The following is a 144,179-nucleotide window of genomic DNA, read 5'->3' as shown; positions in this document are numbered from 1 at the left end:
TGCATTTCAAGGAAAGTTGCCGGAAGGCTCTCCAAGTCCTCTTCCCCTGTGCAAATCTCTCCTTCCTCCTTGCCCATATTTGGCTTTGGGAACACACAGGTAAATGCCTGCTGCCAGAAGTCTATGATAAATCCATCTGCACTGTAGACTGAGGGGGTTTGCTTTTTCAGAAATAGTTCAAAGTCTGGTAGGTCACTGGAGTGTATTACAAAGGACAAGGCCCCATGGAAGATACTTGAATCCCAATCTTTTTGGAAGACAAATGATGTGATCTCCACCTGGGCTGTTGCTATCCACACTTTACCTTTGGGTACCACTACGTCATTTAGGTTTGATATATATGGAAGCCATCTAAAAAAAGCCATGGAATAAGAATCTCCATTGATCACTGAGACATTGGATTCACTGAGAATGACTTTATCGTGTATTTTTGCCCCATGGTATAGATATCCTATTGCATCAATATCAAAAGATGGTTTAGAATGTTTTTCTATAAAGGAAAAACAAATACCACTTTGGGAAAACAAAGGAACAACCGTTTTTATAAATCTTTCTCCATAGTCATTATCCATAACAATGATGCCAATCCACAGCCATCTGAAATGCAGAAGCAAAGAGAGAATCCCTGCATATTGGATGGCTTCTCTGGGCACCATCTGATAGAAAGACGGACCTGGGGTTTTATCATCCATCACTGGAGGAGCACCATACATGAGCTACAGAGAGATGTGAAGGGAAAGGAAAAGAGTCCAATGATAAAGATACACATGTTGTAATTAGAAGTAATTTAATTTGCACCTGATGTATCAAAAATAATTTGAGCAATACTATTATATTTGAAGGTTTGCAAATCAAGGTGGTAAAAGAAATCGGAGAGAATTTTGAGGTTTTTTTCCCCTGACTCAACCTGATAATGAGCTTTCTTCCTATTCTTAAATAGTTAGAAATTGGAAATCAGTGAAGCAAGTAGTGTTTCAAATGTTGAGGAAAAAATGAAACCCTCTTCATTATTGGATGTTGCTTTCATTGGCCTCTGGATCTTTACATCTAATTTTTTTTTGTGATAGTATGAATCAGGAATTATTTTTTTTGAACTCTGTTGCTTACTGCAGCACTGGTAGCAAAAATGTAGGAGGAAAGAAGTTTGCAGCACTAGTAGAGGATAGCTAACTAAAGGAGCTTGGGAATCAATGAGTATGGGCAGGGGGCATAATTGGAAGTATTGTGGTTTTCTACTGAGTTGATGAGGATCGCACTAATTAATATATTCAATCAGAATTGTTTTACTGACCTTGCAATGCACACCTCTAATTCATACATATTTGTCTAAACTCTACATATAATCAACCAACTTTTTCTTATAGCTTTTCTACATTGGACACCTATGAGGTTGACTGAGTTGTCAGTGAGAGATGGTTACAGAAATCAATGGAACATAGAACTAGTATATTGGTTTTTTTCTACCTTTTTTCAATTTGCTTCAGCAATAAAATATTTGATTGCATATAAATCTTACTGATTAAACCAGGACATCATTTGATACAGGTAGTCCTCAACTTACGATAATTCATTTACCAACTGTTCAAAGTTGCGATAATGCTGACAAAAAGTGACTTATGACTTGTCCTTGAACTTATGACCATTGCAGCATCCCATGGTCATATGATCAAAACTTGGGCAGTTGGCAACAACATTGTAGCATCTAAGGGTAACATGATGTCCATTTACGACCTTCCCAGGGGGCTTCCAACAAACAAAATCTATGGGGAACCATATGATTCACTTAATGACCACATGATTCACTTAACAACTATGGTAATTCACTTAATGACTACCACAAAAAATGTAGCAAAATTGAGTGCGATCATGTAATTCCTCGATTAACAACCACACTGCTTAAGGATGACTTTTTCAGTTACTATTGTGGATGTAAGTTAAGGACTACTTATATCTATGTCCATGCGCTCCTTCCTCAGGTCCAGTATTGCACAGATGGACACAGTGCTATCTATTTAGCTGTAAAGTTCTTTGCTGTTAGGCTTCATTTCATTTTCAGACAGATGTGAAGTTTTGTGTAATGGCCTAAACCTGCAAAACTGCAGTGAGTTTGAAAAAGGAAAAGAAATATATATTTGTTTTGCACATTTATAGAAATTTATCTATCATTATCTATCTATCTATCTGTCTATCTATCTAATCTCACCCGTGGAATTTTGTAGATATCCAAAACAGTTGCTATATAAAGGGAGACATCTGGATCCAATCCTCCAATGACTGCCGTTACATTATTCTGGGTGCCACATTTGAAATTCGGGGTGAATTTCCCAAAAGAGGATAGGAGTTGTCTCACAGCATGATGACTCCACTTTGCACTGAAATAACTGTCATAGATGTGGAAGCCCAAGGTGAAATTGGATGAAATCTGACGGTCTTCATTAATTTCCTTTATTGCAAATGACAAGGCCATAATCTGCTGGTAATTCTTAGGCATCATACTATAATGGAAGTTCTGTTTCAGTAAAGTGTTTCTACGGTATTTCTTTATGTTAACATAACTCATAAGCAAAGTTTTTAGGCAATTGACAAAGTTCCTTGAAATATTAAATATTTCTCATAACTAAAAAGTATAATAAGGGAAACTCTAATAACATGAAAGCTATTACATGTGTTAATACGTAGGACAGGAAGTTATAAGCCATATAACATCTACTATTTCAGAAGGAGAAAGAATACATTTAGAACCTAACTTCATGGAGACATAGGTAAGAGACTCAAATAATCTCAATATTCATCCTGTAGACATGCCATCCTTTATTCTTTTAGGCTAAGTAATTACTGAGGATAAAGCATACATTCTGTTTATACAATAAAAGCAAAATAGCAATCCAGCCTATTAGACAGTACAGTATGTGTAACATTAGATCTCTGTTCCACTGACTTTGCAGACATGAGATGTAAGAGTAGCAGCAATTTGCTTCTTAGAGACATCATCTTAGCTTGCATATATACAGAGGCATGCCTCTGGGCAAGTCTCGTAATTGCCTTCAATTTCTTTTACATCAAGCAGCATTCATTCTCCTTGTCAAACCAAGGAGATCTACCTATAGGGAAACTTTTGAGGGAGGATTTAGTTATTAGTTATGTCTTCAATATATGGCCCAAACTAGTGAATAGATGACTGGATTATTGAGGCCCAACTGACAACATTCCCTGATTTATGGCTATTCAGTATTGCCTTGGTATCTACTTTGGACCATATTAACCTTTTCTATTGACTCACCTCTGAGTTAATAATAACCCAGCTATCAGCCATGTTATATGACCTTGAATCTGAACGATCCAGGAATTTCACACTCACTGGCTGATGATCACTTTCTCCTCTTGGATAGACAAAGACCTCTGAAAAGAGGTCAGCTTTACTTCTTGATACACAAATGAGGTCTAACACACTGCTCGAGTGGACTGAGTGAAAGGTGTATGGATATACATGATTATTATTCTTACCTCCCAGAATTTGAAGGTTACATTAAAAAATCAGTGTTACCAAGTATAGACCAGCAGTATTATTTTTCTTATCTCTCGAAATCCACTTTGGATGATTATCAAAAAAATCATTTGGAAGTCACTATATCTAGCAAAATGATGAAGAGATTGGCCTACTTTAGTGTTAAAATCACCAAATAATATATTGTAATTATGGCTTGGGTATGCAAAGTAGTTATTTCTTTCAATATTATTTCGAAACATATCCAGTAATCAGAATTGTAATAAGGGGATGTGTTTGGAGGAATATAAACATTTACCAGTATGAGCTCAAATTCTTTATATCTGAATTTCATGGCTAGTATATGAGGGAATTTATCCCCATTATATAGTTTCTCACCCTGCCATTGCAATTCTTCCTTAGTAAGAATGCATAAGCCTCCAGAGGCTGGCCCTTTGTTCTTTCATTTTTGGGCAAGAGTATACCAGCACTGAAAACCAGGGAGTTGTACTGGTTCATCCTCTCCTGCTAACCCAGTTTCTTGTAAGGCTATTATCTCAAATCCAGAAAGGAATCTCACCAAATCAACAGACTGTTTCCAGCCAGCTACATTCCAAGTTACAGTTTGTATAAATCTCTCTGAAACAAAATATTCTGGGTAGGATGATTGGATAGAGGATAAAGATTCAGATAATCAGTTTGTTTCTGGGGCTGGAACAATATTGTCAATACTTCCTGTAACACGCAGTTGTTATAAAGTTCAGCTTTCCTCTCCTTAAGTTGTGCTTGTTGGTCTTGTTAATCATAGAAAGGGAGACTTACATGCAGGGTCCTAAGCTGGAATAAGTCCTTCATCTTCTGTTGCCTAGAAGTCATCACAGCTTTGTATTGTTTGGAATTTCCTCTTGGCTGAATCTCCAGTTTGGGCTTCTTTTCAATCTTTCTTTTCAAGTTCTTTTTTGTTCCTGCTTTGTCATTTTGCATCCTTGATGAGTACTTGAAATTAGGTACAACACTCTGGGATACTAGTCCAATTGCTGAAACTGCTTGATTAAAACTAAATAAAAGCAGGAAAATGAATAGAATTTCAGGAGCTCTTTATAGAGCGGTCACTCTGTCACCATCTTCAGTGGGACACCCTAACCCTATCTTCATGAACCTTGGCCATCAAAAGCCTTGATTTCAGCCTCTCAATATTTCCAAATTTCCAAAAATTGTTATTTATTCACTTGTTAGTGAAGGAGAAATTATAACTTGCATGAGAGGCTGAATCTTAAATAGAATGTCTATTGTTCACAGAATGAAATTTTTATCTTGGTTCCACTGAAAACATAAACAAAGAAAAGTGAGGGACTACTCAAAGGACAAGTACAATGCTGACCCCAGGAAAATTCTTTGAAAGGTGGACAATGAGAAATGTATGACTTTGAATTGTACTGCTGAAGAAAAATGTTGAGAAAACTTTGAACTGCAAGAACATATTCAGTACTAGAAAAATAAAACCAGACTGCTCACTAGGAGCAATTAGAACAAAGCTAAGGGTAAAATATTTGGACACATAATGAGAAGGCAAGAATCATTGAAGAAGGCCTTGATGCTTGGAAAAATGGATGGTAATCAAAAAGTGGGTAACAGATGAAAACATTACCAAACATTACTGTGAGTTGGAAACAAGTGAGCAGCTGAACAACAGTCTATCCTTACCCTCCTTTTCGGCAACCTTCCCCTCTGGACATGAGATGCAAGAGTAGCAGCAAAATGGCCTCCCTTCCATTACTTGCTTCCTAGAACCTGGATTACATCCTGGTGTACATATGGAAACGGGAGCTGTCTAGTTCATGACCCAAAACCAAAAAAGAAAGAGAGCAATAATTTTTCAGCACCATAATTCTGAGCTGTGTTTGTTCTCTTTAGCATGGTTACCATGAATCTACAGCTTTCCAGCATCTGCCATACTCAGGTTGGTTCCCAAAAACGGGCAAATAAGAAACTTGCCCGGCCAAGGACCCAATCAGGACTCTGCTGTTCCGACTAACCAACCAGAACCCAGCACAAACCAAGGACCAATCAGGAATCAGTACTCCAAAAATGTCCATTCAGAAGCTTGCCTGAACAAAGGGCCAATCAGGAACCAGCACCACCAAAATGACCAATCAGGATCAGTCACAAAGAACCAATCAGAGACCAGCCCTCACCAACCTGCACCAATCAGAAACCAGTTTGGCTAAAAGCCAATCAAAAGACAGGACACCCGTCTGTAAGGATAGCAGCCTAGTCAGCTTCTGCTCAGTTGCTTGTGGTCTGTGTAGTACACCACTTTGTCTCTGATGATGCCAGCCATAGCTGAGAGTAAAATCTCAGGAAATATATTCTCTAGACCATGCTCACTAAATCCTAAAGCCCGACACTGCTCCACAGATATTGGCAGTGAAAGGCTGCAGCAGAATAGGTACCTTTTGTTTGCCAAGTAATGAGCTGCTTAATCAGTATCTTTAATTATCCTTTGAAATCTTTTATATTGTTCCAAAATATAGTAACCATGTAACTTGTGTGCTAAGCAAAATATATTATATAACAATACCCACATATTATTTCCAGTGTTCAGGAGTAATAATGGAAAATCAAGATGTTCAGATGGAAAAATTAAGACATGAAAATGGCATTGCTAATAGTGATTTTATCTCCCTACTTCACATTCAGCTTCAGTGCTCATGTACAGATCAGAATTTTCCCAGATTGTCTGTACCTGCAACCTACCTGGTTAAACCAGCTGTGCCATGTTATGGCATCTTCCTCAATGATGAACGTTTGGTCTGCAGGGGACTGAGGGTTTACACTTCCAATTTTCACTTTTGACTGGTTTTCAGCAAGAACAAAATTGATGATATCAAATCCATCCACTAAGGTTCCATCTTGGTCAAAGGTTATCCTGTCCCCAGCACTGTTGTTAAATGTGACATGTCTCAAAAAGTGATGAAGCTAAATTTAAAAAGAAAAAGAAAAAAAGGGCCCATTAAAGCAGAAAAAGCTGTGGATAAAATTATATGTACAAATAAAATGTCCCAGGGCTTGTTTCATTCACTTAAACATCATTCCTATAACTATTCATTCAAGTTACTTTTATTTTCATCCTTTCATTAACTGAAGGACTTATCTTTCCTTTCAGTCTTTATTTTAGTTTTTCTGTTAATGATTGTTAATTTTGTTAACTGTCTTAATTCATCCCTCTCGACAGTACCAGTTTGTTAGAATCTTGCTAAATAATTTTGCTCTTTTCAAAATCAAAACAGATCCCATCAGCTATCATTAGCAGGAGGTAGAAATAAATGTAAATATACCTCCTTATAAATCAGTAAGGGAAAATGTATGCTTGAAATGCTTACTCATTTTTATTGTTACTCCCCCTACTTCTGTGATCACTGAGAACCAATCCTGGGTTCCTTGCATTTCAGTTTTAATTTCATACAAGGCTACTAAAAGCCAAGAGTGTTTAATACTAGGCTGGGAGAGGGTAGGTGGCAAACATTTCAGTACATCTGCAGCCAAAATGGTATCGTCCCACGTCAGATCTCTAGAGAGGAGGATCCAATACTCCGATATGTGCTTAGATAGCTACACTGCAGTAGCAATGTTCCTCCTGCATTCCAGAAACTATTCTGAGGGATAATTCATTTTGCAGTGAGGCATTAATATCTGAAAGCATGCTTTCAGATTTTATAACGGTTGGAGTGGAGAGAAGAGGGGCACCTTCTAAAAGTGTCTCCAAACAGGCAACAGGAACAGGACACTGAGGGTTTGGGGAGGAGTGAAGGCATAAGGAGAAAAAGGATGACTTCAGGTTAACAATCTAAGGGGATTTGAACTTTCCTGCAAATAGAAAAACAGATTGTCTATCAATTTTGCAGAAGTGGAGTACTTGAGAGAGGGGGAAAGGATTTTGCTCAAGATTCAAATAAATTAGCACACATCTAGAAATAACCTGCAAAATCACTGATGTGCAATTTAACAGAATTTATCAGTTCTGGCCTGTAGCAAAGTTCTCCTTGCAATCTTATATGAGGACCAACATAAACATTTGGAGTCCACAACATATTTTCTGCAGTTAATTAACACATTAAAAAACAAGGATAAGCTAAAAATAATAGGTTGAATGCTAGCTTTAAAATAGGTTCTAATAATATACTGTACCACAAAATGACAGATCGTTTTGGAGTGTGTTGGAGGTGGTTGGAGATGTGATTAGCCTTCAAGAAGTATAAATTGTGGAAGAGAAATTGAAAAACTGAATTAAACAGGGATTATACTATGTAAAGGAAAGGAAACTGTATTACTGTGCTAGAGAACCTGGAATCAGGACTCTAGAACATAATGAGCACATTACCTGCCAAAATGGCTGGTCATGAAGTTTCAGTCCACCCTCTATCTTTGCCCTGTGTTTGAGTCCTGATTCAGACATATCATGTAAAGCATGAGCTATAGCAAAGACAGCATTGTAGACACTGTAGCTGTGGCCAGACATGCTCATTTCAAAACTGGGGTAAGAGAGGCTCTCTAGTTTTTCATCTCCAGTGCAATGATTTTCCTCCATTTCATCCACAAGCGTACTTTGAAATACACAGCCAAAGGCCTGCTCCCAGAAGTTTTTGATAAAACCATCTCCTCTTGTACTGGAAGGGTTTTGACTCTGTATGAACTGCTGAAATTCAGATATGTCCCCAGAGTGAAACATGAAGGCTAGAGCTCCATGGAAAATGTCTAAATCCCAATCTTTTTGAATTACAAAGGAAGTGATCTCCATCTGGGCTGTGGTGATCCATAATTTTCCTAGGGGATTCCTATCCTTAATGCCTACAACTTCATCTGATTGATAAGAGAGAAATCTAAAAAATCCGAAGGAATTAGATTCACCATAAGCAAGTATCACTGAAGCCTTACTACCTGTCAACGTATAATATATCTTCTTCCCTTTATTCAGTATCTCCAAAATATCAGTAATAAAAGTTATAACAGGGATTTTCTCTATGAATGCAAAACAGACGCCCTTCTCTGAAAACATGGGTGTCGCTCTTTGTACAAATCTTTCTCCACTGTCAGTATCCATAGCCACCACCCCAATCCATATCCATCTGAAGTGCAGAAGCAGAGACAGAATCCCCTCATATTGAAGGTCTTCCTTAGGAATCATCTGGTAGAAGGGAAGACCAGGAGATTTGTCCTTCATCACTGGAGTGGGACTGTAGGTGAGCTAAAGAGATCCATGAAGAAGAAAGAGAACAATTGCAGTATCCATCATTAAGTTGCATTGCTAGTATTGGTGCATAAGGATGATTCTTTTCTATAGTTAATATTTTCTAGGTAGCAGCAGCTTATGAAAATATATAGTAAGAATGAATTGAATTTATTTTTCCAACTGGTAGGCTATAATGTTTCAAATCAGATATGCAAGAACACATTGAAGGGAATTTAAAAAATAAAATTTAAAATTGGATAATATCAGGTTAATAACCATTAAAATATGAAATATTTATGATACTTAGCTGTGGCTCAATCAATACCTGGAAGTCACTGCAGAATAAGATGAGCAGTGAAGGGGTTACTGAGGAATGTCCTTAAAGCAGTATTATGTACAGATATTTTTTAAAGATATTAGAAGAATGTATTTGTTCTAAGTATTTATTTTTCACACCACTGCTACTACTGCTATTATTGTTGGCTGCACAGTCAGACAGATGTTTAATCTGGATTTGGAATTTTTCACCACCTATGGAGTCCTTCCCATGGACTAGGGATAGGAAGGTGCTTTTGTTCGATGGTGTTAAAGGTATCGTCACAGATTGTCAGCTGTTCCAATAAAGCTGCCTATTACAATTAACTGATGGTGATTTTGCCAATACCGAGGGTGTTCAAGTGGTGTTCCCTATGTTTCGTGATTGCATCCAAGGTGCTGATTCCTGCTGATAGAATCTTTGCTTTCTTTTGTCATAGTCAGTCTACTGCTATTTGCAGGTCTTTATATCTCATGATTCTCTCCAGTTCTTTCTCTTCTATTCTGCTGTCTCGAGGTGTTGCAATGTCCACTATCCAGACTTTTTTGTCCTTCTTATCAACAATTATTAAGTCTGGGCTGTTCTGTGGCAGGTGCTTGTCTGTTTCAATTCTAAACTTCCAGAGCACTTGAGCTTCTTCATTTTCTATTACTTTGTCTGTTTCGTGGTCCCACCAGTTCTCGCTTGCAGACAAATGACATTTCTTGCAGATATTCCAATGCACCATGGTTGCTATTTTGTCATACTGTTGTTTGTAGTCAGCTGTGCAATCTTCTTGCAGCAGCTAACTAGGTGGTCCACTGTTTCTTCAGCTTCTTTGCAGAGGTGGCATTTGCTGCCTGCTGCTGTCTTCTCAATTCTGGGTTTATATGCATTTGTTCTTAAGGCTTGGTGCTGTGCACGGATAATTAGCCCCTCTGTCTCTTTCCTCTGCTTTCTTTCTATATTATCATTATTGGTATTGAGCTGAAAAGTTGTTGGGAGGTGCTGTAGAATTTTCAGCTTCCTCTTTTTCTCCAATGTGGTGCAGTTTAGACTCTGCTCACTGTAACTTTCATAAGCTGTACGCCATAATCATCACAATTATACCAAAGTAAGGCTTGACATATCTCGCTTTGCATGTAATGCGTCTATCTCATATATTGGTTTTACCTTTTGAGTTGCCTTACTGACATAAATGAACATTTGCACGATATTCTAATTTTTCGAGTTTCACCTGTATGTAGTACAACTATCACAGTAACACTACTTGGCTTCAAGTTACAAATTCTTTTGCTCTCTGAACCAACTAATATAAACCCTCAATACCTTAATATAGCATTTCAGTGTTCACTGCACTTTCTCTCTTTCTCTTGGTTTCTTTTTCACAAATTAAAATTAAATTCTGGTGGCAACTGCATATTTAGAGAAAGGAAGCTGCCATTCTTTGCTTTCTGACAGTGATCATTAAGACAAATAATGAATGAATGAAACCTTCTTGTATATAAACCAGGTTAAACACATTTTTCCACTTACCTTGGATATCTTCATTATGTAACTTGATTCCAAGACACTGAAAGTACAAAAGTGTATCCAGCAAATCGTAGAAATGATAAAAGAAGGGTTAAACTTCATTTGCATACCTTACCTGGGGAATCTTGTATAGATCCAGTACATTTGCCATATCAAGAGAAGTAACTGAATCCAGTCCACCAATCACTGCAAGGAGCTTACTCTGCATGTTACAGTTGTAATTTGGGGAAAATCTTTCAACTGTATATGTAAGTAGCATCGTGGAATGGTATGTCCATTTTGCATTGTAATAATTATCATAAATATGAAATCCCAAGGAGATATTGGGCAAAATCTGAGGATTTTCATTAATCTGCTTTACCGCAAAGGCCAAAGCCAGGATATGTTGGTAATTCTTCAGAAGTATTCTAGAATGAGTGTGCAATCTGTATCAGATAATATTTTACAGTTCTGAATTTTTGTGCAGCATTTCTTATCATTGTTATTACCGTTTATTATAGAAGATATATAGCAGTTTGGAGGCTATAATATTTAACATAATGTAACATTCCATACACTCAAATTCTTATAATTTTATTTTACATGATAGTTCCAATCATCATCTAAAATAATGTCTAGAAACACTTTCTTTCTGCACAATGCACAATGTCTGCCTAGTACATACAGGGTTTTTTTTCAATTTCCTATAACATCATCTGGCACCCTAATGAACAGAAATGGACCTACAAACAAAAATGTCCTCCTTACGTAAGTTCCTCAGGCTTGGCTGGTGGAGGTTCTTTTATGAAATCTTGGGCAGATGAGAGGAAGATCCCGTGAGATGCGATGCCACCAATGATGAGATCTCCAGACTGATGATATCTGTGAAGTGGGCACTCTGGATACCAGACATTACATTTCACTGTGAGAGCTTCGTATGCAATGTATGGAAATAGAGTTAACAGGAGCACCACTACTGCTAACATCCTGAGTTCAAGTGGAAAATTCTCCTCTCTGCAGATTCTTCTTTCTACCAACAAAGAGGTCATTAGAACCTCCACTGCTTCAGCAGTATACAGGTAAAATAAGTTGTTGTTGTTGTTGTTGTTGTTGTTGTTATTATTAGTATTCCCAGATTAAATGAGTAGACAGTCCCCTGACCAAACTAAACCTTCAAATATTAAATATTGGGGATCATACAGACATATACATATCTTCACCCCTACTCAAATGCTAGAGGTTGTATTTATCCAATATTTCACTAACTGTGTTCAAGGGTTGATCTTTGGGAACAAATTGCAATTTTATATCACCCAATTTAATTATAGATATTATGCTAATTGAAGGAATGGGGATTGTTTCTTTTTGAGAACTGGAATTCCATGTAGAATATTGAAAAAACGAAACATATTTATCATGACTAAAGGGAATTTTATCTATCCTCTTCAATTAAAAAAAGTTTGTTTGTTTTTCTTGGAACTGAGCTGTAGAAGGAAAGGTAACCCAAAATATGAAGACTTTGGTGTACAACTGATGCTTCATGCATATCATCATATGTTCAGCCTGCTTTTCAACATGGTTTGCAGAAACTGAAGGACAGAAATTTCAACGCTTGTAATAAATTAGACCTTAAAAACTGTAAGAGGCATTTGTATGTGTATACTTTAATTAAAAAGAAAAAAGGTACTTTCCTGTATTGCAGGCACAGAGGCATTTCTTTCAGTACAGTTTGTATTTTCTTCTTTTCCTTCTTCTGGCATCTGGTGTAGTGCAGTTTCATGGAATTTTCCAGTGATTTTGTGTGACTTAAGAGACTAAAGGCATATATTTTTATATATATTGATATTGATGGAAGTAGCATAATTTTTCTTGGTACCTTCTCCATCACACACCCAAATTCTCCAAGAATCTGCAAAGTCTTACCCACTTTTGTCAGCGATGCTGCTACTGGGAGGGCAAAACTATTACATTTTGCCCAAAGCAATTTTCCTAATGCAATTTTCTTCCCATTCACTTCAGTTATGTCTTGCTATCACCGGTCCTTCCCTTCAAAGCCAAAGGGCAGTCTAAATTATAAAATCAGGGTATGGAGATTTGGAGGACTATTGCAAAATTAGACCCCCTTTAAACATAGAAGCTCAGCCACTCCACTATAATGGTACTCCACACTCAAGCACATATTATTTTATTCTCTATTACTGATATCGACCAACGATTTTTCTGTGAACATCTTCCGAATGTAACCAATGTGGACAAAGCAAATAACAATTTCTCTTGTATAACCTCAAGTAATCAGAAAAAAACTTAAGTTATGATTTTGAGTATCATAGAGAAATTTGTCATAGACAAATAGGTGCAGTATAAAATTCGTAAAATACTTCAGTGCTGAAAGCCAAGAAATACAGAAATATCAGCTCATTGGGGCCACAGCATTGCAAATACACAAACATTCTCTGGTGAATGAGCACAAGTCAGATGGGTTGTCAACTCTTCCAGTGCTATGGTTATTTGCCAAAATTTCCCAAGGTGTCCACGTAGCCAAATATGTTGGGAACAAGCATCAAACAGAAAATCCAGGTATTCTTTCAAGATACTTTACAGTGTGAAGTAGATGAAAAATTGTCCTGAATGACACCATTCACAAGAGCACAAGTAAAACAAAATTTCAGTATAGAATAAGCTCTCCTTGCAATCATGACAGAGCAGAAAAAGTCCCATTTGGCTTTGCCAGAAAAGAATCAGTGGAGTGCATTGTTTTTACCTGCCCCATTCTGAATGAAAACCCTTCTCAAACCCCCAAGCCACAGTCTGTTTCTTCAGCACTCTGGCATACAATAAATGGCCATCAGTTAAAACCTTGAGAGGGGGATGGAGAGACATTGAGGAAGGGAAATATTGGATCCAGTCTTAAAGAGGTCTGCCTGCAAAATAGTGTAGTACTTCCCTCAAAAATCACCCTTCCTTGCCTAATCATATTGTCTTGCTGAAAGTTGAGAATCTTTGGGACAGAAGTAATACTTTCAATATCTGTCACATTTTATGGGAAGTATGGCATAGATAATCCCTTATCCCTTTAAATCACCTTATTAAAATGTGATGATTCCTTTCAACCATCAATTTTCTTCCAACACTAATGACCAAAATTGTATTCAAGTAATTCCTATATTTTCTACTTCTTACAATAAGGGCTATGTTCACTCTAAATTTCACCACATTTTAGTCCAAAACAAAGAAACAAACAAAAAAGAAATGTTAAAAGTTATTTACAGAAATAGAATTCAAAATTCATTTCCACTGCAAATGCTAGGAAAAATATTCAGCAGAATTTCTGCCATAAAAAGAACATTTAAACATACAATCCATTTGCAATGCAGATTACAACTACATTTTTGGGCACATTCACTGCTCCCTCTTTCTTCTGAGCTCCCGATTGTTCAGCTGTGGTTTCAAAACAATAATGTAGCATTTGGGGAAAAAGATGCAGGTCAATACACCAGCACTCGAGGCTAAAATTGAGAAGATCTCCACAGCCACCATGTATTTCCCCTTGGTGCTCAAGTAGGTTGGAACAAAGGAGAGCCAAACACTGCAGAAGACCAACATGCTGAAAGTGATGAACCTGGCTTCATTGAAAGTGTCAGGTAGCTTTCTGGCCAAGAAAGCAACTATGAAACTGATCGTGGCTAAGACCCCCATATAACCCCATGTAGAGTAAAACATAATCACGGACCCTTCCTTACACTGGAGGACAATTTTTCCAGTCTCTAAGTGCAGGTCAGCACCTGGGACAGGAGGTGAGATTGATAGCCATATAGTGCAAAAGCCCACTTGAATTAAGAAGCCAGATAACACAAAAGAATAGCCCAGTCTTTTTCCCACCCACTTCTTCATCCTGCTTCCTGGCTTAGTTGCCGTAAAAGCGAGGACCACTGTCACAGTCTTGGCCAGCACACAGGAAATAGCAATGGAGAAAATTACCCTGAAACCAGTTTGTTGGAGAACACATGCGACCTTATTTGGCTGACCAATGAACAGAAATGCAGAAAGGAAGCAGAGCAGGAGGGTGACCAGGAGAATGTAGGTGAGATCCCTGTTGCTGGCTTTGACAATGGGAGTGTTGTGATGCATGAGAATTGTCCTTAGCACAAGAGCTGTGATTGTAGAACAAAAAAGAGAAAGACAGGCTAAACTGATTCCCAGAGGCTCTTTATATGACAAGAAACTTATGCCTCTGGGGATACATGAGTCCTGGTTTTTGTTGGGATATTTTTCTTCTGTACAGCTATAGCAGTCATTCAAATCTGTAATGGAAAGAGTCTGGTCTAAGTCTCAGATGGATACATGTCCCTTAGGAGTGTTCTTACATTCCAAAACACATAAATATTTTCTTCCCTTTCCTGCCCAAAGTGAACAAGGGAAAAGATGAAGACCATAAGAAGATCACGTTTGTGAATTCAGCAAATAAATCCTTTATGTAGTCCAAACAGAAAGTGGACAATAAGATCCAGCAATAAGAGCAATATATCAATACTTTTGTGGAGAAGATAAAATTTAGATGTTATGGATTCTATTTGCTAAATGGACTGCACAGAGAACACTGGACTGAAATTTGTAAAATCATTAAACAACAAAATAATAATAATAAAAAAATGTTGCTACCTGTTGAAAATGGTTGAGGAAAGTCAGATAGCAAAAGAGAACAACAATTATGGAAAATATGTGGAAGTAAACATTAAGTTCCAGAGAAGAGCAAGAAGGGAGAAGCAGTTTTATCTAAAGAAATGAGAAATTGAAAATAATAAACTGACAAAAAGGAATAGAGATTTACTGAAGAAAGTTACAGATATCAAGAAAAACATTCCACTAAATGTGAAACATTTACTGGAATACATATATAAAGAAAACATGGGTCAAGTGTACAGAAAACTATACAAAAGATCCCAGATTAATAGTAAATACCAAGGAAGGGTCACTGAACTCGAATCGTTTTCCAAAGTGGAGTTAAATAGACTGAAAAAATTGTCACGACCATGGTTTTCTGAGTTTTAATACACGACTGTGGAATCAGGATCATCAAAAAGGCTAAATAAAGAAAAAATAGACACTGTGTTGTGGGGCTGGACTATATTGTTGAGAATGCATTAATAACAGAAAATGCAGGATGGAACCTCAGAAATCTTGTCCAGGATCCAGTAGAGAAGATGACAGATGTGAGAGATGACCATCCACCAACTGAATGCGTGTGCTGAAGGAGAATTTGTTAATTCAGTAACAGTCTGATCCACTGCCTAACATTTCAGAAGTCAGTGGTTCTGGCTGCTCCTGCCCTCTGTAGTCTTCTAGAGTTAGCACCCTTCCTGGACAGTGTTCTTCAGGATTTCAAGCCATTGGATTCAAACCATTTTTTTTTTTTTTTTAGGTTTCAACACAATCCACACTTTGGAAATCCAGTGGGCAAGTCTGATTCTTCTCAGATGCTCTTGCCCTTTTGCCCAGGATATCCCAGTTTCAGGAACAACATGCTCATGTATCCCCAGATCACTTTCACTTCGTCACCTAATTTCTCATGGCTGGTGAAATTTCAGTCAGCAAACTCCTTTGTTCTTTTTTCTTTTTTCCTTTTTCTTTTTTCTTTTTTCTTTTTTCTTTTTTCTTTTTTCCTTTTTCTTTTTTCTTTTTTCTTTTTTCTTTTTTCTTTTTTCTTTTTTCTTTTTTCCTTTTTCTTCAGTTTCTGACACATAAACATATCAGCAAAAGAGAGTAATATTTCATTTAACCTCTCACTCTTTGTAGAGTTAGAATCCCAGCATATGTCAGGATAATTGAAATTCCCCGTTCTCAGCATTGCATGCCTCTTTGAAAGACTGGGCATCAGAGGCAGAAAACCCTCATCCAATTCCTGAATGCCTCTGCAAGTATATTTTATCTTTACATATAGTGCAGCACTAACACTCTTTCTGTTGGGTTTGTTCTTTTTGAATAAAATGTAGCTTTCCATAGTATATGCCAGTCATGAACATCATCTCACCAGGTTTCAGGGACACTTATTACATACTAAGTATCTTCCTTTCAGGACCTCTAATTTTCTGTTTTTATTCATAATGTGCCATAGTGTAGAAACATCTGTGCTTTGAAAGTCACTCCCTACAGGCTTCTCTTTGTAGGACATTGAGTCCTGTCTGACCTCCTTCTTCTGTTGTGTCGGGTTTCTTGGAAAATAGACCCATAAGAACAAATAATACAGTGACGGATGAGGTGGTCAAAGCAGAATAATGAAGCTGAACCTTAAATATTTTGACACATAATATGAAGGGAAGAGTCATCAGAAAAGACCTTGGTGCCTGGAATAATGAAATACAGCATATATATTGTGCCTTCAAATCCATATTGACTCCTGATGACAGCCTGGACAATTCCCTGCAGTTTTCTTGGCAAGATTTCAGAAATGATTTGCCATTGCCTCCTTCCTAGGGCTGAGAGAGGGGGACTGGCTCAAGGTAACTCGGCTGGCTTTGTTCCGGAGGTGGGACTAGAACTCACAGACTCATGGTTTCTAGCCTGGTGCCTTAACTGCAGCCCTAAAGGAGTTCTCAGAATAATGAAAAAAATTGAAAAAAATGGCTGAAAATATTCAAAGTAGTTACATACTATCACTGTTGATAATAATATGACTGTATAAGAAGTCAAACTAATAATTAAAGAAAGACAATCCCTATGAAAGAATATCTATCAATTTACAAGGAGTTAGAAGCAAATGAATAAAATATCCTTACCTTCCTTTTCTGAAACCTTCCCTTCCGGACATGACACGCAAGAGTAACAGCAAAATGGCTTCCCATCAATCACCTGCTTCCTAGACCCTGGATAACAGCTTGGTGTACATATGGAAACAGGATGCGTCTAACTTATAAGACAACAACAACAGCAACAACAACGTGATAATGTTTCAGCAACGTATTTTTGAATTCTTTTTTATTCTCTGTGGCATAGCTGTCATAAATCTATGGTTTTCCAGCATGCTGCCCTATTCAGGTATGACAAAAGCAACAAGCATCTGTTTTTCAAATATTCAACAGCCTAATCAGTTTTGTTCATGATCTTTCCAAAGTTTTTATATTGTTTCAAAATATGAGAATCACTTTGCTTGCATCCTAAACAAAATATTCTATGCAATGCTAAGTTGAGCATCATTTTTTAAGCTCAGGAATAACAGCAACAGCAACAAAAATTAGGAATTCAGGTTGATCAAGTAAGATTTGGAAATTCCAATTCTCATGGATTTTATTTCTGTATTTAACAATGACTTTAATATTTCCTATTCAGAACCGTTGCTAAAAAGGCTATATGTTAGAGTTAGTGCAGAGTTCCAGATTCAGTTAGATTGTAAAATAATTTGAAAAGCCTCCCCAGAAGAACCCTACCTGCCTTGATTAGTTTTATTGATGAATTCTGAGATTCAGTGTTCATATCAGATTGTCTGTTCCTGCCACCTACCTGATTAAACCAGCTATTCCATATTATGGCATCTTCCTCAATGATGAATGATTGGTCTGCAGGAAACTGAGCGTCTATCCTTCCAATTTTCACTGTTGACTGGTTTTCAGAAAGAATAAAATTGATGATATCAAATCCAGCCACTAACTTTCCATCTGGGTCTAAGGAGATCTTGTCCCCAACACTGTTATTGAATGTGACTTGTCTCAAAAAGTGATGGAGCTAAATTACAAACAAAGGACACATGTTGAGAAAAGGTTTGTAGGTTAAAACTGTGTGCAATTAGAAAACCCCAGTTCTGGTTTCATTAATTTAAAGATTTCTTTCATTATTCATTCAAGATAATGTTTGTTTCTTATGGGCTTTAGCTTTGTGGTTTCTCTTCCCATTCTTTCTCTCTTTACTTTTTCTGTTAGTATTTGGATGGGTGGAAGCTAAATTTAACTCTTAAAGCTATTTGGAATATTGCCTTAAAATATTTGTTTTGTGGTAGCATCTGTTACATAAAAAGACAAACTGTGTTTGATGGTATGAATTTATCAAGATCATGGCAGACTGATGAAACTTATGCAGCAATTTCTGAAATAAAAATTGATACCATCAACAAATGATAGCTACTAAACAACCCAGGTATACTCAGTGAGCAGAAAAACTCAATCATTTATATTTCTACATCCACACAATTTCTGTGGCCCTTGAAGTAAACCCAGTTTCATTTCATTTTCTAAGATGCAACTGAAAACGTATCGTGAGTTTACAACTAGGGAGGAAGGTTACTACAACTATGTAGTAACAAAACTATGTGGCCAAAATTATTTGTTCCCTTGTCAGTTCTCTAGAAAGAGAGGACCAATATTCCAATATACTAACTAACTTCAAATGTCACTTTCTGATTCACTACAACTGCTGCCATTTCTATTCCTAGAACCTCAGAACACCTGCATCACCCTCATTTCGGCTGCTTCAAAATGCAGAAGCCATTCAGAGAACCAAAGTTTTCCTTGCAATCATGAACTCAGACCAATTTATGAACTTTTATGATAAAAGTAACTGGCAAAAATATGGACTTGTTCATTTTTTAGTTTAAAAGCACAACAAAACAATTGCAGACTAGGATCTTTTAGACTGGATTATAATAAGACATCACAAATTGAAATTGGTTTTGAACTAAACAAAGATGGCAGGATAATTGATCAATTTTACATGAATCATAAATTGTAAAAGAAACAATACAAGACTGTTTTCAATTAAAACACATCTAGTGGTGGAAAGGAAAATGAAGATATTGTGTTCCTATGCTAGAAAATCAGGATGCAAGAGTATGATGAGCACATTACCTGCCAAAATGGTTCATTGTGAAGCTGCAGTCCACTATCCATCATTGCTCCATAACTGAATCCAGATGTAACCATGTCATGGAAAGCATGGGCTATGGCATAAACAGCATTGTAGATACTGTAGCTGTGGCCAGTCATGTGCATTTCAAAACTGGGGGAAGACAGGCTCTCCAGTTTCTCCTCCCCTGTGCAATGTTTCCCATCTATTTCATCTCCAGGTATATCCAGAAATAGACAGCCAAAAGTTTGCTCCCAAAAGGTTTTGATAAAGCCATCTCCTGTTGCACTGGAAGGGTCTTGACTCTCCAAAAACTCATGAAAGCCAGGTATGTCACTGGAGTGAAATGTAAGGGCTATAGATCCATGGAAAATGCTTAAATCAAAATCTCTCTGGAATGCAAAGGAAGTCAACTCCATTTGGGCTGTGGTTACCCATACTTTGCCTAGCAGGTTCTTATGTTTACTTTCAACTTCTTCATTTGATAAAAAGGACAGAAATCTAAAAAATCCCAAGGAATATGATTCACCGTATGCCAGCATCACTTTAACATTATCATCTGTCAGTGCATAATATATCTTGTTCCCTTGATTCAGCATCTCATCAAGATTAGTTATAAAGGTTGGAATGGGGATTTTTTGTATGAATGCAAAACAGACACCCTTCTGAGAAAACATGGGTGTCACTGTGTGTACAAACCTTTCTCCACTGTCAGTATCCATAACCACCACCCCAATCCATATCCACCTGAAGTGCAGAAGCAGAGACAGAATCCCCTCATATTGAAGATCTTCCTTAGGAACCATCTGGTAGAAGGGAAAACTGGGAGGTTTTTCCTTCATCACCGGAGTGGGACTATAGGTGAGCTAAAGAGATCCATGAAGAAAGGATAGGAAAAGAAATAAGTATAGTATCCATAAGTATGCTGAACTGTTTAAAACACATGATATAATTTCTTTCTACTTAGTATTTCTATCCTTTCATTATGTGCCTCATTAGCATAGTGAAAAACGGGGGGGAGTACCTATACTGATACCTAAAGACATATTTACTTGTTTCATATATATGGTTTTCCAACTAGTAACTGCTTAAAATAATATACTGTAGGTTCATGAGGCACATCTAAAGGAAGCACCCTGTAATCACACCTTAAACTATAAGTTCTTGAATCTTTGTCACATCTATGTTTCATTTAAAAATCCTAAGCAAATATAGTTTTGTACATTTGCATAATCTGTTTTTTTATATCTTCTTTCTCTGATTTATCTCTGCTTTTCTTTTTCTTTGATTATGTCCACATTGAATCAATGCTCTTGAATAGTTCTCTAGTCTTTCCCATTCAATTGTCCCATGTAGTTTCTTTGTATTACTCATTTAGATATAGCTCTTTGTCTTTTCTTGCTCTTCTCTAGAATTTTCCTGTGTCTCTCTTTCCACTTGCTTTCTGTCTTCTTGAGATATTTCAACCTATCTGTAGACAACCAGTTCACTGCCTTTTCCTTTTTTGCACTTCTGGATCTCTTTCCTTCATCTTTAATGATATTGTGAAATTTAGTCTTTGGTTTTTCATGCTTTACATTTACCAAATCAAATCCCAACATTTTAGTTGAAACTTTGCAGAAAGAAGTTCATGAACTGTGGCACAACCAGGAATTGGCCATTTTCCCATTATTTCAGAAGATATACACTTAAGAGTTCCTAAAGCATTCCTTTCTCCTTTCATTAGAATGATGTCTCTCTCTTCCTCTTCCCCTCCCTTGCCTTTGGTGCTGTCTCCCAAAAATCTGACCAAAGCTTTAGTGTGTGTTTTTTTTAAATGGTTTATGTCTTTATGTTTTCAGAAATGGGCATCAACCTTTGCTTTTATTTGTTTATATATTTATTTATTTTATTAAGAAACTTTGTGTGTGTGTGTGTGTGTGTGTGTGTGTATGCTAAGAGTAATCTACTGTCTGCAATACATGACACCATTAATTTCATCTGTAGCTTTTGTGGGGGTGAAGTCTCATTTTCAGCCTCTTTCTACACTGCAAAATCTGTGTCCACAACATACATCCTAATTCTTCTCACCTCCCTGGGATTTTTAAACATCTAGACTGATGAAATGCTCAGAAAAACTCACAACTTTGAAATTTCATTTCAACGATTTGATTAAACTAAATCTATTATATTAAAGGGGGGCTTAATGGTTTGATTGTTAATGAATGTTTTCTCAAATGTAAGACAAATCATTGGTGTATCAATTGCCATATATAAAGTCCAAGTTAAAAAGTGAGGAAGTGTTCTACACTCTTATATTGGATATTACATTCGTATATTCTGATTCAGATATATTAAAACTACAAACGAGCATCCAGCAGAACAACAATGACGACAACTGAAAAAAAAAAAAACATTTTGCACTACCTGGGGAATCTTGTAGATATCCAATACTATTGCCATATCAAGAGAAGTAACAGAATCCAGTCCACCAATCACTGATATGAGCCTATTTTGCACATTACAGTTGTAATTTGGGAAAAATCTTTCTTGTGTAGATGTAAGTAGCATTGTGGAATGAAACGTCCATTTTGCATTATAGTAATTGTCATAAATATGGAATCCCAAAGTGATATTGGTTAATATCTGGAGATTTTCATTGATCTCCTTTGCTGCAAAGGCCAAGGCCAGGATGTGCTGATAATTCATTGGAAGTATTCTAAAATAGGAATTGTGTTGTATGTCAGTGAAATCATTCACATGTCCAAAATTTAATACATTATTATCATATTTACTACTCTTTACTATAGAATATAAATATCATTTTTCTTGGGTATCATACTCACTAAACTGGAAGGTACTATAAAATCAAATTCTTTTAATTCTGATTGTACATCATAACTGTTTATAATCAAGCTCATGAAAAAGGCATTTTCTTAAAAAAGAGTTATGACTCTTGCGAAGCTGGACAGTATTTCAGGTTAAATCTAATCAGGGAAAAAGTCATATTCAATATGTAGACAAATGAGAGATGTATCTCATGGAACAGTAACTTAGAATAAAAATAGCAAAATAAAAAGATGCATTGAAACCCTTGTCAGAAGAATCATAGAGGAACTTGTGATACAGGAGTTGGTAAGAGAGAAGATAATAAATACGATTTAATTTTACCAACCCCCTCTTTAATAAAAGACTCTACTTAAAGCATTATTTGAAAATGTTTTTATAAAGCATAATAGTGAAGATGTTGGAGCTGGAAAGTGTCTCCTTTGCCTCAGTTGAAATAGATGGTGGTGAACAAATATTTCTCAGAAATAATGTTTAGAATAATTAAATACTTTCCTTCTGCAGTGTGTCAAACTGTGTAATCAAGGCCATGTGTAAATATACAGGTCACAGCTGCCTATGTATTAAGAATTCTTTTCATTGTATTGATATTTTTTCTATAGTTGGAGGACCACCAAACACTACAAGAAAAACATAAATAGGATGACAAACGAAAATGAATTCCTTACACAAGCTCTTCTGGCAAGGGTGGTAGAGGTTCTTTTGTGAAATCTTTGGGATATGAGAGGAAAACCCCATGAGATGCAATCCCACCAAGGATAAAGTCTCCATTCTGATGGTATTTGTGAAGTGGATGTCCTGGATACTGGACGTTGCATTTCACAGTGGGGGTTTTGTATGCCATGTATGGAAGCAGGTTGAACAGGACTATCACTACTGTTAACATCCTGAGGACAATAGAAAGTTTCCTTGTGCAGATTCTTTTCTATCTACCCATGGTCATTGCAGTGGTCATTTTGATAAAACTCATTTGGATGCACAGACTATTTGGCACAAACTATCCTCTGACCATCCTAGAGTTCCAAGTGTTAAATATGGGTGACTGTACTGACACGTACACTTCTTCCTTATCCCCATCCCTAAGTGCTTGAGGTCATCTTTATGCCAGAATAAACTGGCTATGTTAGTGTAGTTGATTTGTGGAAACAAGTGCAGTTTTGCATCAGCTAATTTAATTATAGTGCTTAAGCTAATTAAGTGAACAGGGAATTGTTACCTGTTTAGAATTGGAATTCTCTGTGGAATTTCTAAAGAAAACACATTTATCATTTTTGAAAGGATATTTTCTCATGCATCAGCTTGAGTAAGAAATTAGGAAGTTTTGTCTGGAATGGGGTACTGGGAAGAGAGAAAACAAAAGTCAAGGCTTTGTTTTACAGGTGATATTCATACATTCCTCATAGTACTAATCAGCTTTTCAACATGATTGATAGAAACCAAAGAAATGAATATCAGCACCTGGAATAACTTCATTCTTGGAAACACAAGTATAGTTTGATAAAATTTTCATTGCAGAGAGAAAAGATCCTGGCTTTCTTTGCAGAAATGGGAGCAAAATAGAGACATTTCAGTTTTCCCTTCCTATCGTTTCTTAATACAGCTGGTTGAAATTCAGAACTGAAACAAAGAAGTTCTGCGGCTCTGGGCCTCAACGTTTTGTGGCTTTCTCCCCCAACTTTGAAGATATTGTTGAATATAGCTTTAGTTTTTCTATATGCTTCCTACCCAAATCCCCAATTGCTTCAGTTTTGATATAAATTTTATCTTTGCCCTCTCCACTCCCCTTGCAAACCTTCCCAACAACAACAGCAAAAAAGTGATTTGGGCCACAGTAACATTTTTTTCCTTCTTTCTCTTTACAGGTAGTCCTCAGGTTATGGCTACTCATTCAAAAATTGTTCAAAATTACCATGGTTTGAAGAAGGGAAACTTATGACAGGTCCTCAGATTTCTGGCCATTGTAGCGTCCCACAGTCACATGATCATGATCCGGGCACTTATTGCCCAGCTCACAGTTATGATGTCATAGTGAAGAGCAGTCACATGTTCATGATTTCAAGGAGGGTGAGTGAGGGTGAAAGGGGGTACACGAGAGCCCTGGGTGCAGCGGGGTGGGTGCGCAAGGGTACAGTATGTGACAGGTAGGGTGCACAGGGGAGCAGGTATGGTCGGCTTGGCAGGAGCTCTGGGGGAGGGTATGCATGTGGGGGAGACTTACACACTGACTTGTGACCTTCCCTGCTGGCTTCCCCATTGTCTTTCTTGCGAAGCTAGCAGGAAAGGTTGCAAATGGCAACCACATGATCATGGGGCACTGCAAATACAAACTATTGCCAAGCACCCAGATCACAATCATGTGACCACAGGGGTGCTGGGATGGCCGAAACTGTGAGGACCAGTCATAACCACCATTCATTCAGTGCCATTTTAACTTTGAACAGTCACTGAATGAAAGGTTGTAGGTCGAGGACTACCTCTAGTTCAAGACTGAAAGTAATGTTGCTGTATATTCACTCATCCATTGTTCATTCCAATGGACAACAGAAGCATAAAAACTGTAAAAACAAGACAAACCAATAAACAAATATGGAATGATCCTAAAGTAATCTGTGCATTATTGTTTACTTTTTTTTGGAAAGTTGAATGTAACTTAGCTTTGAATAGTACAACTATTTAAAACTATCACACTTTTTGGGAAGTCTTTTCTAATTTATCAGTATTCTTTTAAAATTACAATAAGTGGAGGTATATGAGCCATAGCATACCCAAAAAGAATCTTGTTCCACCTTTTGAGGTATACATCTTGAGAGGTTCATCTAGGATAGATGAAGAAGGAAAGAAGGAAATGTCTCACCTTACTTACCTCTTTTTAACATTTATTTTAAATCCTGAAATGCAATATAGTGATAACTACTTCGTGTCAGTGTCACCATAAATTTTATATCCTGAGAATATGCAAGAATGGAAGCAAGAAGTACATACGTTGCCACATGCTTCTTTCTGGATTTTTTCCCTGATCCATAGAAATAGATAAGAAAAGGAATTAAAGAAACTTAGTCCTAAAGAAAATACACATCATCTGTCAAACCCTGGAACATTGAATCAATAAGGTTACAAAATAGGCGTGTGCATAATTAATAGTTCCTACATTTGATCTTTGCTAAAGGACTAGAATAAATGCATAAACAATGGAGAAGATAACTTTACTGACTACTTTTTCAATATAAATGCTCAGAAAATGCAATTGTCCTTCATGACAATATAGATTCCATTATGGAATGATAGAATGTGTAGCCAGAATCTTTCCGGCTCTGGTGTGTAGCTGATTTTCTAGAGTATTGTGAATGGCAGTTGGGTTTAACTTTTGTTTACGCATACATTGTTTCAAAGAGAATATTGAATAACAATGTTTGCAATTATTGCATCTCTTGTTTACATTGCTTAAGTGCAAATGAATACTAAAAATTAGTATTTCCTTTAAAAAGATAGATTCTTCCTTAGGTTTGTTATTGATAGTTTTTTAACCTTGACTTTTGTTTATACGTTTTTCTAAAATTGTTTTTTATTGGAAAAAATGAAAGGAAAAAGGGCCATTTATGTTATGATTACTTTTTAATATATATTTTAGTATGGCAACCAGTTTAGGTGTTGGATGTGTGACAGACCACAGGAGTTTATAATGTCAGATGTGGAGATTGGCGAAGACTGTGTTATGCTACAGAAGCCTTGAGGATTCCAGGTTTTTTGAGGGGAGAGGCTTACTGGCACCCTACTAGTAATGCAAAAGTCCTCTGGGTATCACGGAAGTTGTAGCTGTCAGGGTTCGGTGCTGTACTTGGTCCTGGTCTGTGCCAGAGGCTTTGAGGTGTTTTTGTGGGCTGCGTGAGGATGGAACGCTAGATCAGAATTGATCAGCTGTTTAGGACAGTACAGTGACACAGCGAGAGCCAGTAGCAATGGTCTTTTTCCAGGTTGGTGTGGCTGTGGAACATCTGTCAGTAGCAGACCTCCCAGTGAGGATGATGGAGACATTGGTGGGCCTGGGAAACTCAGCCACTTGTACATTAAAACCATATCCCCCTTGACTGGCTAAGGTTTTCTGAGAAGTGGCATGCAATTGGGTCTAGGGGATGATCAAATCAACTTTCAGAGAGGAGACTGGTCCCTAAGGAGGCAGAAATCCATCTTTTACTTTAGAAGCCATCCCTAAACACAAATCTGTTAGACAATTTTCCAACATGGAAAATGTAGTAGTGCTGTAGAGGACCCTGGAGGAAGTGGATTATCTAGATTCCACTTAGTCAAATTTCAACTCCAAGCAAGAAACAGAAACACCTTTGATTTCATTTGTGGATGACCTGTGGTGGAGATGGATGCGCCACCCCATCCCATCTTCACTGCCCTTAGCTTTCAGCAACTGACAATATCATAAATCATAATATACTTCTAGGGTTGTGAGGGGAGGTTGCTATATGTTTCTTTTCCTTTCTTAAGGGCTAGAGCAGAGGCTTAGGTTTTAACAGTATAATGATAAAACTCAACCATACATTTCTACTTAGGCAATGAAGTAATGTTGTTGAGTTTCTTTCTTAGCACCTGGAGGTGTGGTGGTCTAGAAGTGGAAGAACAGGTTTCAACTCAACTGTAGCAAGAGCAAGTGTCTTTGGATTTTAATGTCCAGAAGATATCGAGGGAGAAGAGATGGAAGGAAGGAAGGAAGGAAGGAAGGAAGGAAGGAAGGAAGGAAGGAAGGAAGGAAGGAAGGAAGGAAGGCATTATCCATTGGAAAGAAGAGACAGAAAAATGCACAAATCATTACACTGCAAAGGATAACCAAATACACAGTCATACCAATTGTTCATGTCTTTCGGTTTATCATCTGTTTCCTGTTGTTCAGTTGAGGCCTCAACAAAATAATGAAACATTTGGGGAGAAAAATGCACCCCAGCAGTCCCGCACTGGAAGCTAAGACTGAGAAGACCTCCACAGCTACCATATATTTTCCTTTGGTGCTCAGGTAGGTTGGAACAAAGGATAGCCAAACACTGCAGAAAACCAACATACTGAATGTGATAAACTTGGCTTCATTAAAAGTATCTGGTAACTTCCTGGCAAAAAAGGCCACAGTGAAACTCACCATGGCCAAAAAGCCCAGATAGCTCAGCACACAATAAAACATAGTCACAGAACCTTGATTACATTCCAGAACCAACTGATCCTCCATTGAGTGCATGTCAACATCTGGGAAGGGAGGAGAGGTTGACAGCCACACAGTGCAAATGCCTATCTGAATAAGGGAGCAGGAAAGAACAATGGAATTGGCAAGTCTTTTCCCCACCCATTTTCTCAATATGGATCCTGGTTTGGTAGCCAGGAAAGCCAGAATGACAATGAGGGTTTTTGCCAGCACACAAGAAACAGACACTGAGAAGATTATGCTAAAAGTGGTTTGGCACAGGAGACACAACACCTCCCCAGGAAGGCCAATAAACAGCAAAGTGGATAGAAAGCAGAGCAAGAGCGAGATGAGGAGAGCGTAGGTGAGGCCCCGGTTGTTGGCTATGACAATGGGAGTGTTGTGGTGCTTCAGAAATATTCCAAGCACAGACACTGTAATCAGAGCTAAGGAAATAGCAGACAAGGCTAAACAGAGTCCCAAAGGTTCTTCGTAAGACAAGAAAGTTACAGTTTTTGGAATGCAGAAATCCTGGTTGTTGCTCGGGTAGTTTTCATTAGGGCATTTGTAACAGTCATTCATATCTGAAACAAAATATTGTATTTCCATTCTTTAGTTACATGTTTGCTTTATTCATATATGTATAAATTTGGTGAAGAGTATTTATTCTAGTAATTTAAATTATCTGTAATATAATGATATATAAACTTGTAATTAACTAAAATGAAATTAACGGAAACTTTGTCTTAATTAATTAAGTAAGTAAGTAATTTTTGATGCCTCTTGAGTCCTTGTTGAATCCTGGCAACTGCTTGGAGAAGTCCCTGAAATTTTCTTGGCAAGGTTTTTTGTAAGTTGTTTGCCATTCCTTCTTCCTAGGGCTGAGAGACAGTGACTGGCCCAAGGTCACCCAGCTGGCTTCGTGCCTAGGGCAAGACTAGAATTCACAGTCTCATGGTTTCTAGCCTGGCGTCTTAACCACTACAACAAACAGACTCTCCTGGAAAGCAAAGGATGCTCTTTATTAGGATGTGCAAAACTAAAATTGTATCAATACTGAAAATTTTGGCAGTTCACGATAATTTCCAAAAATTCCTGAACAAATTGGAATGGTCCTATTGAATTAGCTGGAATTTATTTAAAACAAAACATTCCAAGAATTAGATTTAGGGCATATTCCTCTGGGGGAGAAAATCCTTAACTGTTTATTAAAAAGAAATATAAATAACATGAATACTCCTCCAATAACTTATTAACAGTTTTCCTTTCTTTTCATATTAGAGCTTCCAATACAGGAAAAAAACAAAAAAACAAACACCTGAAGAGATCTCCTTAGACTACTCCATAGGTTTTGAGGGTTACATGTGATTCTTGTATCTTAGATGGTGCATTGGTTCTCTAGATAAAATATGAAACACTCTAATGACATTTCGGAAACAACTACAAGAGTTATCCATTATAAGTTCCTCCTCCCTACTGGACATTAAGGTGGTGGTTAAATTTCTGATCTCAGCAAAGGCTCAAAAAGGTTAGCAAGGGAATCGAATTAGAAGGACTCAGATTGAAGGCATCTCTGAATCTTTTGTCAAATCTGCTTCAATGCTGGCTTGACTACAAGATGCCATACAGAATAATACAAAAGTTTTGTAAACATTGGGTTTGGATTAGTTTGCTATGGTTTGATTTTAAGTTGAAGCACAAAGTTATGATCAGTCACCTGTGAAAAGAAAGCACTATTATATTATCATAGGGGCCCCTTGAATATTGAGCAAAGAACATCTCAATGATTGAAAGCAACCATAACATTTTGCACCATACTACCCAAACCAGAAACCAACAAACCTTTCTACATTGAATCTATATGAATAAGAACATTTTGCCTGAAAACACTTACCCTTCTTGCTTGAAATTTCCCCTCGAGGACATGGGATGCAATCATAGCAACAAAATGGCTGCCCCTCCCTCATTTTCTTCCTGGAACCTGGAATGCAACTCTCACTGCACAGAGAGACAGGTTGTGCCTAATCCAGCCACAAAACAGGAGAATATTCATCAGAGTCATTAAGCCCTCAGCTTGGAAGTCTTTGTGAAATTCCTCCTAAACTGCTTTTTCCAATGTTGCAAGAGGGAAAGGAGGGCAATGTCATGTGTGTTTCCAGGTGTTTGTAACTGAAATGAGAGGTAAAGAAAGGACAAGAATGTTGCCCTTTCAAATATTCCCATCTGTCAGCCTTCCCAGGCAGACTAGATAGGAAACACGACAAGATGAGCTAATTGTACGTTAATTGTAAGGCTACATTAACAGAACCTTGCAATTCTGAAAGTAGAAATCTTCTACCATCTCTTTTTACCACCTGTTAAATTAGGGATATCCTTTCTCTGCCTGTCAAGCAGCTGTGGGCTCCCCCACAGCTCTCATCTCTTCCACGATCTCTCAATGTCATTCCCACTTACCATTATGCCATCAGTACATGGCTCCAAGGATAAGTGGATAATCTGTATTAGTTTATGATTAACATCTAACCTTAATTTTAATGGTATATATAATCATACTGTTCAGATCTAAGTAATTGTAGTAGTAGTAGCCGGTGAAGAAAATAGATAATGGAGATACTATGAAAGGCATCTTTTTATTGTTTGTTGCATTTTTGTTTCAAAAATCATTTTTTTAAAATTTGGAAGATTAAATTAAATTAAGATTGTTTTAAAAGATTATTAGCTTCAGTAAATTAGTTATGACTTCATCTAGTTTCAATCCCATGTATAAAATATTTTCCTTCAAATTTCATGATTCCATGATTTTTTTTAAAGTAGCACATTTCTTAAGACAGTTAAAGAAAAAATATCCTGCAATTCCAGAAATATTTAAAATGATAGTGATCAAATGGTTTTTCTTTTTCCTAGTGCCCTGCAACTATTTCATTTCATTTCAACTATTTCAGTTTGTTGAGTAGCTGACAAAACAGTACAGAAGTTTGTTGTGTGTCATTTTTTCTTCTACATGCTGATCTAGTTTGTAACCTAAGGAAGGATTTAAATTGTCCCATCATTGTCTAATGTCATTCATTTTACATGGTACTATTAAATTGTGTCCTTGTTCAAAGAGGTATGCTTCCCAAATTAGAAGAAGAAGTTCCACCTGGTTAAACCAACTGTGCCATGTTATAGCAGCCTCATTGATGGTGAACACTTTGCCTGGAGAGGCCTGGGGGTCCACCCTCCCAACTTTCACACGGTGAATGGACTGGTTGGGGAAAACAAACCAATTGATCACATCAAACCCGGCTACCAACTCTCCATCCTGGTTAAAAGAAACTGTTTCCCCGGCACTGTTATTAAAGGACATGGCTCTCAGAAACTGATGGAGCTGGATTGAAATGTGAAAGGGAAAAATAAAGAAAAAGATAAGGTCAACAAGACTGAGTAGGTAAGGTGAAGCAGAGCAAAATTCAGTAATATTTGTATTGGGTGGCTCATCTAAATGTGATTTTTCAGGAGATCCAATCATACTGTAAGTATTAGATGGAACTCCAAGTCAATTCTTAAATCCTTCTTAAAATCCTTGAAAATTTGTATTAAATACCTCTGGCTTGTGTAAATATATATGCATATATGCATAAAGATATACATGTATACACAAACATATATACACATACATGTATACAAAGAAATAATTACATGAGGAATATTTTTCTTTTGTTAAGGAGGAATTATATTCCATTCTAAATGGAACACATAAATGCATCCTGAGACATGCAATACAAGAAGCCACCTCTGCTACCATTAGATTTATTCTTGGCAAAATATATTGAGATGAGTAAAACAGCTGACACAGAACAAAATCTGCTGGCATTTACTCTCTGTATTCAAAAGGGAGGATCTTTGTAGCTGGGAAAGAGAATATCAATTAAGAAAAGGAAGATGCCAAGAGTTTGCCAGGCTATCTGCTACAATTACTCAACTTAATGTTAAACATGGTGTTCTTCTAACTGAGGATATTTCAGCAATTACCTGCCACAAGTACCGATCCTTAACTTTCACTCCGTTACCATTTCTTATTCCTCCATATTTGAATACTCTGGTTGAAAACATAACATTTAAAGCATGGGCCACTGAATAAACAGCATTGTAGACATTGTAGCTGTGACCAGTCATTTGCATTTCAAGGAAAGTTCCTGGAAGGCTCTCCAAGTCCTCTTCCCCTGTGCAAATCTCTCCTTCCTCCTTGCTCATATTTGGCTTTGGGAACACACAGCCAAAGGCCTGTTGCCAGAAGTCTATGATAAAACCATCTGCACTGTAGACTGAGGGGGTTTGCTTTTTCAGAAATAGTTCAAAGTCTGATAGGTCACTGGAGTGTATTACAAAGGACAAGGCCCCATGGAAAAAACTTGAATCCCAATCCTTTTGGAAGAAAAATGATGTGACCTCCACTTGGGCTGTTGCTATCCACACTTTACCTTTTGGTTTCAATGTTACTTCACCTAGGTATGATATATATGGATACCATCTTAAAAAAGCCATGGAATAAGAATCTCCATTGACCACTGAGACATTGGCTTCACTGAGCATGACATTATCACGCATTTTTGCCCCCTGGTATATATATCCTATTCCATCAATATCAAAAGTTGGTTTATAAACTTTTTCTATAAAGGAAAAACAAATACCACTTTGGGAAAAAAAGGGAACAACCTTTTGTATAAATCTTTCTCCATAGTCATTATCCATAACAATGATGCCAATCCACAGCCAATCGAAATGCAGAAGCAAAGAGAGAATCCCTGCATATTGGATGGCTTCTCTGGGCACCATCTGATAGAAAGACAGACCTGGGGTTTTATCATCCATCACTGGAGGAGAGCCATATATGAGCTACAGAGAGATGTGGAGGAAAAAGAGAAGAGTCTAATGATAATGACATGCATGTTGCAGTTTGAAGTAACAGTTTAATTTGCAAATACTGTACGAACAATAATTTGAAGAATACTATTATATTTGAAGATTTGCAAATCAAGGCAGTAAAAGAAATCAGAGAGAACCTTTTTTTCCCCCTGAATCAACTTGACAATCAGCTTTCTTCCAATTCTTAAACACTTAAAAATTGGAAATCAATGGTGGTAGTATGGATGTGGAATTATTTTTTCCTGAACTCTGTTGCTTACTGCAGCACTGTCAGCAAAAACGTTACAGGAAAGGAGTTTGGGAATCAGTGAATATGGGCAGAAGGCATAATATTGTATGTGGAAGTATTGTGGTTTTCTTCTGGAGGTGATAAGGGTCTTGCTAATTAATATATTTAATCATAATTGCTTTACCGACCTTGAGATACACACCTCTAACTTAATACATTATATTTGTCTAAACTCCATGTGTAATCAACCAACTTTTTCTTATACCTTTTCTAAATTTGACAGCCATGAACTTTACTGAGTTGTCAGTGAGAGATGGCTACAGAAATCAATGCAGCATAGAACTATTGTGTTGTTTCTTTTCTTCCTTTTCTCAAATTGGTTCAGCAATAAAATATTTGACTGCATATAAATCTTGCTGATTTAACCAGGACATCATTTGATATCTGTGTGCATGTGCTTCTGCCTCAGGTCCAGTATTGCATAGATGGACCTAGTGCTGCACTTTAAATTGTGGAGTTCTTTGCTCTTGGGCTTTATTTCACTTTCAGACAAATGTGAAGCTTTGTGTAATTGCTTAAACCTGAAAATTCCATAAAGTTTAGAGAAAAGGAAAAGAAATACATATTTGTTTTACACATTTATAGAAATGTTTCATACTCTATCGTTCTCTCTCGATCTCTCAATCTCTCAATCTATTTAATCTCACCTGTGGAATTTTATAGATGTCCAAAACAGTTGCTACATAAAGAGAGACATCTGGATCCAGTCCTCCAATGACTGCCATCAGATTATTCTGGGTGCCACATTTGAAATTCGGGGTGAAGTTCTCCAATGAGGATAGGAGTTGTATCACAGCATGATAACTCCACTTTGCACTGAAATAACTGTCATAGATTTGGAAGCCCAAGGTGAAATTGGATAAAATCTGATGGTTTTCATTAATTTCCTTTATTGCAAATGTCAAGGCCATAATCTGCTGGTAATTCTTAGGCACCATCCTGTAAAGGAAGTTCTATTTTAGTGTTTCTAAAATATTTCTTTATGTTAACATAACTCAGAAGCAAAGTTTTCAGGCAATTGACAAAATTCCTTGAAATATTAAATATTTCTTATAACTAAAAAAGTATAATAAGAGAAACTAATAACATGAATTATATTACATGTGTTAAGAAATAGGACAGAAAGTTATAAATAGATAACATCTATTATTTCAGAAGGAGAAAGAATACATTTAGAACCTAACTTCATGGAGAGATAGGTAAGAGACTCAAATAATGTCAATATTCATCTTTTAGACATGCCTTCCTTTGTTCTTTCAGGCTAAGTAGTTACTGAGGATAAAGCATACATTCTGTTTATACAATAAAAGCAAAATAGCAATCCAGCCTATTAGACAGTACAGTATGTGTAATGTTAGATCTCTGGCCCATTGAGTTTGAAGATGATTGCAATATATTTGGATCCAACCTAGCAACTGCCACCCATGTTGTAAAGATCCTGACTGTCTCAATGCACTTTTCCATTTTCCTTCCATCAGGCTACTTTTTATTTAATTAACTTTTTGCATTACTCAAGACATAGGATAAGGCTGTAGCTGCTGAGAAAAAAATAATAGAAATTACAGAATAAATGTAAAATGCCAGTTTCATACATAATTTCATCCAACACTGCTAGTGGTGGTTCCACACTGAAGGTCATTGCACCATCAATTATGTATCCCTGAGATGTAACAAAACCAACTGCCACATCTCCCAACTGATGGTACTCATGAAGTGGGGAATGTGGCTCTTTGTCCCTGCAGATCTTGGTGTGAGCCATACTCACAATTTGAGAAAGTAATATTTGTAACAGTGGTGATAGCAATCCAGACATGTTAAAGAAAGGGACCAAATCACTTGATTTCACTCTTAAGAATTGTCTGTGATTACCATAGCTTGATGTGTCTTTTCTTCCAGGAATAAATGTCTCCATGCATTTTTTAAAGCTGACATAGTCTCTAGAAATCTCTAGAGATTTCAAGAAGGAACATAATCAAGCCAAGCCTTTATTTACAGGAGCAGGTGGCTATGTTGGGAATTCTAAGAGAGGTGAAGCTGAAAACATGTTTCCCACTTGACTGAATTAACATATTTAATGGAGTGTTATCTTTCTGCTAGCTTTACAATAAGAAAAACTCCAGATTGTAATGAGTTTTAAGTGCACGTAGTACCAAGCTATGTGGGCTTAATGTAGGATAAAATGAAATTCCTAGAAGGAACTGTCAACTTTAGACATTAAGATGTTTACAGTTTTAGTCATATCTCTTAATGGGACCAATGAGGCAGGGACATAAGGAAAGTAAGACAGAACTAGAGCCAAAGTTAGGCCAAATCCAGCAAGTCTGTTTTGTCTCTAAATTTCTGCTTTTCTAAATCAATTAATTCCCTCCACTTGAGAGTCACAACATTGTTTTAGGCTGGTAGGAATGCATAGAAAGTTGAAAACTTGCTATGGGCTCAAAATGATTGCTATTGTGTATATTATGTTCTTCTAGCATCAGTGATTATAAATAGCTTCTTTAAGGTTAAAAGTTGAGGACGAGGAAGGAGTGAGAGATCAAAATCCAACACCAGGAAATCTATAAATGTAGTTTTCTAATTCCAGAAAACAAGCTTTTTCCCCAGGAGCTTCACATGCCCAGTACTGGTTTGAGGACTACACAAAAATAAAAGCACCCATCACACCCATGCATCCCCTCTTACCCAGATATGATCCACCTATGCAACAGATACTTGGCACATAGTGCCCTCAAACAGCACACCACATATGCTACACATTTCATTACAAATTATAGTAAATTACTCATAAATCATCACTTAGTGCCATCTCCTTATTAGGTATTTTCTATTGTTCAGCTTAGGCCTCATTATAATAATGTAACATTTGGGGGAAAAGATGCCACCCAGAAGCCCAGCACCAGAGGTTAAGATGGAAAAGATCTCCACGGCAGCCATGTTTTTTCCTTTAGTGCTCAGATAGGTTAGAACAAAAGCTATCCAAACAATGCAAAAGACCAACATGCTGAAAGTGATAAATTTGGCTTCATTGAAAATATTTAACCCAGAATTCAGTAAAACATAATTGCTGCCCCTTCTTTGCATCCTAATATAATTTCTTCAGTTGTCAGATGCATATCAGCATCTGGGAAGGGTGGAGCAGTCCCCACCCAAAAGATACAAATGCCTATTTGGACAGATGAACAAGAAAAAACAAAGGAAGTGGCCAGTCTTTTCCCCACCCATTTCTTCATTCTGGACCCTGGCTTGATTGCCATAAAAACTAGAATAACTGTGATGGTTTTTGCAAGGACATAACAAAACACAACATTGCTGAAAAGACAATGCTAAACACAGTTTGTCGGAGAAGACAAGTCACCTTATTCAGGTGACCAATAAAGAGCAATGCACAAAGGAAGCCGAGCAGGAAGGAGATGAGGATGGATAAAGTCAGGTCCCAGTTCTTAGCTTTAACGATGGGAGTGGTGTGGTGCTTTATAAATGTTCCCAGCACTAAAACTGTGATGAATGAAAAGGAAAGAGATGTTGAGCACAAGCTGACACTCAGTGGTTCTTTATAAGACAAAAAGGTTTCAGTTTTGGGAATGCAAAAATCATGTTGTTTTGTTTGGATATGTTTTGTCTGTGTATTTATGACAGTCTTCCATATCTGAAAAAATGGAAGAGAAACAATATAATTTAGATTTCATAGCTGTGCTTTAAAATCAGCAGTATGTTTATTTATTTTTATATAACTACACATCTCATACATTGGGTGGCTTATAAGATTAAAATGAACAACCCCACCAAACAGCCCCCAGCACCCAAGGAAACCCTTGACCCCACTCACTACCAACAGCAGCAGAGCTCATCCACCCTGTGACCCAAATGCCTGGGGGAACAGCCAGGTCTTCAGTGTCTTGTAAAAGGCTAGCAGGTTTGAGGCCAGCTGGCTCTCTGGGGGGATGCTGTTCAACAAGATGACATTAACAGAGGGGAACTGGAACATGGCCTGTCTACTGTATCTGGTGGGACAGATAGAAACAATGGGAGAAAGTTGGTCCTATAAGTATTCTGGCCCTGTGCTGTGCAGTGCTTTATAGGTGATGGCCAGTACATTGAATTACACCTGGAAGCCTAAGTCAGGCTAAAATAAATTTCACCAGCAAAAGAGAAAAGAGAAAAAAATGGTCATATATTAACAATATACAATCTTTGTGAAAAATTAGACAGGAGAGAGCTTTTCAAAGGTAACCTGGTGTACTGTAAAAAAACTTGGTTGTCTGGTGGATATCTCCTATAGGAACCAAGCCTGATTCCCCAAGAATTCCCCTCCTTCAGATTGCGTATCTGCATAACTTTTCTAGCCCCCAAACAGTGCCTTTTTAATGAGAGATCCAGAAATGTTTGTTTCTTCCCTGAATTCTATTTCAGTTTGCTTATTCTTATGGAGGGTCGTAGATTTCCTATCTCACAATTTGCATCAAAATCTTTCTTTGAGGTAGGAGTATTTTTATTTACAATCATTGAACAGTTTGATAATGCCTTACACAAATGCAGCAACACAGAAAATTAAAAATAACTGGGAAATCAAAACAAAAATAACTGGGAAATCAAAACAAGATAACCAAAGGAAAAGAAGAAACTTATATTAACCTGTTAAATAACATGGGGGGGGGGGAAAGAAAGGGAATAATTTGGACTGTATGAGTTTTCTCCTCTGAGTTCTTGACAATCATAACAACTTTAACTACATATCTGGCAGACATTTTGCTGTTTCAGATAGAATCTGAGTGTGTATGCTTCATAGCTGCAAAATTTGGTCTGGGAGTTTGAGAGAAGGGTGATGCACACCTTGTCCTTTTTGCCTGGTAAATCCTTCGAACAAGATGTGATTGGGGTGGTTCATAAATCCCTGTATAAATTACAAGGAAATAAGACATGGCCTACATCCACTTTGCATGAGAGTCACAAGGGTAAATATATTCAGAACTGATTGATTATGTGCCAGCAATTTGTTTTGGATGCCTAGCAACCACGTAGATGGAGTTTCTTCATGACAATCTGTCCCTAACCTTTCAGGTCTTCCAATGGTGTACTCATCACCACCTTAACTTAATACATCCGCCTTGTTGCTTGCCGTCCTCTTCTTCTCTTTCCTTCCACCTTTCCCAGCATTAGAACCTTTTCCAGAGAGATATGTCTTCACATAATGTATCCCAAGTAGGACAATTTGAGCCTGGTCATTTGTGCCTCAAGTGAGAACTCTGGGTTGATAGGTTTAATGATCCTTTTGTTTCTTTTCTTGGCTGTCCACAATATTGTCAGGAGTCTTCTCCAACACCAAAGTTCAAAAGTGTCAATACTGTCCCTATCCTGCTTCTTCAAAGTCCAACTTTCGCTTCCATAATATGCCAGATGGAATATCATGGCTTGCATGATTCTAATCTTTGTAGATATAGACACATCATGGTATCTGAATATCTTTTCCAAGGCCTTCATTAGCTGATCTACCAAGTGCTAGTCTGTAGCATATTTCTTGACTGCTTGTTCCTTTACTGTTGATGGGTGATCCTAAAAGGCAGAAGCTATCCAGCAATTTGATATCTTCATTGCCAGTTCTATGGCTGGTTGTTCTAACTGTTGTCATTACTTTGGTCTTCTTTTTGCTTAATTTTAGTCCTTTTTTTTTTTTACTTTGCTCCTTAACTCTTGTTACCAGAGCTCAGAAATACCCACAATGGAGGAATGGTTGGTGAAGATGACAGAACTTTCAGAGATGGCAAAATTGACTACTTTGATTAGAAAAAAGAAAATAACTACATTTGTTATTGACTGGAAATCCTTTATGGACTTTTTTCTGAAAACGGAAAAAAATAAACTTGGGATTTATGGGTTTGATGATTCAAAATGGCAGAAAATGGATCAGAAGGGAGCAACAATGTAACCTTAGAGAGAAAGGATAAAATATAAATGCATTTATAACTGCTGTAATGAAGATCAGAAGCTACTTCTTTATTTCCTTTTTTGTCCTTTCCTTTTTCTTTCTTTTCTGTTTTTCTTTTCTTTTGTTCTTATTTATTTTACTATTTCTCCTAAAGCTGTATTGTTTTTATTCAATACAAAACAACAGAAATGAAAATTTCATCTCCTCCCATGTCAACCATATCACATCATCTCCAATAGAAAAGAAGGAGAATGTATGGTCTGTGTGTAGAAAAATCTATGGTCTGTGTGTAAAAAAATGATTCCTAGAAGTAAGAGTGTAAAAACATTACAGGCTCAAGTGTAACAGCTCTAAAAAATACAGAGGTTTCCCCTTTCCATTCCAACTTGCTTTTTAGGTGCTGAGTGAGTCCTCCCTAATTCATTGCTATCCTTCCTAACCCATGCCATCCCCAGGGGTTCACAAGTTCATAAATTATTCCCCAAAATAATTTTTCTCCAGCTTCTAGGGAGAGGTTGAAAAGGATTATCACTTTTTATCAATTTTTTTTTTAGTTCTCTTAATTTTTTTGAAAAATCCTCCTATACAGTATAAAATTAGAATCTAAAGCTCATGGCTACCAATTATTCCTAGGTCAAATAAATAAATAAAATGATGAATGTATATGCAATAACAGGATATTTTTGGTGTTCTAAATATTATTATTATTGAATCTTATATTACTTTAAAATAATATATCTTAGATTAGTTTCTGAAAAAACAAAAAAAAGTGGGGATGTATATGATAGTTACATTTTAAAGATCCCTTCTAAATATATCCTTAACCAATGTGTAGGCAACAGGGAAGAGAATTCTAAGGAAAATGTATTTAATAAGATTATTAGGAAAATATTAAGGAATATTTTGTTTCACTAATACAAATAAACATGGAAACCACTCTGCATTGAACATTATACCAAATAATTGAAGACATTTAGAAAACTGTTCTCCTTAATTGTCTGTTGTTCAGCTCAGGTCTCAACAAAATAATGTAGCATTTGGGGGGAAAGATGCAGATCAGCAGTCCAGCACTTGAGGCTAAAATTGAGAAGATCTCCACAGCCACCATGTATTTCCCCTTGGTGCTCAGGTAGGTTGGAACAAAGGAGAGCCAAACACTGCAGAAGACCAACATGCTGAAAGTGATGAACTTGGCTTCATTGAAAGTGTCAGGTAACTTCCTGGCCAAGAAAGCAACTATGAAACTGATCATGGCTAAGATCCCCATATAACCCCGTGTGGAGTAAAACATAATCGTGGACCCTTCCTTACACTGGAGGACAATTTTTCCAGCCTCTGAATGCAGGTCAGCAACTGGGACAGGAGGAGAGATGGACAGCCATATAGTGCAAATCCCAACCTGAATTAAGAAGCCAGATAAAACTACAGAATAGGCAAGTCTTTTCCCCATCCATTGCCTCATCCCACTTCCTGGCTTGGTTGCCATAAAAGCCAGGACCACAGTCACAGTCTTGGCCAGTACACAGGAAACAGCCACAGAGAAGATGATGCTGAAACCAGCTTGTCGGAGAAGACATGTCACCTTATTTGGTTGACCAATGAATAGTAATGCACAAAGGAAACAAAGCAGGAGGGTGACCAGGAGAATGTAGGTGAGATCTCTATTGCTGGCTTTGACAATGGGAGTATTGTGATGCATCAGAAATGTTCTTAGTACCAGAACTGTGATTGTAGAACAGAAAAGAGAAGAACAGGCCAAACTAATCCCCAAAGGTTCTTTATATGACAAGAAACTTATATCCTTAGGAATACATGAATCCTGTTTTTTGTTGGGATATTTTTCATCTGTACAGCTGTAACAGTCATTCAAATCTGAAATGGAAAGCATATGGTTTGATTCTCAAATTTATGCAGAGATCTTTGTAACCTTTATAATTTCTTAGATAGTGAAATATCAGATAGCCAATTGATCCAAATTCAGGAACGAAGTCAACACTATATAAACTACATACAAACCATATCTATAAACTCAGGTAATATGCAGAAGTCCTAGCATATGAACAGTAAGATCCACAATATATTTCTATTTCAAGCAAAATATTAAAAAATGTTGATGATGTGTTATATAAGTGACATTACAGTAATATATGGAATTTTGGCTTCCATATCTGGGGGGAAAAGAAAATATGAATGGCCACTTGATGGTGGAAAAGGGATAGAGAAACTCTTAGTCTTTGCTATATAATGAACTTCATGATATTGAATCCTAGATATGGTGGATTTTAGCTGATGAGTCGTAGGAGATACCAGTTGGATTTCTCTAGATTGGTCCATCTATCTTGAGTGCAAATCATTCAGTGCTTGAAGCCTGATGTTGATAGATGCTTCTCAATTTGCAGAAGCTAGCTCCATGATAGATACAGTATAAGTTGCCATGATGATTTCTGATTTAAATTTCTTTAACTTCCCAAGAATAGCGTCCTAAGCATAGTTATCCACAATGGCTGGCAGTGGGGGAAGGGATCAACATCAAAATGAGAGTTGTGACTGGCTGCTTAAGACATGAATTGCACACATTTGAGACTTTAATTGGCCAGTAGTAACCACCAGTTTAAAGTTGTTGTATATGTCCCTGACCCTAAGCCACATTGAATGAATTGCATATCTTGAACAAGTACCTGGTGAAATCCAAAGGTATGTTTTACGAAGAAGCAAACAACAAGAAAACATTAGCCCCAACTGAGTTTTCTCAACTCGGAAATCTATAACCTCATGGCCACATGTGGCCATCAAATGCCTTGATTGCATCCTCTCAACATTTTAAAAATTGCAAAAAAAAGTTATTTATTCATTTGTTTATTTGCTTACATTCTTATTTAAAGGGAAAGGGAAATTACAACATACATGAGAGATTGAATCTTAAATAAAATGCTTATTGTAAATAGAATGAATTTTTAATCTTGGTTCCATTGAAAATATTAAAAAAAAAAAAGTGCGGGACCACTCAAAGGCCAAGTACAATGCTGACCCCAAGAAAATTCTTTGAAAGGTGGACAATGAGAAATCTGTGACTTTGAATTGTAGTGCTGGAGAAAAATGTTGAGAAAACTTTGAACTGCAAGAATATCCTCAGTACAAGAAAAGTAAAATCAGACTGCTCACTAGGAGCAATTCGAACAAAGCTAAAGGCAAAATATTTGGACACATAATGGGAAGGCAAGAATCATTGAAGAAGGCCTTGAATGCTTGCAAAAATGGATGGTAATCAAAAAGTGGGCAACAGATGAAAATGTTACCAAATATTATCATGAGTTGGAAACAACCGAGCAGCTGAACAACAGTCTATCCTTACCCTCCATTTCGGTAATCTTCCCCTCTGGACATGAGATGCAAGAATAGCAGCAAAATGGCCTCCCTTCCATTACTTGCTTCCTAGAACCTGGATTACAGCTTGGTGTACATATGGAAACGGGAGCTGTCTAATTCATGATCCAAAACCAAAAAAGAAAGAGAGCAATCATTTTTCAGCGCTGTGATTCTGTGCTATGTTTGTTCTCTTTAGCATGGTTACCATGAATCTATAGTTTCCCAGCATGCTGCCATACTCAGGTTGGACAAAATAACAAGCTTTTGGGCAGTGTTGGGCTTCAGGCTTTCACAAACATAGTCTAGAGAATAGATTTTATGATGTTTCGCCAGCAACTGTGCCTGGCATTTTCAGAGGCAAAGTGGTCTGCTATACATCCCAACAGCTTCAGCAAGAAAGAAGAAACTCTGAAGGTTAACAAAGCCTAGTTACCTGCCCTGCACAACATCAAGATCTTGCCCAAAAGCAGGACCAACCAGGAATCAGCTCCAAAAAATGCACAAATCAGAAACTTTTCTGGACAAGGACCCAGTCAGGACTCAGCTGCTCAGACTAACCAGTCAGAACCCAGCAGAAACCAAGGATCAATCAGGAATCAGCACTCTAAAATGTCCATTCAGAAGCCTGCCTGAACAAAGGACCAATCAGTAGCCAACACTACAAAATGACTAATCAGGATCAGGCACAAAGAACCACACAGAGACCAGCCCTCACCATCCTGGACCAATCAGAAACCAGTTGGGCTAAAAGCCAATAAAAAGACAGGACACCCAGCTATAAAGGCAGCAGGCCAGCCAGTTTCTTCTCAGTTGCTTGTGGTCTGTCTAGCATACTGTTTTGACTCTGATGATGCCAGCCACAGTTGCCAATGAATTGTTAGGAAATCTGTTCTTTAGGCCACAGTCACTAAATCCTGAAGCCCAACAGATACTGGCTGTGAAAGGCTACAGCAGAATAACCACCTTTTGTTTGCCAAGTAATGAGCTGCTTGATCAGTGTCATTAATTTTCCTTTGAAGTCTTTTATATTGTTCCAAAATATAGTAACCTTGCAACTTGTGTACTAAGCAAAACACATTATATAACAATAGCTCAAATGTTATTTTCAGTGTTCAGGAATAATAATGGAAAATCAAGATGTTCAGATGGAAAAATTAAGACATGAAAATGGCATTGCTAATAGTGATTTTATCTCCCTACTTCACATTCAGCTTCAGTGCTCATGTACAGATCAGAATTTTCCCAGATTGTCTGTACCTGCAACCTACCTGGTTAAACCAGCTGTGCCATGTTATGGCATCTTCCTCAATGATGAACGTTTGGTCTGCAGGGGACTGAGGGTTTACACTTCCAATTTTCACTTTTGACTGGTTTTCAGCAAGAACAAAATTGATGATATCAAATCCATCCACTAAGGTTCCATCTTGGTCAAAGGTTATCCTGTCCCCAGCACTGTTGTTAAATGTGACATGTCTCAAAAAGTGATGAAGCTAAATTTAAAAAGAAAAAGAAAAAAAGGCCCATTAAGGCAGAAGAAGCTGTGGATCGAACTATATCTACAAATAAAATGTCCCAGGGCTGGTCTCATTCACTTAAACATCATTCCTTTAACTATTCATTCAAGTTACTTTTATTTTCATCCTTTCATTAACTGAAGGACTTATTTTTCCTTTCAGTCTTTATTTTAGTTTTTCTGTTAATGCTTGCTAATTTTGTTAATTGTCTTAATTCATCCCTCTCGACAGCACCAGTTTGTCAGAATCTTGCAAAACAATTCTGCTCTTTTCAAAATCAAAACAGATCCCATCAGCTATCATTAGCAGGAGGTACAAATAAATGTAAATATTGCTCCTTATAAATCAGGAAGGGAAAATGTATGCCTGAAATGCTCATTTTTATTGTTTTATTGTTACTTCTGTGATCACTGAGAACTAATCCTGGGTTCCTTCCATATCAGTTTTAATTTCATACAAGGCTATAAAAGGCCAATAGTGTTTAATACTAGGCTGAGAGAGTGTAGGGGGCAAACATTTCAGTACATCTGCAGCCAAAATGCCAAGGTCCCATATCAGATCTTTAGAGAGGAGGAAACAGCACTCCAATATGTGCTTAGATAGCTACACTGCAGAATCAACATTTCTCCTACATTCCAAAAACTATTTTGAGTTATAATTCAATTTCCAATGGGGCACTAATAACTGAAAGCATGCTTCCAAATTTTTATAGTGATTGGAGTGGGAGAGAGGCAATTCTAAAAATGTCTCCAAACAGGCAACAGGAACAGGACACTGAGAGTTTGGGGAGGAGTGAAGGCAGGAGGAGAGAAAGGATGACTTGAGGTTAGCAATCCTAAAGGGATTTGAACTTTCCTGAAAAAAAAAAAAATAGATTGCCCATCAATTTTGCAGAATTGCAGCACTTGCGGGGGAGGGGGGAGATTTTGGCTCGAGATTCATATAAATTAGCACACAACTAGAAATCACCCTCAAAATCATGGTTGTGCAATTTAACAGATCAGGAGCAGATTCTGACCTGAGGCAAAGTTCTTCTTGCAATCTTATTCACAGACCAACAGAAACTTTTGGAGTCCACAATATTTCTTCTGCAGTTAATTAGCACATTAAAAAACAAGAATGAGCTAAAGGTAATAGGTTGCATGCTAGCTTTAAAATAGGTTGTAATAATATATCACAAAATGACAGATTGTTTTGGAGCGTGTTGGAGGTGGTTGGAGATGTGTAATGTTCAGGAACTATAAACTTTGGAAGAGAAAGTGCAAAGCTGAGTTAAATTGGGATTATACTGTGTGGTGGAAAGGAAACTGTATTAATGTACTAGAGAACCTGGAATCAGGACTCTAGAATATAATGAGTTCATTACCTGCCAAAATGGCTGGTTATGAAGCTTCAGTCCACCTTCCACCTTTGCCCTGTGTTTGAATCCAGATCCAGACATATCATGTAGAGCATGAGCTATACCAAAGACAGCATTGTAGACACTGTAGCTGTGGCCAGACATGCTCATTTCAAAACTGGGGTAAGAGAGGCTCTCTAGTTTTTCATCTCCAGTGCAATGATTTTCCTCCATTTCATCCACAAGCGTACTTTGAAATACACAGCCAAAGGCCTGCTCCCAGAAGTTTTTGATAAAACCATCTCCTCTTGTACTGGAAGGGTTTTGACTCTGTATGAACTGCTGAAATTCAAATATGTCCCTGGAGTGAAACATGAAGGCTACAGCTCCACGGAAAATGTCTAAATCCCAATACCTTTGAAATACAAATGAAGTGGTCTCCATTTGGGCTGTGGTGATCCATAATTTTCCTAGGGGTTTCCTATACTTACTGTCTACATCTTCATCTGATAGATAAGAGACAAATCGAAAAAATCCTAAGGAATAAGATTCACCATAGGCAAGTATCACTGTAGCTTTATTGCCTGTCAGTGTATCATATATCTTCTTCCCTTCACTCAGCATCTCAAACAGGTCAGTTATAAAGGTTATAATGGGGATTTTTTGTATGAATGCAAAACAGACACCCTTCTGAGAAAACATGGGAAACACAGTTTGCACAAATCTTTCTCCACTGTCATTATCCATAACCACCACCCCAATCCATATCCATCTGAAGTGCAGAAGCAGAGACAGAATCCCCTCATACTGAAGGTCTTCCTTTGGAACCATCTGGTAGAAGGGAAGCCCAGGAGATTTGTCCTTCATCACTGGAGTGGGACTGTAGGTGAGCTAAAGAAATCCATGAAGAAGAAAGAGAACAATTGCAGTATCCATTAAGTTGCATTGCTACTATTGGTGCATTATTCTTTTCTCTAATTAATATTTTTCTAGATAGAAGCAGCTTATAATAATATATAGTAAAAATAAACTGAATTTATTGTTCCGACTGGTAGGTTATAACATATCAGATATGCAATAAAACAGTAACTAGAATTTAATGAATTAAATTTGAAATTAGATAAAAACAGGTTAATATTCATTAAAATATGAAATAATTATTATACTCAGCTGTGGCTCAATCAAAACCTGCCAGTTAACTCAAAATAAATTGGGTAGTGAAGCAGATACTGAGGAATGTCCTTAAACCAGTATTGTGTACAGACATTTTTCAAAGTTGTTAGAAGAACATGTTTGTCCTAAATATTTAATGTTGATGGCATTACTACTACTACTATTGTTGTTGTTGTTGGTCACACAGTCAGCCAGATGTTTAGACTGGATTTGGCATTTTTAACAATCTATCAAGTCCTTCCCAAGGACCTGGGATAGGCAGAACTTGTTGTTTGATGGTGTTAAAGGCATCATTGCAGGATATAAGCTGTTCCAAGTAAAGCTGCCTTTGCAATTGACTGATGATGATTTTGTCAATGCTGAGGGTGTTCAAGAAGTGCTCCAGATGTTTTGTGATTGCATCCAAGGTGCTGATTCCTGCTGATAGAATCTTTGCTTTCTTTTGCCATAGTCAGTCTATTGCTATTTGCAGGTCTTTATGTCTCATGATTCTCTCCAGTTCTTTCTGTTCTATTCTGTTGTCTCCAGGTGTTGCAATGTCCACTATCCAGACTTTTTTGTCCTTCTTATCAACAATTATTAAGTCTGGGCTGTTCTGTGGCAGGTGCTTGTCTGTTTCAATTCTAAACTTCCAGAGCACTTGAGCTTCTTCATTTTCTATTACTTTGTCTGTTTTGTGGTCCCACCAGTTCTCGCTTGCAGACAAATGACATTTCTTGCAGATATTCCAATGCACCATGGTTGCTATTTTGTCATACTGTTGTTTGTAGTCAGCTGTGCAATCTTCTTGCAGCAGCTAACTAGGTGGTCCACTGTTTCTTCAGCTTCTTTGCAGAGGTGGCATTTGCTGCCTGCTGCTGTCTTCTCAATTCTGGGTTTATATGCATTTGTTCTTAAGGCTTGGTGTTGTGCAAGGATAATTAGCCCCTCTGTCTCTTTCCTCAGCTTTCCTTCTATATTATCATTATTGGTATTGAGCTGAAAAGTTGTTGGGAGGTGCTGTAGAATTTTCAGCTTCCTCTTCTTCTCCAATGTGGTGTAGCATAGACTGTGCTCACTGTGACATTCTTGGCTTGTCCTGGACCTGATTTGAGATCATTCTAAATTATCATTATTCCATCCAAGCACTGATCTTTACTCTCTTTTCTTACTGATAGTGGTTACTCCAATTCTTCTATGCACTTCTGACCTAAAGTCATCCATTCTCATCCATTTCAGTTCATTGATTTCCAGAATGTCAATGTTCAGTCCTGCTCTTTAAGCTCCAACACATAATCTATCTGGATAGAGCCTTGAATAAGTTATGCAACAGTCATTATAAAAAACATCAGCTTAGACTGGAAAGATGAGAAAGGGTGTGGAAGGAACTCAGATTATCCTGCCTTTACTCTCTTTGATATATGAGGGACAGAGAAGAAAACTCTGTAAGGTTTTCAAGGTTCTTAGACCCTAGAGCAGAGGTTCAAGGTACCCTTAGTGTCTCGGTAATTTTTTCACAGCCTGAAGCTAGAAGACTACCAAAAACATTGCAAAAATTTAAAATATCCCATGGCTGCAGTGCAAAGTTTTGGAACTGCAGTCCTATAACAAAGACATTGAGTTCTGGTAGTGCTTGCAATGTCTGTTTCTGAGCTGGCCTCCTTCAAATAGTTGACTTAAAAAAAAAAAAAATTACAGCATGTAAGTTTCCTTTTACCTCTAGGTACCTTAACAGCTGGAGTTCCTTTTAGATTTAGGTCACTGCTACTTGATTTTCACTGCTCCTTCCACAAGAGCTTAACAGATACAGTTGGACCTGGGAGAAAGAGCTTACAATATCCATGCTGAGCTTGAGATTGTTAAAGCAAATTTAGTGGAGTGGGTGGTCATTTCTTTCTCCATTGGATCATACTTAGTCTTATCCCTCATCCATGATTTATCCATCATGGGCTAAACATCTGGGAATGAACACTGCTGATCCACATAGTATCATTGGGATCCCCAAGCTAACAATCCACAAAGGGAACAAATGGAGTAACCCAATATGAAAAATACACAAACCAAGTACTTTTAGGATCAGTTTGTTTGGAATAAAATTATTCTTTAAATGCACATCTTGGAGTTTTTTTCTCATGAACTGACCTCATTATTAGATATGTACTACAACTAACACAGTAACACTACTTGGCTTCAAGTTACAAATTCTTTTGCCCTCTGAACCAACTAATATAAACCCTCAATACCTTCATATAGCATTTCAGTGTTCACTGCACTTGCTCTCTTTCTCTTGGTTTTTTTTTCACAAGTTAAAATTAAATTCTGGTGGCAACTGCATATTTAGAGAAAGGAAGCTTCCATTCTTTGCTTTCTGACAATGATTATTAAGACAAATAATTATTGAACCAAACCTTTTTGTATATAAGCCAGGTTAAAAACATTTTTCCACTTACCTTGGATATCTTAATTATGTAACTTCATTCCAAGACACTGGAAGTACAAAAGTGTATCCAGCAAATCGTAGAAATGATAAAAGAAGTGTTAAACTTCAATTGCATACCTTACCTGGGGAATCTTGTATAGATCCAGGACAATTGCCATTTGTTCTTGATCTTTTGCAGCCAGAATTAGTCCCTTTCTTCAACTTTCCTGCTCTTAGCCATTCCCAGGTCTTGTTATCTGTTTTGCCAGCTAGTTTGTGTGTGTGTGTGTGTGTGTGTACTGGCCATGTAATACTTTGCCTTGCCATGTCTCTTTTCTATTCTTCATCCGGTCATACTTATAGTTTAGTTTAGTTTATAATTATTGATTAGCCATGTACTGTGTACTTATGGTTTGCGGGGAGAATGTGTTTTTACCGTAATTATATGAATTTTAATTTTTTTCCCCACAAGTAAGACAAATTATTCATGAATGAAACCTTCCTTGAATATAATTCAGGTTAAAAACATTTTACATTTTCCTTGGATATCATAATTATGAAAGTTGGTTCCAAAATACTGAAAGTACAAAAGTGCATCCAGCTAATTAAATAAATGATAAAAGAAGTGTTAAACTTCATTTGCTTATCTTACCTGGGGAATCTTGTATAGATCCAGGACAATTGCCATATCAAGAGAAGTAACCGAATCCAGTCCACCAATCACTGCAAGGAGCTTATTCTGCATGTCACAATTGTAATTTGGGAAAAATCTTTCAAGTATATATGTAAGTAGCATAGTGGAATGGTATGTCCATTTTGCATTGTAATAATTATCATAAATATGAAATCCCAAGGTGATATTTGGTAAAATCTGAGGATTTTCATTAATCTGCTTTACCGCAAAGGCCAAGGCCAAGATATGTTGGTAATTCTTCAAAAGTATTCTAGAAGGAGTGTTTCAATCTGTATCAGATAATATTTTACAGTTCTGAATTTTTTTTTTGCAGCATTTCTTATCATATTTATTACTGTTTATTACAGAAAATATATGCTACTTTGGAGAATATAATATTTAACATAATATTCCATGCACTCAAATTCTTAATTTTTTATCTTACTTGATAGTTCCAATCATCATCTAAAATAATGTCTAGAAAAGTTAAACACTTTCCTTCTGCACAATGCACAATATCTGCCTAGTACATACAGGTTTTTTTTCAATTTCCTATAACATCATCTGGCACCCTAATGAACATAAATCCACCTACAAACAAAAATGACTTCCTTACGTAAGTTCCTCAGGCTTGGCCGGTGGAGGTTCTTTTATGAAATTTTGGGCATATGAGAGGAAGATCCTGTGAGATGCGATGCCACCAATGATGAGATCTCCAGACTGATGATATCTATGGAATGGGTGCTCTGGATACCGGACATTACATTTCACTGTGAGAGCTTCGTATGCCATGTATGGAAGTGGAGTTAACACAAGCATCACTACTACCAACATCCTTAGTTCAAGTGGAGAAATCTCCTCTCTGCAGATTCTTCTCTCTATCTACAAAGAAGTCATTAGGACCTTCAGTGATTCAGCAATATACAGGTAGAATGTATTATTATTATTATTATTATTATTATTATTATTATTATTATTATTATTATTCCCAGATTAAATGAGTAGACAGTCCTCTGGCCAATCTAAAGTTCCAAATATTAAATACTGGGGATCAAACAGACATACATATATCTCTATCCCTACTCAAATGCAAGAAGTTGTATTTATTCAGTATTTCATTGACTGTAATTGAGGGCTGATTTTTGGGAACAAATTGCAGTTTTACATCACCAGTTCAATTATTGATATTATGCTAATTGAAGGAATGGGAATTGTTCCTTTTAGAGAACTGCAATTCCATGTAGAATATCTGAAAAACAAAACATATTTATCATGACTGAAGGGAATTTCTTCTATCTTCTTCAATAAGATTCCCCCCTCCCCTTGGAATTGAGTCATAGAAGGAGAGGTATCCCAAAATATGAGGAATTTGGTTCACAACTGATGCTTCATGCATGTCATCATATGACTAGCCTGCTTTTCAGCATAGTTTGCAGAGACTGAAGGACAGTAATTTCAATGCCTGTAATAAGTTAGCCCTTAGAAACTCTAAGAGGCATTTGCATCTGTATATTTTAATTAAAAAGAAAATAGTTATTTTCTTGTATGGCAGGCACAGAGGCATTTTTTAATGTAGACTTTGTATTCCCCCCCCCCCTTTCTTCTTGTATCTTGGTGTAGTGCGGTTTCACTGGATTTTCCAATGAACATGTCTGCCTTAAGAGACCGAAGGAGTATATTTTTGTAATATCTTCTTTCCAGAACATACCGGTGGAAGTAGCATAATTTTCTTTGGTATCTTCTCCAACAGCCCCCCAAATTCTCCAAGATCCTCCAAAACCACGTACACTTCTATCAATTCAATTAAAGTTTTGCCTGAAATAATTTTCCTGATGCAATTTTCTTCCCACCCTCTTCAGTTATGTCTTGATATCACTGGTCCTTCCCTTCAAAGCCAAAGGGTACTCCCAAATGTTAGAGTGAGGATATGAGGATCTACAGGACTATTGGGAAATTAGATATGCTTTAAGCATAGAGGCTCAGCCATTCCATTACAATGGTACTTCGTGCACAAGCATTATTCATTCTCTGATATCTACTGACAATTTTTCTGTGATGATCTTGGTGCTGTACTTGGTGTTGGTCTGTGCCAGAGGCTTTCAGGAGTTTTTGTGGGCTCCCTGCTGTGGGCTGCTGGTTATCGTGCATGGATCAGCATTGATCAGCTGTTTAGTGTAGTATAGTGATAGAGATAGAACCAGCAACAATAGTGCTGGAGGTGTCTGGCATGTATTTTTCCAGGTTGGAAAATCATCATATAATTCTAGGGTTGGGGGATCATATTGTTGTGTGCTTTTCCTCATTCCTTCAGGTCTAGAGCAGAGGGTTAGGTTTCAACAGTATATTGATGATACCCAACCATACATCTCCACTTAAGCAACCAAGTAATGTTGTTGAGGTTCTTTCTTAGTGCCTGGAGGTCTGGTGGTGAAGAAAGGTAAGGACAAGTTTCAACTCAAGTGTAGGAAGACCAAGTGTCATTTGACTTTTAGGTCTGCCAGGAAGGAAGGAAGGAAGGAAGGAAGGAAGGAAGGAAGGAAGGAAGGAAGGAAGGAAGGAAGGAAGGAAGGAAGGAAGGAAGGAAGGAAGGAAGGAAGGAAGGAAGGAAGGAAGGAAGGAAGGAAGGAAGGAAGGAAGGAAGGAAGGAAGGAAGGAAACATTGGGAAGAAGAGAAAGAAAAAATATACAAATCATTACATTGCAAAGGATAACCAAATACACAAGCATGCAAATTTCCTTCGGTTTATCATCTGTTTCCTGTTGTTCAACTGAGGCCTCAACCAAATAATAAAACATTTGGGGAAAAAAATGCACCCTAGCAGTCCAGCACTAGAAGCTAAGATTGAGAAGACCTCCACAGCTACCATATATTTTCCTTTGGTGCTCAGCTAGGTTGGAACAAAAGATAACCAAACGTTACAGAAAACCAACATACTAAATGTAATAAACCTGGCTTCATTAAAAGTATCTGGTAACTTCCTGGCGAGAAAGGCCACAGTGAAACTCACCATGGCCAAAAAGCCCAGATAGCTCAGCACACAATAAAACATAGTCACAGAACCTTGATTACATTCCAGAACCAACTGATCCTCCACTGAGTGCACGTCAACATTTGGGAATGGAGGAGAAGTTGATAGCTATCTAATACATATGACTGACTGAATAAGAGAACAGGAAAGATCAATAGAATTGGCGAGTCTTTTTCCCACCCATTTTCTGTCAGCTCTTTTCAACTCTTCCTATGTTGTAGTTATTTGCCAAAATTTCACAGTATGGCCAAATATTTATTTATTTGTTTGTTTATTTATTTAGCATATTTATATAGCTGCACATCTTATCCAAATATGTTGGGAACAAGTATCAAACAGAAAACCCAGATATTCCTTTAACATACTTTACAGTGTGAAGTGGATGAAAAATTGTCCTGTGTGACCCCATCCACAACAGCACAAGTAAAAGCAGGTTTCACTGTGGAGTAGGAACTATTGCAATCATGACACAACAGAAAAGGCTCCACTTTGCCTCACCAAAAAAGAATCAATGGAGTGTATTGTTTTAACCTGCCCCATTCTGAATGAAAACTTTTCTCAAACCCCCAAGCCACAGTCTGTTTCTTCAGAGCTCTGGCATATAATAAATGCCCACCAATCAAAACCTGGGAGGAAAAAAATAAAACTCTAAAGGGACATTGAGGAAGGGAAATATTGGATCCCATCTTAAAGAGGTCTCCCTGCAAAACAGTGTAGTACTTCCCTGAAAAATCACCCTTCCTCATCTGGTCACATTGTCTTGCTGAAGGCTGAAGAATCCTTGGAGCAGAAGTTATAGTTTCACCATTTGTTCCATTTTATGAGAAATATGCCACAGATAATCCTTTATACCTCTGCACCTTCCTATTAAAATGTGATGATTCCTTTCAACCATCCATTTTTTCCAACACTCATGATGTAAAATTCTTCAAGTAATCCCTATATTTTCTACTTCTTACAATAAGGGCTATGTTCACTCTAAATTTCAGCATGTTTTAGTCCAAAACAAAGAAACAAAACAAAACAAAACAAAATGTTACAAGTTATTTAGAGAAATAGAATTCAAAATTCATTTCCTATGAATTTTGGAAATCATGATTGCCTTGTGAAAGACTACCTTTCCAGTACATGTTATTCTCTTCAGGTAAGAAAACAATTATTTATGATCAGGAATTAAATGAGAATAGTTTAAAATGTTTATGTTGATATGTATAAAATATGGTTTATTTAATTTCCTTATTAGGATATAGCTTCTAACCAAATTTCATATTGTTCAGTTGGAGAAAAATATAAAACATGGCTCATTTCACTGAATTTTAATATGTAATAATATAATATATATGATAATATATAATGCACATACACATGTATACATATGTAAGATCCATTTGTTTTTTTTAATTTCTTTCAATACCAGACAAAGGTAGTCATCCTACTACAGAAATCTCTGTGCAATACAAATTGTGGTCAAATGATTTCTGTGCATTTGATTATCATTATTATTACCCCAAAACTGTATTGTTAGAATTAGCTCAAGAAGATCCGTTGGAAATGGAAAGATGACTATGATGATACTTGCAGGTTACCCTTCCAGGTATCTTCAAAATCAGTGTGTTTCTAATAGAATACAGTCCTTTAACAAGTTAATCAATACAAATACTAGGAAAAATATCCATCAGAATTTCTGCTATAAAAACATATATAAACATATAAGTCCATCTGCAGTGCAGATTGCAACTACATTCTTGGTCACATTCATTATTCTTTCTTTCTCCTCAGCTCCCGATTGTTCAGCTGTGGTTTCAGAACAATAATGTAGCATTTGGGGAAAAAGATGCAGATCAGCAGCCCAGCACACGAGGCTAACATTGAGAAGATCTCCATAGCCACCATGTATTTCCCCTTGGTGCTCAGGTAGGTTGGAACAAAGGAGAGCCAAACACTGCAGAAGACCAACATGCTGAAAGTGATGAACTTGGCTTCATTGAAAGTGTCAGGTAACTTCCTGGCCAAGAAAGCAACTATGAAACTGATCATGGCTAAGACCCCCATATAACCCCGTGTACAGTAAAACATAATCATGGACCCTTCCTTACACTGGAGGACAATTTTTCCAGTCTCTGAGTGCAGGTCAGCAACTGGGATAGGAGGAGAGATGGACAGCCATATAGTGCAAAAGCCCACTTGAATTAAGAAGCCAGATAAAACTACAGAATAGCCCAGTCTTTTCCCCACCCACTGCCTCATCCTGCTTCCTGGCTTGGTTGCCATGAAAGCTAGGACCACAGTCACAGTCTTAGCCAGCACACAGGAAATAGCCACAGAAAAGATGATGCTGAAAGCAGTTTGTCGGAGAAGACATGTCACCTTATTTGGCTGACCAATGAATAGAAATGCACAAAGGAAGCAGAGCAGGAGTGTGACCAGGAGAATGTAGGTGAGATCTCTATTGCTGGCTTTGATGATGGGAGTGTTGTGATGCATCAGAATTGTCCTTAGCACAAGAGCTGTGATCGTAGAACAAAAAAGAGAAAAAGAGGCTAAACTGATTCCCAGAGGCTCTTTATATGACAAGAAACTTATGTCTTTGGGAATACATGAATCCTGTTTTTTGTTGGGATATTTTTCTTCTGTACAACTATAGCAGTCATTCAAATCTGTAATGGAAAGGGTCTCGTCTAAGTCTCCAGTGGATGCATAAATCTTAGGATTGTTCTTACATCCCTATACACATAAATATTTTCTGTCCTTTCTTGCCCAAACAGAACAAAGTAAGAAATGAAGACCACATGAAGACCATGTTTGTGAATTCAGCAAATAAATCCTTTATATAGTCCAATCAGAAAGTGAACAGTAAAATCCAGCAATAAGAGCAATATATCAGTAATTGTACAGGGAAGATAAAATTTGGATTTAACGGGTTAGATTTTCTAAATGGACTGCACTAAGAACACTGGACTGTAATTTGTAGCATAATGAAAGATAAACAAGAAAAATATCAAAAAAAGCAAAATGTTGCTACCTGTTGAAAATGGTTGTGGAAACTCAGACAGCAAAAGAGAACAACAATTATGGAAACTGTGTGGAACTAAACATTGAGTTCCAGAGAAGAGCAAGAAGAGAGAAGCAGGTTTATCTAAAGAAATGAGAAATTGAAGGTAATACTGCTAGAAAGGACTAGAGATTTACAGCTTAAAATTACACACATCAAGAAAAACATTCCAGTAAATAAGAGCATGAGAAGGCAAACATCTACTGGAAATATATATATATATATATATAAAGAACATGTGGGTCAAATATAGAAGAAAAAACTGTACAAAAAATACAAAATTAATAGTAAATACCAAGGAAGGATCATTGAACTAGAGAGACATTTTCCAAAGTGAATTTAAATGGGCCCAAGAAAATATTTCTAATAGGAAAAGTGCAAAAGTTGATGAAATACAAGCACAGCTGTTCAAGATATTACAAAACAATGTAGTTAAAATACTCCAAGTATATGCAAATATGGAAAACACAGCAATTGTCAAGGATTGGAAAATATCAGTATATATTTCAGTACAAAACGGGGAAATGGCAGAGCATTCTTGAAAAGAAAAAAATGGAATTAAAATTGACAAAAGACCAGCAACCTCAGAGAGGCTGATGATGCCACTTTTATGTCTGATAGCAAGGCTGATTTAAGATGAAGATTTTGATTCATCATCTTTCCACTTCTTGTTGAAGAGGAAAGAAGAGATTATGAAATCCATTCTCCTGCTCAATAAAAAGCTTATATTATGGCAGCTGCAATACCCACTGAATGCAAATTGGCAAAGAATTATTTATTTATGTATTTACTTATGTATTTATTTATGCAATTTAAGAGAATATGTGTAGCTCAGGGTTCAACTGTGGAGTCCTTTGTATTCTCTGAGCTTGGTTGTTTTCTTGCAAACGTTTCGTTATCTGGCTAGGTAACATCTTCAGTGCTAGAATGGAGTGAGGTTTGCTCTGTTTATATACAGTGGCTTAACCTGCCAATGTTGGTGGAGGTGTGGATTAAGTCTGTCCACGTGTTGTGAGATTAAGGAGTTTTCATTGTGTCTTCTGACTGCTAGTTGGTGTTCATGGATGCGCTCTGCTAGCCTTCTGCCTGCCTGTCCTATATAGGGGTTGTTACAGTCCTTACACTGCATGTTGTAGATGACTCCTGTTTTTCTTCTTGGGTTACTGGGTCTTTTGGTTTACTTAAGATGTTTTGGAGGGCTTTAGTTGGTTTGTGTGCTACAAATCATAGTCTCAATCCAAGTGACTCTGGACGGCTATAGAAATTGCATAAATAAATTTGTATCCCAACAAACTTTATCATCCTAAATTCAAGAATTCACAGGAAAGGTGACTGTATCCATGAAATAAAGAGATATCTGCTACTTGAGAATCTATAAGAATGGCATATACAGTCCACCTTTCCTTAAGCTCTCAGAGCAAAGATATACAGATGTTACAGTATGTTATGCCCACATCTATGGAATTTTGCATGACTTTCACCCCCTATTCTCCCCACCCCCAAGAAGATTGGGAAGTTTAAGGAACTTTAAGGGAAGGTAGACTATACTTTTCAGGAAGATTCTATATAACCTTTCCTGCAACCACTGAGTGCCAGGGCCTGGATAGCTCCTAAAGCTGAGGATATAGTCCTCTAAAGCGCAAAGGTCTATGAGTTCAATTCCCAGTGGAGGGTTTGTACCTCATAGAATAACATCTGGCTACCCATACGTGACAAGACCCAAACTGTCAGAACCTGCATCAACCAACAATTGTTAATTTACAAAGCACAGCAGTCAATGGGAGTTTGATTGATTTGCTTCTGCCAATTGTGACTAGGGAGGGGGGCTAGTAGTTAATGTTGTAATTTGAGTAGTACTGGGAGATGGTGAGGAGCTTAACCTTATATGGGCAACGAGGCCAGACCTGTTGGCCAGGAAGGAGCTATGTATTCCTGCGAGGAAGGAGCTCACCACCAGATGAAAAGGAATTGAGGTGCCATGGCAACAAGGGGAGGGGGGATAAATAGAGGGAAGTTTACCCAGGCTTTAGTTTTAGCAATGCTTTGTTTCAAGCTGCACGTACCACCTAATAAAGGAGCATTTATCTGAACCAGGCCTGGTTTCATGAGAATTCTTCTGAATCGGGTTTGGACTTTGTGGACTTGACACAAACACAATGAAGAGTATCACATGGTGCCTTCTTGTGGTCAATACAACTGTTACTTGAGAGAAAATTCTGAGAGATTTAGACAAAATATTAAAAATTTTGAGGCATCTCACTGACAACAGAGGAATGTATTGTCAAGGCCATGGTTTTCTGAGTTTTAATATATGGCTGTTAAATAAGGATCATCAAAAAGGCTAAATAAAGAAAAACAATAGACTTTGCATTATGGAGCTGGACTATATTGTTGAGACTGCATTAATTACAGAGAATGTTGGATGGAACCTCAGAAGTCATCTGGTACATTATCCACTAGAGGAGATGACAGATGTGACTGATGACCATCCACTGACTATTTGAATACCTACACTGAAGGAGAACTTGTTAATTCACTAACAGTCTGATCCACTGGCTAACATTTCAGAAATCATTGGTTTTGGCTGCTCCTGCCCTCTACAGTTTTGTAGAGTTACCCTCTGTGGACAGTGTTCTCCTTCAAGATTTCAAGCCATTGGATCCCAACTATTTTTTCTTAGTGTTCAACACAATCCACTCTTTTTGAAATCCAGTATGATTCTTCTCAGATGCTCTTGCCCAAGATATCCCAATTTCAAGAACAACATGTTCATGTTCCCCCAGATCACTTTCACTTCTTCATCCAATTTCTCATGGTTGTTGAGATTTCAGTCAGCAAACTCCTTTGTTTGTTTGTTTTTTTCTTTTCCATTCAGTTTCTGACACATAAAATGTCAGCAAAAGAGAGCAAGAATTTGGTGGACCTGACTCTTTCTAGAGTTAGAATCCCAGCATATGTCAGGATAATTGAAATTCCCCGTTCTCAGCATTGCATGCCTCTTTGAAAGACTGGGCATCAGAGGCAGAAAACCCTCATCCAATTCCTGAATGCCTCTGCAAGTATATTTTATCTTTATATATAGGGCAGCACTAACACTCTTTCTGCTGGCTTTGTTCTTTTTGAATAAAATGTAGTGTTCAGTAGTATATGCCAGTCATGAGTATCATCCTCCCTAGTTTTAGGGACACCTGTCACGTAATATTTATTTTCCTTTTAGGATCTCTAATTTCCTCTGTTTATTATCCATAATGTGCAATAGTGTAGAAACATCTGTGCTTTGAAAGTCACTCCCTACAGGCCTCTCTTTGTAATATGACACTGAGTCCCATCTGGCCTCCTTCTTCTGTTGTGTCTAGTTTCTTGGAAAATTCACCCATAAGAACAAAGAATTCAGTGAGGGATGAGGTAGTCAAAGCAATAATAATGAAGCCAAAGCTTAAATAATTTGGGCACATAATACAAGGGGAAGCGTGATCAGAAAAGACCTAGGTGCCTGGAATAATTATATATATATATATATATATATATATATATATATATATATATAATATATTATAATTATATATTATAATTATATATATATAAATATATATTCTGCCTTCAAGTCAGTTTTGGCTCCTGGTGACAGCCTGGATAATTCTATTCAATTTTCTTGGCAAGATTTTCAGAAGTGGTTTGTCATTGCCTCCTTCCTAGGGCTGAGAGAGAGGGACTGGCTCAGGGTAACTCTGCTGGCTATGTACCTAAGGTGGGACTAGAACTCACAGACTCCTGGTTTCTAGCCTGGTGCCTTAACCACCACACTAAAGTGGTTCTCAGAATAATGAAAACAATTGAAAAAAATGGCTGAAAATATTCAAGGTAGTTACATACTATCACTGTTGATAATAATATCACTGTACAAGAAGTCAAAGTAAGAATAAGAGAAAGATAATAGCTGTGAAAGAATGTCTATCAGTTTACAAGGAGTTAGAAGCAAATGAATAAAATATCCTTACCCTCCTTTTCGGAAACTTTCCCTTCCGGACATGACACACAAGAGTAACAGCAAAATGGCTTCCCAGCAATCACCTGCTTCCTAGACCCTGGATAACAGCTTGGTGTACATATGGAAACAGGACGTGTCTAACTTATAAGACAACAACAAAAACAACAATGTGATAATGTTTCAGCAATGTATTTCTGTACTCCTTTTTATTCTCTGTAGCATAGTTGTCATAAATCTATGGTTTTTCAGCATGCTGCCCTACTCAGGTGTGACGAAAGCAACAAGCCTTTGTTTTTCAAATATTCAACAGCCTAATCAGTTTTGTTCATTATCTTTCCAAAGCTTTTTATATTGTTTCAAAATATGAGGATCTCTTTGCTTGCATCTTAAACAAAATATACTACAGAATGGTAACTTGAACATCTTTTTATTTTTTTTTAATGCTCAGGAATAACAGCAACAACATCAAACATTAGTAGTTCAGGTTGATCAAGTAAGGTTTGGAAATTCTATGTATAACAGTGATTTTATTTCTGTACTTAGCAATTAGTTTAATATTTCCTATTCAGAACAGTTCCTAAAAAGGCTGTCTGTTAGAGACAGTTCAGAATTTCAGATTAAGTTAGACTGTAGTATAGTTTGAAAAGCCTCTCCAAAAGGACCCTACTTGCCCGGATTACATTTATTGATGATCACTGAGATTCAGTGTTCATATCAGATTGTCTATTCCTGCAACCTACCTGATTAAACCAGCTATTCCATATTATGGCATCTTCCGCAATGATGAATGATTGGTCTTGAGGAGACTGAGGGTCTATCCTTCCAATTTTCACTTTTGATTTGTTTTGAGAAAGAATAAAATTGATGATATCAAATCCAGCCACTAACTTTCCATCTGGGTCAAATGATACCTCTTCCCCAGCACTGTTATTGAATGTGACCTGTCTCAAAAAGTGATGAAGCTAAATTCCAAAAAAAGGAAAAATGTTAAGGAAAACATTGTAGATTAAAACTGTCCAATTAGAAACTCATGGTTCTGGTTTCATTCATTTAAAGATTTCTTATATATATATATATATATATATATATATAAATATATATATATAATAACTTTATTATTTTTTTAGAAGCACAATAAAAACTAACCAAAACTAATATTAAGAAAAAAGAAAAAGAAAAAAAATACTAAAAAGTAAAAATAGTAAAAAGCAAAAGGCAGAAAAGAAAAGGAACAGCAAAAGAGAATTGACTTCTGACCTACCACAGAATGGATATAAGTAACAATATGCATCAAACTCTTGCTCTAAATTTACTATGTAACTTTCCATTAATCCATATTATTTCTAATCATCAAACTTGTACAACATAATTTCATTTTGTATACTCCACAAAAAGTCCTCCCCCCCCCCAAATGTAATTAACACTAAAATTACCCAATGTCTTATCTCAAATCAGAACTATCCATTTCGCCATCTCGGCCAACTCCATCAACCTCACAAACCATTATTTCACTATAGATATTATCTTTTTTTCCCACTTCTATGAATTTGAAAGCCTTGCTGCTGTAATCATATATAAGAAATAAAATTATAAATATCATATCCTTCCACCATTATACATACTGTCACATATAAGAACAAAAATTCCATAGACTTAATAAAAAGTATATGCTAACCTTAGTGAACCTTATACCAAAACCCTTAAAATACTGTCATTCAGTCCTGGTCCTAAAAAGAAACCCCATGAAAAACTACCAAGAGCCGCAATGTATATGTTAGCCAATAGTCCAATAAATTCACTTGGTGAACCTTCTGTTTCCTTTTAAAAAGCTTAAGGTTTAGTCCTTTCCTATAACAGCCCACCAGTTGGATCCCCATCGTCTTCTTGTCTTCTCCTGGAAACATCTCCAATATCTCTTCATCTCTTTCTAGGAATAGCCTCACCAATGAAACACATTCCTTTTGCAGATTCAAAGTAAAAATCTTTCCAGATCACTCTATTCCATTATTTGTATGTCCCCTTTGAACATTGTAACATCAATTGATTCCATTTTTAATTCCATTTTAACATCTTTTCCCATATAATCCCTTGGCCAACTTAAGCCCATATTTAAATCCACAACTTCTTTATTCATATCATCTTCATAATCCAACATTTTTTTTTGAGCTCCAATTCCACATTCAGTTCAGTCTCTACCTTTTTTCCAGAGTTAATAATCTTATCCAGTTTGTACTCTATCTTTTTTTCAAGGGACTTAAATTTAGCTCTTAGCTCATCAAACATTGACTGGAATAGATTTAAAGGAGTTATTTTATTTTCTATCAGCTGCTCCAAGGGGACTCTTTTAGCCATTTCTTCTTGTTCTTCTTCTTTCTTTCCATTTAGACAAGTAAAATGAATAGCCAGATATAGTTAATTACAAGCAAAAGTAAACTGCAGTTCACACCCTCTAGTGCCTTTTAAGCTAAAATTGCAGGTGTGTGTGCTTGCTTCAAAGGGATCACACAGGAATCAAGTTACAATCTAGCTGTTTCTAAAGTCCCACCAATCAGCAGACAGAATTGACCAAAACAAGAAATTTTCCCATAGAAAAGACAAACCTCATTGCTGCAGATGGAGTTTCATGAAAAAATAAACTTTTAACAAATAAACCTTTTTTCACTATAAGTCAATTTTAATTCTCTTTTAAATTCTACTTTTCCTCCAGCTTTTTGCAAATTGATCAACTTAATTTAAAACTTTATTTTTCATTTAAATATAGTCCCAAAAATAAAGATATGCCTCAAGAGATTTATGTATCTGTTGTGAAGGAAAGTTTCTGAAGCTGAAAAATTTTTATTTTTGTTTATGCCAAAGTTTTTAAGAAATGAGAATTGGTCAGCTCTAGTGTCCATTAAGGCTATACCACAGTGGTGAACCGCGCCTCCCATGCGGCTCAACTTGAGAGTTCTTCACAGAGACTTCAGTCTCCGTAATTAGCTTTCAAGGAACAGCTATCAGGAGACCAAATGGGTCGATTTCCTTGCTTCCTCCTTTATCCAGAACAAGTTGATCAGCCAGCACTTGCTGCCAGCCACCAAACCAGTGGTGGTGTCATCTCTCCCTGTCATGGAGAGTTGTCTAAGCTGCCATATCTCACCAGAAGTCCCATTTAAAGATTTCTTTTATTATTCATTCAAGATAACTTTTATTTCTTATCGACTTTAGCTTTAAGGTTTCCCTTCCTATTCTGTCTCTCTTTACTTTTTCTGTTAATATTTGGAGGGGGGCAGCTAAATTTTATCTCTTAAAGCTATTTGGAATGTTGCCCTGAAAATAATTATTTTATGGTAGCATCAGTTACACAAAATGACAACCTGTGTTTGATGGCATCCATTTATCAAGATCAAGGTAGAATGATGAAACGCCTGGGGCTCAATCATTTATACTCCTACATTCAAACAATTTCTATGGCCCTTGAAGTAAAACCAGTTTCATTTCATTTTCTAGGATGCCATTGAAAACTTATAGTAACTTTACAACTAGGCAGGAAGAGTATCAGAGACAAACAAAATTATATAGCTAAAATTATTTGTTCCCTTGTCAGTTTTCTAGAGAGAGGGGACCAATATTCCAATATATGTTTAGATAACTAACTTCAAATATCACTTTCTGTCTCCACACAACCACTGCCATTTCTATTTGTAGAACCCTCAGAATACCTGCATCACACTCATTTCTTCAACTTCAAAATGCAGAGACCATTCAGAGGACTGAAGCTCTCCTTGCATTCATCAACTCAGACCAACATATCAACTTTTATGATAAAACTAACTGATAAAAAATATTGACTTGTTCATTTTTTGTTTAAAATCACTACAAGACAATTGCAGAGTAGGATCTTTTACTCTGGATTCTAATAAAACATCACAAATTGAAATTGTGTTCAAACTAAAGAGAGATGGCAGGATAATTGATCAATTTTACATGAATCATAAATTGTAGTAAAGACAATGCAAAATTGTTTTCAATTAAAATGATTCTAAAGGTGGAAAGGAAAATGAAGATACTGTGTTCCTATGCTAGAGAATCAGGACTCAAGAGTACGATGAGCACATTACCTGCCAAAACAGGGGATTGTGAAGCTGCAGTCCACCATCCATCATTGTTCTATATTTGAATCCAGATGTAACCATGTCATGGAAAGCATGGGCTATGGCATAAACAGCATTGTAGATACTGTAGCTGTGGCCAGTCATGTGTATTTCAAAACTGGGACAAGAGAGGCTCTCCAATTTCTCCTCCCCTGTACAATCCTTCCCATCTATTTCATCTACAGGTGTACCCCGAAATTGACAGCCAAAAGTTTGCTCCCAAAAGGTTTTGATAAAGCCATCTCCTGTTGCACTGGAAGGGTTTTGAGTCTCCAAAAACTCATGAAAGCCAGGTATGTCACTGGAGTGAAATGTGAAGACGATAGCTCCACGGAAAATGTCCAAATCCCAATCTCTTTGGAATGCAAAGGAAGTCAACTCCATCTGGGCTGTAGTTATCCATACTTTGCCTAGGGGGTTCTTATGTTTACTTTCCACTTCTTCATTTGATAAAAAGGACAGAAATCTAAAAAATCCCAAGGAATATGATTCGCCGTAGGCTAGTATTACCTTAACCTTGTTATCTGTCAGTGTATCATATATCATGTTTCCTTGACTCAGTATTTCATTAATATTAGTTATAAAGGTTGGAAAGGGGATTTTTTGTATGAATGCAAAACAGACACCCTTCTGAGAAAACATGGGTTTCACTGTTTGTACAAACCTTTCTCCACTGTCTGTATCCATAACCACCACCCCAATCCATATCCACCTGAAGTGCAGAAGCAGAGACAGAATCCCCTCATATTGAAGGTCTTCCTTAGGAACCATCTGGTAGAAGGGAAGCCCAGGAGATTTATCCTTCATCTCTGGAGTGGGACTATAGGTGAGCTAAAGAGATCCATGAAGAACGGACAGGAAAAGGAACAAGTATACTATCCTTAAGTATGCTAAACTGTTTAAAACACATAATATAACTGCTTTTTACTTAGTATTTCTACCGTCAATGAAAGGATGTGCCTTCAGTCTGTGCCTCATTAGCATAGTGAAGAAAAGGGGGAATGTTCTTTTGGTGCTACCTAACGACCAATACTGGTTTATAAATATGGTTTTCCAAGAAGCAACTGCTTATAAGAATATATGATCATTAGGCATATCTAAATTGGCCCTGTTATTATTTGATTTTATGAGATGATAAGTCTAATTGAATTAATTTATCAAACCAAAGTGATTTTAAGATTCAATCTGATAAAATTATATTTGTGTTTATGTAGGCAGAAAAGGCATTCCATGTTCAAACAACTTTGAAGGCATATAAATAAATCTGTGGAAGGAAGGAAGGAAGGAAGGAAGGAAGGAAGGAAGGAAGGAAGGAAGGAAGGAAGGAAGGAAGGAAGGAAGGAAGGAAGGACCCTGTAATCAGACCTTAAACTATATGTCATGCAATCTCTGCCACATCTATGTTTCATTTAAAAATCCTAAGCAACTATAGTTCTGTTCATTTGCATAATCTGTTTTTTTAAATATTTTCTTTCTCTTGTGGATCTTTACTTTCTTTGTCTTTTGCATCAATATTCTTGAATAGATATCTTGTCCTTCCCATTCAATTGTTCTTCACAGTTTCTTTGTATTACTCAGATATACCTCTTTGTCTTTTCTTGCTCTTCTCTAGAATTTTCCTGTGTCTCTTTTTCCACTTGCTTTCTGGCTTCTTGTGAGATTTCAGCATATCTGTAGACAACCAGATCACTGTCTTTTACCTTTTGCACTACTGGATCTCTTTGCTTCATCTTTAATGATATTATTAAATTTAGTCTTCAGTTTTTCATGCTATTTACCAAACTGAATTCCAACATTTTAGTTGTAACTTTCCAGGAAAAAGTTCGTGATCTGTGGCCTAGTCAGGACTTGGTAATTATCCCATTATTCCAGAAGATATACACTTAAGAGTTCCTAAAGCATTCCTTTCTCCTTTCATTAGAATGACATCTCTCTCTTCCTCTTCCCCTCCCTTGCCTTTGGTGCTGTCTCCCAAAAATCTGATCAATTTATTCGGTTTTTTTTTTAATGGGTTTATGTCTTTATGTTTTCAGAAATGGACATCTGCCTTTGCTTTTATTTGTTTATATATTTATTTTATTAAAGAAACTTTTTTTGTGTGTGGATGCTAAGAGTAATCTGCTGTTTGCAACACCTAACAGCATTCATTTCATCTGTAGTTTTTGTGGGAGTGAAGTGTCCATTTTCAGCTTTTTTCTATACTGCAAAATCTGTGTCCACAACATACATACTAATTCTTCTGATCTACCTGGGATTTTTAAAGATCTAGTCTGATGAAATGCTCTAGAAAACTCAGAAATTTTAAAATTCATTTTAACAATTTGATTAAATTAAATCTATTATAAGAAAAGAGGGGAGTTAACAATATGATTCTTTATGAATATTTTCTCAAATGTAAGGAAAATCATTGGTGAATCAAGTATCATATACAAAGACCAAGTTAAGAACTAAGGAACTGTTCTACACTCATATATTGGATATTACATTCAGATATTCTGATTCAGATATATTAAAACGACAAAAGGGCATCCAGCAGAACAACAATGAAGACAAATGAAAAAAAGCATTAAAATGTTGCATTCATATCCTACCTGGGGAATCTTGTAGATATCCAATATTATTGCCATATCAAGAGAAGTAACAGAATCCAATCCACCAATCACTGATATGAGCCTATTTTGCACATTACAGTTGTAATTTGGGAAAAATCTTTCTAGTGTATATGCAAGTAGCATTGTGGAATGAAACGTCCATTTTGCATTATAGTAATTGTCATAAATATGGAATCCCAAAGTGATATTGGGTAATATCTGAGGATTTTCATTGATCTCTTTTGCTGCAAAGGCCAAGGCCAGGATGTGCTGATAATTCATTGGAAGTATTCTAAAATAAGAATGGTGTTGTACGACAGTGGAATAATTCACATGTCCAAATTTTAATACGTTATCTTATTTATTTACTACAGAATATAAGTATCATTTTTCTTGGGTATAATACTCAACATACTAGAAGGTACATTAAAATAAAATTCCTCTAATTTTGATTGTATCTCATAATTTTGAACAAAGAGTTATGACTCTTGAGAAGCTGGACAGTTCTTCAGGATAAATCTAACTGTGCAAAAAACCTGCTAAATATGTAGAAACATGTGAGATGTACAGTATCTCATGGAATAGTAAATTAGAATGAAAATAACAAGAATAAGGTAGAAAGATGCACTGAAACCCATGTCAGAAAAATCATAGAGGAACTTGTTTGACAGAGGAGCTGGTAACAGAGAAACACTAAATCTGATCTAACTGTGATGTATCTACGAGGAGGAGAATGATGTGGGAAATCAAGGGTAACAGGAAGGAGGGGGTACATTCCAGGAAGGGGGAGGAGGCAAGAGGCAGCATAGTCCACAGGGGGAGCATGGAAAGTGAAAGAGGTTCAGGATAGCCACTCCCGAGAATCTCACAGTGTATATCCACTAGTTGCTGTAGTACTGATTTAGTTTGGCAAGATGCTGTCTATAAGATGTAAGCTAATAAAGGAACTGGACTGGACTGGACTGTTTCATAGTTGTTCTTGGGCCGGGCCTCACACTAACTTTACCAACCCTCTCTTCTTAAAGCATTATTTGAATTTTTTTTTTTTTTTTAAGTATAACAGTTGTTGGAGCTGGAAAGAGTGCCCTTTGCCTCGAAGGAAATAGATGGTGTTGAACAAATATTTCTCAAAAATAACATTTAGAGAAATTGAAAATGCTTTCCTTCACTGTGGTGAACTGTGCAGTCAAGACTATGTGTAAATATACAATTCATAGCTGCCTACCGATTAACAATTCTTTTAGTTGTATTGATATTTTTTCTGTAGTTGGAGGACCAGCAAGCACTACAAGAAGAACATAAATGGGATGACAAACAAAAATGAATTCCTTACATAAGCTCTTCTGGCAAAGGTGGTAGAGGTTCTTTTGTGAAATCTTTGGCATATGACAGGAAAACCCCATGAGATGCAATCCCACCAAGGATAAAGTCTCCATTCTGATGATATCTGTGAAGTGGATCTCCTGGATACTGGACGTTGCATTTCACAGTGGGGATCTTGTATGCCATGTATGGAAGCAGGTTTAACAGGAGTATCACTACTATTAACATCCTGAGGACAAGTAGAAAGTTTCCTTCTGCAGATTCTTTTCTATCTACCCATGGTCATTGTAGCTGTCATTGTTATAAAACTCATTTGGATGCACAGACTATTTGACACAAACTATCCTCTGACCACCCTAGAGTTCCAAGTGTTAAATATGGATGACCGTACCGACATACACCCTTGTTTCTTATCCCCATCCCTAAATGCTTGAGGTCACCTTTATGCCAGAATAAACTGCTATGTTAGTGTAGTTGATTTGTCTGAAGAACTGCAGTTTTACATCATCTAATTTAATTATAGTCCTTAAGTTAATTCAGTGAACAGGGAATTGCTACCTATTTAAAATTGGAATTCTCTGTTGAATTCTCTAAAGAAAACACACTTGTCATTTTGAAAGGGTATTTTCTCATGCGTCCACTTGAATAAGAAATTATTAAATTTTGCTTCAGTTTTGATGTACATTTTATCTTTGCCCTCTCCACTCCCCTTGCAAACCTCCCAAACAAAACAAACAAACAAACAAAAAAGTGATTTTGGCCACAATAACATTTTTTTCCCTTTTTTCTCTTTACAAGTAGTCCTCCAGTTATGACCACTCATTCAGCAACTGTTGAAAGGAGAGCCAAACAATGAAAAAGGCCAACATGCAAAAAGGGATGAACTTGGCTTCACTGAAACTGTCAGGTAGCTTCCTTGAAAAGAAAGCGACTATGAAACTGATCTTAAGGCATACAGGATATAGATGTCCAAGGTGAAATTGGGTGAAATCCAATGGTTTTCACTAATTTCCATAATTGCAAACTTCAAGGCTGGTAATTCTTAGGCAGCGGAAAAGGAAATTGTGTTCCATATTAGTGGATTAGTGGATTATTGGATTATTTTTTTGTTTTTTCTAATATACTGCATAGCCAGACTAAATTGGGCAGATGATGACCAACTTCATTTAATAATAAATGTTGTTATATAAAGTTGAGTATTTCTGCATACAGGAGGAAAGGAAAACAAGGTTATTTCATAACCAAAGTGCATGGAGAGGAAGTTAAAAGAAAAAGTCAGATCAATGTTTGTCTCTTGTATATACCATCCCTTCTTCCAACAAGCAAAATAATGATTGAGAAAAAAGTAAATAAAAATTGAGGGATGAAAATGACATTTATGTGCATGACTGCAGTCTGTTTGGATCAGAACCAGCTTCTGTCTCTGATGCTTAGTGGCAGAGAGCATTATAGTACTCTCTTTACCGGGCTGACTTTCAAGAATGTTGCTGCAATGTGCTGTTCACTGGTGCCACGTACTTGGACTTTGCCTCTCCATTGTTCTTCAAGCAACAACACCTTTTAGAGCTCAGTTTAAAGTGCTAAATGTTTATGAATTTCTGGATTCAAATTATATCAAGAGGGATTTACAATTCTTCAAATACCATGGCTTGATATCGAAGGGGAGACAGGGAGTCTGCATTTCTACATTAGTCAGTTTGAAGATGGGGATTAAAGTTAAAAGCCAATGTGGGATTCTAACCAGGAGCAAAGAAAGTTGTAGAATTTCCCTCATTTTAGTGATTGAAGGGGAGCCAGTCACCAAAGGCAAAGGAAAGAAGATTCTGACCTTGTCTCTTCTGTAGTAATTATCAAAATGTTAACTTTTGGTTGTGAACCACCCAGAGTCTCTCCTTGTGGGGGAGTTGGGCGGTGATATAAATTTGATTTATAAATAAATAAATAAAATGCAGAAATGGATTGAAAGGAGAGGCAATGCTGAGTGTTTTTAGTATCAGTTGAACTGCAATGATCCTGGTTAAATCATCCGGCCTACCTTTTGAATTTCTTTGTACTTTCCCATTCTAATCCATAAATTAAGGCAGGAACTGCTAAGAGAAATCATTAAGAAATAGGGGAAAATGTAAAGTGTTAATTTCTTACAGGATTTCATCCAAGAGTGTTAGTGGAGGTTCCACAATAAAAGTTGGTGAGTCATCAACTTGGAAGGTCTGAGATGTCCTGAAACCAACCTTGACATCTCCCAATTGATGGGACTTATGAAGTGGGGCAAGTGGCTCCTTGTCCCTGTAGATCTTAGTGTGAATCATGCACACTATTTGGGGAAACAATATTTGCAGCAGTGGAGCTAGCAATCCATTCACATTAAAGAAAAGAATCATATATTCTTATTTCCCTGAAAAAGCAATGTCTGTTGTTACCATAGCTTGACTTCTCCCCTTAGTTCCATGAATAAGTGTCACCATGTATTTTCTAAAGTTGACATGGCCTCCAGAAATCTGTAGGGATTTAAGAAGGAACATAGTCAAGCCAAGCCAGCAATCATAGGAGAAGGAAGTAATGTTAGGAATTCTCATGGGAGTGAAGTCAAAAACATGTTTTGTGCCTTCCAGAATCAATATGTTTAGTGGAGTATAATATTTTTGCTGGTTTTACAAAAAGAAGAAAATCAATATTGGAATTATTTCTAACAAGAAACAGGAAAGAGCTATGTGAGCTAAACCTTACTTCAATTTATATTTTAAGAAGGAATGGCTAGCATTAGTGTAAGAGACATTAACTATAATTAGGGATGAGTTACTTGTAGAAACAGAGTAGGTTTTTATGATTATAATTAAAATCTTTTAGAAATATTGTATAAAATATTAACTGTAGATACAGATGCTTCTTTTTGCTTTTTTCTTTCTGTATTGTTTTACCTTTTTTGTTTGTTTGTTTAATTAATTGAATATAGGCCCAACTTTTAAAAAATCATAAAGATCTGAGCAGGAAACAGAAGAAAACAAAGTTCTGGTTGTTTCCCCCAGGGGTTTGACACATATGTTAGATGAGATCTGTTATTGATGTGGTGCGTGTTTAATGATTTGGGGATTCTTGATTTAACCTTGGGAGTCATGGGTTATGTGCCACTGCTGTTTTAATCCTTGTATTCCACCCAGAGTCACCATTGTGAGATGAGTAGCCATATGAATCCTTTAAACAAAAAGTATATATTTTATACAATTAGTGGGTAGTTAGCAAGGTAGAAATGGCTTTTTAATGGCTCCCCCCCCCAAAAAATGATTTAGAAAACCTCAGCTTCTTTTTGAGAACCATTTATTTCCTATATGAAAATTGTTAGTAACTGTAGTGGCACAAGTGAACTGATAGGCATGAAATTGATGGTTTCCATTCAGAGAGCAGAGGATCATTTCTACCCCTGTGATTAGGGCTTTCCTATGGGGCTCACATCTGAGCAGGACAGAATTTCAGTTCCTTAAGAAATGGTTTGAGAGAAGTTGGATGAAAGTTCACAGGTTATACTCTGAGCTTAATTTTGGCACACCACCACAAACAAGAGTTGTTGAACAAAGGTGCATTTTTGGCATCGCTTATTTTCAGTCTATTTAACTATCCTCTTATAGCCAGACTGAACAATCCAACTTCTATATTTCAGCATTGGGATATACAGGTAGTCCTCAATTTATGACCACAATTGGGATTGGAACTTCCATTTCTGGGGGTTGCTAACACAACTCACTTTTTTCAATGTGTTCATAACTTCTAATGGTCATTGAACAAATCCTCGTAAGTTGAAGACTACCTGTAAGCATACTTCCATTCTCCTTTATACAGATAAAGTTTTACTGCTTTCACAGGTGTGCATTGGCCTGAAGCAGGCACTTCACATGTTTGCTGAGTACTATTAAGAACAAAAGCTCAAAATTAACTACTCCAAAATCAAAGTCATGGCATTTGCTAAACATTTAAAGGTACATTTGTAGAGATTAAAAAAAACCCTGATAAAACCAGTCAAGGTATTCAAGTGCTTAGTTACTGTTTTCTACACCACTTGTAACTATAAAGCCCATGCTGACTATACTATTGTAAATACACAGACATCACCTCAGCTCTAAAACTTTTCAATTTATTCAAAGGAGTCCAGTTTGTACTTCTAGCATTTAAAGTTTGCTAGGCTAAGGTGTATGATCAACTCTTATTTGGAGTTCAGTTGGACATTTATAGGTAATTCCTTACAAAAGGGAAATATAATTATGATTAATTTAAATGTCAATGGATTTTTCTTTCATTCAGCCATGCATAATATTTAACTTATAAGGAAGGGAGGAAAAAATTATGCTTAGGAAACAAGGGAAGAAAAAGACACAGAGAATCAGACTGCAAATGATTACCAAAACACAGATATACAAGTTATTCATTTCTTTTTTTTTATCAGCTGTTCCCTGTTGTTCAGCTTAGGCCTCAGCAAAATAATGTAACATTTGGGGAGAAAAATGCACCCCAGCAGTCCAGCACTGGAAGATAAGATTGAGAAGATCTCCACAGCTACCATATATTTTCCTTTGGTGCTCAGGTAGGTTGGAACAAAGGATAACCAAACACTGCAGAAAACCAACATACTGAATGTGATAAACTTGGCTTCATTAAAAGTATCTGGCAACTTCCTGGCAAAAAAGGCCACAGTGAAACTCACCATGGCCAAAAAGCCCAAATAGCTCAGCACACAATAAAACATAGTCACAGAACCTTGATTACATTCCAGAACCATTTGATCCTCCATTGAGTGCATGTCAACATCTGGGAAGGGGGGAGAGGTTGACAACCACACCGTGCAAATGCCCAACTGAATAAGGGAGCAGGAAAGAACAATGGAATTGGCCAGCCTTTTCCCCACCCATTTTCTCAATACAGATCCTGGTTTGGTGGCCAGGAAAGCCAGAACAACAATGATGGTTTTTGCCAGCACACAAGAAACAGACACTGAGAAGATTACACTAAAAATGGTTTGGCAAAGAAGACATAAGACCTTCCCAGGCCGGTCAATAAAAAGCAAGGCTGATAGAAAGCATAGCAGGAGGGAGATGAGGAGAGCATAGGTGAGGTCCCGGTTGTTGGCTATGACAATGGGAGTGTTGTGGTGCTTTAGAAATATTCCAAGCACGGAGGCTGTAATCAGAGCAAAGGAAACAACAAACAACCCTAAACAGAGTCCCAAAGGTTCTTCATAAGAAAGAAAGGTTACAGTTTTGGGAATGCAGAAATCCTGGGTCTTGCTTGGATAGTTTTCATTTGTACATTTATAGCAGTCATTCATATCTGGGAGAAAAAAAAATGTAAATTCACTTTCTGATATAAAGCTTGTAAACATGCCACAATGAATGCAGATTGCTTAACGTATTCACACTTACTTAGGGAATGGCCATGATTTTGGAAAATGCTACTTAATTCCAGTAAAAGTGATTCTATACATGACCTAGCTTCAATACCACTTGTTCATTGACTGTTCAGATTATGATGCTGCTGAATGAATGGTAGTTATAACTGGCCCTTGCACTTATATTGGTCACAGTTTCCCCATGGTCATGGGATTGCCATTTGTGACCTTCATTGCCAGCTTCTGAAAAGCAAAGTCAATGGGGAAGATGTCAGGTGGTCACAAATGGAGAACATGTGATGCCCTGTAATGGAAGGCATGTGCGAGGAGGATACTACTGGAATGGAATATCAAGGTTATCAGGAGGGAGGGGGAGCATTCCTGAGCAATCCCTTCCTCAGCCCGCAGCAGGACTGTGAGAAGGTGAAGAATCTAAGACTGGCCCCTACCTAGAGTCTCACGGGGTATAGCCACTAGTTGCTTTAGCATAGGTTTAGTCTGGCAAGATTCTTTCTATTAGGTGCAAGTGAATAAAGGAACTATACTGGACTGGACTGCCTCGTTGTCATTCTTGGGCTGGGCCTGACATGTCCTCACTTAATGACTGTGGTCACAGAGTCAGAGATAGAGATAGATATCCATTTATTGTCTTGCTATTTTTGATAACTATTAGTATTTCATGTATACATATGTGGGGTACATAATATTATTAAAATATCACATGTTCTCCATTTGTGACCACCTGACATCTTCCCCATTGACTTTGCTTTTCAGAAGCTGGCAATGAAGGTCACAAATGGCAATCCCATGACCATGGGGAAACTGTGACCGATATAAGTGTGAGGACCAGTTATAACTACCATTCATTCAGCAGCATCATAATCTGAACAGTCAATGAACAAGTGGTATTGAAGCTAACTAAATTATTAATTTAGTTCTTATAATATATTATTCTAATTGGAATTATATTTCTTTTTATTTGGACTGTGCAAAATTTTTCAATACTTCCTCAGTACAATAAAGCTCTAAAGCTTTGGCAATTCAAAACAATTGCCTGTTTTTTTTTCTAAACAGCTTCAAAAAATTAACAATGTTAGAGATGATGATGATATAATAACAACAACAATAACATCCTCAGACCATATAGGTCAAAAATCAATCCAAAAAATGAACCTACAGTGTTAACTCAGTTCATGGAAATGAATGGGTTTGTCCAAAATGACTTTCTGATGCAATGGCTTGGATGAAATGGATCATATTTGCGCTTTCCCAATTTGTGTGTTATTTTACCTCAGTTTTTCTCTCTCACTTTCTCTCTCTCTCAGTTAATTTTACTAAAGAAAAATAGTGGGAGAATCCTATCCACAATTTGGATTGGTACAACTGAATTGAGTAACATTTATTTTGAAGAAAACATATATAGAATTAGATTGAGAGTATATTCCTCAGAAACAGTCCCTTACCTGTTTATTAAAAGTAAATGTACATAATATGAGTGCACTATATTTACTAATACTTTCCCTTTCCTCTTGTATTATAACTTGCAATATGACAACAACACTTAGAAGTCTCCTGAGACTGGTGCATAAGATCCAAGAGTTATATGTTGTCTATGGTATCTTAGGTTCTGCATTGCTTTTCTAGATAAGATACAACAGCCATTTTCCAAACCTGCCTCAGGTAGTAAGGATGGTGTAGTAAGTTTTGTTCCTTAAACTTTCAACAACAGGATCTGTTGAGGCTCTTGTGATTCAACAGCACTATTATGATAGGTGTCCCTTGAATCCTCATTCATGACCATCTCAGTCAATACAAGCAACAAAGACATTATTCCTAAAGAATCCTACCCAAAAAGAAACAACACCCCATTCTACACTGCATCATACATGCCTGATAAAAGGTACATTAACATGCTTACCCTTCGTGCTTGAAATCTTCCCTTGAGGACATGGGATGCAATCATAGCAACAAAATGGCTGCCCCTCCCTCAATTTCTTCCTGGAACCCAGAATGCAACTCTCACTGCACAGAGAGACAGGTTGTGCCTAATCCAGCCACAAAAAAAGGAAAACGTTCATCAGAATAATTAAACCTTTGTATTGGCATTTTTTTTTTTTTTCATCCAGGAAATTCCTCTTGAGTTACCTTTTCCAATATTGCTACCAGTGGTGGAAGGAAATGTCCTCTGTATTTCCCAGCTTTTTATAAATGGAATAGGAGGGGGAAAATACAAGTATATCTCCTTCTCAAATATTCCCATCAGACTATAACACCAAGGCTATGTGAATAATAAGTATTAATTCATGGCTAATATTCAGCTTAATTTTAATGTTGTATATTATCAAATCTAATGACCAGTAATAGTAGTAAAAACTATGGAAGAGAAGTGATGAGGTGGATACTTTGAAAGGTATGTTCTTATTTTTAGTTACATTTCTTCTCAAAGAAACATAGAATAAGCTTTTTCTAAGAATAAACTTACTCATCATCAGCTTTAGTACATTATTTAGGAATAGGTCTGCTTAAAATAAATTAACTTTTTTTTTGCTTTATTTTACATACTAAACTTCTCAGTGCAACCATTTTGAGAAAAAAAATCTTTTTAATTTTAAAAGCAATATTAAAATATTCAAAATGATAGATATGTAATGGAATAAAATGTATATTTGTTGCAGTCTCCTGAAACTGTTTCAGTTTAATCAGGAGCAGACAAAAACGTGCAGAAGCTGGTTGAACTTCATTTGTTATGTATTACCTCCTGAGCTCTCTTGTAACCCAAGGCAATATTTGACTTTCATTTTACATGGGACCAGTTCTTACTTGTATGCCTTTCCATAGTAAAAGCAGTTCTACCTGATTAAACCAACTGTGCCATGTTATAGCATCCTCATTGATGGTGAGCACTTTGCCTGGAGGGGCCTGGGGGTCCACCCTCCCAATTTTCATACGTTGGAAGGACTGGTTGGAAGAAACAATCCAGCTGATCACATCAAAACCAGCTATCAACTTTCCATCCTGGTTAAAAGAAATTGTTTCCCCAGCACTGTTGTTGAAGGAGATCACTCTCAGAAATTGGTGAAGCTGGATTGAAAGGGAAAAGGCAAAAATAAAGAAAATTATAAGTTCAAGAAAAGCAGATAGATACAATCATGCATAACAACTTGCCAGAATACCTGTATTAGATGATGCTCCTAAATTTGATTTTTTTCAGATATTCCAATTAGATTATAACTATAAGATTGAAGGCCAAAGTCAATCTAGACTTCAATGTGCTTTTTCAAATTCTAGTGGAGATTTCTATCAAATAACTATGCTGTGTTAAATCATATTCATATTGTGTTTTTAAAATAAACACATTTCCTTTCCAACTTTTGATTTTCTCACCAGCATCCTTGTTCTTGTGCTTGAGCTTCACGGCATTAGAAGGGTTTTAATGCTGAGCACAGGGACAAACTATACAACTCAGCATTGATTTGGGAAAATGAAGTCATATGTTCATTATACAGTCCAAATAACATTGGAAATATGACCCTTTCTACTTTTCAGCACAAAAATAAATGTGTCCTGGGAGATGCAGTAGAAGAAGCCACCACTGCTTCCATCAGACTGGTTCAGGCCAAAAATATATCGCAATGAGAAAATTGACTCAAGCTGGTTGAATGGGGAAAGAAGATAACCGCTGACTCAAAGCAAAATATGCCATCATTAACTCCCTGTGCTCAGAGGGGAAGACCTTTGTAGTTGGGGAAAGAAAACAAACAAGGAAGGATGCTGAGAATTTGGCAGAGGCTTTTACTACGTTTGCTGAAGCTTAATGTTAAACTCAAAGTGAGGGGGTTATTTTAACTTTCAAAAAGTACCTTCCACCAGAGTTGATCCTTTACTTTCACTTCATTAGAAGTTCTTTTTCTTTTATATATGAGTCCTCTAGTTGAAAACATGCCATTTAAAGCATGGGCCACTGCATAAACACCATTGTAGACATTGTAGCTGTGACCAGTCATTTGCATTTCAAAAAAAGTTGCCGGAAGGCTCTCCAGGGCCTCTTCCCCTGTGCAAATCTCTCCTTCCACTTTGCTCAGACTTAGACTGGGGAACACACAGCCAAAGGCCTGTTGCCAGAAGTCCATGATAAAACCATCTGCAGTGTAGACTGAGGGGGTTTGCTTCTTCAGAAATAGTTCAAAGTCTGGTAGGTCACTGGAGTGTATTACAAAGGACAAAGCTCCATTGAAAAATTCTACATCCCAATCCCTTTGAAAAACAAATGAAGTAAGTTCCACCTGTGCTGTTAGTATCCACACCTTACCTTTCGGATTCTTAGACACATGTTCTAGTTCGGATAGATATGGAAACCATCTAAAAAAAGCCATGGAATAAGAGTCTCCACTGATCACTGAAACATTGGCTTCACTGAGCATGATTTTATCATGTATTTTTGCCCCCTTTATCATATTTTCTCTTCCATCAATATCAAAAGATGGTTTAGAAATTTTTTCTATAAACGAAAAACAAACACCACTCTGGGAAAACAAGGGAAGAACCGTTTGTATAAATCTTTCTCCCTCATCATTATCCACAGCAATGATGCCAATCCACAACCATCTGAAATGCAGAAGCAAAGAGAGAATCCCTGCATATTGGATGGCTTCTCTGGGCACCAACTGATAGAAAGACAGACCTGGGGTTTTATCATCCATCACTGGAGGAGAGCCATATATGAGCTACAGAGAGATGTAGAGGGAAAGGAGAAGAGTTTAATGATAATGACGTGCATGTTGTACTTTGAAGTAACAATGTAATTTGCACATATGGCACCAACAATAATTTGAAGAATACTATTTTATTTGAAGATTTGCAAGTCAAGGTGGTAAAAGAAATCAGAGAAAAATGTGAGGTTTTGTTTTGTTTTGTTTTTTGATAATCAGTTTTCTTCCTGTTCTTAAATCATTAGAAATTGGAAATCCATGAAACAAGTAGTGGTTCCACTGGAGGAGAGGGGAAGAGATGTAACAGAAAAGAAGTTTGGGAATGAAACGGCAAGAGACATAATTGGAATTATAGTGTTCTTGTTAGGGAGAGATCTCATTAATTCATCTGTTCAATCAGAATTGATGTATGGACTGTGAAATACACACCTCTACCTTAATACTTCAAGTTTGTCTACATTTTACATAGAAACAAACATCATCATCATCATCATCATCATCATCATCATCATCATCACTTTTCTACATCCTGCACCCAAAAATCAGTAGAGCACAGAATTAGTGTGTTATTCTTTTCTTCCTTTCTTCAAATTGTTTCAACAATGGAAGTTTGGTTGCTTATAAATCTTACTGATTAAACCAGGACATCATTGGATATCTATGTGCATGTGCTTCTGCCTCAGGTCCAGTATTGCACAGATGGACACAGTGCTGTCCCCTAAAGTGTGGACTTCTTTGCTATTGGGCTTCATTTCACTTTCAGACAAATGTTCCGTATAATTTTAAAGTTCTGTATGATTTAATAAACCAGCAAAACTGCATATAGTTTGAGAAAAGGAAAGGAAACAAATAATTGTTTTATACCTTTAGAGAAAGAAAAGTGTCCTACCTGTGGAATTTTGTAGATATCCAAGACAGTTGCTACATAGAGAGAGACATCTGGATCCAGTCCTCCAATGACTGCCATCAGATTATTCTGGGTGCCACATTTGAAACTGGGGACAAAGTTATCCAATGAGGATAGGAGGTGCATCACAGCATGATAACTCCACTTTGCATTGAAATAATTGTCATAGATATGGAAGCCCAAGGTGACATTGGATAAAATCTGTTGGTTTTCATTAATTTCCTTTATTGCAAATGTCAAGGCCATAACATGCTGGTAATTCTTAGGCAACATACTATAAAGGAAGTTCTATTTTAGTAGAGTATTTCTAAGAAATTTGTGTATTTCTTATTCTAACTTATTCTAAATTTTGCATAAGCAAAATTTACTAGGCAGATGACAAATTTCCTCAAAATATTAAATATTTCTTAAAATTAAAGAAAGAATAATAGGAGAAACCCTAATAATCTGAATGCTATAGATTGCTCTAAACCATATCTACTATTTCAGAAAGAGGAAGAATTAGCCATTTCACAGCCTAACTACATGGAAAAAAAGGAAAAAAGAAAATCTTTAAATGGTATCATGTCATCTTCTGGCTATGTCATCCTTTGTCCTTATAGACCGAGTAATTATTGAGAATAAAGCATATAATCTGTTCATGCACAGAAAGCAAAATAATAATTCAACCTAGTAGGTAGCACATATGCTATGTTCGATTTCTATTCCATTGTGTCTGAGTCTGTATAGGATTGCAAAATATTTGGCTCTGATCTGGAATTGAATGCTATGATATAATGGCCCTGATTGTCTCAGTATACTCTTTGTAAGACTGATTTTCAAGAATGTTGCTACTGGAGTGATGCTTATAGATGCTTTTTTTTTTTTTTTTGCAAGATGCTACACTGTCTTTTATTTGGATATGTTACTGCTTTTCGCTTCAACCACAAGCTCAGATAATACTATACATTAATGCATAAGCACTCATTTCTCCTTTTCTTAAGATCATCTGATCATCTTAAATCTCTTCAAAATCCATAGCCAATGTTGCCAGGAGCCTAATTTCAACAAACTCAATCTTGAGTGCTGTTGCTTTCAGATTATACCTAGTGATCAGGTTAAATTTTCCTGCCCCTCAGCTTTAGTGATTTCAGGAAACAGAACCCACAAAAAATATTTTCCTTTTCAGTCCCTAGAAAAAAAAACTCTCAAAAGATAGTGTCTCAACAATAATTCCCAAAACAGAAGCTGAGGTTTCAGAGCAGACTCAACGTATCAGACTGAATTTTGGAAATGAGAGCTTAAATATATGCACTACTTTTTTCAGCATTCTTGATTCTAGTATTCTTACTTTCTTTTAAACTGCTTTGCTTTGTAATGAACTCAAAAGCTTCAACTGTTTTTCCTATCACAGTAAATTCCATCCCCTGTAAAGAAATAAAAGATTCCATTTCTCTTCCATCAGTCTATTTTTTTTTTAAATTTGATTAACTTTTTGCATAGGCATAGGTTAAGTTTGTAGCTGCTAAAGGAAGCCTTGGAATTTATGAAACAGAAGTAGAATGTCAATTTCTTACAAAATTTCATCCATCATTGTTAGCGAAGGTTCTAACTTAAAGGTTATTGCATCATCCATTATGTATGCCTGAGATGTGATGAACCCAACAATGACATCTCCCAATTGATGGTACTCATGAAATGGAGGATGTAGCTCCTTGTCCCTGCAGATCTTAGTATGAGTCACACTCACTATTCGGGCGACCAGTATTTGCAGCAGTGGAGCTAGAAATCCACACATATTAAAGAAAAGGACCATAATGCCCTTATTAACCTGGAAACCCATGTCTGTGATTACCATAGCTTGACTTCTCCCCTTTGGTCCAAGAATAAATATCACCATTTATTTTCTAAAGCTGACATGATCTCTAGAATTCTGTAGGGATTTTAAGAAGGAACATAGTCAAACCAAGGCTTTAATTACAGGAGGAGGAGGTCAAGTTGGGAATTCTCATGGAAATGAAGTTGAAAACTTGTTTTTAGCTTTCCAGAATCAACATATTTAGTGGAGTGTAATGTTTTCGTCACTTATACAATAAGAAACACTCCAGATTGTAATGATTTGAAACCTGAAGTAGCAACAAGCTGTGTGAGCTAAATGTAGGATAAAATGAACTTTCAAGAAGGAACTGACAAGATTAGTATCAGAGAAGTGTTAAGATGTTCATGGTTTTAATAATACCTCATACCATGTTATTAAAGGGATCAGTGAGGCGGAAGGCAGAGACATAGCCAATATGAGGTTAAGCTATAGTCAAAGTAGGAAGTCAAGCAACTGCATTTTGTCTCCAAATTCCAGTTTTTCAAAGATCGACTTGTTCCCCCTACTTTGGGGTCCCAACATTGCTTTAGGCTGGTAGGCATACATAGAATATCAAGAACTTGCTATAGGCACAGAATAGTTGCTATTGTGCTATTGTTTTCTCTTATCATCACTGAGTGTAAACAGTTTCTTACAATTTAAGACTTGAAGGTGAGCAATGAGTGACAGAGAAAAATTCAGGGTCTGAAAATCTATAGGTCTAGTTTGCTAATTCCAGAAGATAAACTTTTTTTTTTTTCCCCAGTAGCAGTTTGGGAGAGTTTCATGCCCAGTTTTGGGTTAAGGACATTCAGACAGCACAGCAAAAAGGTCATCCCATGAAACTGCTTCACACAGCAGTGTGGCAATAACTGCTTTCCCCTGCATGTCCTGGGAGAAGCCTGCTCTCTGCTTTGTCACCTGGCAGATGGGAGAGAGGAAGAAGTTCTGAGTGACCCAAATGCCTGGGTTATATCAAAATACTGTAAATTGCATTGCCTCTTTGCTTGATGAAGAGAATCACATTATCTCTGTGGTACAAACCTCTTTATCAAGGCAAATCTAAGGAATAGTGCACAGACCTAATTGATACACCTGCACAGAAGATGTCTTACCCTTCTGATCAGATATCTTCCTTTCTGAACATGGGATGCAAAATGGCCCTCCTTCCTTCACTTTCTTGCTGGAATCCAGATAACAGCTTTCACTGCACATAGGAGAGGTTGTGTCTGATCCAAAAAAAAAAAAAGGGGGGGGGGACACAATAAGAATATATACAATAAGTATATTACAAATTATGGAGACTCTTCCATAAATCCAAGGTAATATGATATGTTGTGTGACCTCATTTTATGAAGCACTTTTTAGTTAGAGTTCTTGTTGGTCTGTAAGCTTGCTTGTTTTCCTGCAGATGGTTCATTACCCAACTAGGTAACAACATCAGTGTGAGTGTGTGGCATCTGCAAATGTTTCATTACCCAGCTAGGTAACATCTTCAGTTCTAGCACTGAAGATGTTACCTAGCCAGGTACTGAAACGTCTTCAAGAAAACAACCAAGCTCAGAGAACCCTAAAACACTCCACAGTTCAACCTCGAGCTATGGATATTCTCTTCAACTGGAGTTCTTTTTATGCTGGCGGAACTTACTATACTTGTGCTTAGTACAGGATTATTAGCTTTACAGTTTTTTTCCCCCCTCAAAATATTAGTTTTACAATTTTCCTCAAAGAATTCATGACAGTGCATATAGTATTCTTTCTTCCAACTTTGCCCAGTCATAACCCTGTGAGGTACTTGGTCTAAAAAGGATTGACTGGCCCAAAGTCATGCAGTGAGCTTCCTTGGCTGAGACTGCACTTGAACCTACATCACCGTAGTCCTTCTCTGACACCGTAATATTACAGTATACTGACTTTTTTTTGGATGTTATGTAATAATGTCGGGTTATTTGTGAAGGAATTCTTGTAGGACGAATCAACAGTCAATAATGAAATGCTGTTAATAATTATATTAATTCCTATTATTATAATATTTATATCCCAGCTTTATTTAGTACAACTCAAGGTGACATACATAATGTTCCTGTTTCCTATTTTCCCCAAAACAACCCTGTGAGGTGGGTTGGGCTAAATGACTGGCCTAAGGTCACCCAGCAAGCTTTGACACCTAAAGGAGGACTAGAACTCATGGTCTCCTGGTTTCTGGTCCAGGACCAAACCCATGACAAGGCTTTTAAAAACAATATCTTGCAGACATAATGACACAAAATGGTATGACATTTGAAATATTCCAGGAGTTATTTGAAGAATAAGGACAGAAACTAGCAGCTACAAAGTTAGCAATGATGTCTGTTTCTGTGGATAGATTATCTCCAAAAGATATCAAAGGAGAAATCTCAGATGTGAAAGAGAATATCTTGGAAGATTTACACAATAAAGAGCTGAAACAAACCTTACCTGATGCAGAAATATTAGAATATAAGCAAATTGTTGAAATATTGGAAAATTAAAAAGAAATAGTGGACTATAAATAAGAGATGATGATTAATGTGGAAATACTAATGGTAAGCCAAGAGAATGAACTGGATAATGACTTCTTACTGGATTTACAAAAGAGGTTTCCTGAAGCCTTGAAGAAGCCTTTCAAGATGGGAAAAAGAAAAACTAAAGAGAGAACACATTCCATGACATCTGAATGAATTAAAGATCAAGATTGTTAGAAGTAAAAGGAAGGAGTACAAAGTTGGTTTGTTTGACCAACGTTAAAATAAGACATGTTTCTATAAAACTCTGGGAACCCCTTATGGATATTTTGCTGACACCAAGATTGAAATGTTAATAATTTATGGATTTGTGTATGGATAAGGGAAGGGTTATGGGACGAAGAGATATGTAATCTTATAGTGAGTGAAGAATCTCTACGTTTGCACTTGTGATGAAGTTCAGAAGTCACTTCTGCACATGTTTCTTTCCTCTTTTTCTTATTTTTTCCTCTTTCCTCTTTTTTTTCTTTTCATGCACTCTCTACTCTCTTTACTTTTCTTTTTCTTTTTGAGTTTAGCTTGTATTTTTATTATTGTTTTTTTAAAAAAATTCAGTAAAAATTAATTTAAAAAATGGTTGTTAAAAAAAATATGTATTTCTGGAGGAAAGATGCAGCTAACTTTTATTTCAGAGGGAAAAAAAAATAAAAACCCAAAAACTGGGGGAGAGAAACTGATATAAAACTCAGGTGACCAAGAAACCTCACCTACAAGTAAATCCATCAGATACATTCAAAGTTTTCCCCAACAAATAAGCAAGGTCTCCCAAACTGATTCCCCTGCAAAAATCTTTGCACAGCTTTATGTGTCGCTTTGATTTGAACTTCAGATGTTCAATTTTATCTTTTTTAAAAAAAGATGTTTGCATATAACCAATATGCTGTTTTCCTTTGTATCTTTCCTTCTCTCTCTCTCTCTCTCTCTCTCTCTCTCTCTCTCATACTGTACTGTACTGTACTGTACTTTGTTTCATATTTTTGTGGTTAAAAAAAAAATACATACGGTTCAGGACAGATTAACCTTATTTACATTGAACCTTATAGGAAAATTTGATTCAGTTTGTTACCAAAATCAGTTGGCAACCACGTTCGTAGGGGTCAGAACTGATTAACCTTATTTACATTGAACCTTATGGGGAAATTTGATTCGGTTCGCGACCAATAGAGCATAATTCTTGGCTGACCACTGGAGTACTTTCAGGCAGGGAGCAGATGTGGGGAGTTCATCTGCATGCAGGGCTTTCTGAGCAGCCTGGGTCAAGCGCACAGCAGGAGTGTGCTTGAGTTAGAAGTGGGCAGGAGGAATATGAAGAACAAGGCATGAGGAGGGTGTGGAAAGCATGAGGAAAGGAAATAAGAATGTGAAATATGAATGTTACTGAACGTGTGGTATGTTCATTCACATCCACAGTTTCCCAAGAGCCAAATGAAAGATGTGAAGCAAAGTTGAGCAGTCCAAGGTCAGAGAAGTCTTTGGTCTCCTAAGGAGTGAGCCTGATTCAAGATCAGGAAGAAATCATGGTTGACAGGTATAAAAGGAATCAGAGACACAGAGACAGATGGCAAAGTTACTTCCAGCAATTCTGAAACAGGAATGGTGGGTTTGAAATTCCCTGCTTCAGCTCCTTTTGCTCACCTGGCACCAATGATGAGACAGAGAGCCTGCCATTTGCTCATGAGGCATCCATTTTGGTGGGGCAAAAAGTCTGCCACCATCAGGGTGGTCCACATGCCATCTGGCACCCGTGCTGGTAAAGGAGGCCTCCCTGTTGGTGGAGCAGGGGCCTGGTTGTGCTATGTTCAGGAAAACAGAGGGCTTGCCGGTGTCTCCAAGTCTTTAGGCCTTCAGGCCATGATGGTGGCAATCCAGTATATTGAATTTTAAATATATATATATATATATATATATGTATGTATGTATGTATGTATGTATGTATGTATGTATGTATGTATTTGGTGAAACCTTTTGGTATTGCACTAAGACAATCAATATGGTAATCAATTTTTTTTTTCCTCCATAGTCTTTCAACCACAATTTTTAAATCATGACATTTTGTTTTTTGATCAATTCAACTGTCTCCAGATATGGCCCCATCAATGAGCCATATCTTCTTTTTTTCTATAACAATGATGTTTGGTCTATGTGTATTCAAAGTGCCTCTATCCATTGGAATTTTGAAATCCTATTAAATATCTTTATTTTACAAAATTACTATTCTTGTTGTTTTTATTTAGAACTTTGTACTGCGGTTCAAAGAATGTGGAGTTACAAAAAAGAATATAAAGGAAAAGAGCATTTCTAAGGAAAAGTATGTATACTGTATAATGTTAACAATAACATCAGCACAAAAATCTAGTGTATCATTGGAATTTCCTTACAAATGTATTTATTTATTAGAAAAATCAATTTAAACTACATATATTGAGAAAAATGGTTATAAAAATGCAACTGCATTTTCATGGTGCTTGTTTAAAAAGAATTTCATAAAATGAATGTGCAAATAAGTCAAAATGAATTCTCATTTGGAAAAACTGAGAAACTGAGAAAGAAAAAATGAAATGAAAATATTTTTACATCCCTACAGATGTGGTTTAATGTGATTTGATATTTCAGTTGTTGTTGTTTTTTTAATTTCTGAATTATTGGCAGAGAGAAGAAAGTTAAAAAAAAAGTGCAAAAATTTTGGTTTAGTTTTTTTTGGGTTTTTTAAGGCCTAATTCTTTATAAATTGTTATTTATATAAGAAAAAGGGTCATATCTGATCAGTTACCTGCCAAAAGTTTCAATCTTGTCCCTTCCATTCTCCTTTGACCACCAGTGTTTTTTCTTTGGGTTTGAATAAGGATCTGTCTTGCAGAGCATGAACTACAGCATAGATGGCGTTGTAGATGCTGTAACTATGGCCAGTCAGAAGGGCTTTATAAAATCATCTTCAGGTACATGAAAAGGATTTTGACTCTCAAGAAGTCGGTGAAATCCTGGTATGTAATTGACATGAATTGTTAAGGCTAAGGAACCATGGAATAATTCTACATTCCAGTCCTTTTGATAGATGAAGTTTGCTCTATCTGAGCTGTCCTTATCCACACTTTGCCTTGTAGTGTTTGGCCTTCCAATAAAATTGCAATCCATCTAAAATATGCCATAAGATAAGATTCTGCATAGGTATTTGCTTTTGTCTGCACTAGTTTGTGGCGTATCTTTTCTCCCCGTGCCATCATTTTATCAAATGCATTAACGAATCTTAGTGTAGGGACTCTTTCAACGAAGGCAAAACAAATACAGTGGTACCTCGGTTCACGAACTTAATTCGTTCTGTGACTCTGGTCGCGAACCGAATTGGTTGTGAACTGAATCAAATTTTCCCATAAGGTTCAATGTAAATACAGTTAATCCATTCTGACCCCTCCGAATTTGGTCGCCAACCGATTTTTGATTGCGTCCCGAATCAAATTTCCCCATAAGGTTCAATGTAATTACGGTTAATCCGTTCTGAACCATATGTTTTTTTAAAAAAAACCGCAAAAATATGACACAAAGTACAGCACGAAGAGAGAGAGTGCTAACTTTGCTCGACACGACTTCTGGCGTGGAGGACATGAAGGCGGGTGGGGAGGCAGTTACTGCTTGGAGGGAGAGTCCCCCTCCCTACAGGAAGCCACGAACACGTGTCACGGGAGGGAAAATGGCCGCGGATCCTGTTCGTCACCCGATGCGGAGTTCACGAACGGAGGCAAAATTTTGCGACCAGAGCTGGTTGTGACCCGAAAAGTTCATGAACAGAAGTGTTCGTGACCCAAGGCACCACTGTGAAAACAATGGAACAATTGTTTGTAGAAATCTTTCTCCATTGTCATAATCCATCACAATGACCCCAACCCATGTCCATCTGAAATGCAGAAGCAGAGCAAGAATCCCCTCATACTGAAGGTCTTTCTGCGGCATCATTTGGTAGAAAGAAAGGCCTTGGGCTTCATTATTTCTCACAGGAGCAGGACTATAGATTAGCTGAAAATGTATTTGCAAAGGAATTGATCGGAACAATAATATTATTCCATATAGCTGTCAAATATTAAAGCATTTCACCAGCAGCCATGACACAATTATTTTAAGTAATTATGCATGATTATTCTTGCACTCTTGGTTGAGACTAGAGAATAAGAAAACACTGCAATTTTTAGGTGGATAGTTGCCACACAAAGGAACTTTTAAGTAGATGTGCCCTAAGTTTAGAATTGAGATCTCTGCTGGTTTTCTGAATTTCTTCTGTGTCCTACTTATCATGATTTATTTCATATACATGACTTTCCTCTGTATAAATCTTTTATTTATGCTTCTTCTGATTTTAAATTTTCACCATCAGAAACTTAACAGGGTATTTTTTCTCCCCTCCCAATTTCTGAGTAATATGACCCTTTGCTTTATTTTACTTTCAATACTTTTAATTAAACGTATTTTTTTTAAAAAAACTTCTTTGTGTATAGGATTACTGAAATGGTTAGATTAGGATCAGGGAAATATTAATCAGTTATGGAAGTATATTAAAGGACTTGTGGGCCAATTCAACCATTTTATAGGATTATTGTTGCAAGGAAAATTTGGAAAGATGAACACTATGTACGCCATCTGAATTATCTGGAACAAATAATGGAAATATATAAATTTGCAAGTAAATTATAGAACTTAGACAGGAATTTAAACATTGGCAATAGGCCTGAAAAATAGCCATAGGATCCAATCTTTGCTTGTGGCAAAACTGAAACCACTAATCTCTAGACACCATAATGTATTTTGGCTCTAAGTGCATAAATTTCAGTCTGCAATCCACAAAACAAAATCTAGCCATAGAAACATTCATACGAAAGAGACAAACATACTGAGTATATACATAGATTATCAACATTTACCCTACCTGTGGAATCATGTAGGTATTTACAAGAGCTGCAATGTGAAAGAAGATCGCTTTACTGACTACTTTCTCAATATAAATGCTCCTCCAATATTCTGTGGTATTTCTGCTGCACATATAAAACAAAACAAAATCCTCAAATATATTCAGCAATTTCTTTTTATTCTTAGTTCCTTCTTATTCAGCTCAGGCCTCAGCACAATAATATAGCATTTGGGGAAAAAGATGCAGATCAGCAGTCCAGCACTTGAGGCTAACATTGAGAAGATCTCCACAGCCACCATGTATTTCCCCTTGGTGCTCAGGTAGGTTGGAACAAAGGAGAGCCAAACACTACAAAAGACCAACATGCTGAAAGTGATGAACTTGGCTTCACTGAAAGTGTCAGGTAACTTCCTGGCCAAGAAAGCAACTATGAAACTGATCATGGCTAAGACCCCCATATAACATCTTGCAGAGTAAAACATAATCATGGACCCTTCCTTACACTGGAGGACAATTTTTCCAGTCTCTGAGTACAGGTCAGCATCTGGGACAGGAGGAGAGATGGACAGCCATATAGTACAAATCCCAGCCTGAATTAAGAAGCCAGTTAAAACTACAGAATAGCCCAGTCTTTTCCCCATCCACTGCCTCATCCTGCTTCCTGGCTTGGTTGCCATAAAAGCCAGGACCACAATCACAGTCTTGGCCAGCACACAGGAAATAGCCACAGAGAAGATGATGCTGAAACCAGTTTGTCGGAGAAGACATGTCACCTTATTTGGCTGACCGATAAATAGTAAAGCACAAAGGAAGCAGAGCAAGAGGCTAATCAGGAGAATGTAGGTGAGATTCCTGTTGCTGGCTTTGATGATGGGAGTGTTGTGATGCATCAGAAAGGTCCTTAGTACCAGAATTGTGATTGTAGAACACAAAAGAGAAAAACAGGCTAAACTGATTCCCAAAGGTTCTTTATATGATAAGAAACTTACATACTTGGGAATACATGAATCCTGGTTTTTGTTGGGATAATTTTCATCTGTGCAACCATAACAGTCATTCAGATCTGAAATGGAAAGAATATATCATTAAACTGATATGGATTCTTAAATCTTTGTAACCCCAATAACTTTATGCAAGTTTACATTACATTACTCTTTACCCCCAGTAAGGAACAAATGTCATAGTTATAACCAGGTCTTTCAAATCAACATATGCATCTGTTATTGGAACAATAACATCTTCAGTATGTTTTAAAGCACACTGCAAAAATGTTGATCATTGCTTATATAAATAACTTTAGAAAATGGAATCAGGGCTATTATAGCTGGGCTGCAACAATATGGATAACTAGACTGCAGCAAAGACATTCAGAAAACTCTTTCTCTATGCCATACAGCAGGCCTCAAGATTTTTTTTTTTTTTCTGTCCTTCAACTTCCTACTACTTTTCGGAATAAGACCCCAAGCATACCAATGAAAGATGATCCTGAGTCTAGGAATACCACCCAGATGAATATCCTTCCCAAATGTCCATTCAGTGGGGTTATGCTTTATTATTACTACTACTACTGCTGCTGCTGCTGCTGCTGCTACTACTGCTACTACTACTACTACTATTAAAAGAATAATGGGAGGTTGAACTATGAAATGCATTTCTACAAATTTCCATTTCTACAAAAATATTATTGCTGTTTATTTTTACATCTTCCTTTTTCAACAAAATGTTGTCTATAGCTTTGTATAATGCAACTGTTTATATACAGTTCCTAAGAAACTTGAGTTCATGCCTTTTAAATCTTTTTACACTGGTTACTCTTATCAGTTTGTTTCCATCCATGGTAAAGGTTGATGGAGATAGATGGGTTGACATGGAAGAGTTCATGATCTGGACAAACCCTGCAATAGCCACAGTGATGATGAAGGCAACGATTGCCTCACCTACAGTAGCTGCTCATTGCGTTCCTCCCTTCCAGCATCCATTCTTCGATAGATATTATTCTTTTATGCTGTCCCCACCTTGCCTTCTTCCAGTTACTTTCCATTTTGACACCACTGTTGCTGCACACAATTACAGCCCCTTCACTTTAGCAATGAGAAATTCTTCCCAGACTGGTCTTCTTAAACTTAAATTTCTCATGTGAGGGCCTGCTGAAAATCCAGCAGGATTCTTGGGGAACGTTATGAAAAAAAATGATGAGGCAACAACTGTAGTAGGCTCTGGAAGTAGTGAATTATTGGAACTCTTGGCCATCAGAATACATGCCAGAGTATGGGATAGAAGTTATATTGTTTGTCCTTATTAATGAGTTGCAAGGCATAGGAAATGACAATGTAATCATCCTTGTCCTTTTGGAAGCATTCAATATTGTTTACTTCCTTCTTATCATCTGTAAGGCAAGAATGACTCCCCTTTCTTATACCACTCCAGAAAATAGTTATGATATGATTTTTCTAGAAGATCTTGGAAGACAAAGGGTAATTATTCTTTTTTGTTGTTTTTCTTGTATTGCTACTCTGTGTTATATTTTGATTGTGTGCACAGGGTATAGCATCTTTATCAAACTTATGAATAAACAAATCAATAAAGTATACAAACAATTACCTTTAGTTCATGTATAACATGATTGGTTGTATATCTTTAATCTACACATAATCAGTGCACAATTGGTTTGGAAAGGAGGAGGAGGAGGAGGAGGAGGAGGAGGAGGAGGAGGAGGAGGAGGAGGAGGAGTTTTCATGTTTCACATACCTATGAATTTTCTCTATAGCTATTCACCATTTCTATCTATGCATCTGTGTTCTTGTTCATGTCATTGTTCTTATCAGCCTGAAACATTGAAGGCCTCTTCTTTGAAGGTTATGGATTGTAATCTACCATGCTGTCAAGCACAGGTTGGCAGAAAGGTATTTCTCTCTTCCTAGTCTCGACTGAGGGAGAGGGACTGGCCCCAAATCATCCAGCCAGGTTCTGTGCCTAAGAGAGACCTAATTCCTGGTCCAGCACCTTAATCACTACACTACACTGGCTTTCCTGATCAACTAATAGATGGAAGATAGATGGAGAAGTGTACATTTATGCATACATGCTCATTCATATCTTTCTGGAAGCAACATAATGACAGTAATATTCTATCCTTACCCTCCTTTTCTGCAATTTTACCTTCTGGACATGGGTTACAAGAGTAGCAGCAAAATGGCTTCCCCTCTATAGCTTGTTTACTAGAACCTGGATGACAGCTTGGAGTACAGAGAGAAATGGGCCGTGTCTAGTTTGTAAAGAAACAAAACAACAACATAAGTTATACTCTTAAAAATAATGTCCTTAGAAGCATTGCTTTTCATTCTGTGTAGTTTAACTGCAATGCACCCATGGCTTCAGGGAATACTTCAACTAGACCAACAATGACGTTTTCTTCTTGAAATATTGAACTTCCTCTTAAATTTCATGGATTAGATTTCCAAAAATTTTAATAATTTATTTATTTATTAATCAAATTTATATGGCTGCCCATTTCACAAAAAGTGACTCAGCGAGGTGTACAACAATCCAATAAACAATAAATATATAAACAACCATTACATAAAACCATCATATAGTAATTATTAAAAACATTGAAAACTATAACAACTGAACTAAACAGAAAAGGAAAAATAATAGGTGAATGGATGTTAATAATAGAGCCACCTCACTAGTTCACTTGTCCCCTGGGGTCCCCAGGCCTTCTGACATGACCAGGTCTTGAGGGACATTCAAAAATTAGAGTGATAAGGTTGATCTCATCTCTGTTGGGAGAAGGTTCCTCAATCAGATGCTATAGCAGAAAAGGTCTGCTGCCTAGGGACTGCCATATTGCAGCTTTTTTTTTTTTGTCCTTGTCCTGAACAAACTGGGTCATATAATCATTGATGCAAGATCAATTTCAATTGTTAGGAATGATAAAAAGAAAAAAAAAAGACATCGCAATATCAGTAATATACCTGAATATATTTAAGAAACGCTTCCTTTTAAAGACATGTTATAGGAAAACTACTTCACTATTCACAAGTTGAACCTGAGTCAGCAGGACAATTGTGTCTGCATATAAAAAGAACAGAAATGCTAATCTCTCTTACCTACACAAAGAGATACTCAACATTCAGACAATATAAAAACAATACTACCATTGTATTCTGATGTTACAATATCCTGTGACCACTTCCAATAATGATGCTTTATGAAGGACATTAACAAATGGACAGAGGAAAATGAAGAAGCTGGTGAGGAGTCAGGAAAGCAAATCTATGAGGAAAGGTTCACCCAGAGAGGAGTTTATAAAAAGAGCCATAATAGCTGGCTCTTATACAAACTGTGGACTTGTTTTTTTCTTTTTTCTTTTTCTCCCAATGGCCAAAACTGGAACCAAGAGTTGGGAGTTGTATTTGGGCAAAACGTCTTAACAATAAGAGCTTCCTTCTGATGCAGTAGACTTTCACCAATACTAACATGATCATTTCTTAGGTAATGATTTAGGAGTAACCCTGCATAGAATTGGGGATCTTCAAGATTTCTCCCATTTCTAATACATTGTCTACTATCTGTACTGATTTATATCTATATTTTGAAACTAATGATTAAAATAAAGTGTGCTTGTTTGTTTTTTAGGATAAATCACAGGAACTAAGTCACTCTAGTGTCTTATCAAAGCTTAGTGAGTCTTTTCATATTTTCATATCATTCAACCCTGGTATTAATAATCATCAGTCCTGGTTATATGTACATTCAGCAGGACAGTGTGAAGAAAATAATTATATATTCTTCACTATCATTTAAATAATGCATAGTTTGCCCATATTCGTAGTTTTTAGGTAAGTGTTTAGCTAAATGTGATTTTCAGTGAATTGTGATTTTTAACTACATCACTCTACTTAATAATGAACTTAATATGTCTATTAGAGAACAGCTCCTAGAAATTCTATCACATGGATAAGGCCAGAGATCCAGAGCAAGTCTGCTTGTATCACATTCATAGTTGCAGAGGATTTTTAAATAAGCGCTAAGATTCAGGGGTCACACAAGGAACAGAGACTTCCCAAGTAGCCAATTCCTGCAACCTACCTGGTTAAACCAGCTATTCCATGTTATGACATCTTCCTTGATGATTAACATTTTGTCTGGAGGAGACTGTGGATCTATCTTTCCTACTTTCACTACTGTCTGGTTTTCAGAAAAAATAAAATTGATGAGATCAAATCCAGCTATCAAATTCCCATCTTGGTCAAAGGTCATCTTGTCCCCATTACTGTTATTAAATATGATGTGTCTCAAGAAATGAGGAAGCTAAATTGCAATGAAAAGGCAAATAGATTAAAAGAAAAAAAAGCTGCAGATGAAAAGGTTTCTGCATATCAAATGCTCAAAGGCTGCTTTCATTCATATAAATTACATGCCTTGAATTATTCATTCAAAGCATATTTATTAATTGACTTAATTTCCTTGTTTACAAATTCTTGGTACAATTATTCTTGTACCAGTGGCAACCACCATTTCATTTTAAAGGATATCCTGATGTGGCTTTGAATTCTGTTATCATGCAGGAGACACATTATTTCAAGGTATTGGAGATTGATTACATAAAATAATATACTCTCTTGGCAATGTCAGATTGTCAGAATGAAGCAGAATGATGTAGTTATGTGCCCCTTTTGGAAATCAAAACGTAATAGCCCATAAATTGTAAAAGGGTCCCTAACACCAGAAGCTATCAGTTCTTGTATATTAGGAAGAGGAAACACAGAAATTGCAAGACTGTATTAAACTGAAATAATCTGATGAGATGGAAAAGAAAAGGAAGTCATTATCATGACACACAGTTAAGTCTCAAAGGCATATTTAGTACATTACCTGCCAAACTGGCTGGTTAGGAATCTGTAGTCCACCATCCATCGTTGCTCTGTGTTTGAGTCCAGATGCACACATGGCATGTAAAGCATGGGCTATGGCATAGACAGCATTGTAGATACTGTAGCTGTGGCTAGACATGGACGTTTCAAAAAAGGGGGCAGGGAGTCCCTCCAGTTTCTCCTGCCCAGTGCAAATGTTCTCCTCTTCTTCATTTATAAGCGTACCTAGAAATCGGCAATTGAAGGCCTCCTCCCAAAAGCCTTTGAAAAAACCATCTTCTTTTGTACTAGAAGGGTTTCGACTCTTAATAAATTGCTGAAATCCGGACACATCATTGGAATGAAATGAAAAACCTAAAGCTCCATGGAAAATTTCTAAATCCCAATGTCTTTGAAATCCAAATGAAGCAATCTCCATTTGGGCTGTGGTGATCCATAGTTTTCCTAGGGGTTTCCTAGGCTTACTGTCTACATCTTCATCTGATTCATAAGAGAGAAATCTAAAAAATCCAAAGGAATAAGGTTCACCATAGGCAAGTATCACTGTAACCTTATTGCTGATCAAAGCATCATAAATCTTCTCCCCTTTATGCAGCATCTCAAACACATCAGTAATAAAAGTTACAACAGGGAGTTTTTGTATGAATGCAAGACAGACACCCTTCTGGGAAAACATGGGAGACACGATTTGCACAAATCTTTCTCCATTGTCATTATCTGTAATCACCACCCCAATCCATATCCACCCAAAGTGCAGAAGCAGAGACAGAATTCCCTGATATTGAAGGTCTTCCTTAGGAACCATCTGGTAGAATGGAGGACCAGGAGATTTATCCTTCATCAGTGGAGTGGGACTATAGGTCAGCTAAAGAGATCCATAAAGAAGAGATATGTTAGAGAATAACCCCAGTATTTTTATTCCAGACTATACAATATTGAAAAATTAAACAATGGCAAAAAGTTGTCTTAAGTTTTATATGGCAGGGGGGGAAATGAGAATGAAATACAAGATTTTACAGGATTCAAGAGAAAGAACAGGATTAGGGTACCTAATCTCAACTTGTACTTTGCTACACATTGTTTTGTATGGATGAAGTAATGGATATTGTTAGGAAATAAGAGAAGGTTAGAGCTGGAAGTTCACAATCTGAGGTTTGGCTGCGTGGTTCCTTATGGTATGAGAAAGGAAAATTAAATGTGGATTTTAAGAATCATTACTTGAGAAACATGTTATTAGAATATGGAGTAATTATAAACTCAGACTGTATCCAAATATATCGCTATTGGCATCCACAAAAGAAGCTTTTTATACAAAAGAAAATAGCAGAAAAAGAACAATGGTTAACATTTGAGGACTTACTTATGCAAGATGAAGAAAAAATTAAGATGAAAACAAGAGAATAATTAGAAACAGAAGGACATTCTTTTCGATGTTTTTGTTATACTCAGATGAAAGATTTTTAACATGGACAAAAGGACAATTGGAACTGAGAAGAAGAAAAGTGAATTTGAAATAGAGTTATGTACAAATGATGATTCTATAATGGCTAAAATGTACAAATGGTTACTAAGGTTTGTAACAGAGGATGAACAGATTAAAGACTGGATGGTGAAATGGGCTGCAAACTTTGGTTATAATACAAATATGGGCATATGGGAGAAAATCTGGCAAACTGATGTTAAATTTACATTGTGTTATAATTTAAAGGAAAACTTTTATAAAATGATGTACCAGTGCTATATGACACCAGCTAAATTGTCTGAAATGCATAAAGGAACATCAAACCAGTGTTGGAAGTATGGAAAGGAAGAGAGGAATTTTTATTTTGGGTGCAAATCCATACAATGATGCAAAATACATATATTACGGACTAATGTCACAAGGAAACCAACATTATTCCTTTTGGATTTTATGGACAAGGAATTGGAAAGGAAATATGGGAACTTAATATTTTATATGGTAACTATGGCAAGACTCTTGTATGCAAAAAGTTGAGAAAGCAATGAAATAGCTACAGTGAAAAGTTGAATTATAAAATTAACTGAACTTGTGGAAATGATTGAATTGATGATTTCTGGCTTTGGGGATTAAAAAGGGCCAATGAGGATGGGGAAAATAATAAGATGGCTATTAATCAATAGAAAGAAGGGTGGAAGGCATAACTATATTATCTTTTCATTCCTTTACTTTTTTTCTTTTTCTTACTTTTTATCATTTGTTTTGTTTTGTGTACGTTTACTGTATTGAAAAATTCTAATTTTTTTTTTTAAAAAAAGAGAATAAACTTAGCATTAATCATTACGTCCATTTTTTTTACTTATTCATTTAATACTTTTGTTTCGTGCTACATCAGGATTATATTGAAGAGAAGGGAAAAATGCATGCCTGTTATAGTTTTCATCCATACAGATTTTCAGTACATAATTTGTTTGAAACCAGGGCATGGATGATTGTCTGAAGGGCTTCCCCTATTTAAGAAGGGGCACAACTGGAGTTGTGCAAAGGCCTTGTGAGCCAGTGGTGTGAGACAGCTGCTAGATGGGCTAATGCAATTCCTGGCTGCCTTACAAGCTTTACATCAAATGCATGTGAAGTCCTAACTTCCCTTCCCTCTGCCTTGGTGAGAAGACCCTCAGAGTTCAACATACAAATTGGGCACCACACTTCCAGAAGGATATTGACAGGTTAGAGAGGGTTCAGAGGATCACAACCAAGATGATAGGGGGACTTGAGGGAATGTCCTATGAGGAAGGGGATGTTCAGTCTGGAGAAAAGAATTGGGGAGACATGATAACCATGTTCACATACACAGAGAGAAGCTACCGGGATGATGGCCAAGAATGATTTTCCCCCTGCACCCCCCAACTTTTTAAAAAGAATTAAGTAAAACAACAACAAAAATAAAGAGAAAAGAAAAGAAGACCTATACATACATAACATGCATCCCTTTCAGTGCTATGATTCTGTGAGAAGATATGCCTCAAATAAGGGTGAGTATGTTTGCATATAGCCCACAAAGGCTTCTGTGCAAACACTGCACAGCATAGCAGATATCTTAAACCAACGAACAAATGAATAAATAAAACCTTTCATCATTCACATAATGTTATCACACTTCTGTTGTGTGGACTGGGAAAAGGAATATTGGAATCACTTGCCTGACCACTTTCCCTTTTCCTATATATACTGGACTCCCGGCAAAGCTTTGACACTTTGCAAAAGCAGAACATTCAAAGACAAGACAAAGAAAAAGGCAGACACCGTGGAAATTACATGTTGGATTATTTTAGATAATGGTATTCTTATTCTTATTCCCTTCCTAGTTGTTCAGCAGGCTAGCCATACCATCTCTGAGATATGGTTGCTGAATAGAAACAATTCTGTTGACTGGGCAACAGATTCCTGGCTGATTCTTCTCCCTCTTGTGTCTCAGGGTCAATTCAGCTTGTATGAATGTTTTCTTATAAGGGCACTTTACACAGTTCATATGTGGGGGGGAGGGGGCATCTCATACAATTGGTAGTGAATGCAGCTTACATGTGTATGGGGGGTCCCTTTTACCACCACACCATCTACTTAAGAACTTTGATTCAACCCCTTAAGAGGAACACTTTAGGAAATGCAATTCTGTACTCAGTTATCTGGGATTAAATTCAATTTAATAGTGAGACTTCCTTCCAAATAGATTATGCTTAGAATTTTGCTGATTCTTTAAGATCCAACCAGGGTGTGCTTTATAAATTGTCCAGACATTTTTGAAATGGAAAGAGAACCAAATGTAGTGCAACTTGCAAAATGATCAACTCAAACATGCTGGTGAATTGTTGATTGTGTATTGTGTGTGTGCCTTCAAGTCAGCACTGACTCCTGGTGACTACCTGGACAAATCCCTACTTTTTTTTTTTTTGGCAAGATTTCAGAGTGATTTGCCTTTGTTCCCTTCCTAGGGCTGAGAGAGAGTGACTGGTCCAGTTTTACCCAATTGGCTTTGTGCCTAAGGCAGGACTAGTACTCACAGTCCCCAGTTTCCAACCTGATGCCTCAACCATTATAACAAACTGGCTCTCAATTTTTGATAGAGTGACCAAATTTGAAAACCAACAATAATTAAAAGCTCTGAAAAATATAAAAAACTTAAATAGATAGGCCTTAATTTTTTAGAAAAGGGAAGCTTTCCCTGCTTTGGGGAAGACTAAATATAATCTCCTTACCTTCAACACACTCCAATGTTCAAAGTCTGCAAATTTAGCAAGCATGTAATCTCCAACTTCAGGCTGATTCTAAACTATAAGACTTGTGTCCACAACATATATCCCTACTTTTGAAATTCTATGTTTCTTCTGACCTCCCTGGGATTTTGCAATATCTGGACTGATAAAGAGATTTGAGAACACTGATCTCTGAAAATTCTTTGGTGACTGTTTGATTGGACTAAATACATGTACAAGATCTTTTCCTTATCTTGAATATCACATTCATGTAACTGGATGAACAGTTACTCAGACTCCAGAGTTGTGTCCAGAAGAACAGAAAAAGTGAAGAAACTTGAAACCTCAGAGGCATTTCCTACCTGGGGAATCTTGTAGATATCCAGGACAATCCTCATATCAAGAGAAGTAAGGGAATCCAATCCACCAATCACTGCAATCAGCTTCTTCTCCATGTTGCAATTATAGTTTGGGAAAAAAAATTCCAACGTATATATAAGTAGCATAGTGGAATGGAACGTCCATTTTGCACTGTAGTAATTGTCAAAAATTTGGAATCCCAAAGTGATATTGGGTAGTATTTGAGGATTATCATTAATCTCCTTTAATGCAAAAGCCAAAGCCAGGATGTGTTGATAATTCTTTGGAAGCATTCTGGAATGAATATTGTATTGTGCCTCACATGAATAAAATTCCATACATTTCATACATTCATTAATATTTAGTATAGATTATGATTTACTATATCACATTTATACTGTAGCGTTTGAGTATTTTATACTATTTACTGCACCCTTTTACTTAGATAGAATGTTTAACATAAAGTACCAGATACTTATGATTTTCTTGAAGATTCCAGTTATTTATAATTAGCTTTCCAGAAGACACATTTTAATAAGGATTAAGACTGATGGAGAAGGAAGGAAGGAAGGAAGGAAGGAAGGAAGGAAGGAAGGAAGGAAGGAAGGAAGGAAGGAAGGAAGGAAGGAAGGAAGGAAGGAAGGAAGGAAGGAAGGAAAAAAAACTGCTCTTCATTTTAAGACAAACTCTTGATTGCAATTATGCTTTTTGTGAGCTGTGCAGCACTATAAAATAAACCGGCTGAATTTAATACATTCTACTGACTGTGTGGGCAAAACTAGATCTGTCTGAAAGAACAGTACAGACAGTCCTCTACATATGAACAGGTTATGTTCCAAGATATTGTTCTTAAGTCCATTTTGTTCATAAGTCCAGCCAAGTATAAAATGCTTAAAATGTGCAATGGTGCTGCTAAGGATTCATATGTGGTGCTCTGTAAACTAACCCTTTCCCACCTTGCAGACAGGTTTGTTTGCATTCATGAAAGTTCATAATTCAAAAGTTTATAAGCAGATGATTGTAACTGAAAATGATACTAAAATTAATAAGATAAGAAGTGGCAGAAGAAGAATAAAGGAAGTTCCTGTGATACGTATTATGGTAGGACAGAAAAATATTATTTAATATGTTTTTAAAGCCCTGTAGTTGAGGCCCCAAGCTGATTACAGTCCCTTTCCCTTCTGACAAAACTGCTGGAGAACTTATATTTCTTAAAATTATATTTAGAAAACTTAAACACTGTGTTTGCACTGTGCAAAACATTGCAGTCAAGGCTATGTATACGTCTACAAGTCTACAACCATACATGAAGTCCCTTTAATTTCATTATTAAACTGCTGTTGTTTCTATAGTATAAGGTGGAACACCAGCGTTCAGTGCAAGACCAACATAATTAGATAACAAATAAACAAACATGAATTCCTTACAAAAACTCTTCAAGCACTGTGGGTGGAGGCTTTTTTCTGAAATCTTTGGCAAAAGATATGAAAACCCCATGAGAGGCTATGCCGCCAATGATGATGTCCCCAGCCTGATGATATTTGTGAAGTGGGTGCTGTGGATACTGGACGTTGCAATTCACAGTGGGAGCTTGGTATGATACATATGACAACAGAATTAAGAGAAGCACCACTATTACCAACATCCTAAACCGAAAGTAGGAAAGAACCTCTTTGTGCAAATTCTCCTTTTGCTATCTACCCATGGTCATTAGAATCCTTTAAGAACTATTTTTGAAGCTTAGACAGTCCTCTGACCAAGCTAAATCTCTAAATATTAGGTATTAGGGAACCTATTAACACATACATGCCCGTTTTTTATCCTTATCCCTCCTTCAAGTACTACAGTCAATGTTATATTTATGCCATAATTCACAGATGACATAATTCACTGACTGCTCTTGAATTCATAAGTGGGAACAAACTGCAATCCCACATCAGCTAATTGTAAGCTAATTATATGAAAATGATATTGTTCCCTCTTCAAAGCTAGAATTCCTTACAGAATTGCTAAAGAAAAAGTGTTTATTATGTCTCAGTGAATGTTTTCTATTGTATCCTCTTGAGAAAGAAAATAGTTTTGTGCTGGGAATGGCCCCAAAGCAAAAAAAAGTAAACAGCAATATTAAGATTTAGGTTTACAGCTAAAAATTAATACATTTCATTGTAGGACTTTTCTGATTGCAAACATGTTTGTAAGAGATCAAAGGAGTGAGATAAGGATTATCCTGGGTTAAGCTCTTGGAAACTCTTCTAGGCATGTATACAATGTTCTCATTGCAATTAAAATTTTTGAGAGCTTTCTCAATATGCAGGACTTCTACTTCTTCTCTATCCCAAAGTAGTGGTAGCCCATTTAATTATAGAATTAAAATATGGACCATTTTTTACTGTGATCCTCAAACTTGGTAGTTGGAGGGCTTATCTGTTAAGAGGGTGCAAGTTTGGCCTTCTGTCTTAACCTCTTGTTGTCCAACTATGTAGCCTAAATAATGGAGTTCTGAATAACCCAGGTGACACTTGATCAAATTAACGATTAATAGTAAGCCCAATATCATTTACATAGGCTTCACAGGTGGATAGGTATTCAGTCCCACTTAACTGGTCTGGTAAGTCATCTACTCTTGAGCTTAGGAAAACAATCAAAGTTGATTACCTGATTGAGATTTTTAGGTCTACATCAAATCTTATGTCTCTATTAGGGTCAAACACCAGTATTATAGGCAAACTCATATGTGGACCTAACTATAGCATGTTTTACACTTTTCTCCAATGTGATTCTGACTGTTTCTAAAAAATGATAAGATTTCTACCTTATTAGTGATGCTTCTCCAGTATCTATTTTGTATTCTAAGAATGTAGTAGCACCTGGCTGGGTTGTAAATATTTCTTTGAATTCCTTTAGGAGTGTTTCTAGCTCTGTTTTCTTTTGCGGTGGGTAAAAGTTTCAAAGAGATTCTGTATTTCAGTGCAGGTTTGAATGAGTTACCCCGGAAAGCATTATAGTCCCTTGTTAATCCCAAGTTTCATTGACAAAGGAGAAATATGTCAGTTGGCACAATCAATAAGTGAACTGAATTGGGATGATCCTCTAAGGTGAAAAGCAATAGGAAGGTATTGCACTGCCACTCAATCAGGACTCAAGAGCATATATAGCATATTGTTTGTCCACATGGTTGTTTATGAAACTCCAGGCCACCATCCAACGTGGCTTTGAGTCTGAGTCTGGATGTAGACATGGCATGTAAAGCATGGCTATGGCATAGACAGCACTGAAGGTACAATAGCTGTGGCCAATATGGTCATTCAAATAAGGGCAAGGCACTGTCCAATTTCTATGTCCTTGTACAAATCTTCCCCTATTCATAAGGGTACCTGGGAATAGGTAGAGTGGAAGGTAGATTCTCCTCTCTATATTAGGAACAGGACACCTAAGGAGGCTTATCTCTGCCCACTAATGTAAAGTCAGTCTGGGATAAGGCTGAGTAAAAGAATTCCAACTTTTAACAACTGAACTTGTGAAGCATCTAAAAGAAGCAAAGGCACAAGAAGAGAACTGGAACACTGCATGGAAATTGGATAGCTGAATAACCAAATAAGAGCTACAGTGCCCAAATGTTCTCTTTGCTGTGTTCAAAAACCAGATAACCATAATGCAGTCAGAGCATTCCAAAAGTAGGAAGCAGTTGGCAAAAATGATATTATACATGAATCAGAAGCCACCTCCCCAAATCTCTACCCAGCTTGCAATACTGAGCTTCTGATTAATCTCTTATTATGACAAAAAGTGTGTAAGAGTGTTTGGCCATGCCAAAGGAGGCCAGACAGCATTGCCCCTGTAGAAGAAGAGTAGCTAGACCTACTTGGCTGATCACACCCATGTCGTCTCTAAGAGGAATGTGGTTTTGTCCCTGAAAGTTGGGAGGGTAAAATCTCTCTCCCTTGATTGTTGAAAGATTATTTGCTAAGACTGTTACCCTTTATTCAGCTGTTATTCTTTGCAAAGTCCCTGCATAACTGCAGGCTATAAAACAATGTAACACAGATTGTTAGCATTTATATAAAGAATAATGTGATATTGCCTGAGTAGCATATCCAATGTATTCCTTTTTCAGGTCTCTTGTTAATGTTGTTGTCTGTTGATGAAGGACTTTATTATCATGGGGTGACCCCATAAGTCCTAGCGCCTTTTTGTGATTTATTTGGACCAGATGATTCTTTCTTCATCCACCAGATAGTAATTCTTCCCTTTAGTTATACAAATATTTAATCCCTAATCAACTCCTTTCCTGTTAATACAGCTCCAGAGGAAGATGATTTAATAGCAGAGGTACTGCCACAGGTTTTGAAACTGTGAATGTCCATCTTAAACTGCGCTACCATATTATTCTAAGGGGGAAACAACCCAATGGTTGCAACAAAAATCATTACCTCAATCTATAAGAAAGGGGTAACAAACTCTCCTTAATTACTGACCAATTAGCCTGATTCATATTGCTGCTAAATTATACTCTAGACATGCCTGATCTAGTTTGGGTCATACAGAATAAAATTCTGATTGAAGAACAAGCTAAGTTTAGAAGTTTCTTTCAACATTAGACCACAGTTAAATATAATGTCCTTTGATTAACCAATGTATGATACAGCAGAGATGGATACTATATGATGTGTATGCTGGTTTTACTGCAGATTGTGATGCAGTTCACAAGAACAAGATATAGGCAAATTTAGCAGGTAGAAACATCACCATCATTCATTGCAACGTTTGCATAATTCAAATATCCTAATGAGGTTTGTGCTGGCAGGTCATTGTTCTTCAGGCAATGGTGGCAAAGGATCTTCAGTGAAGGGTCCCCCCTCCCCCAAATGAGATGAAGCTCCCATTAGATGCTGTATCACCAGTGATGGGACATTCTGTTTGAGGGTATTTGTGAAGTGAAGGCTTTGGAAACTGGACAGTGAATTTCATTATGTGAGCCTTGTATGCCATTTGGGGAAGAAAGTCTAGCAACAGCATTGCTAGTGACATCATTCTATGTGCAAAGTTTCTCTCTATGAATATTGTTCCCACTCCATCTATTTCTGGAGCAGAATAACCATAATAATAATTACAATCGCTGAAGCCCAAATTTAAATGCTCAGAAAATCTTTTGACCATTCTAGAACTCCAAATATAAAAGTTCTGGAATAATATTGCTTATATATCCATTTCCTATTTCTGAGCCTGGTCTTTGAAAACTAGTATAGGACTAGACAACCCATCATTTCAGAGATATTTCCTTACCTAAACAGAGAAACAGAATGACCAAGGACAAAAAAGCAGTGGGAGCAGGAGCAACTTCCTACTTCTTGCCACCTTCCTTATTGTCTGTCCTTGTGGGAAGCTGTCAAGGAGCATTGTAAATCATGATTATGTAACTGCAGCTGTACATCCATGTACAGGTAAATATTTTATGTCCTTTGTTATCCAAACTGAATAAAGTAAGAAATGAAGACCGTATGAAGACCATGTTTGTGAATCCGGCAAATCAACCCTTTATGTAGTCCCATCAGAAAGTGGACAATAAAATCTAGCAACAGGAGCAATATATCAATAATTATGCAAGGAAGGTAAAATTTAGATTTAATGGATAAGATTTGCTAAATGGACTACACAAAGAACATTGGACTGAAATTTGTAGCATCATTAAAGATAAACAAGAAAAATATTAAAAAAGCAAAATGTTGCCACCTGTTGAAAATAGTTGAGAAAAATCAGATAGTAAATAGAACAACAATTATGAAAATCTTCAGGAACTAAACATTGAGTTCCAGAGAAAAGCAAGAAGAGAGAAGCAGTTTTATGTTTTAAAAAATGAGACATTGAAGATAATAAACTGATAGAAAGGACTAGAGATTTACTTATTAAATTACACACATCTAAAAAAATGTTCAGGTAAATATGAATATGAGTAGGCAAACATCTACTGGAAATATACCATATTTTTCCGTGTATAAGACGATACTTTTTTCTAAAATCGTTACACTAAAAATTGAAGGTTGTCTTATGCAAGGAAGTAAGCTGAGGAGAGAACCGCGCGGTTGAGAAACTGCCCGTACTTTGTCTCTGCAAACAGGCTTCGTCCGATCACAAGCCTTATGTAACTGACATCGGCTGATGCTGAACAAGCCAATTGGAACACATCCTGTTGGAGGTGGAGAGCGTGTAGGCAGTGCGCAGATGTGACAGGGACCGGTAATATCAGAGCAGTCTGAGCCCATAAAGATGTTGGAAAATAAAAAAAAAAATAAGTGAATGTCTTACTCTGCATTCAAACTGAATGTAATCAGTTATGCAAAAGAGCATGGAAATAGAGCTGCAGAGAGACAGTTTGGACCTCCTTCCGCTGAGTGTATCATGTAAATGTTACCTAATTACTAAATAAAAATGTGTTCTGCTTTATCTTTAAAATATTGATTTCTTAATTTTGGGTTGGAAAAATGGGGGTCATCTTATACATGGGGGCGTCTTATTCACAGAAAAATATGGTATATATATAGAGAGAGACAGAGACAGAGACAGAGACAGAGACAGAGAGACAGAGTCAAAAATATTGAAAAAGTATAGACAAAAATCCCAAATTAATAGTAAATACTAAGGAAGGATCATTGAACTAGAGACAATCATTTTCCAAAGTGAAGTTAAATGGGCCCAAGAAATATTTCTAATAGTAAAACTGCAAAAGTTGATGAAATGCAAGCACAACTATTCAAGATATTACAAGACAATGTAGTTAAAGGACTCCAAGTATATGCAGATATGGAAAACAGCAATTCTCAAGAACTGGAAAAGATCAGTTTACATTTCAGGACAAAAAAGGAAAATGCCAGAGTATACTTGAAAAATAAAAAATTGGAATTAAAATTGCTAAAAGACCAGCAAACTCAGAAAGGCTGATGATGCTACTTTTATGTCTGATTGCAAGGCTGATTTAAGATGAAGATCTTGTTTTGTCATCTCTCCTCTTCTTGTTGAAGAGGAAAGAAGACAGTATGAAACACATTCTGCTGCTCAATAAAAAGCTTAAATTAGGGCAACTGCAATACCCACTGAATGCAAATTGGCAGAGAAGAATTTGAATCCCAACAAACTTTGTCTTCCTAAGGTCAAAAATTCACAGGGATGGTGACTGCATCCATGAAATAAAGAGACATCTGCTACTTGAGAATCTATCAGAATGGCATATACAGTCCACCTTCCCTCAAGCTCCCAGAGTAAAGAAATACAGATGTCATATTATGTGATGCCCCTATGTATGATAATACATGACTATGCATGACTTCCACCCCCTATTCTCCCCAACCTCCAAGAAGTTTAGGAAGTTTAATGAACCTTAAGGGTACATGGACTGTGTATACATTTCAGGAAGATTCTATATAACCTTTTCTGCAACCACTGAGTGCCAGGGCCTGGATAGCTCCTAAACCTAATACATTGTATATAGTCCTGTAAAAGGGAAAGGCCTGTGAGGTCAACTGCCAGTGGAGGGTTTGTACCTCATTGAATAGCATCATACTACCCATATGTGGCAAGTCCCAAACACAATGAAGACCACCACATGGTGCCTCCTTGTGGTCAATGCAACAGTTACTTGAGAGAAAAACTCTGAGATTTAGAAAATATTAAAATTTTTGAGGCATCTCACTGACAACAGAGGAATGTATTGTCAAGGCCATGGTCTTCTGAGTTTTAATATATGGCTGTGGAATCAGGATCATCAAAAAGGTCAATAAAGAAAAAAATAAACTTTGCATTGTGGAGAATGCATTAATAACAGAGAATGTTGGATTGAACCTCAGAAGTCATCTAGTTCAGGATCCACTAGAGGAGATGACAGACATAACAGATGACCATCCTTCGACTGTTTGAATACCTGTGATAAAGGAGAACTTCTTAACTCACTAACAGTCTGATCCACTGGCTAACATTTCAGAAGTCATTGGTTTTGTAGTTTTGGAGAGTTACCCACCCTTCCTGGACAATGTTCTCCTTCAGGATTTCAAGCCATTGGATCCAAACTACTTTTTTTTTTAGTGTTCTGCACAATCCACTCTTTTGAAATCCATTATGCAAGTCTGATTCTTCTCAGATGCTCTTGCCCAGGATATCCTAATTTCAAGGACAGCATGTTTAATATTTCCTATTCAGAATAGCTCCTAAAAAGGCTATCTATCAGAGACAGTGCAGAGTTCCAGGTTAAGTTAGACTGTATTATAATTTGAAAAGCATCCCCAGAAGAACACTACCTGCCCTGATTAGTTTCATTGATCATCACTGAGATTCAGTATTCATATCAGATTGTCTCTTCTTGGAATTTACCTGACTGAACCAGCTATTCCATATTATGGCATCTTCCTCAATGATGAATGATTGCTCTGCAGGAGACTGAGGGTCTATCCTTCCGATTTTCACTTTCAATTGGTTTTCAGAAAGAATAAAATTGATGATATCAAATCCAGCCACTAACTTTCCATCTGGGTCTAAGGAGATCTTGTCCCCAACACTGTTATTGAATGTGACCTGTCTCAAAAAGCGATGGAGCTAAATTACAAACAAAGGACACATGTTGAGGAACAAGTTGCAGATTAAAGCTGCGTGCAGTTAGAAACCCCCAGTTCTGGTTTCATTCATTTAAAAATTTCTTTAATTATTCATTCAAGATAACTTTTGTTTCTTACTGGCTTAGGATTGTGGTTTCCCTTCCCATTCTGTCTCGCTTTATTTTTTGTTAATATTTCGAGGGATGGCAGCTAAATTTTATCTCTTAAAGCTATTGAGAATGTTTCCCTCAAAATATTTGTTTTATGGTAGCATCAGTTAGACAAAATGACAACCTGTGTTTGATGATATCCAGTTATCAAGATCAAGGTAGACTGATGAAACTTCTGGAACTCTTTCTGAAATTGAAACTGATACCATCAACAAATTATAGTTACTAAACAATTCAGGTATAACCAGTGAGCAGAAAGTTTTAATCATTTATATTCCTACATTCACACAATTTCTATGACCCTTGAAGTAAACCTGGTTTCATTTCATTTACTAGGATGCAACTGAAAACTTATAGTGAGTTTACAACTAGGCAGGTAGAGTGCCACTTGTAACAAAATTATATAGCCAAAATTATTTGTTACCTTATCGGTTCTCTAGAGAGAAAAGACCAATATTTCAATATATGTTTAGATAACTAACTTCAATTATCACTTTCTGTCTCCACATCTCCACAGAAACACTGCCGTTTCTACTCCCACATCCCTCAGAAGATCTGCATCACTCTCATTTCTGCAACTTCAAAATGCAGAGACGATTCAGAGAACCAAAGTTCTCCTTGCAATCATGAACTCAGACCAACTTATGAACTTTTATGATAAAAGTAATTGGTAAAAATATGGACATGTTCATTTTTTTAGTTTAAAATCACAACAAAACAGTTGCAGATTAGGATCTTTTAGACTGGATTATAATAAGACATCACCAACTGAAATTGGTTTTGAATTAAACAAATATGGCAGGATAATTGATCAATTTTACATGAATCAAAAATTGTAAAAGAAACAATACAAGTCTGTTTTCAATTAAAACTAATCTAGTGGTGGAAAGGAAAATGAAGGTATTGTGTTCCTGTGCTAGAAAATCAGGATTCAAGAGTATGATGAGCACATTACCTGCCAAATTGGTTCATTGTGAAGCTGCAGTCCACTATCCATCATTGCCCTATAACTGAATCCAGATGTAACCATGTCATGGAAAGCATGGGCTATGGCATGAACAGCATTGTAGATACTGTAGCTGTGGCCAGTCATGTGCATTTCAAAACTGGGGGAAGAGAGGCTCTTCAGTTTCTCCTCCCCTGTGCAATGTTTCCCATCTATTTCATCTACAGGTGTATCCAGAAATAGACAGCCAAAAGTTTGCTCCCAAAAGGTTTTGATAAAGCCATCTCCTGTTGCACTGAAAGGGTTTTGAATCTCCAAAAACTCATGAAAGCCAGGTACGTCACTGGAGTGAAATGTGAAAACTATAGCTCCATGGAAAATGTCCAAATCCCAATCTCTTTGGAATGCAAAGGAAGTCAACTCCATTTGGGCTGTGGTTATCCATACTTTGCCTAGAGGGTTCTTATGTTTACTTTCTACTACTTCATTTGATAAAAAGGACAGAAATCTGAAAAATCCCAAGGAATATGATTCGCTGTAGGCCAGTATCACCTTAACCTTATTATCGGTCAGTGTATCATATATCATGTTCCCTCGATTCAGCATCTCATCAATATTAGTTATAAAGGTTGGAAAGGGGATTTTTTGTATGAATGCAAAACAGACACCCTTCTGAGAAAACATGGGTGTCACTGTTTGTATAAAACTTTCTCCACTGTCAGTATCCATAGCCACCACCCCAATCCATATCCATCTGAAGTGCAGAAGCAGAGACAGAATCCCCTCATATTGAAGGTGTTCTTTAGGAACCATCTGGTAGAAGGGAAGCCCAGGAGATTTATCCTTCATCACTGGAGTGGGACTATACGTGAGCTAAAGAGATCCATGAATAAAGGATAGGAAAAGGAATAAGTATAGTATCCATAAGTATGCTGAACTGTTTAAAACATGTGATATAACTTCTTTCTACTTAGTATTTCTATCCTCCATTATGGGCCTCATTTGCATAGTGAAGAAAGGGGGGGGGGGAGTTCTTATACTGCTACCTAAGGACGAATATTGGTTCATAAATATGGTGTTCCAAGCAGTAACTTCTTATAATAATATATGGCAGTGAGGCATGTCTAATTCAGCCCTCTTCTAATTTGATTTTATGAGATGATATGTCTAATTGAATTAATATATTAAAGCAAACCGATTTCAATATTCAATTTGTCAAAATTATATTTGTGTTTATACAGGCAGAAAAAGGCATTGTATCTTCAAATAATTTTGAAGGCATATAATTAAACCTACCTCTGAATGGAAGGAAGGAAGGAAGGAAGGAAGGAAGGAAGGAAGGAAGGAAGGAAGGAAGGAAGGAAGGAAGGGCCCTGTAATCAGACCTTAAACTGTATTTCATGCAATCTCTGTCACATCTAAGTTCCATTTAAAAATCCTAAGCAAATATAGCTTTGTACATTTCCATAATCTGTTTTTTTACATCTTCTTTCTCTGGTAGATCTTTGCTTTCTTTCTCTTTTATTATACCCACATTGCATCAATGCTCTTGAAGAGTTCTCTTGTCCTTCCCATTCAATTGTTCCATGCAGTTCCTTTTTATTACTCATTTAGATATAGCTCTTTGTTTTTTCTTGCTCTTCCCTAGAATTTTTCTGTGTCTCTTTCTCCACTTGCTTTCTGTCTCCTTGAGATATTTCAACATATCTGTAGACAACCAGTTCACTGTCTTTTCCTTTTTTGCACTTCTGGATCTCTTTCCTTCATCTTTAATGATATTATTAAAATTTAGTCTTGAGTTTTTCATGCTTTCCCAACATTTTAGTTGTAACCTTACAGGAAGAAGTTCATAATCAGAGGCACAACCAGGGGTGGTAATATTCCCATTATTCCAGAAGATATACATTTAAGATTTCTAAAGCATTACTATCTGCTTTCATCAGAATGACATCTCTCTCTTCCTCTTCTCCTCCCTTGCCTTTGGTGGTGTCTCCCAAACATCTGATCAAAGTTTTAAGGTTTTTGTTTTTTTTTGAAATGGGTTTATGTCCTTATGTTTTCAGAAATGGGCATCTGTCTTTGCTTTTATTTGTTTATTTGTTTTTGTTCATTTCATTAAAGAAACCTATATTTTTTGTGGATGCTAAGAATAATCTGCTGTCTGCAACACCTAACTGCATTCATTTCATCTGTACCTTTTGTGGGGGTGAAGTCTCCATTTTCAGCCTCTTTCTGTACTGCAAAATCTGTGTCTACAATATACATCCTAATTGTTCTGACCTACCTGGGATTTTTAAAGATCTAGACTAATGAAATGCTCTGGAAAACTCAGAAGTTTGAAAATTCATTTTACAATTTGATTAACCTATTTTTTTATAAGAAAAGGGGAGTTAATTATATAATTGTTAATGAGTATCTTCTCAAATCCCTTTCATGGATCACTGCCTTGTCGTGGCGAAGGGGCTTGCATAAATCAGTGAAGCCATGAGCTATACCGTGCAGGGCCACCCAAGACGGACAGGTCATGACAGAGAGTTCTGACAAAATGTGGTCCACTGGAGAAGGAAATGGCAACCCACTCCAGTATCCTTGCCAAGAAAACCCCATGGACAATGTTAAAAGCCTAAAAGATATGACACCAGAAGATGAGCCCCTCAGGTCAGAAGGTGTCCAATATGCTACTGGGGAAGAGCAGAGGGCAATTCCAAGTAGCTCCAGAAAGAGTGAAGCGGCTGGGCCAAAGCCGAAAGGACGTTCAGCTGTGGATGTATCTGGAAGCGAAAAGAAGGTCCGATGCTGTAAAGAACAATATTGTATAGGTACCTGGAATGTAAGATCTATGAACCAAGGCAAGCTGGATGTGGTCAAAGATGAGATGACAAGATTGAACATCGACATGTTGGGAATCAGCGAACTGAAATGGACGGGAATGAGTGAATTTAATTCAGGTGACCATTATATCTACTACTGTGGGCAAGAAACCCTTAGAAGAAATGGAGTTGCACTTATAGTCAATAAGAGAGTGGGAAAGGCAGTAATGGGGTACAACCTCAAAACCGACAGAATGATCTCAGTGCATATCCAAGGCAAACCATTCAATATCACAGTCATCCAAGTCTATGCCCCAACCACTGATGCTGAAGAAGCTGAAGTTAACCGCTTCTATGAAGACCTACAACACCTTCTAGAACTAGCACCAAAAAAAGATGTCCTTTTCATCATATGGGATTGGAATGCTAAAGTAGGAAGTCAAGGAGTAATCGGAATGACAGGCAAGTTTGGCCTTGGAGTACAAAATGAAGCAGGGCAAAGGCTAATAGAGTTCTGTCAAGAGAACAAGCTAGTCATAGCAAACACTCTTTTCCAACAACACAAGAGACGACTCTACACATGGACATCACCAGATGGTCAATACCGAAACCAGATTGATTATATACTTTGCAGCCAAAGATGGAGAAGCTCTATACAGACAGCAAAAAGAAGACCAGGAGCTGACTGTGGCTCAGATCATGAGCTTCTTACTGCAAAATTTAGGCTTAAATTGAAGAACAAAGGGAAAACCACTAGACCACTCAGGTATGACTTAAATCATATTCCTTGTGAGTACATGGTGAAGGTGATGAATAGGTTTAGGGGATTAGATTTGGTAGACAGAGTGCCTGAAAAACTATGGATGGAGGTCAGTAACTGCACAGGAGGCAGCAACTAAAACCATCCCAAAGAAAAAGAAATGCAAGAAAGAAAAATGGCTGCCTGATGAGGCTTTACAAATAGCTGTGGAAAGAAGGAATGCGAAAAGCAAGGGTGAAAGGGAAAGATATAAACAACTGAATGCAGATTTCCAAAGAATAGCAAGGAGAGATAAGAAGGCCTTCTTAAATGAACAATGCAAAGAAATTGAGGAAAACAATAGAATGGGGAAGACTAGAGATCTCTTCAAGAAAATTGGAGATATCAAAGGAACGTTTAGTGCAAAGATGGGCATGATAAAGGACAAAAAAGGCAGGGACCTAACAGAAGCAGAAGAGATTAAGAAGAGGTGGCAAGAATACACAGAAGAACTATACAAGAAAGATCTTAATGTCCCTGATGTCCACACTGGTGTGATCACTGACCTTGAGCCGGACATCCTAGAGAGCAAAGTCAAGTGGGCCTTAGGAAGCATTACTAACAACAAAGCTAGTGGAGATGACAGTATTCCAGCTGAGTTATTTAAAATACTAAAAGATCATGCTGTTAAAGTGCTGCATTCAATATGCCAACAAGTGTGGAAAACGCAACATTGGCCACGGGATTGGAAAAGGTCAGTTTACGTTCCAATTCCAAAGAAGGGCAATGCCAAAGAATGCTCAGACTATCGCACAATTGCACTCATTTCACATGCTAGCAAGGTTATGCTCAAAATCCTACAAGCTAGGCTTTAGCAGTATGTGAACCAAGAACCAGCAGATGTACAAGCTGGGTTTCGAAGAGGCAGAGGAACTAGAGATCAAATTGCCAACATTCGCTGGATCATGGAGAAAGCACGAGAGTTCCAGAAAAACATCTACTTCTGCTTCATTGACTATGCAAAAGCCTTTGATTGTGTGGATCACAACAAACTGTGGCAAATTCTTAAAGAGATGGGGGTACCAGACCACTTTACCTGTCTCCTGAGAAATCTGTATGTGGGCCAAGAAGCAACAGTTAGAACCAGTCATGGAACAGCTGATTGGTTCAAAATAGGGAAAGGAGTAGGACAAGGCTGTATACTGTCACCCTGCTTATTTAACCTATATGCAGAGTACATCATGAGAAATGCCAGGCTGGAAGAATCACAAGCCAGAATTAAGACTGCAGGAAGAAATATCAACAACCTCAGATATGCAGATGATATCACCCTAATGGCAGAAAGTGAAGAAGAACTAAAGAGCCTCTTGATGAGAGTGAAAGAGGAGAGTGCGAAAGCTGGCTTGAAACTCAACATTAAAAAAACTAAGATCATGGCATCTGGATCCATCATTTCCTGGCAAATAGAAGGGGTAGAAATGGAAGCAGTAACAGACTTCATTTATTTGGGCTCCAAGATCACCACAGATGAAGACTGCAGCCATGAATTTAAAAGATGCTTGCTCCTTGCGAGGAAAGCTATGGCAAACCTAGATAGCATATTAAAAAGCAGAGACATCACCTTGCCAACAAAGATCCGCATAGTCAAATCTATGGTTTTTCCAGTAGCAATGTATGGGTGTGAGAGCTGGACCATAAAGAAGGCTGAGTGCCGAAGAATTGATGCCTTTGAACTGTGGTGCTGGAGAAGACTCTGAAGAGTCCCCTGGACTGCTAGGAGGTCAAACCAGTCAATCTGAAAGGAAATCAACCCTGATTGCTCATTGAGAGGATTGATAATGAAGCTCAAGCTCAGATACTTTGGTCACCTAATGCAAAGAGAGGACTCTTTGGAAAAGACCCTGATGCTGGGAAGGATTGACGGCAAAAGGAGAAGAGGATGGGAGAGGATGAGATGGTTAGATAGCATCACTGAAGCAATGAGCATGAAACTGAGCAAACTCAGGCAGGTAGAGAAGGACAGGAAGGCCTGGCGCAATATGCTTCATGGAGTCACGAAGAGTCAGAGACGACTTAACGACTGAGCAACAACAAAAATCTTCTCAAATGTAAGACAAATCATTGGTGTATCTAGTATTATATATAAAGTCCAAATTAAAAAGCGAGGAACTGTTCTACACTCATACATTGGATATTACATTCAGATATTCTGATTCAGATATATTAAAAAGGCATCCAGCAGAACAACATTGATGACAAATGAAAAAAAAAAAGCATTAAATGTTGCATTCATATCCTACCTGGGGAATCTTGTAGATATCCAATATTATTGCCATATCAAGAGAAGTAACAGAATCCAGTCCACCAATCACTGATATGAGCCTATTTTGCACATTACAGTTGTAGTTTGGGAAAAATCTTTCTAGCGTATACGTAAGTAGCATTGTGGAATGAAACGTCCATTTTGCATTATAGTAATTGTCATAAATATGGAATCCCAAGGTGATATTGGGTAATATCTGAAGATTTTCATTGATTTCCTTTGCCGCAAAGGCCAATGCCAGGATGTGCTGATAATTCATTGGAAGTATTCTAAAATAAGAATGATGTTGAATGTCAGTGAAATAATTCACATGTCCAAATTTTAATACATGAGTATCATATCTGTTACTCTTTACTATAGAATATAAGTATCATTTTTCTTGGGTATAATACTGAACATACTGGAAAATACGTTAAAATCAAATTCTTCTAATTTTGATTGTACATCATCACTGTATGTAATCAACCTCATGAAAAGGTCATTTTCAAAAAAGAGAGTTAGGACTCTTTTGAAGCTGGACAATACTTCAGGATAAATCTTACTGGGGGAAAATCCTGTTAAATATGTAGACAAATGAGAGATGTAGCTCATGGAATAGTAACTTAGAATGAAACAGGAATACAGTATAAAAATCCATTGAAACCCATGTTAGAAGAATTGTAGAGGAACTTGCTGTGATACAGGCGCTGGTAAGAGAGAAGAGAATAAATCTGATCAAACTTTACCAACCCCCTCTTTAATAAAAGAATCTTCTTAAAGCATTATTTGAAAATGTTTTTAAAAAGCGTAACAGTGAAGATGTTGGAGCTGGAAAGGGTCTCGTTTGCCTCAAAGGAAATAGATAGTGGTGAACACATATTTCTCAAAAAATAACATTTAGAGAAATTAAATACTTTCCTTCTGCACTGTGGCAAACTCTGCAATCGAGATTATGTGTAAATATACAGGTCACAGCTGCCTACCTATTAACAATTCTTTTAGTTGTATTGATATTTTTTCTATAGTTGGAGGACCACCAAACACTACAAGAAAAACATAAATGGGATGACAAAGAAAAATGTATTCCTTGTCAGGTTCGGTCAGCACAGGGCTTCAGGGAAGCACGGGGCTTCAGGGAAGCTCGCAGCCAGACCACGCGGAATCCACCGACGGTAGCTAGCGGGGAAAAGAGGAACTGAAAGCGCCACTAATTAACGGGCCACCTGCACCCAGCCAGACTGGAAAACCACAGCGGAAGCTTTTAACTATAAACTGATAACGGCGCGAGCCAGCAATGAACGGGGCCGCAGGCAGCGAAACAAGATCGCAACGCAGCACAGAACCCGCGGGCTTGCACGTAACGGGGAGGAACCAACCCAGCCGGAGGGGGACTGGCAATCAAGGACAATAGACCCTGACCGATCCTGCCATCATGAACAATCAAGGGGGATTATTGGGGGCCCATAATCCGCAGCTGCAACGTGATCGCGGGGCGGGAAAAAAGCGCGGGAAGGGGGGAATATAACAAGTGATGCAATTGTACCAAGCCAGTCCTGGCTTTGCTTGTGACTACTACGTTACGCATGAGTAAACCTTCTTTGTGAACCACACGTGTCACGAGAGTTTCTCTGTCGAACGGGGCAAACCTTACATTCCTTACACAAGCTCTTCTGGCAAAGGTGGTGGAGGTTCTTTTGTGAAATCTTTGGCATGTGAGAGGAAACCCGCGTGAGAGGCAATCCCACCAAAGATAAAGTCTCCATTCTGATGGTATTTGTGAAGTGGATGTCCTGGATACTGGACGCTGCATTTCACAGTGGGGGTTTTGTATGCCATGCATGGAAGCAGTTTTAACAGGAGTATCACTCCTATTATCATCCTCAGGACCTGTAGAACATTTCCTTGTGCAGCTTCTTTTCTACCTACCCATGGTCATTACAGTGGTCATTTTTGTAAAACTCATTTGGATGCACAGACCGTTTCACACAAACTATCCTCTGACCACCCTAGAGTTCCAAGTATTAAATACGGATGACCATACTGACCCAAACAGCTGTTTCTTATCCCCATCCTTAAATGCTTGAGGTCCTATTTATGCCATAATAAACTGACTATGTTGCTGCATTGATTTGTGAGAACAACTGCAGTTTTACATTGGCTAATTTAATTATAGTCTTTAATCTAATTCAGTGAACAGGGAATTGTTACCTATTCAGAACTGGAATTCTCTGTGGAATATTCTAACAAAGCACATTTGTTATTTTTGAAAGAATATTTTCTCAGGCATCCACTTGAGTAAGAAATTAGTCAGTTTTGTTTGGAATGGAGTACTGGGAGGAGAGATAACAAAAGTCAAGACTTTGTTTTACAGGTGATATTCATGCACTTCCTCCTTGTTCTATTTGGCTTTCCAGCATGATTGGTAGAAATTGAAGGAATGAACATTAACACCTGGAATAAGTTAGTTCAAGTTTTGTAAAGAAATTTGTAAAAATTTTCATTACAGTGAAAAAAGGATGCTGGCTTGCTCTGAGGGCGGAGCTGGCGTCGCGGCGATACGGCGGGCGATCCTGGGCTCCCAGGATCGCAGCTGATATCTCCTCCCCCGGACGGTCCCGATGGACCTAAGCCGTCCCGTAGAGATGGCGAACGCAAAGGGCGCGTCGCGCGGATCTCAGGGACGCCGCAAGTCCCAGATCGATCCCAGGAGAAGCTCTTGAAGCCGGCGGAGGAGAGGCAGCCAAAAATGGCTGCGAAAGCCGGGACAGCTCCAAAGGAAGATGGAAGAGAGGGGTGTCAACTGGGTGAGATGGACTTTTACTATTCAACTATTCTTAGAGAACACCTTAAGTAACTTAAAGAGATTTTTAAAAGTGAAGAAAAGTGGATTAAGCGGCGAGATTGAACCCTATTAAAAAAAAAGAAGGGGGAGAAAATTTTTCTTTTCAACTTTCCCTTTTTAGTGGAATTGATAAGATGTTTTTCTTTTAAAAAAATATATATTTTTAACTGGATTGGCTTTCTTTTTTTAATATTCAATAACTCTTTATTTTAAGCCTTTTTTTTTTTTTTTTACTAAGATTTCTTTATTGTTATAAGAAATTTATATTTTTTTGACTTTGAAATGGGGAAAGTGGAGTTAAGAGAAAGTAAATGAAAGAAAGTTGCACTGCCATCTAGAGGCTCGATTTAGTGCTTTCTTTTTTTGTGACGCACGCTCAAGGACTCTGTGCTTTCTAAAAAGATAGTGGGATGTGCATGTTTATACAGGTGCCATCCGTAACTATAAACAAGAAAGTCGAGTTGAAAGCGATTATGAAAATATTAAGATGGAAAGTTTGAGCTAGTCACAAGAGCCTTGATTAGTGGCAGTAGCTCTTTTCTCTGCTAGAAGCTCTGCTTTGCTCTCTATTCCCCCCCCCAGATGGATTTTTTTTTTTAAAGAGGCTTAGCCTTTCCCTTCTTTTCCTTTTCTTTTTATTTTTCCTTTTTTTTTTTTCTCCTTTTGTTTCTTTTTTTCTCTTATTTTTGGCAAGAACAAAGATAAAGAATCCTTTGACTCAATGAAGGTTTATCAAGATAATAGACTATACGAGAAACACAATGCAGAAAAAGATCTTTAAACTATTGAGGATGACTATAAAAAATTGGAAGAAGAGCTGCAGAAATTCTCAAAAAAAAGAAAAAAAAGAAAAAAGATATTAAAGCTAAAATGGACTTAATTAAATATAAACCGGGATCATTGGAAAAGGAAGAAATAGTACAAGAAATCAGAAACATTAAACAGAATTATTGTGAGGCCTATAAACTGAGAATTAAAAGGGTTAATCAACTGATAAATGAAGAGACAGATTTGTTCTTGGCACTGAGGGTGAGAAAAAGATTATACAAGATCATAATGGAAAATTGTACTAAGAGAATGCACAAAAAGAAGAAGTAAAACAATATTGAAAGAAACTACTGGAGATGTTTAAAGAAAAATCAGGGGAATACAACAATGATGGAACTGACAGAAGCTTCCAAAAGCAGAATGTTCAAAAGGACATTTATTATTGCTTTCTCTTATCCAATAATATAGAAAAAGGGATGAACAGTTAGATATCTTGGGATATTGAATGAAAAGGGTGAACTCAAAATTATGCAAGCGCTGGAATAAAGTATAAATCTGAGATATATAGTTAAAAATTGTATAACATGTAGTGAAGAATCTGGTTAGAACTGTAACTTGGTTAGAACTGTAATTGATATTGTAACTGATATTGGTTAGAACTGTAACTCTTAAGAATTGGAAAAATTAAAAAGTACTTATGCAGGAGGAAGTTATTGAAAATTATGGAATGTGCAGAGATGAGTTAAACTGAGATTTGAAACTAGAGTAAGAAGATAAGTAATTTTATATGATACGGGATTTGCTTTTATTAATGATTAGATGAGAAAATATAGTAATGTAATAGATTAGGAAATTTTATAATAGAAATTTGATATTAATTATTATATATATACACATATAATAGATAGATGGAAATGTATTACTAATCCTATTGAAAGTTAAAATTTTTTGTAATATATGATTTTATAGATTAGCTATGAATGATTAATGATTGTTAATTGATAAGTATACAAGTATATTTTGAATAGATGATATGAGAATTTAAGACTATGAAAGGGGCACCAACGAGTTTAACTGGTTGACACACGGTATAAAATGGAAGATACTTTTTCATGCCTTTTTATGTTTTTGTTTGTTCATGTTTGTTTTGTGTTTGTTGTAAAAATAAAAAAAAAACATTAAAAAAAGAAAAAAGAAAAAAGGATGCTGGCTTGCTCTGCAGAAACTGGAGCAAAATAGAGACATTTTAGTTTTCCCTTCCTGTGCTATCTTAATATAGCTGGTTGAATTTCAGAACTGAAACAAAGAGCTTCTGAGACTATAGGCCTCAAAATTTTGTGGTTGTCTCCCCCACCCCTCCCCAGCCACTTTGAAGACATTGTTGAATATAGCTTCAGTTTTTCTATATGCTTCTTTCCCAAATCCCCAATTGCTTCAGTTTTGATTTGAATTTTATCTTTGCCCTCTCCACTCCCCCTGCAAGACTCCCTCAAAGAAGTGTGATTCTGGCCACAATAACAGTTTATTTCTTCTTTGTTCTTTTTCTTTACAGGTAGTCCTCAGGTTATGACTACTTGTTCAGTGACTGTTCAGAGTTACCATGGCTCTGAAGAAGGGAGACTTATGACATGTCCTCAGATTTCTGGCCATTGTAGCATTCTCACAGTCATGTGATTGCAATCCAGGCACTCAGTGCCCAGTTTGCAACTGTGACATCATAGTGAACTGCAGTTACATGATTGAGTTTTCTGATGTTTCCTGCTGGCTTCCCACAAGCAAAGTCAGTGGGTAAGCTGGCAGGAAGTCGGAAGTTGCTCTGAGTCCTGCCACTATTTCACCCACCAGAGCTCCATAGCATCTGCCCATACACCCCCCCTGCAGCACACATGCCCCTGCCTGTACTCTGTAGTGCATGCCCATAGAACCCCCTGCCCCATGGAACCCACCCCCACCCAAATTCTGGAGTCCTGCCTGCAGCGTGCCCTCATTCCCCATGGTACCTGCACACCCATCAGTCTGCTTGCCTGGGGCTCCCACCTCTTCCTGCTTAATGACCTGCACAATCCTAAGGTTACAATGGCAATCAGGACTGTTGGCATTGCTGTGATGCAGTGGCATGACACTGTGCTCTATGACCACGTTGCTTAGTGTCAGAAATTCTGTTCTGAATGGCAGTCATAACCCAAGGACTACTTGCATTTAATATTACAGAGAAAATGGGAGGAAGATATTAAGAAATAGGAGGAAAAAAGAGAGAAATAAAGAATGCAATAAGAAGATGAATTGTATATATAAGGCCTTCCCGTGTATATATAGATGCATGTTTAAAAAAAAATATGCAAGGTTTTTTTACATAACTTTTTCAACAAAACATAACCATATTTTATTATAACCTTCACACAGAATTCATATCTATAGGCAACTCTTTCATGAGTTGCAAGTAACATCAGGTCTTTAATCCGCTGGGTAATTGAGGCCATAAATTTGTCTTTCCAATGTTGAAGAACTAGCCACTCAAATGTTTCCTGCTGTGCTGTGTCCCTACCATGAGAAAACCCTCACATACTGACAGTCCCTGCTGCCATTTGGCCTGGATCCTATGTAAGGTCAACTTAGTATGAGTTACTGTATGTGGCTTGTCCCTGGTGCTGTGTCTGCAAAACCAGAATGCTAATAGATAAATCTTTCAGATTATGATAAAATGCTTCTTTTGCATGTTGGTTATAACCATTACCAAACATTATATTATTATTAACTAAAGATGGTTTCTTGAAGGGAAGAAAAAGAAAAACGATTAAATATGTATTTAATAGTTAGGCTTTCAAAGAAACTGAATGTGTCCCAAACTGTTTTGAGATTAAAGGTAGGTAGGTAGGTAGGTAGGTGGGTGGGTGGGTGGGTGTATGGATAGATAGATAGATAGATAGATAGATAGATAGATAGATAGATAGATAGATAGATAGATAGATAGATAGATGTGATAGATAAAGATTATATGTAAAGTATAATCTTATCCTCCTTTTGAACTAAGGATGCAAGAGTAGCAAAAAATGGTTTCCTTTCCATTACTTGCTTGCTCTATCCTGGATAACCACTTGGTGTACATTAAAAAAAAAAAGGTTGTGTCTAATTCATAAAGGAAGGAAGGAAGGAAGGAAGGAAGGAAGGAAGGAAGGAAGGAAGGAAGGAAGGAAGGAAGGAAGGAAGGAAGGAAGGAAGGAAATAATTCTGTAATTCGTGACAATTGAATTTTTTTTCTTACTTTTTCTCAAGAGGAATTAAGACAGGAATAATTACAGCATTGCATGTTATGCCAAGGTGGAAAGGGAAGAGAGGATTCCAGGAAACTTGGGAAATGCTGCAGAAATTGTATGAGCTAACACTTGCCAAATTCTAGAGCAGGGTTTCTCAACCAGGGTTCCTCAGAATCCTAGGGTTCTGTGAGAGGTCACTAGGGTTCCCTGGGAGATCATGATTTATTTAAAACATTATTTCAAATTTGGGCAATGGGCTCTCACGGTGATGAGCAGAGACTGAAAAAAAATCTAGTTACCACTCTTTCTGAGTTCTCTGGAAGTGTGCTATAGGACTGTGTTTATTTGGTTATACCTATTCTTAATTTATGTGCAAAATAGGGGAGACTGCTGATAACAAGTGAACACTATATTGCAGGGAGGGAGGAATATACTGTAGGAAAGGATGAATATATAGAAGGAAGGGGAGGGAGAAGTGCATTTTTCAAGAAATTATTAGGATTCATCCAACTTAGTTGGACATTAGTCTCTCCCTCCCACATCTTTTCCCTGTGGTTTTCCTGTAGTTATTTTATCCCATTATTTTAAATAAATTTCTTACAGTTTATTCAGTCATGTCTAAGGGTCCAGTGTGGTGATTTTGCAAAGGAGGTGTGAGAGAGAAGAGACGGATTCTAGAATGAACAATACCAGTAAGTTTATGATGATAATGATAAAGAAGAATTTAAATCTCAAACATTTCCCTGCACTGGTACATCAACTGACTCAAAAAAAGTCAGTCTTTACAATGAAAGCTAAACAATGGAGAAGATAGCTTTACTGACTACTTTCTCAGTATAAATGCTACTCCAATATTCTGTGGTATTTCTGATGCACATATAAACCAAAAAAAAAAAAAAAATCCTCAAATAAATTTAGTAATTTCTTTTTATTCTTAGTTCCTTCTTGTTCAGCTCAGGCCTCAGCACAATAATATAGCATTTGGGGAAAAAGATGCAGATCAGCAGCCCACCACTCGAGGCTAACATTGAGAAGATCTCCACAGCCACCATGTATTTCCCCTTGGTGCTCAGGTAGGTTGGAACAAAGGAGAGCCAAACACTGCAGAAGACCAACATGCTGAATGTGATGAACTTGGCTTCATTGAAAGTGTCAGGTAACTTCCTGGCTAAGAAAGCGACTATGAAACTGATCATGGCTAAGACCCCCATATAACATCTTGCAGAGTAAAACATAATCATGGACCCTTCCTTACACTGGAGGACAATTTTTCCAGTCTCTGAGTACAGGTCAGCATCTGGGACAGGAGGAGAGGTGGACAGCCATATAGTGCAAATCCCAGCCTGAATTAAGAAGCCAGATAAAACTACTGAATAGGCCGTTTTTTTCCCCATCCACTGCCTCATCCCGCTTCCTGGCTTGGTTGCCATAAAAGCCAGGACCACAATCACAGTCTTGGCCAGCACACAGGAAATAGCCACAGAGAAGATGATGCTGAAACCAGTTTGTCGGAGAAGACATGTCACCTTATTTGGCTGACCGATAAATAGTAACACGCAAAAGAAGCAGAGCAGGAGGATGATCAGGAGAATGTAGGTGAGATCCCGGTTGCTGGCTTTGACGATGGGAGTGTTGTGATGCATCAGAAAGGTCCTTAGTACCAGAATTGTGATTGTAGAACACAAAAGAGAAAAACAGGCTAAACTGATTCCCAAAGGTTCTTTATATGATAAGAAACTTACATACTTGGGAATACATGAATCCTGGTTTTTGTTGGGATAATTTTCATCTGTGCAACCATAACAGTCATTCAGATCTGAAATGGAAAGAATATATCATTAAACTGATATGGATTCTTAAATCTTTGTAACCTCGATAACTTTATGCAAGTTTATATTACATTACTCTTTACCCCCAGTAAGGAATAAATGTGATAGTTATTACCAGGTCTTTGAAATAAACATAAGCATCTGTTATTGGAACAGTAATATCTTCAGTATATCTCTATTTTAAAGCACGCTGCAAAAATGTTGATCATTGCTTATATAAATAACTTTAGGAAATGGAATCAGGGCTATTATAGCTGGGTTGCAGCAATATGGATAACTAGACTGCAGCAAAGACATTCAGAAAACTCTTTCTCTATGCCATACAGCAGGCCTCAAGATTTTTTTTTTCTGTTCTACATATGAAGTCCTTGATGGAATTACGATTTATATCTTTTTTAAAAGTAATTTTATTGAAGTTTTTAATGAACAAAGCAGAAACTAAAACAAACTAAATTGGAAACAAAAAAGAAAAGTTTGGAAGGTGCAAAAAAAGAGTAAAAGAAAAGAAAAAGAAAAAAGTAGAGGTGAAAAGAAAAAGGCAACAAAGACAATATTAAAGCGGTGCCTTCCAACCTTCATCACACCTAGCATAAGCTAATGTAGTAAGCTGGTTTGTGGAAAGATCTTCAGTCACTCATGACTCACATTGCAACTGGAATTTTGATTGATATCAACTAGTTTTCTCTAGACTGGTTCATCTTCCCTGAGCCCAAAATCTTACTAATGCCAAATCCTTGATCCCTGATGTTGATAGTTCCATCTTTTTTTACACAAGCTAACTAGAGGATAGATAGAATTAAAAGTATCATAATGCTGTATGATCTTATTTGTTTAACTTCAGGAGAAGCAGATTGTTTGGCTGCAGTGCATACAGTGAGCCAGAAGGCAGATATATTCCAAAGCTGTGTTCAAATAACAAGAAAGATCATTAGTCTTACACAGCCAATGCCCTACTATCACAAGTAGTCCTCAGAGTTGAGGGTGGTCCCAAGGAATTTCCCAAAATGTCTTCCTAATTCTTATTTTACAACCTGACTGGAGAAAATATGGAATGCATGACTAGAGATTATTCATATTCACCTATATATTGAATTTGAGAAACTTTTCAGTGTAAAAAAAAAAAAAAAATCATATCTGTTCTTCAACTTCATACTACTTTTTGGAATGAGACCCCAAGCATACCAATGAAAGATGATCCTAAGTCTAGGAATACCACCTGGATGAATGTCCTTCCCAAATGTCAATTTGATGGGGTGATGATTCTTCTTCTTCTTCTTCTTCTTCTTCTTCTTCTTCTTCTTCTTCTTCTTCTTCTTCTTCTTCTTCTTCTTCTTCTTCTTCTCCTCCTCCTCCTCCTCCTCCTCCTCATTATTATTATTATTATTATTATTATTATTATTATTATTATTATTAAAAAAAGAAGAATGGGAGGTTGAACTATGAAATACATTTCTACACATTTCCATTTCTACAAAAATATTATTGCTGTTTATTTTTACATCTTCCTTTTTAAACAAAATGTTGTCTATATCTTTGTATAATGCAGCTATTTATATACATTTCCTAAGAAACTTGAGTTCACGCCTTTTAAATCTTTTTACACTGGTTACGTTTGTCAGTTTGTTTCCATCCATGGTAAAGGTTGATGGAGATAGATGGGTTGACATGGAAGAGTTCATGATCTGGACAAACCCTGCAATAGCCACAGTGATGATGAAGAAAATGATTGCCTCATCTACAGTAGCTGCTCATTGCGTTCCTCCCTTCTAGCATCCATTCTTCGATAGGTATTATTCTTTTATGCTGACCCCACCTTGCTTTCCTCCAGTTACTTTCCACTTTGACAGCACTGTTGCTGCACACAATTACAGCCCCTTCACTTCAGCAATGAGAAATTCTTCCCAAACTAGACTTCTTAAACTTAAATTTCTCATGTGAGGGCCTGCTGAAAATCCAGCAGGATTCTTGGGGAATGTTATGAAAAAAGATGATGAGGTAACAACTGTAGTGGGCTCTGGAAGTAGTGAATTATTGGAACTCTTGGCAACCAGAATATATGGGATAGAAGTTGTATTGTTTGTTCTTATTAATGAGTTGCAAGGCATAGATGATGGCATTGTAATCATCCTTGTTCTTTTGGAAGCCTTCAATATTGTTTGCTTTCTTCTGATCATCTGTAAGGCAAGAATGACACCCCTTTCTTATAGCACTCTAGAAAATAGTTATGATGTGATTTTTCTTGAAGATCTTGGAAGACAAAGAAACTAGAGAATATCTGTGCATTTATTGTTTGTTATTGTTTTTCTTGTGTTGCTACTCTGTTATATTTTGATTATGTATACTAGGTAGAGCCTGTTATATATAAACCTTATGAATAAACAAATCAATAAAGGTTATAAAACTCTGCAATCATCTTTATTTCTGCATTAAATTTAGGAACCTTTTTTGGTGCAGTTATTTAACCAGAGAAATATAGATTCTATATCTCTAATTTACACACAATCAGTGCACAACTGGTTTGGAAATTAGGAAGAGGAGGAGGAGGAGGAGGAGGAGGAGGAGGAGGAGGAGGAGGAGGAGGAGGAGAAATTTTCATGTTTCACATACCTATGAATTTTCTCCATAGCTATTCACCATTTCTATCTATGCATCTGTGTTCTTGTTCATGTCATTGTTCTTATCAGCCTGAAACATTGAAGGCCTCTTCTTTGAAGGTTATGGATTGTAATCTACCATGCTGTCAAGCACAGGTTGGCAGAAAGGTATTTCTCACTTCCTAGTCTCGACTGAGGGAGAGGGACTGGCCCCAAATCATCCAGCCAGGTTCTGTGCCTAAGAGAGACCTAATTCCTGGTCCAGCACCTTAATCACTACACTACACTGGCTTTCCTGATCAACTAATAGATGGAAGATAGATGGAGAAATGTACATTTATGCATACATGCTCATACATAAATAATACATATAATTAATATATCTTTCTGAAAGCAACAGAATGACAGTAATATTTTATCCTTACCCTCCTTTTCTGCAATTTTCCCTTCTGGACACGGGTTACAAGAGTAGCAGCAAAATGGCTTCCCTTTTATTGCTTGTTTACTAGAACCTGGATGACAGCTTGGGGTACAGAGAGAAATGGGCCTTGTCTGGCTTGTAAAGAAACAAACCCACATGAGTTATACTCTTAAAAATAATGTCCTTAGAAGCATTGATTTTCATTTTCCATAGTATGACTACCATACATCCATGGCTTTGGGGCATACTTCAACCAGACCAGTAATGGCATCTTCTTCTTGAAATAATGAACTTCCTCTTAAATGTCATGGAATTAGATTTCCAAATAATTTTTATAATGTTATATAATGCAGAATATTTTTTTCTGCCCCGAACAAACTACAGTATGTCATATAATCATTGATGGAAGATCAATTTAAATTTTCAGGAATGATAAAAAGAAAAAAGAAAAAGAAAAAGACACCACAATATCAGTAATATACCTGAATATGTTTAAGAAACACTTCCTTGTAAAGACATGTTACAGGAAAACTACTACAGTATTCTCAAGTGGAACCTGAGTCAGGAGGACAATTGTGTCTGCAGAAAGAAAGAACAGAAATGCTAATTCTCTCTTACCTACACTGAGACACTCAACTTTCAGATAATATAGAAACAATACTTCCATTGTATTCTGATGTTACTATATCCTGTGACCAGTTCTGATAATGACATTTTAATGGCCAGAGGAAGATGAAGAAGCTGGTGAGGCATCAGGAAAGCAAATCTATGAGGAAGGGTTCACCCAGAGAGGAAATTATAAAAAGAGCCATAATAGTTGGCTGTTAAACAGTTGGAGGACTTGCTTTTTCTTGTTTTTTTTTCACCTCCCAATGGGCAAAACTGTAACCCAGACTTGGGAATTATCTTTTGGCCAAACTGTTAAGAGCGTCCTTTGGATGCAGTAGACTTTCACCAATACTAACATGGCCATCTCTCATGGAACGCTTTACGAAAAACCCTGAATAGAATTCAGGGTGCAAAATCGGGTTCTTCAAGATTGCTCTGGTTCTAATACCCTGTTTATTATCTGTACTGATTTCTATGTACATTTTGTAACTAATGATTAAAATAAAGTTTGCTTGCTTGCTTGTTTTTTTTAGGATAAATCAGAACAACTAAATCACTCTAGTGTCTTACCAAAGCTTAGTGAGTTTATTCATATTTTTGATATGATTCCCTCTGGTATTATTAATCATCAGTCCTGGTCGTATGTAGGAGTACATTCAGCAAGACAGTGTGAAGAAAATAATTATACCTCACTATCATTTAAATAATGTGTAGTTTGCCCATATCTGTAGTTTGTAGGTGTTTAGCTAAATGTGATTTTTAGCTAATTGTGATTTTTAATTATATTGCTGTAGTTAATAATGAATTTAATAAATCTAATATGTCTCTAGAACAGTTCCTAGAAATTCTATCACATGGATAAGGCCAGAGATCCAAAGCAAGTCTGCTTGTATCACATTCATAGTTGCAGAGGATTTTTAAATAAGGGCTAAGATTCAGGGGTCACACAAGGAACAGAGACTTTTCAAGTAGCCAATTCCTGCAACCTACCTGGTTAAACCAGCTATTCCATGTTATGACATCTTCCTTGATGATTAACATTTTGTCTGGAGGAGACTGTGGATCTATCTTTCCTACTTTCACTACTGTCTGGTTTTCAGAAAAAATAAAATTGATGAGATCAAATCCAGCTATCAAATTCCCATCTTGGTCAAAGGTCATCTTGTCCCCATTACTGTTATTAAATATGATGTGTCTCAAGAAATGAGGAAGCTGAATTGCAGTGAAAAGGCAAATACATTAAAAAAGCTGCAAATGAAAAGGTTTCTGCATATCAAATGCTCAAGGACTGCTTTCATTCATTTAAATTACATGCCTTGAATTATTCATTCAAAGTATATTTGTTATTGAGTTAATTTCATAGTTTCCCAATTCTTGGTACAATTATTCTTGTACCAGTGGCAACCACCATTTCATTTTAAAGGTTATCCTGATGTGGCTTTGGATTCTGTCATCATTCAGAGGAAACATTATTTCAGGGTATATGGGATTGATTACATAAAATAATATACTCTGTTGGCGATGTCAGATTGTCAGAATGAACCAGAGTGATGCAGTTATGGGCCCCTTTTGGAAATCAAATCTTAATAGTCCAAAATTGCATTAAATTGAAATAATTTGATGAGATGGAAGAAATAAGGAAGTCATTATCTTGTTATATAGTTAACACTCAAAGGTATATTTATTACATTACCTGCCAAACTGGCTGGTTATGAATCTGTAGTCCACCATCCATCGTTGCTCTGTGTTTGAGTCCAGATGTAGGCATGGCATGTAAAGCATGGGCTATGGCATAGACAGCATTGTAGATACTGTAGCTGTGGCCAGACATGGATGTTTCAAAAAAGGGGGCAGGGAGTCTCTCCAGTTTCTCCTGCCCAGTGCAAATGTTCTCCTCTTCCTCATTTATAAGCATACCTAGAAATCGGCAATTGAAGGCCTCCTCCCAAAAGCCTTTGAAAAAACCATCTTCTTTTGTACTGGAAGGGTTTCGACTCTTAATGAACTGTTGAAATCCAAATGCATCATTGGAATGAAATGCAAATCCTAAAGCTCCATGGAAAATTTCTAAATCCCAATACCTTTGAAATCCAAATGAAGCAATGTCCACTTGGGCTGTGATGATCCACAATTTTCCAAGGGGTTTCCTGGTTTTCCTGTCTACATCTTCATCTGATAGATAAGATGCAAATCTAAACAATCCCATAGAATGAGATTCACCATAGGCAAGTATCACTGTAACTTTACTGCTGATTAAAGCATCATAAATCTTCTCCCCTTTATGCAGCATCTCAAACACATCAGTGATAAAAGTTACAACAGGGAGTTTTTGTATGAATGCAAGACAGACACCCTTCTGGGAAAACATGGGAGACACGGTTTGCACAAATCTTTCTCCATTGTCATTATCCATAACCACCACCCCAATCCATATCCATCCAAAGTGCAGAAGCAGAGACAGAATCCCCTCATACTGAAGCTCTTCCTTAGGAACCATCTGGTAGAAGGGAAGACGAGGAGATTTATCCTTCATCAGTGGAGTGGGACTATAGGTCAGCTAAAGAGATCCATAAAGAAGAGATATGTTAGAGAATAACCCCAATATTTTTATTCCAGACTATACTAATATTGAAAAATGATGTACCTTTTAAACAATGACAAAAAGTTTTATCAAGGTTTATATGATGGGGGGGGGGAACCAAGAATGAAATACAAGATTTTAAAGGATCCAACAGGAAGATAAAAATTAGGGGTACCTAATCTCAGTTTGTACTTTGCTGCATTTTTGTTTTCATGGATGAAATAATGGATATTGTTAAAAAATAGCATAATGTTAGAGTTGTAAGTTCACAATCTGAGGTTTGGATGGCATGGTTTTTTATGGTACGACAAAGGGAAAATAAATGTGGATTTTAAGAATCGTTACTTGAGAAACATGTTATTAAGAATATAGAATAATTATAAACCCAGACTGTGTCCCAAGGTATCATTACTGTCATCCACACAAGAAACTTTTTATAGAAGAGAAACAGCAGAAATAGATCAATGGTTAACATATAAGGACTTATTAATACAAGTTAAAGAAGAAATTAAGATGAAGACAAGAGAATAATTAGCAACAGAAGGACATTCTTTTCTATTTTTTTTTAATAATCAGATGAAAGATAGGTTTAATATGGATAAAAGGACAATTGGAATTAAGAAGAAAAAAACCGAATTTGAAATATATTTATGCACAAATGATGATCATATCATAGCTAAAATATTACTAAGATTTGAAAGAGAAGATGAACAGGTTAAAGATTGTGTGGTGATATGGGCTGCAAATTTTGGTTATAATATAAATATGGGCATATGGGAGAAAATGTGGCAAACTGGTGTTAAATTTATATTGTGTTATCATGCATGGTGGACCTGTGAAACAGCAAAGAAATTTTAGGTGCAAATCCATGCAATGAGGCAAAAGATATTGCGAACTAACATTACAATGAAAGCAGAATGATTCCTATTGTGTTTTATGGACAAAGAATTAGAAAGAAAATATGGGAACTTTATATTTTATATTGTGACTGCAGCAAGATTATTGCATGCAAAAAGTTGGAAAAGCCATGAAATGTCTACAGTGGGAGACTGAATTATAAAATTAACTGAACTTGCAGAAATGGTGAAGCTGACCAGTTGGGTCAGAGAAAAAGCAACAAAGACTTTTCTGAAAGTCTGGAAACCTCATAAGGTCTTTTGGTTGAAAGAAGAAAAGATCAAATTGATGATTTCTGGGTTTGGGGTTTAAAAAGGGTTAATGAGGATGGAGAAAATAATAAGATGGTAATTAATCAATAAAAAGAAGGGTGGAAGTATAACTATGTTGTCTTTTCATTCCTTTTCTCTTTTTTTTTTTCCTTTTCTTACTTTCTATCATTTGTTTTGTTTTGTATGCTTTTACTGTATTGAAACTTTCTAAACTTTTTTTTTAAAAAAGAGAATAATCTTAGTATTAATCATTATGTTCACTTGTTTATCTTAATTCTTTTGTTTCCTGCTTCTTTGGGTTTATATTGGAGATTGGGGGGGGAAATGCATGCCCGTCATATTTTTCATCAGTACAGTTTTTCGGTGCACAATTTGTTTGCAGTAGTCAAGCCACAAAATGACCAGGGCATGAGTGACTGTCTGAAGGGCCTCCTATTTAGGGAAGGGCACAATTGGTGGAGAAGACTTGTGCAAAGGTCTTCCTGGCCACAGCTGCCACATGCTCTTTAAACAGGAGTTGGGAGTCTTAGTTAAATCCTGGCCTGAAACCTGACTGAAAGAGATTGAAATCATTCTTTTCCTTCAAGGTCTCATCAGCCGTAGACTGACCATCTTCTCAGCAATCTAAAAGGGAAGGTTGGAGACTTGTGGGTAGTTCCTGAAAACCATTGGGTTCAAGGATGGCCTCTTGAAGAGACAGTACACCACTATCTCCTTTAGAAAGGCCGACACCATGCCCTGGATCCAAACGCAGTCATCTCCCAGGCCATTTTGATGACCCAGAAGTGCCTCAGGTCCAGGAAACAGGTGGCCAAGCTGGTGGCATAGAGAACACTGTCTACTTCCTCAGGACTGGCCAGCTCAAACCCATTCCAGATCACATCCCCAGACCATGTCCCAGGCACTTCAGCTTATCCTGCCCAGGCCATTTGTAAGCCTCTTGACCACAGTGCTATGACTGCTAAAATAAGTCATGGGAGACAAATCTGATCTTCTTTGATAGGGTCATGCATGGACAAGGGGAATGCTCTGGATAGGATCTACCTTTAAGGCAGCAAAGCTTTTGATGAGTTCCATATGGCATTCAAATTGAAAAGCTTTTACATTGTGTTTTGAAGGCCAGTAGAGTAAGCTAGGTCCATAACTAGCTGGCTAACGACACCCAGAGAGTCGACATTAAAGGCTGTACATAGAGCTGAAGAGTAGTGGGTTCCTGTAAGGATCTGTCTTGGAGTCATAGTTTGGAAGCACTGTATCTAAGAAGACTTGGGTGTGATTATTAATAAGATTACATTATGAACCTTGTGGTTGTGAATGTGAGCCAGTGGTGTGAGACAGCTGCTAGATGGGCTGATGCAGTTCTGGGCTGCCTCACAAGCTTTACATCAAATGCATGTGAAGTCCTAACTTCCCTTCCCTCTGCCATAGTGAGAAGACACTCAGAATTCAACATACAAATCTGGGTACCGCATTTCCAGAAGGATATTGACAGGTTAGAGAGGGTTCAGAGGATGCAACCAAGATGATATGGGGACTTGAGGGAATGTTCTATGAGGAAGGGGATGTTCAGTCTGGAGAAAAGAAGAACTGTGGAGACATGATAGCCATGTTCACATACACAGAAAGAAGCTACAAGGATGATGGCCAAGAATGATTTTCTCCCCCCCCCCCAACTTTTTAAAAAGAATTAAGTAAAACAACAAAAATAAAGAGAAAAGAAAAGAAAACCTATGCATACATACAGTAGTATATATCCCTTTCAATGCTATGATTCTATTAAAAGATATGCCTCAAATAAGGGTGAATATGTTTTCATATAGCCCACAAGGCTTCTGTGCAAACACTGCATAGCACGTATCTTAAACCAATGAACAAATGAATATATAAAACCCTTCATCGTTTCCATGTTATCACACTTCTGTGGTGTGGACTGGGAAGAGGAATCTTGGAATCAGTGACTGACCACTTTGCCTTCGAATCAAAGTGACATTGCAAATGCTTATAATCACACTATCGTTGATCATAATGAGCATAATCAAAGTACCTCAGCTGAGTGAAGAAATCTAGAACTGGGTTTGGTGAGTGATTCTTAGTTTTCTCCATTGTGTGGCTTTGTTCCCCCAGCCTAAGCAGTTGAAGAAGGAAATCTAGCCACATGGCTTATATGTTGTATGGAAAATAAGACCAGTAATTTCACTATTTATATTACTGCCATAACCCTGATAATCTGCTTAGTCCACATTAAGAAAGAAGCTTCATCAGTCCTTTCAAAAAATACTTTCTCTTTGGGGGAGTGTGGGTGAGGGGAGAATGTTTTTGTGGTTTATGTCAATAACAATAGAATATAATCTGGTACACTTCATATATATGGCAAATTTTCATATGTACAGTACCTGTCTCTTTATTCTAATTGCAGTAGACCTCTTTTGTATTTTGTATTTTTTTTCTTTTTTCTTTCTTTATATGTATCTTGAATTCATGTCAATGTAGTTACCTGATAGTGTTTATTAAAAATTAATTAAAAAATATTTTTTAAAAAAGGTTTTTAGAAAAGGGATGCTTTCACTGCTTTGGGGAAACTAAATATAATCTGCTTACGTGCAACACACCCCAGTGTTCAAAGTCTGCAGAATTGGCAAGTGTGTAATCTCCAACTTCAGGCTGATTCTAAACTATAAGACTTGTGTCCACAACATATATCCCTACTTTTGAAATTCTATGTTTCTTCTGACCTCCCTGGGATTTTGCAATATCTGGACTGATAAAGAGATTTGAGAACACTGATCTCTGAAAATTCTTTGGTGACTGTTTGATTGGACTAAATACATGTACAAGATATTTTCCTTATCTTGAATATCACATTCATCTAACTGGATGAACAGTTACTCAGACTCCAGAGTTGTGTCCAGAAGAACAGAAAAAGTGAAGAAACTTGAAACCACAGAGGCATTTCCTACCTGGGGAATCTTGTAGATATCCAGGACAATACTCATATCAAGAGAAGTAAGGGAATCCAATCCACCAATCACTGCAATCAGCTTCTTCTCCATGTTGCAATTATAGTTTGGGAAAAAAAATTCCAACGTATATATAAGTAGCATAGTGGAATGGAACGTCCATTTTGCACTGTAGTAATTGTCAAAAATTTGGAATCCCAAAGTGATATTGGGTAGTATTTGAGGATTATCATTAATCTCCTTTACTGCAAAGGCCAAAGCCAGGATGTGTTGATAATTCTTTGGAAGCATTCTGGAATGAATATTGTATTGTGCCTCACATGAATAGTTCACACTTAGAAAATTCCATACAACATTTCATATCATATTCATTAATATTTAATATAGATTATGATTTACTATATCACATTTATACTGTAACATTTTAGAGTATTTTATACTATTTACTGCATCATTTCACTTACTGTAGATAGAATGTTTAACATAAAGTACCAGATACTTATGATTTTATTGAAGGTTCCAGTTATTTATAATTACCTTTCCAGAAGTCACATTTTAATAAGGATTAAGGCTGAAAAAAAAATGAAAGAAGGAAAAAAGCCCTCTTCATTTTAAGACAAACTCTTGGTTGCAATTATGCTTTTTGTAGGCTGAGCAGCACTATAAAGTAAACTCGTTGAATCTAATACATTCTCCTGTCTGTGTAGGCATAAGCAGATCTTTCTGAAGGAAAAGTAACTGAAAATGTTAGCAAAATGAATAAGATAAGAAGTGGCAGAAGAATCATAAAGGAAGTTCCTGTGATACATATGGTGGTAGGATAGAAAAATATTATTTTAATATCTTTTTAAAGCCCTGTAGTTGAGGCCCCAAGATGATTACAGTCTCCTTTCCTTTATGACAAAAATCCTGGAGAACTTATATTTCTTAAAATTACATTTAGAAAACTTAAACACTGTGTTTGCACTGTGCAAAACACTGCAGTCAAGGTTATGTATACCTCTACAAGTCTACAACCATACATGAAGTCCCTTTAATTTCATTATTAAACTGCTATTTTTTCTATAGTATAAGGTGGAACACCAGCATTCAGTGCAAGACCAACATAATTACGATAACAAACAAACAAACAGAGACGAATTCTTACAAAAACTCTTCAGGCATTGTGGGTGGAGGTTTTTTTCTGAAATCTTTGGCAAAAGAGATGAAAACTCCATGAGAGACTATGCCACCAATGATGATGTCCCCAGCCTGATGATATTTGTGAAGTGGGAGCTGTGGATACTGGACATTGCATTTCACAGTGGGAGCTTGGTATGATACATATGACAACAGGATTAAGAGAAGCACCACTATTACCAACATCCTAAACCGAAAGTAGGAAAGAACCTCTTTGTGCAAATTCTCCTTTTGCTATCTACCCATGGTCATTAGAATCCTTTAAGAACTATTTTTGAAGCTTAGACAGTCCTCTGACCAAGTTAAATCTCTAAATATTAGGTATTAAGGAACCTATTAACACATACATGCCCGTTTTTTATCCTTATCCCTCCTTCGAGTACTACAGTCAATGTTATATTTATGCCATCATTCACAGATGACATAATTCACTGACTGCTCTTGAGTTCATAAGTGGGAACAAACTGCAATCCCACATCAGCTAATTGCAAGCTAATTATATGAAAATGGTACTGTTAACTCTTCAGAGCTAGAATTCCTTAAAGAATTGCTAAAGGAAACGTGTTTCTTATGTCTGAATGAATATTTTCTATTGTATCCTCTTGAGAAAGAAAATAGTTTTGTGCTGGGAATGGCTCTAAACCTGGCTGAAATTTTGCCCCTGCCCCCTCTAGCAGTATCTTAATATCACTGGCTGTTCCCTCTGAACCCCCTGCGCAACAGCAATAATGAAGGGTTGATCCTTGGCCACAAGTGTTTTCTCCCATGCGGTAGCACTATCATGGTAAAACTTTCACAAAAGTTCTTAAAGGTCCAACCGGGCAATTTTCAAGTCTGACCCATAATCAATTACTCATGCCCAAAAGGAAAATAGACATTTTCAAATAACTTCTTGGTAGTGGAATTTGAGGCCTAGAGCACAACACTGATGCAGCTGTAGAAAAAAAAGTGGATTAATATTTAATATATGAAAAAAAATATAATTTTGGATTTGGAGAAAACAGAGAGCATAAGCTGTCCATAGTATCTCACAATTCTCAAATATGGACCATTTTTTACTGTGATCCTCAAACTTGGTAGTTGGAGGGCTTATCTATTAAGAAGGTACAAGTTTGGCCTTCTGGCTTAACCTCTTGTTGTCTAACTGTGTAGCCTAAATAATGGAGTTCTGAATAACCCAGATGACATTTAATTAGATTAACAATTAATATTAAGCCCAATGTCATTTACAGATACTTCACAGGTAGTTATGTATTCAGTCCCACTTAATTGGTCTGGTGTCATCTACTCTGAGTTTAGGAAAACAATCAAAGTTGGTTACCTGATTGAGATTTTTAGGTCTACATCAAATCTTATGTCCCCATTAGGCTTAAACACCACTGCTATAGGCAAATTTATACAAGGACCTAACTATAGCATGTTTTACACTTCTTTCTCCAATGTGATTCTGGCTGTTTCTAGAAAATGATAAGATTTCTACCTTATTGGCTTTGCATCTCCAGTATCTATTTTGTATTCTAAGAATGTAGTAGCACCTGGCTGGGTTGTAGATATTTCTTTGAATTCCTTTAGAAGTGTTTCTAGCTCTGTTTTCTTTTGTGGTAGGTAAAAGTTTCAAAGAGATTCTGTATTTCAGTGCAGGTTTGAATGAGTTACCCCGGAAAGCATTATAGTCCCTTGTTAATCCCAAGTCTCATTGACAAAGGAGAAATATGTCAGTTGGCACAATCAATAAGTGAACTGAATTGGGATGATCCTCCAAGGTGAAAAGCAATAGGAAGGTATTGCACTGCCACTCAATCAGGACTCAAGAGCATATATAGCATATTGTCTGCCCACATGGTTGTTTATGAAACTCCAGGCCACCATCCAACGTGGCTTTGAGTCTGAGTCTGGATGTAGGCATGGCATGTAAAGCATGGCTATGGCATAGACAGCACTGTAGGTACAATAGCTGTGGCCAATATGGTCATTCAAATAAGGGCAAGGCACTGTCCAATTTCTGTGTCCTTGTACAAATCATCCCCTATTCATAAGGGTACCTGGGAATAGGTAGAGTGGGAGATAGATTCTCCTCTCTATATTAGGAACAGGACACCTAAGGAGGCTTATCTCTCCCCACTGATGTAAAGTCTGTCTGGGATAAGGCTGAGTAAAAGAATTCCAACTTTTAACAACTGAACTTGTGAAGCATCTAAAAGAAGCAAAGGCACAAGAAGAGAACTGGAACACTGCATGGAAATTGGATAGCTGAATAACAAAATAAGAGCTACAGTGCCCAAATGTTCTCTTTGCTGTGTTCAAAAACCAGATAACCATAATGCAGTCAGAGCGTTCCGAAAGTAGGAAGCAATATCAAAAATGATATTATGCAGGAATCAGAAGCCACCTCCCCAAATCTTTACCCAGCTTCCAATAATGAGCTACTGATTAATCTCTTATTATGTCAAAAAGCGTGTGAAAGGGAAGCCATGCCAAAAGAGGCTAGTCAGCATTGCCCCTGTAGAAGAACAGTAGCTAGTCCCACTTGGCTGATCACACCCATGTCCTTTCTAAGAGCAATATGAATTTATCCTTGAAAGATGGGAGGGTAAAATCTCCGTCACCTGATAGTTGAAATGTTATTGCTAAGACTGTTACCCTTTACTCAGTCGTTATTCTTTGCAAAGTTATTGTATTACTTATATAAAACTTATATAACTTATATAAAGCAACATAACACAGATTGTCAACATTTATATAAAGGACCATGAGATGCCTGAGTAGCATATCCAATGGTTTCCTTTTTCAGTTAGTGAGGTAATGCTTTCCTTTAGTTATACAAATCTTTAATCTCTACTCAATTCCTTGCCAGTTAATACAGCTCCACAGGAAGATTGTTTAAAAGCACAGGTACTGCCACAGTTTTTGAAAATGTGGATTTCCATCAAAACTGTGTTACCATATTAATCTAAGTGGGAAACAACCCAAGAGTTGCAACACAAAAATTGTTACGTCAATTAATAAGAAAGGGGATAGCAAACTGTCCTTAAACTAATAAGCAATTAGCTTTATTCATATTCCTGCTAAATATTGCACTAGACATTCCTGATATAATTTGGGTCATATAGAATAAAATTCTGACTGAAGAACAGGCTGAGTTTAGACATTTCTTTCAACATTAGATCATAGTTTAGTATAATGTCCTTTCATTAACCAATGAGTGATAGAGCAGAGATGGATACTATACAATGTGTTTGGTGGTTTTACTGTAGATTTTGAGGCAGTTCAGAAGAACAAGATATAAGCAAATTTAACAGTTATAAACATGGATCATCATCATTCATCTTGTTGCAATGTTTGCATACTTCAAATATCTTCATGAGGTTTATGCTTGCAGGTCATTGTTCTTCAGGCAATGGTGACAGAGGATCTTCAATGAAGGGATTTTTTTTTAAAAAAATGAGATGAAGTTCCCATGAGATGCAGTATCATCAGTGATGAGATGTTCTATGTGATAGTATTTTTGAACTGAAAGCTTTGGACACTGGACAGCGAATTTTATGAGCCTCGTATGACATTTGTGGAAGAATAACTAGCAACAGCATGGCTAGTAACATCATTCTATAGAGTTTCTCTCTATAAATATTGTTCCCACTCCATCTATTATTGGTGCATAATAATAACAACAACAACAACAATAACAACAACAATTGCTGAAGCCCAAATTTAAATACTCAGAAAATCTTTTGAACAATCTAAAATTCCAAATATTAAAGATTTGGAATTATATTGCTTATACATCCATTTCCTATTCCACAGCCTGGTCTTTGAATGCTAGTATAGGGCACACTTATGCCACTCTGAACAGATTATGTTACTGCTTCCATTAGTGGAAGTCAACTGCAATTTCATACTATTTCATTTAACAATTTCAATAATACTCAAATATGTTACATTTTCTATCTGGAAGGAAAGAGAAGAAGAGAATCACCAACAGCAAGGTTGGGTGGACTCACTTCCTGTGGGAATGAATGCACCATTGGAAGAAGTGAAAGACCAGGTTAGGAACATATCATTATGGAGAAACTCTATCTATGTGATTGCTAAGAATCAACATCAACTTAATGGCAGATGATCAATCCATTCAATTCAATAATCAAAGAATATTATAAGGACTGATTCAAATTAGTATTGGTTTATTTTTGTGTCCACATTTCAGAATGAAGAGACTTGGTACTCAGTTATTTTGATTAGTGAAGTTACTAACCTTGAACACAGTGAAGAAATTTCTGATAACCATGCACAACACAGTATTCTGTATATGTGCAGGAGGATTTGACGTGAGCAAAAAAAGGGGCTCCATTTTAAAAATAAGGGGAAAGTGGAAAATTATAAAGTAAGGTAAATAATCACAGAAAGACCCTGGTAGTTAGAGGAAATTCCTACGTAGGGTTCAAAGCAGGAATGCACACAGAGCAGTCCACATTTGAGGCCATCATTTCTAGCTTCCAGAAACACCAAGAGCAAGCATTGGTGAAAAGATAATATACCTAAGATGAGTTGCTGGAAGGAAGAAAAATAAATACGGTGGGACGTACATACAGTATATTGGTTACATTTTAATATGACTTGTAGATAAGTTCTAAATGTGAGTGCTACAGAGAAAAGAACTTTATGGGAAATTCAATAAAATTATTGGTCAAATATTTAGTCTTATTTGTAACATAGATGCAAAGAAACACAAATTGCTCTGCACGGAAAATTACAAAATAATTGAAGACATTTAGAAACCTTTTCTCCTTAGTTGCCTGTTGTTCAGCTCTGGTTTCAAAACAATAATGTAGCATTTGGGGAAAAAGATGCAGATCAGGAGCCCAGCACTCGAGGCTAACATTGAGAAGATCTCCACAGCCACCATGTATTTCCCCTTGGTGCTCAGGTAGGTTGGAACAAAGGAGAGCCAAACACTACAGAAGACCAACATGCTGAAAGTGATGAACTTGGCTTCATTAAAAGTATCGGGTAACTTCCTGGCAAGGAAAGCAACTATGAAACTGATCATGGCCAAGGAGCCCATGTAGCACCTTGCAAAGTAAAACATAATCTTGGATCCTTCCTTACACTGGAGGACAATTTTTCCAGTCTCCGAGTGCATGTCAGCATCTGGGACAGGAGGAGAGATGGACAGCCATATAGTGCAGATCCCAACCTGAATTAAGAAGCCAGATAAAACTACTGAATAGGCCAGTCTTTTCCCCATCCACTGCCTCATCCCGCTTCCTGGCTTGGTTGCCATAAAAGCCAGGACCACAGTCACAGTCTTGGCCAGCACACAGGAAATAGCCACGGAGAAGGTGATGCTGAAACCAGTTTGTCGCAGAACACAGGCCACCTTATTTGGCTGACCGATGAATAGTAATGCACAAAGGAAGCAGAGCAGGAGGGTGACTAGAAGAATGTAGGTGAGATCCCTGTTGCTGGCTTTGACGATGGGAGTGTTGTGATGCATCAGAAAGGTCCTCAGTACCAGAACTGTGATTGTAGAACAGAAAAGAGAAAAACAGGCTAAAGTGATCCCCAAAGGTTCTTCATATGACAAGAAACTTATATCCTTGGGAATACATGAATTCTGGTTTTTGTTGGGATAATTTTCATCTGTACAGCTGTAACAGTCATTCAAATCTGAAATGGAAAGGATATGGTCTGAGTCTCAAATTTATGCCTAAAGCCTAGGAAGCTGCATAAGTTCTTATATAGAGAAATATCAGATTGCCCATCAATCCAAACTCAATAAAGAAATAAACTTTATATAAACTGTCTATAAACCATATCTGTAAACTCAGATAAAAAGCCTCTTAAGCAGCAGTCCTGGCTTTGGAAGGAAGGAAGTTGTGTTGATAAGCAAGAGGAGCCTTAATGATGACAAAGATAGCAGTGTGAGGACAAAGGTAGCAGTAAGATTAGGGGGAAAAGTTTAAGAGAAGAAAGGAAAGGAAAACTCAACAAATTAGGACTGCAGCAATATTCTGTGTCATCAAGCACTGGAAGTAGAGCATAGGTTTAATGTATTACATCTGATAAATAGAGTGTATGAAGAAGTCAGAACAGATATGTGTGATTTAATTATAGATGAAGCAAACAAAGATATCCAGAAATGGAGGGGAAGGGGAAGGGGAAGGGGAAGGGGTAGGGGAAGGGGAAGGGGAAGGGGAAGGGGAGGAGGAGGAAAAGTAGCCATCTGCTGACACATTGAAGAAAGGCAGAAATCAAAAGGCAAGAGAGACAGAAGCAAATTTGCCCAACGCCAACTTTCAGAAAAGAGGATTTATATCTAAATACATAATGTAAAGAAAGAAGGATAAGAATCAAACAGGATACAGAAGAGGTTTACTTTAAAAAATACACAGATACAGTAAGTGGGCAGTTTTATGCAAGTATTGGCATAATAAAAGACAAAGAAGACAAGCCAGACAGATGAAAGCATATAGAAAGACAGGATGGGTCAAATATAGAGAACTATTTGGAAAAAAACAACAACACCCAAAACAGATAAGTCCAAAAGTTTGATCACTGAACTAGAAGCAGACAAATGAGTCCCAGAAAATATTGCTAACAGCAAAGCTACAAGAGTTGATTGAAACACCAGCACAACTGTTTAGAATCTTACAAGATGATGAAATGAAAATGCTACTTACAATGTGTAATCAACTATAGCAAGCACTTCAATGACAAATGTTACTTTATGATATTAAAATAAGCTCAGATTACTGAACAATTGTACTTCACACATCAGCAAATTAATTCTCAAGGCTTCCATAATACATGGAATGATGTTCTGCCGGATGTACAAGCTGGATTCCAAGTATGCATGGGTACTGGAGATAACAGTGCTAGCATCTGTTGGTTAAAGGAATAGGCAAGAGACCTCAAAAGATATTTATTTTTCCTTTCTTGATTATACAAAGTTTGTTTATACGCTGTGGACTACAACAACTTGTGGATAGCCATTAAAACCTCATCTGCCTATTGAAAAATGTGCTTCATGAAGAAATAGCAGAACAGACTATGGGATAACTACATAGTTCAAAATTGGGAAATGAATGCATGAAGGTTGTATATCATCACCTTATTCAGTTAATTTATATGCATACCCTATAGTGCCAAATACTGGAGCAAAATAAATAGAAATTACAATTAAAAGTGCTAGGAGAAACATCAACAACCTCAGATATACTTATGAAGCCACTTTGATGTCTGGAACCTCATAGGAACTATTCCTGAAGATGAAAGGAGAGAATGTGAAATGCATTAACATGAAAAAAATAAAAATAATGAAAATTGTGTTAATAGCCAAGGCCAACCCAATGCTCATCAGTTTAGAAGAATCTGAGGTAGTAACTCTTTGTATATTATGAGGATTAAAAATTCAAAGTGTGGGTGCCTGTATCCATGAAATAAAGAGATACCTGCTACTTGGGACACCAGCTCAGAGACTGTACAAAATAGAGATGAAACTGTAAGATGTAACACTGAAAATAAAGATATGTATTGTCAAGGTCATGGTTATGGTTTTACCATGGTTTTGGCTGTGGAAGCTGGACAATCAGAAGTGTTGAACAAAGGAAAATTAACACCTTTGAGTTGTAGCGTTGGAAGAAAATTGTTGAGAAAACTTTGAACCACAAGAAGAATCTGCCATTCTCTAGTAGATGAAATGAAACCAGAATGCTCACTAGAAGCATTAACAGCAAACTAAAGGTGAAATATTTTGAACATGTCTTCTGAAGACAAGAACCACTGAAGAAGACTTTGATGCATGGAAAAACTGAAGAGAATCAAAAAAGTGAAGAGAGGAACATGTGATTAAATAATTTCATGATTGACACCTTTCAAAAATTCAAAGAATCGGTCATCAACAGACAATCCTTGCAAAATGCAATGTTTATCAGCTCATGAAGAGTTGGAGGCAACTAAGCAACTGAACAACATCCTTACCCTCTTTCTCGGAAATCTTCCCTTCCGGACATGGAATGCAAGAGTAGCAGCAAAATGGCTTCCCCTCCATCATTTGTTTCCTAGAACCTGGACAACAGCTTGGTGTACACAGAGAAACTGGGACTGTCTAATTCATGAACCAAAAGCAAAAAAAGAAAGACATGAATAATCATTCAGCATGGCAATTTTGAAATCTTTCAGTTCTTGGTAGCTTGACTAGCATGAATCCATGCTTTCCCAGCTTGATGAAATCTTGAGCGCAGATTGGACAAAAATAACAAGGTTTTGTTTTTCAAATATTGAACTTTCTAATCAGTTTGATTAATGAACCTTCCAAACCTTTCTATGTTGTTGCAAAATACAGTATACAGTATATAATGATAGCTCAAATATAATTTTTGATGCTTTCGAAATGTTTAAGATGATAAACCACATTTTGAAATTGTCATTGTTCATAGTGATATTATTGCTGTATTTAACAATCAGTTTAACATTTCCTATTCCAAATAGTTCATAAAATTGCTACCTGACAGAGACAGTGCAGACATCCAGATCAAGCTGGATTGTATTTGGAAAGTATCCCTAGATGAGCCCTACCTGCTCTCATCAATTTTATTGATCAGGATTGAGATTCAGTGCTCACATGCAGGTTGCCTATTCCTGCAACTTACCTGATGAAACCAACTATTCCATTTTATGGCATCTTCCTTGATGATGAACGATTGGTCTGCTGGGGACTGTGGATCTATCCTTCCAATTTTTACTTTTGACTGGTTTTCAGAAAAAATAAAATTGATGATATCAAATCCAGCCACCAACTTCCCATCCTGGTCAAACAATATTCTGTCTCCAACACTGTTGTTAAATTTAACATCTCTCAAAAAGTGATGGAGCTGAATTAAAAAGAAAGAACAAATATTGTAGAGAAAACTGTGCATTAAAGCATTTGTGCAGATTAAATATTCTAGTGCTGAATTCATTTATTTAAATGACATTTTTGTAATTACAGGTAGTCCTCACTTTGCAACCACAATTGGGACTGGCAATCTGTCCAAAGCACCACAGTCACTAAGTAAAACATCACATGACCATGACAAGCTTATGACCTCACTTCCCCTTTGGTTTGAAGCAAAGCACTGCAGTTGTTAAGCAAAAATCACACAACCGCAACCTACGATTTTCCTTTTGCCTTCTCTATTAGTTCCAAAGCACAAAAATGGCAATCCCATGATCACGGGATACTGCGATGGTCCTAAATGCATGCTGCTTCCCACGTCCCCAAATGGTGATCATATGACTGTTGGATGCTTTGACAGTTGTAAATGCAAGGATTGGTCACAAAGCTCCTTTTTTTACACATTCATAAACATCAGCTGTTCATTAAACAAGGCAGTCAGTAAGCGAGGACTACCTGTATGCATTCAGGGTTCTGTAATATATTATATCTTACTTGCATTCCTTTTCTTTAGTTAATCATAAAAGATAAATTCATTTTTCTTCCTTGCATTAATTTCAGGGTTTCCCTTCCCTTTCTCTCTCTTTCTTTTATTTTCTAAATCATTTTTTAGAGGAGCAGCAGTAGCTAACATTTCTTTAAATCTATTTTAGTTGTCCTGAAATCTTTTCATTTTAGATTTGCAGCACTTATACAAAATAAGTACTACTGCATAACAATGCCAGTTTGTCAGAATCAAAAAAAATAACGGAGGAGTGAAGGCAGAGAGAAAGAAAAGATTATTGGAAAAAAAGACTCCTAAAATAAGTTGAGGGGAGAATCTGCCCATAAAATTCTCCAGCTCAAATACTTGAGAGGAGAAAAAGTGCTTGGCTCAAGTTTTTTAGAAGTTCAAAGCATTTCCTTTGAATTTTATCTATTCGTTAATATTAACAACCAAGGATGGATGTATTTATTTTTTAAACATAATTATAAGAAAATTCCACCTTAAAACCCACATGGTCATTGAGATTGGGTTCCAATAATGTATCACAAAACTGATATAGATAGTTGTGGAATGGGATAATCTTAAAAAGCTACAAATTGTACATAGGAAGTTGTATAGAGGAATTACATTGGAATGAATCCACATGATGGAATGGAAAATGAAGGCAGTCTATTACTGTGGCTAGAGATTCAGGACTCAAGAACGTGATATGCACAATACCTGCCAAAATGGCTGGTTATGAATCTGTAGTCCACCATCCATCGTTGCTCTGTGTTTGAGTCCAGATGCACACATGGCATGTAAAGCATGGGCTATGGCATAGACAGCATTGTAGATACTGTAGCTGTGGCTAGATGTGGACATTTCAAAAATGGGGGCAGGGAGTCCCTCCAGTTTCTCCTGCCCAGTGCAAATGTTCTCCTCTTCTTCATTTGTAAGTGCATCGAGAAATTGGCAGTTGAAGGCCTCCTCCCAAAAGCCTTTGAAAAAACCATCTCCTTCTGTAGCGGAAGGGTTTCGACTCTCAATAAACTGTTGAAATCCAGACACATCATTGGAATGAAATCCAAAGCCTAAAGCTCCATTGAAAATTTCTAAATCCCAATGCCTTTGAAATCCTAAGGATGCAATCTCCATTTGGGCTGTGGTGATCCATAGTTTTCCTAGAGGTTTCCTAGGCTTACTGTCTACATCTTCATCTGATAGATAAGATGCAAATCTAAAGACTCCCATGGAATAAGATTCACCATA

General features: G+C 37.0%; 10 protein-coding genes across 10 annotated transcripts in view; all 10 read right to left on the bottom strand.

Moving 5' to 3' along the window:
* Positions 1-27,034: 27,034 nt before the first annotated feature.
* LOC148215748 (vomeronasal type-2 receptor 26-like) lies at positions 27,035-29,367 on the bottom strand. The gene is made up of 2 exons (XM_088142544.1): positions 29,247-29,367; positions 27,035-27,936 (listed from the first exon to the last, which is right to left on the bottom strand). The coding sequence occupies exons 1-2, from the start codon at positions 29,317-29,319 to the stop codon at positions 27,035-27,037; spliced, it is 975 nt and encodes a 324-aa protein (XP_087998670.1). The 5' UTR covers positions 29,320-29,367.
* A 1,031-nt stretch (positions 29,368-30,398) lies between these two features.
* On the bottom strand, positions 30,399-34,305 carry LOC148215747 (vomeronasal type-2 receptor 26-like). The gene is made up of 4 exons (XM_088142448.1): positions 34,139-34,305; positions 33,194-33,485; positions 31,364-32,227; positions 30,399-30,719 (listed from the first exon to the last, which is right to left on the bottom strand). Exons 1-4 carry the CDS (start codon positions 34,303-34,305, stop codon positions 30,399-30,401), a joined length of 1,644 nt encoding a protein of 547 aa, XP_087998574.1.
* Positions 34,306-39,442: 5,137 nt separating this feature from the next.
* LOC148215746 (vomeronasal type-2 receptor 26-like) lies at positions 39,443-44,330 on the bottom strand. Its single transcript, XM_088142447.1, has 4 exons — positions 44,319-44,330; positions 43,104-43,325; positions 41,822-41,948; positions 39,443-40,341 (listed from the first exon to the last, which is right to left on the bottom strand). Exons 1-4 carry the CDS (start codon positions 44,328-44,330, stop codon positions 39,443-39,445), a joined length of 1,260 nt encoding a protein of 419 aa, XP_087998573.1.
* Positions 44,331-44,661: 331 nt separating this feature from the next.
* LOC148215745 (vomeronasal type-2 receptor 26-like) lies at positions 44,662-49,004 on the bottom strand. The gene is made up of 2 exons (XM_088142446.1): positions 48,912-49,004; positions 44,662-45,579 (listed from the first exon to the last, which is right to left on the bottom strand). The coding sequence occupies exons 1-2, from the start codon at positions 49,002-49,004 to the stop codon at positions 44,662-44,664; spliced, it is 1,011 nt and encodes a 336-aa protein (XP_087998572.1).
* Positions 49,005-49,544: 540 nt separating this feature from the next.
* LOC148215744 (vomeronasal type-2 receptor 26-like) lies at positions 49,545-67,234 on the bottom strand. The gene is made up of 5 exons (XM_088142445.1): positions 67,059-67,234; positions 65,726-66,017; positions 63,102-63,965; positions 59,742-59,963; positions 49,545-49,814 (listed from the first exon to the last, which is right to left on the bottom strand). The coding sequence occupies exons 1-5, from the start codon at positions 67,232-67,234 to the stop codon at positions 49,545-49,547; spliced, it is 1,824 nt and encodes a 607-aa protein (XP_087998571.1).
* Positions 67,235-71,462: 4,228 nt separating this feature from the next.
* On the bottom strand, positions 71,463-74,455 carry LOC148215743 (vomeronasal type-2 receptor 26-like). Its single transcript, XM_088142543.1, has 2 exons — positions 74,341-74,455; positions 71,463-72,364 (listed from the first exon to the last, which is right to left on the bottom strand). The coding sequence occupies exon 2, from the start codon at positions 72,360-72,362 to the stop codon at positions 71,463-71,465; it is 900 nt and encodes a 299-aa protein (XP_087998669.1). The 5' UTR covers positions 72,363-72,364; positions 74,341-74,455.
* On the bottom strand, positions 74,134-79,833 carry LOC148215742 (vomeronasal type-2 receptor 26-like). The gene is made up of 5 exons (XM_088142444.1): positions 79,595-79,833; positions 78,021-78,312; positions 76,283-77,146; positions 75,276-75,503; positions 74,134-74,265 (listed from the first exon to the last, which is right to left on the bottom strand). Exons 1-5 carry the CDS (start codon positions 79,831-79,833, stop codon positions 74,134-74,136), a joined length of 1,755 nt encoding a protein of 584 aa, XP_087998570.1.
* A 7,640-nt stretch (positions 79,834-87,473) lies between these two features.
* Positions 87,474-92,577, bottom strand: LOC148215741 (vomeronasal type-2 receptor 26-like). Its single transcript, XM_088142443.1, has 3 exons — positions 92,407-92,577; positions 90,451-90,577; positions 87,474-88,375 (listed from the first exon to the last, which is right to left on the bottom strand). Exons 1-3 carry the CDS (start codon positions 92,575-92,577, stop codon positions 87,474-87,476), a joined length of 1,200 nt encoding a protein of 399 aa, XP_087998569.1.
* Positions 92,578-93,180: 603 nt separating this feature from the next.
* Positions 93,181-97,855, bottom strand: LOC148215740 (vomeronasal type-2 receptor 26-like). The gene is made up of 2 exons (XM_088142441.1): positions 97,763-97,855; positions 93,181-94,056 (listed from the first exon to the last, which is right to left on the bottom strand). The coding sequence occupies exons 1-2, from the start codon at positions 97,853-97,855 to the stop codon at positions 93,181-93,183; spliced, it is 969 nt and encodes a 322-aa protein (XP_087998567.1).
* Positions 97,856-138,274: 40,419 nt separating this feature from the next.
* LOC148215739 (vomeronasal type-2 receptor 26-like) overlaps positions 138,275-144,179 on the bottom strand; it is an 8,683-nt gene continuing 2,778 nt past the window's right edge. Inside the window, exons 2-5 of the mRNA XM_088142440.1 lie at positions 143,649-144,179; positions 142,158-142,379; positions 141,487-141,613; positions 138,275-139,173 (exon numbers count right to left, since the gene is read on the bottom strand). The exon at positions 143,649-144,179 is cut by the window's right edge and continues 333 nt beyond it. Coding sequence (XP_087998566.1) covers positions 138,275-139,173; positions 141,487-141,613; positions 142,158-142,379; positions 143,649-144,179 — 1,779 coding nt within the window. The remainder of the gene's footprint in view (positions 139,174-141,486; positions 141,614-142,157; positions 142,380-143,648) is intronic.

The sequence above is a fragment of the Python bivittatus genome, unplaced genomic scaffold (assembly GCF_059951505.1).
Source record: "Python bivittatus isolate LINGU-HERP-01145 unplaced genomic scaffold, Pbiv_v1 ctg000440_np1212, whole genome shotgun sequence".
In the NCBI taxonomy this organism is placed as follows: Eukaryota; Metazoa; Chordata; class Lepidosauria; order Squamata; family Pythonidae; genus Python; species Python bivittatus.
This window is presented reverse-complemented; position numbering and strand designations above follow the sequence as displayed.

Excerpts from the sequence above, each read along its gene's own strand:
- LOC148215741 (XM_088142443.1), bottom strand. The coding sequence starts at position 92,577 with ATGACCTTTGACCAAGATGGGAATTTGATAGCTGGATTTGATCTCATC. Across the intron at positions 90,578-92,406 it reads GGAATAGCTGGTTTAACCAG|ACACGGCCCATTTCTCTCTG; the intron begins GTAGGTTGCAGG and ends TTTACAAACTAG. Across the intron at positions 88,376-90,450 it reads TAAAATTGCAGAAAAGGAGG|ATCTGAATGACTGTTATGGT; the intron begins GTAAGGATAGAA and ends TTTCCATTTCAG.
- LOC148215740 (XM_088142441.1), bottom strand. The coding sequence starts at position 97,855 with ATGGAGAAGAAGCTGATTGCAGTGATTGGTGGATTGGATTCCCTTACT. Across the intron at positions 94,057-97,762 it reads ATATCTACAAGATTCCCCAG|CTGACCTATAGTCCCACTCC; the intron begins GTAGGAAATGCC and ends GGATCTCTTTAG.
- LOC148215747 (XM_088142448.1), bottom strand. The coding sequence starts at position 34,305 with ATGGCTCACACCAAGATCTGCAGGGACAAAGAGCCACATTCCCCACTT. Across the intron at positions 32,228-33,193 it reads ACATCTATAAAATTCCACAG|CTCATATATGGCTCTCCTCC; the intron begins GTGAGATTAAAT and ends ATCTCTCTGTAG. Across the intron at positions 30,720-31,363 it reads AGGATCGGTACTTGTGGCAG|CTCCATCAGTTTCTGAGAGC; the intron begins GTAATTGCTGAA and ends ATTTCAATCCAG.
- LOC148215742 (XM_088142444.1), bottom strand. The coding sequence starts at position 79,833 with ATGGTCCTTTTCTTTAATATGTGTGGATTTCTAGCTCCACTGCTGCAA. Across the intron at positions 77,147-78,020 it reads ATATCTACAAAATTCCACAG|CTCATATATGGCTCTCCTCC; the intron begins GTAGGACACTTT and ends ATCTCTCTGTAG. Across the intron at positions 75,504-76,282 it reads AGGATCAACTCTGGTGGAAG|CTTCACCAATTTCTGAGAGT; the intron begins GTACTTTTTGAA and ends CTTTCAATCCAG.
- LOC148215744 (XM_088142445.1), bottom strand. The coding sequence starts at position 67,234 with ATGGCATACAAGATCCCCACTGTGAAATGCAACGTCCAGTATCCAGGA. Across the intron at positions 63,966-65,725 it reads ATATCTACAAGATTCCCCAG|CTCACCTATAGTCCCACTCC; the intron begins GTAGGATATGAA and ends GGATCTCTTTAG. Across the intron at positions 59,964-63,101 it reads ACAATCCCCTGTTTTGGCAG|CTTCATCACTTTTTGAGACA; the intron begins GTAATGTGCTCA and ends TTTGGAATTTAG.
- LOC148215745 (XM_088142446.1), bottom strand. The coding sequence starts at position 49,004 with ATGCAGAATAAGCTCCTTGCAGTGATTGGTGGACTGGATTCGGTTACT. Across the intron at positions 45,580-48,911 it reads ATCTATACAAGATTCCCCAG|CTCACCTACAGTCCCACTCC; the intron begins GTAAGATAAGCA and ends GGATTTCTTTAG.
- LOC148215748 (XM_088142544.1), bottom strand. The coding sequence starts at position 29,319 with ATGAGGGAGGGGCAGCCATTTTGTTGCTATGATTGCATCCCATGTCCT. Across the intron at positions 27,937-29,246 it reads GGAAATTTCAAGCAAGAAGG|ATATGAATGACTGTTACAAA; the intron begins GTAAGTGTTTTC and ends ATTTTGTTTCAG.
- LOC148215743 (XM_088142543.1), bottom strand. The coding sequence starts at position 72,362 with ATGAATGACTGCTATAAATGTACAAATGAAAACTATCCAAGCAAGACC.
- LOC148215746 (XM_088142447.1), bottom strand. Across the intron at positions 41,949-43,103 it reads GGCACAGCTGGTTTAACCAG|ACAGCTCCCGTTTCCATATG; the intron begins GTAGGTTGCAGG and ends ATCATGAATTAG. Across the intron at positions 40,342-41,821 it reads GAAGATTACCGAAATGGAGG|ATTTGAATGACTGTTACAGC; the intron begins GTAAGGATAGAC and ends TTTCCATTTCAG.